Source organism: Ascidia mentula, chromosome 2 (assembly GCF_947561715.1).
Source record: "Ascidia mentula chromosome 2, kaAscMent1.1, whole genome shotgun sequence".
In the NCBI taxonomy this organism is placed as follows: Eukaryota; Metazoa; Chordata; class Ascidiacea; order Phlebobranchia; family Ascidiidae; genus Ascidia; species Ascidia mentula.
In genome coordinates this window covers 2,321,177-2,424,217 of record NC_138567.1, presented here as the reverse complement: position 1 = coordinate 2,424,217, position 103,041 = coordinate 2,321,177, and the positions used below count along the sequence as shown (strand labels likewise).

Here is a 103,041-nt window from a genome sequence, read left to right as displayed (position 1 = left end):
TGTACAAGTCTTGCGAAAAATTCGTGGCACAAAACAACAGAATCGCCCAAATCTATGTACCCACAAACGTTACAGATAGTATTATTTTCGTGGCCTTCAAAAAACAATTACCCATATCTGTCACATTAAGTTATATACGTAAGTGTAGACTCTTATGCGCCAGGCCTACAAGAGCTAAAGGCTATAGTAACGGATATATTTCGTCAAAACAAACCGTCCCGCCCTATTCAACAATTCCTAACCACGGTATATCAAGGTCACAAAAACCACAATATTGTATTCTAACAACCACAATGTTGTTTACTTTTGTGAATTAGTTCTTTATTTTCACAATTTATCAAATACCTTTTTGCATTAAGGTGTAAATACAACAATTTCATTCAGTCACATTGATCACCTCATACTCTCACGTTGCGAACGAAAATGAATAGAACTTAGCAACAACCACAACAATGATTTTACAAATGGATTATTACGCACAGTGACCATTGTTGCGTCGCAGTCAAGGAGGTGCAGTGATAGTCTGGAGATGTAACAGTCGGCAATGCATTAGCTCAAGGAATATGGTTTGGAATGGTTTGATTTATGGCAGTGTTTCCCAACCGGTGGTACGCGCACTACTAGTGGTATGCGACGGCATTCCAGGTGGTACGCGACAACCTTTCCGTATTTAGCGGATATAGTTTGAATTTAAAAAAACCGTAAGGGATCACTTAATGTTTGTTACGTCATCCCCTAGGTTACTTTCTCAATTAGGTAATACGCGTCGTCGAAGTTGTTTACCTCCATGTGGCACGCAACCACAAAAAGGTTGGGAATCACTGATTTACGGTGAAAAGCAAACGTCTTGGAAAAAGAAGTTGCAGCAATCTACACCTGTCCAAAGTTATTTTATACTACTCATGAAATTTTGGAAACACTTGAATAAGGACTTGACCTGGAAAGTTTTTCCATTCACTTTTGACAAATTGAACTTCCAGTTATGAGTGGCCAAATACACTGAGCGGGTAAAACCCATCTACAAACAAGCAGAACATTACAAACTTTAGTGAAAAGAATCTTGCAAACACGAGACCTCAAAACATCTAAAAATAATAAAAAATAACGGAAGAGCACATAACCGACGACCCCGTGTGATGGACTCCACCCCAGCACGTCACGTGATCAATGTGTTTACTCAACGTCGGTAGACTTGGTCGCCGAATTACACTAACCATGAAACAACGCGTCAAACGCCATGCGTTTGGATTACAGCCTCTCGCATATGCTCGTATCGACTCTGCTCGTGTCGCTGACATTTTTGAACCTTGTTCGAAACGTACCCGGGTCCTGTGTGCTTTATGTCCAGCATCACACCTGTTTTGTGCATATATTTATACATAATGCCGCAAATTCCTTCCCAGTACCCTCATCAATAAATTCAAAAAAAATAGGAGATGAAAGTTTGGCCTCTTAGTCGTGAGGTTCATGCGAAACTGATATTTGCGACACGAAGTCGCGCTCTTGACGCTTAGCGCGCTGTGTCTTGTGTTTGGCGAAAACCGCAAAAAGAAGGCCGACCTGCGCTGTGGCGGTGTATATATACCTGCCTGCTTTCGATGCGAACCAAAACTATCCAACAGCGTGTTGTGAGTGTAGATGAAATAACTTAAATTAAGTTGTTATCACCAGGATATTTATTGCTAATATACAAGCGAGGTGTTGTAACGTTCTGCATCAAATAGCAGACATTTCATTGTTGCGGTCGTCGGGTTGTAACGCATTGGCAAGTTGACAAAATAACGATAGGGAAACACTTGTTGAAATGTTTTGTGATTGGTCACTGCGCCACTACTGGTAGATTGTTTGAATGTGGATTACAGCAGCGAATTAGATACGGAGTTGCTTTCAGCACATGTTTTGAATTCATAGTTAGATTCTAGTATAGAGTTGTAATTGGGGCCTGTATGTTGAACCAGAACCCAAAACGTTTCAGTAATGTGTCTTTCGACGCTTGACACGAATTTGCTAACTGGCGGATTTCGCCGCATCGCGTATTTGATATAAACCGAAAAAGGGAATCCGGGCTGAGTCGCTTAGTATATAGTGGGTGCCGGTTAAGGATATGCTACTACAGAACTGTAGCAGTTTAAGAACGTGTTTTATTTGAGCAGACGAAACAAAGCAACTTTAGGAGTCGCTAATTGTAAAATTTGTTTATTGTGAATTCGTTGACATAAAGTTCTCCACAAGAAGGCAGCAGATTTTTCAGTTTTATTGTATGTTGTAGGAAGTCGTTTCGAAGCGAACTGTTGGAGTTGAATAGTACCCTTAATGACGTCACGATCAAACTAGCGCTTTGCTCTTCGCTGTTGGATGATTTTAACACCTCCTGCGCATGTGTTGAAGAGTACGAAATTAATGACGCGAATATGAGAGAATGAAATAGGTTTGTGGTATTTGAAGGCAATTATTGCCAGTCGGACGTTTCGCTTTGGCCACTAATTCTACGACCGGTTTAGGATACAAGAATATTGTAAGGGGGTTGGCTATTTAAGTCACGTGGTTTACGAGGGCTTGTTTCTATTGTTTGTTTATTCTTTTCCTGGAGGTGGAATAATGCAGAATTATTCCCATAAGTTATGCCAAGTCACGGAATTTTCAAAATCACTGAGCACGAAACTTTTTACCTCTCAATATCCAACTTTGAGTGATTTCTTCCAGATTCAACAAGTAAAACTTTGATTTTTTCAGGTTCTTAAACCGCTGTAACAACAAAGCTTTAATATGCCTGTACGCACGTATTACGTTGCTCGCGATCAAGAAACCTATCTGGTTGTGGATATTAGAGACGAACGTGGAAGTCTGATCTTCAGATACGAGGAGTTGCGCGCCTTCGTCGAACTTACAACATACGCTGGGAATCCCATTGCACACCTAGAATCTGATATGGACACTGACGATGATGGCTAACATGGCAACAGTTCCTCCACTAACCCAACAAAATCCATAAACAAACTTTGTCAACAGTTCTTCAGCTTTTTACTCGTAATCACCATTGTAAAACTGTAACGTTAACCGAAAAGTTGTGCTCTTCGATGTAAATTTATTTTACGTAAGTTCTTTGTACCTTTTTTATTCGAATCCGGTTATACTTTTGAAGCACTTCAACTTCGCGCTGATGTTGAATTGATTTTTTTACTATAAAAGTGGCTTGAAGTAACTTTATCTACGAACCCATTGTAACTGTTGTCCTTAAAATTCCTGACATTTCGTCTCTCATTACTATACCGTGCATATAGTGGATCATTTTCCGCATGATGTCGCTGCTGCATTGAAATAGAGCTGGTACGCCGAACCAGCGTTTTCGGACATGTTTGTTGTAAATACTGTTTAAACTATAATAGTCCACAATGCAGCACACAAAGGTATTTTGAAAACTAGCATCCTCCATTCACCGTATATATCAACATGCAAGTGTCGTATAGTTCACCGTCTTCCAACATATCCTGAAAAACAACATCTCGACATTAAAACATTATCGTTTGATTCATTATCGTTGTGACATAACCCTGAGGAAGTCTCACCGGATGGTGAACGAAACGTTGATGACAATGAAAATCTCTCGTAACTTAAGTGCCAAAAGAAAGATTCTTATTAATTTATAAATTATTTATTGGTTGACCCATCCTGTTTCAATTCGTACATTTTTTATGGTAGTGCTGCGCCAGGAACCATGTTGATCAAGCAGTATCTGTGATTTAAATTCAAATAGTTCATGTTGCAGTGACCAACCAAAACAGACCGAGTGCGTGCGCCTGTCTAAATGCTTACGAAGCCAAATCTGTGTAAGCTTACACGTGCAAAGATTCATGCAGTGCTTTTACAGCCTTGACATCTGGGCTTATCTGTCACGACGAAGAAGTTTTTCATGCTTTCGCAACACAGGGTCGCCCCACTGCGTAGTTCCTTGGAGGGCAATCACAGCCCAGTAGGAGGCTCGATATCGGATCGACTCCAAACACTGTTGTTCCCAAATGCATGGCAGATTTTATCTACAGTTTATCGGTAACTTTTGAAATCCACCTCCCAACATGACCGTCCGGAGGTCAACAAATCTTACATGACTTAACAGTGTCCCAACTTCACAATACTATTTTCAACTTTTAAAATACCTGTTTGTTGCCTTCAATAATTTCATACCACCTGGAATGCCGCCGCGTGCCACCGGTTGGGAAACACTGCTATATAAACTATAACTGAAGCTGTTAATAACATTGTAGCAAAAAGTGTTTATGTTACACCCTTACAAAACACTTTTACACAAAGATATTTGATACAAAGTGCTTCTTTATCAATATTTAAAAAAGCAATCTTACATACCTGAAAGTGAATTCATCAGTATTCATACAATGAGCCCCTTAACACTGTAATATTGCGGCCAGATTGAAGTGTTCATAAAACCTTTAAAAATACCACAGACGAATCACAACCTGCAAAAACGTCTCTCGATTTCTCTTAGCGTCTCGTGTTAGTCCGGTTTTATCTTTGATCTCGCCAGTCATTGGCCCAACGGTGTCACGTGAGAGGAAGGGAGCGCTGCGATATAAAATCAACGTGCGGTGACTGGTGCGTTCGAGACAATTCGTGAAAAAAATATAAATTGACACAAAACATTTAACTAAGCAGGTGGAAGGTGAAAAAACAAAAGGTGAAAAAGAACGTGGCGTAAAAGAATACGTGACACAACGAAAGCGTGAAACTTGGAAAGGAAACGCCAACAAGTGATCGCAAGTTCTTTTGCGCTACAAAAACGTTTGATAAAAGTAGATAAATAATAATACTACTATTTATTACACGTTTTTTGTACTTAAACATGCTATATTTCTTCATAATAGTCCTACATAAGTTTAAAATACATGTTAAATCAAAAACAGACAAAAAAGTAGCTTGCTATTTCTCTTCAGATTGAATGAAAAACGGTATTAGTGGCAAATGTTCGGTCACAATACCGTGTGTTCGTAAACAATGCTCCATGTTTGGAAACAATGGTCAGTTTAAGCATATTGGTGCTAAACCTGAAAAAAATTCAAACTGAGAAGATCAGTGTTGACGAAGCAGGATTTGTATGACGGATATGTTAGGCTCCATAAATTCACAATTATTGTGTAGAAGAATATACAGTAGTAATTTAGTTTGTGGACTTTGGTTAATAACATGTTTGTGGTACTGCATACCGTTAACGCGGTAACTAAACACTTCTTTACACCGCCTGTATCGAACAGTGGCGCCATATTTTGAACACTTAGAATGGTGAAAAAGGCAGAAAGTGATGCCCGGATTATAAGAATCAAACAAATTAATGTTAATATTCAACCATCATTGCATAATATAATGCAGTAGGCTAATGTTCCAGCAACTTTTCCTGGAAAGTCGGAGTGAGATTTGAATGGCGTGATTGCCCCACTGCACAGGTTTTCCTACGTATATGTGAAGGTTACCTGACAAGTTGTGCGCTTGCACATCAGTGTACTTTGGCCACAATATACCCCGTGAAACCACTGAGAGCTCAGTTGGTAGAGCGTTGGGCCTGGTTAGCCCAGGGTCGTGAGTTTAAACCTCACCGAGAGCTTCATTTATCACGCATTGACCGGATTGGTTGGGGTTTTAATTATTTATGTGCATTTTGCAGGTTCACACACAGCGGTATACTGATGCCTCTTGCTGGAAGACGAGGGTTTTTTAAACAGGAAACTGCAACAAATCGCGCCACGGAGATGGACTTTACGTTCATAGAAACTGCGGTTCCAATGCATATCCTTGCAAAGGATAGTTTAAAGTTGCTTTTTTCGAGGGTGGAGGAGAAGGTGAAAAATGGTATTGTACGAAATGGACACAAAAATTTCACTGGAGAACAAAACGCAATGTATGTTTGATAGCTCAGTAGGCTATATAGACCGCGGTTCTTCGCTGATTTTTCTCAGGGTTGAAAAAAACGTAGCAGCGAAAAACTGCAATAATTCTGTGCCTGACATGTTTCTGAAAAGCTAACACAACTTCTTGCAGATTTAGTTTGAATTTTCGTTACAAAGAGGCATAACTTCGTCTACGGTGATTGCGACAGGATGCTTTCGATCAACGCTAAGACTGGGTGTCATAGATAATAAACAAAAGCCTTTTCCGTAATGTTTCGGCCAAAATCAAAAATCCCGTCTAAAAAAAGCTGCCTAACTTTTTTTTCGCGAGCTTCTTAACCCATGATGACGCTCCAACGCTGAGGACATAACACTGAAATAAGACGGTTGCAATCGTAATGTATATCTCAGATATTGGCAAACTTGTGACCCACAGAGAAGACTATGCCTGGTTCGTTTTTTTTTTAATTTGGCGCGCCAGGGCTTGGTATCAATTATTGTCATCCGGAAAATTCTCCATGCTGCAGTTGAATGTTTTTTTATTGTTTTTCGGTTACAGTGTTTAAATTTTCATTAAATAATGTAGTTAGGTTTATTCATTAAACTGCATTCTTTTGTTTCTCTTATGCGGTCTGTTGGCCTATCTGTCGATTTTTCGATTATTTTTGGCCGCGAGTCGATAATTCTACACAATTATACGCCAGGAGTTAACTTCGTTACGTTTCAATAGTTGGTTACTCGAGTACGACGTAGGATAAGCGCTTTCGTTTACTTTTAAAATACAAATGTTAAATAGAAAACTACGAACAGCGAGCATTAAACATTGACAATTCAGAGAATATTTTGTCATTGTTGGCAATGTTACAGAAGAATTTGAACAGGGCGAAAGTCGTGTTTTTCAAAAATCTTCAACCACTGAGACGCGGAACATACAAAAAATTACTTTGGAATGCAAAACCCAGGCAAGTGCAGATGCAGCAATACTTTATGATTAAACGTCATTTTGTGTTAAATTGTGCAATTTGATTAGTTCGCGTACGTGCGCATATGTTATTTTGGGTTAATCGCTTCGTTTCTGTCCGACATATCGGCTAATCTCTAACATATATGCAAATCGGTTTTGGTTTTAATTTCACATCGACATTTTTATTAATCCTGTCGAATTCATTTTTTTATGTAATCTCAATAACCGTATATATATCGATGGCCGTAAGCCACAGAAGGAATATAGAGAACTAAGCGAAAAGGCCCAAGTTACGCGCTCTGTAAGAAAAATCGTGGGGAGATCCCGAACCTGGAAAACATGAAGCTGGAAAAGGTGGATTCGGAGAAGTTTGGTTCGGACATCACAGAGTCTGGAATAAAAATGTTGCTGTTAAACTATACAGAGTTACTGGAAGCCATTTTAACAAGCAACTTACTATAGAGACGTAAGAACAATTAATGACATTTATGCCCTTGAAACTTTACAAGCTCTCAGCAAAAAAAATATGCTTTGCAATTTGCAAAGTATATATATATATTAAGTAGATGCTTAATCTTGAAAGAACTGTGTATGCTTCACTTGATCCATGTATGTGGTTAAATTGATATTGATGATGACTTAAATTCATAATGATATTGCTGGCAAGTCAAAAAATACAAAGGTTACCTTAGCTTTTTAGATTTTATACACATTTTATCACCATGCATAACTCATTTACAATAACTTTGCTTCTACAGAGTGGTTGAGGAAATGACCCACCTATGGAAAGCACAGCATGAGAACATTGTACAAGTGTTTGGTTGGGTGGACTTGGATTTTGCTGTTGGCATAGTGATGGAGTATTACGAGTTTGGAGATGTCAAACTTCTTCTTTTTAATAGAGAAATTCCACTTGGACTTCACTTGCGAGTTCGGTTATTGTTAAACATTGCCAAAGCTCTTGAATGCTGCCATAATTTGCCTCTAAAACGCTTGGTTCACGGAGATGTCAAGCTAGAAAACATCCTTATCACATGTTTGCTAATCGCCAAACTATGTGACTTTGGTAGTGCAGAACTGGCAACTACAACTGGTTCCAATACAACCATGGATCCTACAGCCAAAAGCAAGAAGGATAAACCCCATTACACCTGGTGTTACGCTTCCCCTGAGAAATTGGCAAACCCTACAATGTAGCCCACAAAAGAATTTGATGTATTTTCATTTGCCATATGAATATACATTGTCCTTACTCGTAGCATGCCGTACCCACATGGCCAGTTAGAGGCAATAACAGATGCTGTCAAAAAAGGCCATAGACCTGAGTGTCAGGAAATTGATGAATGGAAAGAATCTCTTGACATCGCTGACGGAACATTTGTGGAGGAGCTTGAACAGATGATGAAGCTGTGTTGGGATCAAGATCCATCTGCCCGACCAAGCATGACCGAAATCTGTGAGAGATTACAGCATATCCTTGACCAGCAAAGTTCAGATGTTATCGAACAGCAAGTGGAAGAAGCTTTAAGAAAGTTGAAGGAATTTCATCCTCCCCCATCAAACCTCAATCCTCACACTTCACTTAGTCAGCAGTGGAAACAAAAATGTCACGGTAAATACAAATGTACTGTTTTCAGACATGTATAAAACCTGTAGTTGTACAATAGCAAAAAAGATGAAACCCATGCTGAGTTTGTTTAAAACCTATGTGTTATTATAACTCACATAGTTTTATCACATAATAAAATACATTTATGTGTGAAGTAATAGTGAATGTGGTAAAATGCTATTGTTTGCAGAACAACGCTCTAAGAAAACTGATCAGTCCAGTGATGGGATATCGAAGGCATCTGATAGTGGGTATTACACCACTTCTGGAACATCAGGTATTGCATTTTATTACCTTAGTTGATGTAGTTTGATGACTCTGCATTTTTTCCTGGGTATATGAATGGATAACTATTGAATACCTTGGTTAATTTTTTTTTTGTTTTCTGTAACATACTGTTGTTCCTTGCAGAAACCTCAACAACTGCGCACATAGAATCACACTCCACAGGTGAGAACTGATTTTAAGAGGATTTGCTGCATTTTTCATGTAAATATTCAGTCCTAGATTTTTTTTTAAATAAAACCAGGCTAGTTTGCCTGAAATGACTGCTATTTGAGAAAATTGCAACTTTGTTTCTGGATTTAAAACCACTCAGTGATAAGTCTTTGTATTACCAGATACCAATAAGCATTTATGTGGAAAAATCTTGGACTAATATGAGTAGCATATTAGCTTTGACTTTCTTTATTAAACCAATAAGCATTTATTACACACAATTGGTCATTACATTTCATAATTTAATTTTTTTTAGATGAAGTTATCGATCCAAATTTACTCATCCAAACATATGTAAATTCACTAAAAGAACAAAAATATCAAGATGCCACGAGAGCAAAAGACCAAATTTCAAGGTCGATTGAAGGTCTAGAGGCGTCTGCAGAAGAATTAAAAATGGCTGCAGATGAAAACAGAAATGAAGGAAGAGTGTTCGATGCAATTTTGTTTTACGCTCTTTCATCACAACTTTATGAAAATGATTCAAGTGGCAAAGAAGGAGTCCAAGGTATCAAGGATTGTGTACAGGGTATGGCCGAGTCCATTGAAACCTTGATGGAAATATCTGATTTCGTTCAAAAAATGAAAAACAAGGATATAATTTGTCGTCATGTCATCCCACTCATGGAATCAATGAGACTCAAAATACAGCACATGAAAAACGTTGATGAGGAATTTGCTTGCTTGTGCGATGTTGACTGTTTGCATTCCCTTGAACAGAGTCAAGGTTTAATTGGAGATATGTTTTCAAGGGAATCAACACTTAAACTTGGACTTGAAATGATGAGGAAACAGTTTGGTGAAAACTCAGCAAGGCATCAAGTGTTTTGACATTTGTTAAACAACCTTGGTGTTGTTTGCATGGAAACAAATCGACTAAATGAAAGTGTGGATTTCTTTCAAAAAGCAATCCAAGCCTTCAGAATGGCAACAGACATAACTGAAGAGGGAAAGAAGGAGTTGATTGAAAGAAGTAAAAAGTGTTTGCGGAGTGTTACAGAAACCTTAGGTTAGTAAAATTATTTTGATGCCTTGGTTCAAACTGATTCTGTGCAGTTTCTGTTATACTTTAGTTCTGTTTACATTTGCATGCAGATGTGTACTTTGTTATTGCTGTATTTTTTACGGTTGTTTTGTAACTGTTATGATCATTTGTCAGGCAGAACTGTATGCTATCAACAGGTCTTTAATTTTGTCTTTAATATTTTTTCAGTTTCTGTTCAACAAAAAAAAAAAATCCCTCTCAGTGCAGAAAATTACTCATCCGTAACATGTAAACAGTGATGTCACGAACCATTGAATGGAGCTTTGGAGCTTTGCGGTTTTTGTGACGTGTGCAGTTGTAACAAGAAAGTGCAACTGTTTATGATGTTGCAGTTTTTTATTTCGGCAATAAATACTGTTTACTTATTGGTTGACCCATACTGTTTCAATTCATACATTTTATCACTGTAATGCTGTACTAGGAACAATGTTGATCAAGCGGTATCTGTGATTTAAATCCAAACAGATGATGATGCAGTAACCAACCAAAACAGACTGATTGCACGCGCACATCTTCCCTGTCTAAATGCTTGAAAACCAAATCTGTTTACACGTGCAAGAATTCCTGGAGTGCTTTTGCAATGTTGCCATGATTAGAAGTTTTGTTGGTTTTCAAACATTTAAAAAAGTTGTTCGTTGCATTTCATGGTGGAAAAATGGGACGCATGTGATTGTAAAGGATGTTGCAGGCAATATCAATGGGGAAATTCTGTCTTAGTTTTCACTACAAGATGCAATAAAAAAGTCCAACTTATCACACCAGAACTGTCATTGCAAATGAAGTTTTACCGTGCTGCGTTTTGGGTATTTATTGTTGTATGTTTATGCAAATTGTACCTTCGTGAATCCCAAATGTGTGCTTGATTGTCATACTGATTCATTGTTCATTCACTGCACAATACATTCATCAAAAATCAAGAGACTAACATTTCATTGTGAATTTCTGATTTATTGTACCAATGAAGTCCTACTTTACCAATGAAGTCCTATTAGTGTAGGCCTGTGCATGACATTAAACCAATAAACTTTGGCTTATTGCAACATATGCCGCAAACTGCAGTATGAACCTGGTTTTTAAAATGTCACCAATTTATACAAACTCCCAGCAGCCTTTTCCATACTTAAATAATTTTTTTTATGATGTTACCTACTTTCATTAAAGATAAAAGCAACGTCTTACCAGGACACTAACTTTCTTTGGCTAAATTTGGTTTCTCTTCAAGCTGACATGGAACAGATTCTGCGTTTTTACCCAAAAGCTTGCATTGACTTTACTAAAGCTTAGTCTTGAAGTCAACATAATTTACTTATTCTTTATTATCAGCTACACATCACTAGCGACATGAAAATAATAATCACAAAATTCATTCAAGTGCATGGTAGCTACCTTCCATTTTGATACAAATTACATAAACAATGCATAATTCAAACATATTTAACAAAAACACATTTTGTGTTTGTGATGTCATAATTATTTCCTTTGTGCAAGTTTTGATTCAACTTCACTTAAATTGTTTTCACTTTCTTCAATGCATGTCTCCCTTATATCTTCACTTATGTCTGTTGCCGTTCTGTAAGCTTGGATTGCTTTTTTATAAAAATCCACACTTTCATTCAGTCGATTTGTTTCCTCGTAAACAACACCAAGGTTGTTTAACAAAGCTCCGAACACAAAATGCTTTGCTGAGTTTTCACCAAACTGTTTCCTCATCATTTCAAGTCCACGTTTAATTGTTGATTCCCTCGACGAATAATCTCCGATTGAATCTCGACTCCATTCAATCGAGTGCAAACACCACACTTGTTTCTTACATTTAATATCTTCTTCCACGTTTTCAATATTTTGTATTTTGAGTCTCGTCGCTTGCATGAGTGGGATCACATGATCACGAATTATTCGTTTGTTTTCAAGTTGTTGATTCGAATCCCATGTTTTCATCAAATCTCTGCATGTCCATCTCAAACCCCAAACACAATCCTTCACACCTTCCACCGCTTCATCTCCATCACATTTGACATAAAGTTCAGACGCAACATCGAAAAATAAAATCGATTCCAAATATTTTCCCTCTCTTCTCTTTTCACGTCCAGTTGTTTCCAAATCTTCCGCAGTTTCCCCACGACCTTCAAGCGACCTTGAAAGTTGGTTTCTTGTTTCATTTGCTTCAAAATATTTATGTTTTTCCAACAAATTCACGTAAGTTTGGATCAAAAAAGTTGAATCGATGTTTCCATCTGAAATAAAAACAATTTATTTAATTTAAACAAAAATAAATGCAACCTCCCGCCATTAAATACCCTGGCGGTCTATTCAAAGTGTCAGTGTTTCGGGGGGGAATTTTTTTTGGTGGCGCTAAAGAGTGGTAAACGTGTATTTTTTTAAAAAGGGGACATATTGGAAAAATAAATTTAAAATTTCGTATCTTTTATGTTTTACGATTTACCAGACAAGGAATTTTGATTAGGTTTAGTAAAAAATCACAGAATATACACGTCAATGCCGTTATTTGTGATGTCATAAAACAACAAATGTAAAACCTATGTATGTTTTTGTCACGATATATATATGATATTTGAAAGTCCTAAATGTTCATTTTTCACGAACTTTCCCGATACAGTAGTATTTAATTATAAAATGTTGTATCTACTGTATAATCAACAGCTCCCTTTGAAGCATTTTACATTGCTTGCATTTCTGTTAAATGGTATTCCTACATTTCTCTTGCATAACAACTTATTCATGTTTCAATACTAGTAGTTTTCAAAACGGGGGTGCTAGCAGTCTGTTCCTAGGGGTTACCAACAACAGATACAGTTTTTTTAAAATTGTTTTCAGTACCTGTTTGCTGTTGTTCCTGCACAACTTTTCCTGCATTTATCTGTTCATCACTTGAAAACTGATTATGGGTTACATCATAAGAGGTTTGATGCTGTTCAGTGCCTTGAAAGTGATTAAACAAAACTAAATCTAAGCTACACACTTGGTGATGTTTTGTAATTCGAAAAAATATTGCATTTGTTTTTGCAATAGTGTTATGTAAATCAATGGGCTTGTAATAAACAATAAAATTACCTGTTTGTTGCATTGCTCTCTGGATAATATTCCCAGTATATACTTGTTGACTATTTAATAGTTCAGTGAACCTTGGGCTATAGGGAGTAGTTGCAGGCTCTTCAATACCTTGAATAGGTTTTACAAAAATATATTTTCATACTTTTGTCATGTTAGTGTTAAGCAAGTTGGTGATTTTGTGAAAAAACTAGTCCAAATAAACTTGAGAATGTATAAGCTTATTGATTGGATTGTGACGGTGTTAAAAAGTTAATATAAGCCGCCTTCGAATTAAAGCCACATGCAAATGTCATAGGCAACCTTAGGTGCCCTATAACAATAATTGTCAATAAATCTGTCCATTGAAATTGTCAGGTACGCTGATAACTGTGTTTGATAAAACGTACTGGTAAGGCAGAGCAAGTAAAAGTTAAATTTTATTGAAACTCAGAGCCACAGCCACCCTCGAATATAAGCTGCCCTCGATTGAACACCGCGGAAACAATAAGTTAAAAAACTTTACAAGCTGTGGCTTACAATCAAGTGAATACGGTACAAAACTTTACAGATTTACAAAAAAAAATGAAAAGATTTAGGCCTAGGTAGGGTCACATAAAGATTCATGTGCAAAAAATACAAAGAAACAAAAGAACGTTAAATTTTGTCACATTTACTAATCAGTGTTTGTTTGCAAGAAAACTTACCGGAAAGTTGCATCAACACTATTGCAGCATCCGACTGCCTCGTAGAAATATCACTGCTTGTTTTGTATTCACCAAAGCTTGTTGGGTTATTGGGAATTTCAACATGGTTTGCACTGAATTCTGTGTTTGGAAACACAATAAATGTTACATCATATCAATATGAAAAAAGATGGTGAACAGGGAATAAAAACTTCTTTCTATGTCAATTCTCTTCGCTTAGTTTTTGATTTTTACAAATTTGCTAGGATGGACTGATGGCCTCATTGCATGACACTAAAAAGAGACATGAGAAAAAGGTGTTGCACAAATGAATTAACATAAAGATTTTTTCGTGTCACAAAGTTGCAATAAATTCACTGCATACTTTTATACCATTTTGGAGAAAATTTATTCCTTGCATTTCTGTGTGACTTTTGCTTTAAGCTTATTAATTTCAAGTTAATACCTGTTTGTAAAGTTTGCACAGTATTCTGATGTTGTTGTGTTGGGTTAGCGGTAATCAAAGAACCATTTCCGGGTGGGACACTGGTGACAGTATTATAAGAACTTCCACCATTACAGAAAGTAGAATCTACACAAAAAAGAAATTTATAACTCTTCAAATATGCATACAATGACATGCGGATAGAAGTAGTTTTTATAATTTAAGCTTATGCCAAAAATTAACTTGTAGATTAAGTGCTCTGATGAGGCTCGCAAAAATATACATATCTAGCATGTGGATTAAATTGGCAATAAGGAACTTGAAAGTTAAGGCTTTTAATAATGCAGATTTTTTTCTTTATTGTTCAGGGCGTCATTTTTTTATTGCGTGTCAAACATCTTGAGAAAAATTGTCGGGCGTGTTGAATAGTAAAAATGCCGTATCTGGTAACTAACGTATGAGAACGACCAGGCTTATTTCCATTATAGGATTCTTGTACTTACATCAGTTTAGAATACATGTTGAAATAGCGACAAAACAAAAGAATAACTTGCATGTTGTAGGCTGATATGTCTATTTAAATACGTCCAATTGAACAAAAAACGGTCTTTGTTTCGTAACAAAGCAACATGTTTGGCAACCATGCTACGTGTTTGGTAAATGGTTAGTTCTAAACATAACAAGCTTATTCGCTGAACGTTAAAGCAAGTGTTGGCTGGTGTTTACATGGATTTTGTTCAAAAATTTATTTGCGGTTGCATTTATTTAGCCATCTAAAGAGACAAAATTAATTTGGATGAGGATCCCAGCATAGCAAACGATGACTGCATTAAGTTTTCAACACTATATAACCATTCAGTTAAATACTGATGTTTAATAGTGACTCAAAATACAAATTTCTCCCCAAATAATTATTTGCAGTTTGCAATTAAATGACTTCTACGGGCACCAATTTTTTTAAATTACTTTGCCACCAGCATCTATATGCCAATCATTGAAAAAAGAAAACTAGTAAGATCGATGTGAATTCTGCAAGATTGGCATGACCGATAATTGAGTTATTAAAGTAATTCAATTTATGGTCTTAAAGACAATGGCATTGGTCTGTTCATGTTACTGAATGCCAGTAACTCAACATTGTTTCACGCCGCCCGTGTCGAAAACTTAGAATGGCGAAAAAGGCAAAAATTTAGCCTTAATTGTTTATTCTTCTACCACCTAGCCAAATTTCCAAGATTTTTTTGAAATACCTGTTGTTGATGGAAGAAATTGCATAAGTTGTGGTTGCTGTGTTAAGTTGTTTGCAGTAAAGGCATCGTTTCCAGCCAAGAGATTTAAATTTCCGCCCACTGAAGTAAAACCTGCATTAAATATCAATAAAAAAACAATTCAAATTTAACATTGAGATGGATCTTACACTTTAGAAAAATTACATAGCTGTATTTGCAGACAAACCTATCAGCTAATTTCCTTTTTTGGAATATTATCTGTGTCTGTGAACACAAAACCAAAAAAAAACAAGCACAGATCGAAATGAGCCGGTTTGCATGTCTTGTTTATGCTGGCATGATTTTCAATGTTAACCAACTGTAAGATTTAACGTTGTTCAATTTGGCTTATGATACAAAATGTCCTTTCTGTACATATAGAAATGTAGCAATGTGAAATACCTGTTTGTGGTGGTAAAACATTAGCATTAACTGAAGATTGATTTGCTGGCATGAAGTTTTCTGTAGCATTGCTGACAAAATTCTGGTAACTTTCAGGTTTACCAGTGTTCAAAGCAGTGTCTACATTTGAAAAGCAAATATTTAGAGGCAAAAGTATACAACAAACAAATAAGAGGCAAACTAACACTAAACAACAATTATTATATTGATTATGATAAGAAAAGAAACGCTTGCATAACTATTATTCTAGGTCATTCCAAGGACGTTGAATGCTTTCACCATTATTCAAATAATCTAAACATTACAAGATCAAAAAATATAATGAAAAAACCTATACAGCGTCCGAATTTTTTTGGCAAAGCAAATTATTTTCTGAGCCCTATAAATTAATGTATATCTATGTTACAACCAAGCTTTGCAAAAGTAGCTTTAAAGTCTAAATAAGAAATGACAATTATCTAGATCTCAGTGAACTGTGAACTTAAGATCCTAGGCAAGTTACATTAATATAAACAAATTGCCAGACGACCACATTTATTTACCATCATCAAAAACACTTGTTTAGTTTTGTGAGTAAGTCTTACAAAAATACAAAAGGGCTTATTTATACTAAACATGCTTATTTTTTTAAATCGCCAAACTTAAAACTTTGCTGCAAGCAGTCCTACCTTACCATTTAAAAGAAAATACATGATTTCTGTGTTGTCGTAGGTGGATGTTGAAGCTATTGTGGGTTGCACAGTATTTTTGTAACTTTGTATATCAGTATCTTCATACACTAGTCACGAAAATATGTGTTTATGTTGTTTGTACCTTCATAATGTTGCTGATTGTGTCTGGTGGCTGCATGTTCTTCCTTTGCACCATCCGTGTTAACCTCAGCGGATGTTGTGTTTCCTTAAACAAAAAAAACGCATTAGAATATTAAAAATTCCCATAACCTGACATTCTACACTAGTGATGTACAGAATCGTCCTAAGTTCGGTTCTGGCCGAAACCAAATATTCAGGAGTTTTTGTGGTAGTTTTTAAGTTATATTAACGATCCTGTACCGGGCATGGGTAATACAATAATACTTCATTGAACACCATCGCTTCTATTTCTTTAAGGTTATGTTGTTAGAGAGCGTACATGCTAAGACTGTAAATTTGTGTGATACACAATTACACGGAAAAGATAAGATTTGCACCCAAAATATTATCATCTTTCAAAGTATTGGAAATTATTAATACAGTTCACATGCTATTGTTGGTATCTCATAACGTTTTCATGAGCATATAAGTTTGGTTTTGTCCGAATCAGAACAAATTATTCAGCCAAAACTGAATCTTCATCAAAATCGCAGATTCGGCCGAATAAATTTGGCAAACCGAAGCTTCATTACATCACTACTCTACACTATAAACCAGTGGTTTCCAACCTTTTTGTGGTTGCGTACCACTTGGAGGTAAAGCAAAATTACAAAGTAACCTAGGGGATGAAGTAACAAACATTTTTAGATCACTTGCAATTTTTTAAATTTGAACTATATCCACAAATTACGGAAAGGCGCTCACATACGACCTGGAATGCTTTTGCGTACCACTAGGGGTACCATAGGCGCCTAGTTTTCATTTTTCCAGGGGGGGCGGCTATATTATGACGTCATAATTTGTTACTATGACGTCATCAAGTATCGAAAAACTGTGTTTGAATTTCAACGCATAAGGCGTATTAGCCAAAAGGGCGGCGTTAACGACGAACGCACGAGATCGGTCTACTACACAACCAATAAGTACCAGTTGGCATATCATACTGCGAGACTCGCGTTGCAACAACCGATGTCAGCTACGCGAGCAAATCTAGGTCAACATGATTTTTGTGCGTCGTGCAAGAAACGCATTGTTTTAGGTCTTTTTATCTTCGAACGTTACGAATGCGACGAGTTAACATGGTGCGGACAGACGCGCGCAAAAGCCACTCGTTACCATTTTGAAAAACCTGGGGGGCCGCCGCCCCCCCTGCCCCCCCCGGACTAGGCGCCTATGAGTGGTACTATCGGTTGGGAAACACTAAACTAACTGACGCTGTTAATAACATTGTACCAAAAAGTGTATTATGTTACACACTTACAAAACACTCTTATACAGAGATATTTAATACAAAGTGCTTTTTTATCAATATTAAAAAAAAACAATCTTACATACCTGAAACTTCCTCAGTATTCATACAATGAGCACCTAAACACTGTAATATTGTGGCCATTGCTTTATAGGCAGAATTAAGGGGCATAGATTGAAGTGTATCTGCCACAAAATTGCCAAAGTTTGAAAAGTTATAAGTTTTTGATTCCTTTGAATGTGTATTGTTGTGATCAAAGTTTTCCTGGTAAAAGGGCAAATAGTTGAATAATAACATACATACATGAAATAAAGCAAAATTTTGTTACCTGCGACTCTGAGGTTGACAGTTTTCGTTTCTTGCAAAGCGATGAGGAGTTTGTAGTTGTTGATGTACACGAAATATCTGCCTCTTCCATTTCATTTCCATGAGATTCTACATAACATTTCAAAAGTAATTAAATTATCTTCAACATTATACACAGGGTGTTGCTTTGTAATTGCGATTGAACATGGGGAAAAAAATTATCGTGTGCGTCGAACAGCAAAAATATCGAAGTCTGGTGACTGATTTTTTAAATCTCGCTCGGAGTTTTCAGGAAAAAGTGGCTGATACAGCTATAGGCTGCAAAACCTGTAAACCTAAAACATAATATAACATACCTTTTTCAGGAAATTCAGTTGTGTCTGAATCAAGGTTGTCAACAATACTGTAAACAGACATAATTTTATACACTCACAAAACACAATAGAATTTTTAAATAGCTTACATCGGTAATCGTAAATGACCCTGTAAGAACTGTAGATCCTTGTAGTACTTCCAAACTCTTGTTTTACCTTTAGCACTTTTTTTATTTCTATCCATAGTTTTTTTTACTTTTGAAAATCGATCACGCAGACTTTTCCATCTTTCCTTGCAGTCATCCACTGAATATTTTTTTATAAAATTAACATATTACGTAATGTTTTGTAAACAACAAATTAAAACGAAATACAAATGTAGTAGCCAATGCAACAAAAGAATTAACCTGATTGATGTGTTTTTTGACTAATTTCTAGCCATACATTTTCTTTGAATTCCTTATCTTTGTAATCTTTGTGTTTAGAATCATACAAGCATGGCTCACGGCGAACCATTGGTATTAACACCTTAGCAAGCTCCATCATAAACAACTTTGGGGTCTAAACAAAAATTTTGTTATTTGAAATACTGTAAACTATAAATTAAGCAATCCACTCAAACCACAAATTCACGCTGCTAGCAATTGTATCAATCCTCAATGGTATTTATGCAGATTGAACACACTTTACATGTTTCATCGCACAGAGGAACTGAAACTTTCCATCGTAAAACCTCACGAGCTTTAGTTGACGTCAGACAAATGTTTGTGTTAGGCTAACAGAAAATCTTAGGTAAAACAGCTAAACGGTAAACACAAGAATGTCACGAAAAAGAGGAAGTCTTTGCTTGGTTGGCATGATCACCATTAGATATTTGTCACATATTAATTGAGAACAGTTAAATGTATATTATGGAAAAGTCCGGAATATTTTCGCCATTTTTTGTTGTTGTAACCTTCCAGTGTTTTATTGTTGTACCTTATTTGTTGCCTTATTTCGCAATCGAACGTCTGGCGCCATGTTTTCTTCTTCACAAGTTTGACTTCTGACGCCACACAAACCAACCAACGGGAATGACGTCGCAGGGCCTTTCCTGGAAAACTATTTTACACGTGATCCCGTGGCAATTGTTCACTGGACGTGGAGAATACATTCCTTACCGGTAGTTTTCTAATTTTGTACAAAAGACCAACATTTTTGATGCCGAAACATTTTGTTGCTGACTGTACTTATTAAAGTTTCATGCAAAATAAAAACGATTGGAGTCAACAACATATTTTTATTCCGACAACATATTGCTGTCAACAAAATTTTGCCCATCAATGTGATTCTTTTTTATCATTGACTTACGTAACAATATTGTTTTGTGTTGCAAAGAAAGGAAAATGGCATCAGCACTGCGTGCAGTCAAATACAAACACCTATAAAGGATGTCAGGTCAGACAGCGTTCTTCGCCCGCTGCTTCGTCACGCCCCGCCTACACCAAAAGAAGCTGAACCTCAGGTCGTGTCTTTTTGTATTTCTTCCTGCTATTACCACATGGTACGCCGCGTCGAACGTCAAGTGTTACTCGGCAATTAAACTTGCGGCATTGGAGTTTACTTCTTGCTGCTGGATTGTACAAGTCTTGCGAAAAATTCGTGGCACAAAACAACAGAATCGCCCAAATCTATGTACCCACAAACGTTACAGATTACATCATTTTCGTGGCCTTTAAAAAACAGTTACCCATATATGTCACATTAAGTTATATACGTAAGTGTAGACTCTTATACGCCAGGCCTACAAGGGCTAGGCTATAGTAACGGATATATTTCGTCAAAACAAACCGTCCCGCCCTATTCAACAATTCGTAACCACGGTATATCAAGGTCACAACAACCACAATGTTGTTTACTTTTGTGAATTAGTTCTTTATTTTCACAATTTATCAAATGCCTTTTTGCATTAAGGTGTAAATACAACAACTTCATTCAGTCACAATGAGCACCTCATACTCTAACGTTGCGAACGAAAATGAACAGAACTTAGCAACAACCACAACAATGATTTTACAAATGGATTATTACGCACAGTGACCATTGTTGCGTCGCAGTCAAGGAGGTGCAGTGATAGTCTGGAGATGTAACAGTCGGCAATGCATAGCTCAAGGAATATGGTTTGGAATGGTTTGATTTATGGCAGTGTTTCCCAACCGGTGGTACGCGCACTACTAGTGGTATGCGACGGCATTCCAGGTGGTACGCGACAACCTTTTCGTATTTAGCGGATATAGTTTGAATTTAAAAAAACCGTAAGGGATCACTTAATGTTTGTTACGTCATCCCCTAGGTTACTTTCTCAATTAGGTGATACGCGTCGTCGAAGTTGTTTACCTCCATGTGGCACGCAACCACAAAAAGGTTGGGAATCACTGATTTACGGTGAAAAGCAAACGTCTTGGAAAAAGAAGTTGCAGCAATCTACACCTGTCCAAAGTTATTTTATACTACTCATGAAATTTTGGAAACACTTGAATAAGGACTTGACCTGGAAAGTTTTTCCATTCACTTTTGACAAATTGAACTTCCAGTTATGAGTGGCCAAATACACTGAGCGAGTAAAACCCATCTACAAACAAGCCGAACATTACAAACTTTAGTGAAAAGAATCTTGCAAACACGAGACCTCAAAACATCTAAAAATAATAAAAAATAACGGAAGAGCACATAACCGACGACCCCGTGTGATGGACTCCACCCCAGCACGTCACGTGATCAGTGTGTTTACTCAACGTCGGTAGACTTGGTTGGTCGCCGAATTACACTAACCATGAAACAACGCGTCAAACGCCATGCGTTTGGATTACAGCCTCGCATATGCTCGTATCGACTCTGCTCGTGTCGCTGAAATTTTTGAACCTTGTTCGAAACGTACCCGGGTCCTGTGTGCTTTATGTCCAGCATCACACCTGTTTTGTGCATATATTTATACATAATGCCGCAAATTCCTTCCCAGTACCCTCATCAATAAATTCAAAAAAAATAGGAGATGAAAGTTTGGCCTCTTTGTCGTGAGGTTCATGCGAAACTGATATTTGCGACACGAAGTCGCGCTCTTGACGCTTAACGCTCTGTATCTTTTGTTCGACGAAAACTACCAAAGAAGGCAGACCCGCGCTGCTGTGGCCGGTGTATATATACCTGCCTGCTTTCGATGTGAACCAAAACCATCCAGCGGCGTGTTGTGAGTGTAGATGAAATAACTTAATTGAGTTGCTATGACCAGGGTATTTATTGCTAATATACAAGCGAGGTGTTGTCACGTTCTGTTTTAGACAGTAGATGTTTTATTGTTGTGGTCGTCTGGTTGTAACGCTTTTGCAAGTTGACGAAACAACAACAGGGGAACACTTGTTGAAATGCTTTGTGATTTGTAACTGCGCCACTACTGGTAGATTGTTTGAATGTGGATGACAGCAGCGAATTAGATACGGGGTTGCTTTCAGCACATGTGTTTTTAATTCATGGTTAGATTCTAGTGTTGTGATTGGGACCTGTATGTTGAACCAGAACCCAAAAACGTTTCAGTAATGTATCTTTCGACGCTTGACGCAAACTTGCTGCTGGCGGATTTCGCCGCATCGCGTATTCGATACAACCTGAAAAAGGGAATCCGGGCTGAGTCGCTTAGTATATTATGCGTGCCGGTTAAGGATATGCTACCACAGAACTATAGCAGTTTAAGAACGTGTTATGTTTGAGCAGACGAAACAAAACAACTTTAGGAATCGCTAATTGTAAAAATGATTGAGCGTACGTTGACATAAAGTTCTCCACAATAAGGCAGAAGATTTTTCAGTTTGTTGTAGGTAGTCGTTTCGAAGCGAATGGTTTGAGTTGAATAGTACCCTTAATGACGTCATAATCAAACTAGCGCTTTGCTCTTCGTTGTTGGATGATTTTTACACATCCTGCGCATGTGTTAAAGATGACGAAATTAATGACGCGAATATGAGAGAATGAAATAGGTTTGTGGTATTTGAATGAAATTATTGCCAGTCAGACGTTTCGCTTTGGCCACTCATTCTACGACCGGTTTAGGATACAAGAATATTGTAAGGGGGTTGGCTATTTAAGTCACGTGGTTTACGAGGGCTTGTTTCTATTGTTTGTTTATTCTTTTCCTGGAGGTCGAATAATGCAGAATTATTCCCATAAGTTATGCCAAGTCACGGAATTTTCAAAATCACTGAGCACGAAACTTTTTACCTCTCACTAGCCAGCTTTGAGTGATTCCTTCCAGATTCAACAAGTAAAACTTTGATTTTTCCAGGTAGTTAAACCGCTGCGTAACAACAAAGCTTTAATATGCCTGTACGCACTTATTACGTTGCTCGCGGTGAAGAAACCTATCTGGTTGTGTATATTAGAGACGAACGTGGAAGTCTGGTCTTCAGATACAAGGAGTTGCGCGCCTTCGTCGAACTTACAACATACGCTGGGAATCCCATTGCACACCCAGAATCTGATATGGACACTGACGATGATGGCTAACATGGCAACAGTTCCTCCACTAACCCAACAAAATCCATAAACAAACTTTGTCAACAGTTCTTCAGCTTTTTACTCGTAATCACCATTGTAAAACTGTAACGTTAACCAAAAAGCTATGCTCTTCGATGTAAATTTATTTTACGTAAGCTCTTTGTACCTTTTTTATTCGAATCCGGTTATACTTTTGAAGCACTTCAACTTCGCGTCGATGTTGAATTGATTTTTTTACTATAAAAGTGGCTTGAAGTAACTTTATCTACGAACCCATTGTAACTGTTGTCCTTAAAATTCCTGACATTTCGTCTCTCATTACTATACCGTGCATATAGTGGATCGTTTTCCGCATGATGTCGCTGCTGCATTGAAATGGAGCTGGTACGCCGAACCAGCGTTTTCGGACATGTTTGTTGTAAATACTGTTTAACTATAATAGTCAACAATGCAGCACACAAAGGTATTTTGAAAACTAGCATCCTCCATTCACCGTATATATCAACATGCAAGTGTCGTATAGTTCACCGTCTTCCAACATATTCTGAAAAACAACATCTCGACATTAAAACTTTATTGTACGTTTGATTCATTATTGTTGTGACATAACCCTGAGGAAGTCTCACCGGATGGTGAACGAAACGTTGATGACAATGAAAATCTCTCGTAACTTAAGTGCCAAAAGAACAATTCTTATTAATTGGTTGACCCATACTGTTTCAATTCGTACATTTTTTTAATGGTAGTGCTGCGCCAGGAACCATGTTGATCAAGCAGTATCTGTGAAATTTAAATTCAAATAGTTCATGTTGCAGTGACCAACCAAAACGGACTGAGTGCGCGCGCCTGTCTAAATGCTTACGAAGCCAAATCTGTGTAAGCTTACACGTGCAAAGATTCATGCCGTGCTTTTACAGCCTTGACATCTGGGCTTATCTGTCACGACGAAGAAGTTTTTCATGCTTTCGCAACACAGGGTCGCCGCACTGCGTAGTTCCTTACTGGGCAATCACAGCCCAGTAGGAGGCTCGATATCGGATCGACTCAAAACACTGTTGTTCCCAAATGCATGGCAGATTTTATCCACAGTTTATCGGTAACTTTTGAAATCCACCTCCAAACATGAGCGTCCGGAGGTCAACAAAACTTACATGACTTAACAGTGTCCCAACTTCACAATACTATTTTCAACTTTTAAAATACCCGTTTCTTGCTTCTGTGATATGGTTTGTGCAAATTGCTGTGCCGTAGTGACATGCAAAACATGACCATTGTCATTCAAAGGATGTTGAATGCTTTCAATAATTTCATATACCAAATGTAATGCCGCCGAGTGCCACCGGTTGGGAAACACTGCTATAAACTATAACTGAAGCTGTTAATAACATTGTAGCAAAAAGTGTTTATGTGGTTACGTACCTGAAACTTCATCAGTATTCATACAACGAGCACCTAAACACTGTAATATTGTGGCCATTGCTTTATAAGAAGAACTAACGGGCATAGATTTAAGTGTATCTGCCACAAAATTACCAAAGTTTAAAAAATTATGAGATTGTGACGGAGCTTTTAATTCCTTTTCATGTTTGTTGTTGTGGACAACGCTTTTCTGGCAAAGGGCAAATTGAGTTGATTATTAACATACATACATCAAAATAAAGTAAAATTTTGTTATCTAAGACACTGAGGGTGACAGTTTTCGTTTCTTGCAAGGCGATGAAGAGTTTGTCTGGTGACTAACGCATGCGAAAGGCCTGACATTTTTTTCAACCAAAATGTTAAGCTTCTTAAATAAACGCTTTCCTTGGTTCTCAGGACGCTGCATTCACGGCTAACCACAAGTCTGACCGGTTAGATAATATCTTGTTCATAAAAACTTTAAAAATACCACAGACGAATCACAACCTGCAAAATCGTATCTCGATTTCTCTTAGCGTCTCGTGTTGGTCCGGTTTTATCTTTTATCTCGCCAGTCATTGGCCCAACCGTGTCACGTGAGAGGAAGCGAGCGCTGCGATATAAAATCAACGTGCGGTGACTGGTGCGTTCGAGACAATTCGTGAATAAAATATAAATTGACACAAAACATTTAACTAAGCAGGTGGAAGGTGAAAAAACAAAAGGTAAAAAAGAACGTGGCGTAAATGGATACGTGACACAACGAAAGGGTGAAACTTGGAAAGGAAACGCCAACAAGTGATCGCAAGTTCTTTTGCGCTACAAGAACGTTTGATAAAAGTAGACTATAAATAATAATACTACTATTTATTACACGTTTCTTGTACTCAAACATAGTATATTTCTTCATAATAGTCCTACATAAGTTTAGAATACATGTTAAATTAAAAACAGATAAAAAAGTAGCTTGCTGCTATATCTCTTCAGATTGAATGAAAAATGGCATTAGTTTCGTAACAGGGCAATGTTCGGTCACAATACCGTGTTTTCGTTAACAATGCTCCATGTTTGGAAACAATGGTCAGTTTAAGCGTATTGGTGCTGAACCTTAAACAAATTAAACCTGAGAAGATCGGTGTTGAAGAAGCAGGATTTGTATAACGGATATGTTAGGCTCCATAAATTCAAAAGTATTGTGTAGAAGAATATACAGTAGTAGTTTAATTTATGGACTTTGGTTAATAACAATAGAGTTGGCAAGTTTGTGGTACTGCATACCGGTAACGCGGTAACTAAACACTCCTTTACACCGCCTGTGTCGAACAGTGGCGCCATATTGTGAACACTTAGAATGGTGAAAAAGGAAAAAATCGATGCCCGGGTTATAAGAATTAAACAAATTAATGTTAATATTCAACCATCATTGCATAACATAATGCAGTAGGCTAATGTTCCAGCAAATTTTCCTAGAAAGTCAGAGCGAGATTTGAATGGCGTGGTTGCCCCACTGCACAGGTTTCCCTACGTATATGTGAAGGTCGCCTGACAAGTTGTGCGCTTGCACATCAGTGTACTTTGGCCACAATATACCCCGTGAAACCACTGAGAGCTCAGTTTGTAGCGCGTTGGGCCTGGTTATAGCCCAGGGTCGTGAGTTTAAACCTCACCGAGAGCTTCATTTATCACGCACTGACAGGATTGGTTGGGGTTTTAATTATTTATGTGCATTTTGCAGGTTCGCACACAGCGGTATACTGATGCCTCTTGCTGGAAGACGAGGGTTTATTAAACAGGAAACTGCAACAAATCGCGCCACGGAGAGGGACTTTACGTTCATAGAAACTGCGGTTCCAATGCATATCCTTGCAAAGGATAATTGAAGTTGCTTTTTTCGAGGGTGGAGGAGAAGGTGAAAAATGGTATTGTACGAAATGGACACAAAATTTTCACTGGAGAACAAAACGCAATGTATGTTTGATAGCTCAGTAGGCTATAGACCGCGGTTCTTCGCTGATTTTTCTCAGGGTTAAAAAAACGTAGCAGCGAAAAACTGCAATAATTCTGTGCCTGGCATGTTTCTGAAAAGCTAACACAACTTCTTGTAGATTTAGTTTGAATTTTCGTTACAAAGAGGCATAACTTCGTCTACGAGGTGATTGCGACAGGATGCTTTCGATCAACACTGAGACTGGGTGTCATAGATAATAAACAAAAGCCTTTTCCGTAATGTTTCGGCCAAAATCGCAGAGCGAACAAAGATGACATCACAATGGGTTTCGCGGGCTGCCTAATTTTTTTCGCGAGCTTCTTAACCCATGATGACGTTTCAACGCTGAGGACATAACACTGAAATAAGACGGTTGCAATCGTAATGTATATCTCAGATATTGGCAAACTTGTGACCCACAGCGAAGACTATGCCTGGTTCGTTTTTTTTTAATTTGTCGCGCTTGGTATAAATTATTGTCATTCGGAAAATTCTCCATGTTGCAGTTGAATGGTTTTTTATTGTTTTTCGGTTGCAGTGTTTAAATTTTCATTAAATAATGTATTTGGGTTTATTCATTAAACTGTATTCTTTTGTTTCTCTTATGCGGTCTGTTGGCCTACCTGTCGATTTTTCGATTATTTTTGGCCGCGAGTCGATAATTCTACACACTTGCATACGCCAGGAGTTAACTTCATGACGTTTCAATAGTTGGTTACCCTGGTACGACGTAGGAGTGGCGCTTTCGTTAACCTTCAAAATACAAATGTTAAATAGAAAACTACGAACAGTGAGCATTAAACATTGACAATTCAGAGAATATTTTGTCATTGTTGGCAATGTTACAGAAGAATTTGAACAGGGCGAAAGTCGTGTTTTCCAAAAATCTTCAACCACTGAGACGCGGAACATACAAAAAATTACTTTGGAATGCAAAACCCAAGCAAGGGCAGATGCAGCAAAACTTTATTATTAAATGTCATTTTGTGTTAAATTTGATTAGTTCGCGTACGTGCGCATAGGTTATTTTCGGTTGATCGCTTCGTTTCTGTCCGACATATCGGCTAATCTCTAACATATGTGCAAATCGGTTTTGGTTTTAATTTCACATCGACATTTTTATTAATCCTGTCGAATTCATTATTTTATGTAATCTCAATAACCGTATATATATCGATGGCCGTAAGCCACAGAAGGAATATAGAGAACTAAGCGAAAAGGCCCAAGTTACGCGCTCTGTAAGAAAAATCGTGGGGAGAAGGCTGCATTGAGTGCTTACGCGTAGTTATCTAAGGTATGTGTTGTCGTTTGTTTTTGCGCTAATTAAAAGTTCGTAAAGGTAGCCCGTGCGGGTGTTTTTTTTAAAAGCCATAGGAGTCAGATACACGGCGTGTTTTCTCTCTGCAAACCCGGGTCCCTGCACAGAAAATTACTCATCCGTAACATGTAAACAGTGACGTCATGAGCCATTGTGGTTTTGTGACGTTTGCAGTTGTAAAATATGAACGTGCAACTGTTTTACAAAAAAGACAAACTTGTCACACCAGAATTGTCACTGCAAATCAAGTTTTACTGTGCTGCGTTTTGGCCATTTATTGTTGTGCAAATTATACCTTTGTAAAATAAATTGACTTCAATTAAGGAATTGTAGCAAGGACCAGCAGTAGAAATAGAAACATGGAAATTTCTCCTTACTCTCACCCCAGCGAATCTCACCAAATCTGCACTGCTGTCATCTCAAATGTATGCTCGATTTATCGTACTGATTCAATGCACAATATATTCACCAAAAAAGTCTCAAGATGTGTATTAAGTTTTTTGAAAGGTTTCAGGACTTTCATCTGGTGCAAACTGCCAATATGGTGCTGGATGTCAAAATCCCAAAATGAGAAAATTGGCTTGTTAGAACGTAAACACTGGAACTTACTAGAATATAGATGCCCATGTCTTCAAACCTTTGTCAGGTATTTGTTTAACCAACACAACCAAGATTTGTATTAATTAGTCAGAAGCAAAAGACCTCTGATTGATATCAGTAGATTTATTACAAAAATCTTCAACAGTTTCCCATTCCAAAAAGTTGGGTTGATATATGCAGTACCCATGATGGAAATGCAGTATTTTAATCAACATGCATTCGTAGCGGAATCGTCTATAGTAACCCGTTGTAATTTGGAACTATTGGTTGCATAGCATGCAGAAAATTTTTTTACCTTGCACATGTGGAATGGTGGGTAAGGTTATTCTGCCCTGGTAGGGTTGGGCACACTTTTCTATTGACAGTCCAAAAATCATCAAATATTTGACATATTTTAACCATTTTAAATGGACAATTAGAACAATGCTTTAAAATGTGGCCTAGGTAAGTGATGTGTACAAAAATTACATCAAACTGCAGTATAAACCTTGTTTGTAAAGTGTCTCATTTGTACAAACTCCTAGCAGGCCAGATACAAAGACATAATGTGCCAAATTGTTCCTTTGCAGGAGGTTAGCCATTGTATTACTTTGCACAGTTTTTAGCACTGTTTAAAGTTTTTTTTTTTATAATACCTATTATTGGGTGCACCAAATGCATGTGCTAAAAGCTAGTAATGTGAAATAAGCTACTTAAAAACTATGGCACATTCGAATGACGTATTTATCAAACAGAATTACCCAATATATTGGTAAGTTTTTCATACTTGAATAGTTTTTTTTTATGGTGTTACGCACTTTCATTGAAGATAAAAGCAAACTCTTACCAGGACACTAATTTTCTTTGGCTAAAGTGAAATATATAAGCTGAAATATAATATTCTGCATTTTTACATAATACCTTGCATTCACTTTACTGAAGCTTACACTTGAAGTCAACATCATTTACTTACTCTTTATTATCAGCTACAAATCATCAGCGACATGAAAATAATAATCACAAAATTCATTAAGTGCATGGTAGCTACCTTCCATTTTCATACAAATTACATAAACAATGCATAATTCAAACATATTTAACAAAAACACATTTTGTGTTTGTGATGTCATAATTATTTCCTTTGTGCAAGTTTTGATTCAACTTCACTTAAATTGTTTTCACTTTTTTCAATCAACTCCTCCCTTCTCTCTTCACTCATGTCTGTTGCCATTCTGAAAGCTTGGATTGCTTTTTGATAAAAATCCACACTTTCATTCAGTCGATTTGTTTTCTCGCAAACACCACCAAGGTTGTGTAACAAACCTCCGAACACTTCATGCTTTGCTGAGTTTTCACCAAACTGTTTCCTCATCATTTCAAGTCCAAGTTTAATTGTTGATTCCCTCGACGAATAATCTCCGATTGAACGTTGACTCAATTCAATCCAGTGCAAACACCACACTTGCTTCTCACATTTAATATCTTCTTCCACGTTTTGAATATTTTGTATTTTGAGTCTCATCGTTTTCATGAGTGGGATCACATGGTCACGAATTATTCGTTTGTTTTCAAGTTTTTGATTCGAATCCCATGTTTTCATCAAATCTCTGCATGTCACATACAAACCCTTAACACAACTCCACACACCTTTCACCGCTTCATCTCCATCACATTTGACATAAAGTTCAGACGCAACATCGAAAAATAAAATCGATTCCAAATATTTTCCCTCTTCTCTCTTTTCATATCCAGTTGTTTCCAAATCTTCCGCAGTTTCCCCACGACCTTCAAACAACCTTGAAAGTTGGTTTCTTGTTTCATTTGCTTCAGAATATTTATGTTTTTCCAACAAATTCACGTAAGTTTGGATCAAAAACGTTGAATCGATGTTTTTATCTGAAATAAAAACAATTTATTTAATTTAAACAAAAATAAATCCAACCTCCCGCCATCACATACCCTGGCGGTCTATTCAAAGTGTCACTGTTTCGGGGGAATTTTTTAAGTGGCGCTAAAGAGTGGTAAACGTGTATTTTTTTAAAAGGGGGACATATTGGAAAAATAAATTTAAAATTTCGTATCTTTTATGTTTTACGATTTACCAGACAAGGAATTTTGATTTGGTTTAGTAAAAAATCACAGAATATACACGTCAATGCCGTTATTTGTGATGTCATAAAACAACAAATGTAAAACCTATGTATGTTTTTGTCACGATATATACATGATATTTGAAAGTCCTAAATGTTCATTTTTCACGAACTTTCCCGATACAGTGGTATTTAATTATAAAATGTTGTATCTACTGTATAATCAACAGCTCCCTTTGAAGCATTTTACATTGCTTGCATTTCTGTTAAATGGTATTCCTACATTCCTCTTGCATAACAACTTATTCATGTTTCAATACTAGTAGTTTTCAAAACGGGGGTGCTAGCAGTCTGTTCCTAGGGGTTACCAACAACAGATACAGTTTTTTTTAAATTGTTTTCAGTACCTGTTTGCTGTTGTTCCTGCACAACTTTTCCTGCATTTATCTGATCATCACTTGAAAACTGATTATGGGTTACATCATAAGAGGTTTGATGCTGTTCAGTGCCTTGAAAGTGATTAAACAAAACTAAATCTAAGCTACACACTTGGTGATGTTTTGTAATTCGAAAAAATATTGCATTTGTTTTTGCATTAGTATTATGTAAATCAATGGGCTTGTAATAAACAATGAAATTACCTGTTTGTTTCTTTGCTCCATGGATAATATTCCCAGTATATACTTGTCGACTATTTAATAGTTCAGTGAACCTTGGGCTATTCGAAGAGGCTGAACGTTCTTCAGAACCTTGAACAGGTTTTAAAAAAATATGTTTTTCGTGTTTTTGTCTTGCTAGCACAAAGAAAATTGGCATGTATGTGGCTTAGTGGTAATACTATTCCCAAAAACACTTGAAAATGTATACAGGACCTTAAAAAATATGAAAAGATATACATGGAGAATCATGTGCAAAAAAACTGTTACAAAACAAGGTTAAATTTTAACTCAAATTTACAAATTAGTTTAAGTGTTTGTTTACAAGAAAACTTACCTGAAAGTTGCATCAATACTTTTGCAGCATCTGATTGCATAGTAGAAATATCACTGGTTGTTTCAGATCCACCAAAAATTGTCGGGTTGTTAGACATTTCAACATGGTTTGCAGTGAATTCTATATTTGGAAACATAATAAATATTACTCAGGATAAAAAAAAATCAAGTCATGATAAAAGTAAAACATAACCAACAGGTATTTAAAACTTCTTTATATTACGATACTCTCCACACTACAAGAGTCAACATGACATTGACGCCAAGTTTTTTGTGTGACAAATTGCAATAATATCACTGCATAAGAATGGTTCCTTATTTTTTTCAGAATCTAGTTGGCATTGTATTCTATCAGCAACACCTATATTCTATTTTGATTTATAGATGACTGCAATTTAAAACTTCTGTTGGTTTTATAACATTGACTTAATATCTGCATATTTTCTTGTTATAAATCTTGTTTTTGCTTTGACACAATATTTAAAAAAAAGACTTAGAAGAAAAAAAATGCGAAATACACATTTGCTACACATGCATGCCCATGTGTCCTTTTTTGCATTTCCATGTGACATTACTTTGATTCTTAGTTGAATCTATACCTGTTTGTGACGTTTGTGCGGTATTTAGAGATTGCTGTGTTGGAATGGTGAATACTATGGGATCATTCCTTGGTGGGTAATTGGAGACAGCATTATAGGAACTTCCATCATTCATGAAACTAAAATCTATGTACAAGAAGTAGATAATATATGGAGAGGATGCAAATTTCTTCAGTTCTACCTCTTTGCTGTGGTGGAGCTGATGAATTTGTGTTTTGTTGTGCTGCATGGTTTTGGTAAAGAGGAACTTCAAAATAAGTAGGACCTCCACCATTAATTGAAGTATATCCTAAATTTGATTTGAATGAAATGATTATTTTGTAATACTCTTGTTGTACCGAAGTTAAAACAAAAAATAAAAGTTTATAATTGGTAGATAAATTTTAAACTAGTGGTTCCATACTCGGCGTCCGTGGACCACCAAGGGTTTAAAGTTTTAAGGGGCTAGAGAATGCAAAAAAGAAAAGTAATTGCTCCTAAACTTTCCTATCTGCTGCATTCCACCCATTGTTTATTTAAAGAAATGTAAAACTTAGTTTGTTGCAAGACTTCCAGTAAATTTACACATGGATCGGTGAGAGACTTGATGATTGATAAAGCAGGTCTGTAAGCACAGAATGGAAAGAAACACACCAATCGTTAAAATACCTGTTTGTGTGGGAAAACTTGGTGTAGTGTACTGGGGTTGCCGTGTGACATGATTTGGAAGAATTCCTCGATTTTGTAGAATGTTGTTGATATTTCCAGCACTTACTAAAATTAACAAAAAACATTTGTGCTACAAGTTACAACTAATCCAAGATGCATGCCAGTATCGAACATTTCAACCTGTTTACAATAACTAACCCATTGAAAATGCCAAACATTTCATAAACTTTTCGTTCAAAGTAATCCATAACACTTACTTTCATCTAATTAAATTACCTGTTTGTGGTGGTAAGACACTTTGATGTGCAGGGAAACAAGTTCCACCATTATTGTTCACAGGGTTGTGGAAACCATTCACTGAGGTATCATCTGTATTTGCAAAGCAAGAAAGATGTGTAACAATAACTAACTTTCATTGGATTGGCTGGAAAAATGTTTTGTATGCATTGTAAACACTTACAATACAAAAAAATGTTGCTTGATGTTAATCACAATTGCTGTTGTGCATGTCAGGTAACCAATTACCCAAAGTGGCCACCACACAATGTGTCCGTAAAGTTTAGTTGTAGGATCTATGTTGGCACTCAAATGCAAGAGTATATGGCCATGAGAAGATATGTTACTGGTATTGCTTGATTTAATGCTTTATTTTCAAAAACAACCAACTTTGGTCAAATGCATAGGTAAGGAAAATTACTGGAAAAATAAATGTTCAGATTTTGAGTGGAAAAATATTGTGTGCCAGACAGGTACAGAAAATTAAATCTGAAGTCAAAGAATATTGCAGTATGTTTTTGTCTTTTACTTGATTTTCTATAGGGTTATATACAATGTTAGTGGATATATATACATTTATAAATGTAGAAAAGCCAATATTGGGTTTACAAACATAGAGAAGGCTGTAAGTTTTGTTAACTGAACTTCACATACCTGGCACTTTGTCCACAGCATGTTCCACAAAACAGTCAAGTATTTTGGGCATTATCTTGTCTGCATTTTTCTTGGGCATACGTCTGAGCTTACATGCCACTAAGTTTCCAAAAGTTAAAAACTCATCTTCACATTCAGCTTGTGTGGGAGTTGGTGTTGTTGTGTTATGTGTTTTTTCCTAAAACAAAGATAGGCAATTGCTGTTTATATAATATTCTTTTATAACATTCTTATGAGTGCATATTTACCTGGCGTTCAGCCTTACGCTTTTTGCAAGGAGGTGGCAAGTCCATGACAGACGACATTCTCTCTTCCTCTAATGCTTCGTTTGCTTCTGATTCTACAAATCAACAAGACACATAGATTTCCCTTTCACCAATATAATTGCTGCAAAAAAATGACCAATGTGCTGCAGGTACCTGTTTCTGACAACTCAGTCATATCCAAATCCGTGACGTCCAAATCGGTCACAACTCTGCAAACAAAGTATTGAAATGAAAATACAAAAACAAATTTACAGCTCTACTTACAGTTTGTTTCTTAAATGGTGCTTCAAGAATTGAAGATCCTTATAATACACCCATTGTCTTGCACCAGTTTTACTGCTCTTTTCAAGGCTGTCCAAACCTTTTTTTACCTTCAAAAAGCGATCACGTAAACTTTTCCATCTGTCCTTGCATATATTCACTGAAAATACGAATTAGTTATAATTATTCCTCCAATCACATATCATGTTATTATCAGTGATATAAACCAAGATTCACCTGGTTGGCCAGTTTTTTTGCTGATTAGCTTCCAAACTTTTTCTTTCTTTTCTGAGTTTTTATAATCCTTGTTTGCAGAATCGTATAAACACCCTGCTTTGCGAACCATTCGTATAAGGACCTCGCCAAAATCCATATTAAACTACTAATCAGTATTTTTGAAAACTTTACATAGTAGGCTACTGGCAAAATAGTTAAGTAAAATGTGGAAAAAATATATAGAGCCAGACAGCCAGTAGTAGGCCTGATACAAAATTAAATAAATCAATTTCTAATACATTACTTCTCTTTCAAAAGTCGGTCCTCAAACCTTGCTTCTGCCGACTGAGAGAGGTAAACTACCTTCTGTGTTCCATCGCTGTCTGGTTTCGAAAGGGAACTAGCGGTTATTTATAGCCATAGGACGTTGGCCGGGTCGTCATTCGACGCTTTGACGCTTCAACGCTTGCTACTAGGCTACGTCCTCACCACCGTGGATGACTCAGTAAACAGCAATTTTTTCAACCTTTTTTGTTTTGCTATTTGTTCAACAGCGGTATGTGTTTCTCCATCGCTAAATCAATATCTATAGCGGGTTTACTCCAAATTGTCTTGCGCCTAATAGTGTTTTATTTGGTGCAATGTTAGACACTAGACCTACATGCTGCTTTGACAAATGCTGTTTAATCCAGCATATCAACAGAAGAAAGTTTTTCTTGTGTCGATCATTTACTATATATCAACATTGCGTTTCCCTTTTGATTTCTTATTCTCCGCTAAACCAACACAGGTTATTACGTCACATTAGCCACGTTTATTACGTCATTTCACCATTGCATTATGATGTTGAATTTAATTCAGTCATTAGAACAGTGTTCCTGCGTTGCGCGTGAAAGTTGGGTGGGGGCAAAGAAAGCGTTGTACAGGTTTATTTGGAATCTATGCTACCATTACAAAAGTATCAAGTCCCAGCTAGTGATGTTCCCAGTTCCAAATTATCCGGCCCGGCCGGATCCGGATAGTTATTAATCAAATCCGGCCGGATAATTTGGATCCGGCAGTTTGTTAACACCGATTCGTGTATTATGGCAAAAATGTTTGATTGGCAAACAGAATGCTATGTTAAGGTTAGCCTGTCATGAGTGGAACAAATAAACGTGGGCATTTATTAATATGGTATAACACGTCACGAAAAACCTTAATAACAAATAACAGAAAAATCTTATGTCGGCGAGTATCACAGACTGGGTCCCAAAAACGAGTAATTTGCGAAATGTTTGTCCGCTTTTAGGACAAAAATGCTTTCCCAACTATCCGGTTAAATTAAGTGTATTATCCGGCCGGGTCCGGGTATTGAAAATTGGTCAATATCCGGCCGCGGGTCCGGGTACCCGGATCCGGCGCAACACATCACTAGTCCCAGCCAAATCGCAGCCAACGTGAAAGTTGTTGATCGGTTGCAAAATATGCTGCCTCGGTATACTTGGGTCTTGGTAAGCGCGGAACTTCCACCTTCTCGATAACCGCCTTCAAAGGTGTTCGGTTCTCGTCAGTTCATTGCATATGTTTACGGCGTAAATAGACTGCTATCACGACGGGAAAATAAAATTATCAAATTAAAAAAAATTACCGAGAATTGTTCTACAAGAACCCGTCGTGTCTCGCTCAACTAGTGAACAGTGCTTGACACAAAACGTAATTTAGTTTTGTCTGTACGTTTTTGGAGAAACCTTAAGTAGAAAACAGTTGAAGGAGTATTTTGCATAAACGCTACAACCTAATAACTGTACAAACTGCCCTTTTTTTTTCGTTTGTAATAAGGCACACATAATCTCTGACGTGCAATCGTACAGGACAGGAAATTTTATTTTAGGTTATTTTACCAGCAATAATTGCACACTTAAAAATTATTAAAACAGCATAGAGGTGTTAATTTTCACGTCTTTCAACTTCGGCTGCTGCAGAAGCCCTGTCAATAATTTTCAGTTTAGCTGGTTTTTGGTGTGGGAATCAAACTAACAACATGCAGGGTGCAATTTACTCACTTTTGCAATATGTTTTCTCACAAATCAAGATAAAGCAATGCTTTATCTGAAAAATAGAATAGAAAACGAAAGGAAAAATGGAAAAGTTTGGAACAAGACACAGTTAAAAAAAACTTAACAGGAAACAATATTTAAAATGCCAGAGGAATGGAACTGACAAAACTAAAAAAACAACAAATGAGGTTTCAACGTTTCTGCTATCAGTTTTGTCCATCGTTCTAGCATATTTAACATGAAACCATATTTAAGTGCGTAACATTCAATAAAACAAGATATGGTTTACAGTGGAATCGACTCCGTAGTATTCGGGGTTCCTTCTCCGCGGAAATTAACACCGGGCAGGAGTCTCTCTCTCCAATCGGCAAACGAAAATGTGATAGCGAAGTTGTTCAACAGAAGGTCAAGCTGGAGTGCCAACGACCAGTAAATATGGACGACCCCCGTGGCATCGAGAATTACGAAAACACCGATAATTTGGGTTGTTGCTATGCAGAAAATGGTGCAGTACAGCAACCGACGCAACATTGACTCGATATCGGTTCGAGCTGGCCTGCAAACCGCCGCTAGAATGAGCCACAGAGTGCTGGAGCCGCTGACCAACGGGTAAGCTATCAGCGCGAGAAGAGTGAACTGGGATAGGAAACAGACGCTCATGAAGACGAAAATTACTGGAACGACAGAGAAAACTCCCTGGTCTGTTTCCCATATCACGACGCAACCTTCCGCCGTGCTTACAAGGCAGTATGTGAATTCGAAAGCAAATGCTGAACCGATCAGCAGCGCGTAGATGAAGAAAATCACCGCCGAACTGAGCGTCCGCGACACCTTCCCCACAGAATGCTTTAATAAGGGATCGGAGTAGAATTTGCGTTGCCTCGACCACAAGATGGTGTACACGAGGCAACTTCCGCCGCTGTAAAACACGGTCGCCGACCAGTGGAGGGCGTTGCAACCCGCATAGCCAATGCGTCCCAGAAATAGATCACACAATGTCAGAACCGAATAGAGCGCGACCGCAAGCATTGACACAGGCACGACGCGGTGATAGAGGCGTTTGCTCTTGCGCCTCTTGCGGAAGCACTCGCGGTAAACAATCACCGCTGGGAGGTAGAACGAGACAGCGGAAAATAATATCACAGGTACGCGGCTGTTCCTGATGTAGCTCAAATCATCAAGTGAGCCATTGTGATGTTGATAAAACGTAACAGAGCAGTTTGTGACGTCAGCAAAAGGGTCACAGCACTTGGGCAACATCGAGATGTTGTTTTATTTTAAAAACACTTTCCTGCTGCTAAAACATTAAAGTAGAGGATACTGGTTATTGTACTGAAGGAAATAATTTGTGCACATAAATAAAAAAACACGATTTTGTCATTGCAATTATACAATGGTAAAAAAACATTAATTACATAAAAAACACGCAACACGCGAAAGTCTCAGAGCGTGACATTCACATGACCTTGAAGTAACCAGAGGTTGCAAATTACGCGCAGCATGATTTGTTGATCCAAGTGTCGCAAATAACAAACAAACTATAAAAGAAGTGTCTTTGCACTTGACTTAACGTCGATTTTACAGAGAAATTAGTGTCGCCAGCATGCATTGAACCCAAGACGCGAGACCAACACTTTCAATCGTCAAAACTGTTGAATTATTGATTTTGTTTAAATCGAAACCAACAATTCTTGGTTCAGCTTCCCACACTGGAACATGACGATTAATGTTACTGCCAGATAAATACTATTTTACTGCCCTTCTCTTGTTATCTCCACAAGACCCAGGATAAACACGTGGTTATTCCAATACAGAGGTTCCCAACTTTCGTGAAAAATGACGCGCTCACCCCTAACAAGCTGTTAACGTTCCAGATGATATTTATTCGGAGAAATTCTCTGACATAATGCACAAAGATAATTTGTTTTTATCAGTGCAACAACTAAGGGGTCGCGCAGATTGATACAGATTAAAATTTGCGAATCAACTCAAGAATACTTGCGACATGCCATTAACATCACTTACGAACGTTTGGGCGATACTATTCGTAAAAGTAACTTTCCAAAGACGACATCCTTTGCCTCACACACAGCAGCCGTACCTCGTATTCAAATTGGAGCGAATTCCACCCCGGGAGGACAGAAAACGAGAGAGTTAACAGGAATCCGGACGCTGTATCGTCTTTAAGCAGTCGTGACGAACCGTGGGACATTTCAGCAATATTTGCTGTTCGAATGGTAGTTGACTTCACAGTGAATCTTTAATACACAATGGCCATAACCATGACATATATAACCCGAAATCACATTCACTTTGCTATACAACAGCGCAAATAACCTTTAATTGAAAATCAAAGTCTATGGACAAACAAAAGGCCACAGCATAGGTGGGTCGACCTTTGTATGTCCAGCCATAAACATGCTTTCCATCTTCATAAAACGGAACACATCAATCTGTAAGAATTCCATCAAGTCGGTGTCGGTGCGGCAGGGCTGTCAATGATTTCTACTAGCCGAGTATGTACTTCGCTGTGTGGGCACTTTAGGCATTATTTGCTGCATAACACATTGGAATATTTGTAAATAAAATTAATCGTTCAGTGAAGAAGTCGAAAAGAAATTAAAAAAGGTGGTAAACGCTGCAGCGTACCAAATCATTTCGGCCGCCTGCAGTGCTGAAGAGTGAAGATAAGTCTGCTTGCGTGTTCTTGCTGTTGATACTGTTGCGTTTAATGCGTGTTCTGCTGTAAACTCCGTATATCCAACACCAATCAGGTAAACAATCGTTTATTAAGATGGCTGAAACGTACGGCAGCAGTCCAAATGAAAATAGCTGCACTGATGAGAACTATTAGGTCGAAACAGTGCCCCTGTCTGCAGCCCACTAAACACTAATAAAAGTTGTCTGCTTGATAGAAGTTAACTGAGCCTTACAAGTATAAGTAGGGCCTGTGTTCTCCAATCTTTTAATGGTCACCTACTCCTTTTATAGATCGACAAGTCTGTTGACCCTTACTTAAAATGTAACCAAGGTTCTTTATATGTCCACCATAGAAGAAGGCAACTCAAAAAATGCCACCCATCGTAATTGATGTGTCTTGGCTTCCCAATATTTTGCCACAGTCGTACATCAACAAGCCTAAAAGTAATACATTTTTGTAAGGGCGAAGAACTTTGAGAAAGGTGACGAATACAAGAAAACATGGCAATCGAACGAAGATGGAAAGGTGGTTAGCAACCAACCTCAACGTGTACAAGACCCACGAGAACAAGCACAAGTTGGGGGCGCTTACATACAGAGGTAAAAATATAATTATGACCTTAAAACTGGCCTTAATCACCTTTGAAACTCCTGCATTGAATTTCAGTTTATTTTACTTTGTACTTTCGAAACAATTGGGATTTAAGATGTTTCATCTGTTTACATGTGTCACAGTGTCAGGCCATATCTACTACAGTTAGAGGAAACTCTGAAAACGTTAAAATTGGTCAATAAGCAATTAAATAAAAATGTTGGGTGCGAAAAACGACTACACACGTTGAAAAGTGTCTGTATAAATTTTTCATGAATACTTTCACCAAACTGTCCTGAAATCGGGAAACATTGGCTTAATAAAAATTCAAATTCAATCAGGTGAAAATATAGGGTCTGAAACACACATGACAATATCCTTAGCTACTAACTATTCCCTAATCATTTTCCCATAAACTTTTTGTGTAAACTTTCACCCGTATACAAAATGATCCAACCTGTAGGTATAAATGTTTAAAAAAAATTATACCTGGTTTGCTGGTTATGAACATTCATCAATATGATATGTATGCGATGAATGCAGAGTCACCAACGATGCAAGAGAAGATGAGATGGAAGAAAACCTCGGCCAAGTTGCCGGAGTCCTTGGAAATCTCAAACACATGGCTATCGACATGGGCAACGAAATTAACTCTCAGAACCAACAGATTGACAGAATAAACACTAAGGTAGGTGTTTGGTTTTTCCCTTCTGATTTAAATATTAAGGTTCCTATTTTTCTGGCACTTCTTATACAAATAATCTGCATACTTTTTTCTTTTTTTTTGATTACGATCACTTTGATATAATTGTTTGTTTGGTTTTCTATACAGGATATAATTGTATTCAGGGGCAAATGGTTGTTTGGTTTTGCATAAAGTGTTGATAAATGTGTGTAGGATTTGTATTATGTGTTTGGTCTGGCAGTTTAAAAAGGCATTTGTGTCTGTGTTGTGCAAGCATTTGTAACCCTATACTACTGTCACATTGATTGTATGTCTTTTATTGAATCGTCTGCAGCAGTCACATACAAAATGCACTTCTGTCGTACAACAATATCTTCATTTTTAATGCAGGCTGAATCGAACAACATGAGAATTAGTCAAGCCAACGAACGCGCGACCAAAATTCTGAAAAATTGACACTCTTCACCTTTGACTTGCTCAGTTCATATACAATTGTACACAATGGTAACAGTATGTGGCTTCAACACCCTGACATACAGTGTTAATTTCACCAGTATCCATGGATTACATCTTTCTGCAATTTCTGCAATAATAGAGACCTTTCTCATCTGACGAAACTGTGCAATTTTATTTGTACATACTCTTTGATTTTGTGTAGACATATATTCCAATATGTATGTGTAGTCAATGGTCCTGGCTTTTTGCAGCTTAACTTAAAGAAAATTAAATATTAGGTAGAGGTTGGTCCAAACTCGATGCATGGAGTTGTATCAACCAATGCTTGTGCTTAAGTGGAGCAGGAAATATTGTGATACTGGTTTATTCATGAATCACATTTTTCCTGTCATATGTCACTAACTTTGAAATACCATTTTTGAACAGCAATTTTTCCCAATGTATAAATAATGTTTAATTGATGACATTTACATTAACACCTTCATTTTATCAGCATTGATTTTTTTGCACAAATGTGTACAGAAATGTTGAAATATGTTGGGTGTGTATCTGTCATATTCATTTTCATGTTTATTAATTAAAACTTGATGAAGTATGATTTAGTGTAAAAAATAAGAAACCTGAAAAAAATGTTTTTAAAATTAATGAACTATGTTGGCAATAGATTGTATTTTTTTAACTTATGTCCAATCAAAGGAAATGGTTCCTAAAGAATCAACAAAAAAGTGAAATGAATAATTTGTGTATTTATACTCGTTATATTCTTGTACATCTTGGATCACTTGTGAAATCCGGGCTTTGCAGAAATGCACTTTGATTACAATTTTAGACAAACAGTTCAACTTTTCCATGGCTGACCTAAATCTGTACATAACCTAACTGAGTTTGGTGTATGCAAATAAGCAAGGCCTTCCAACAAAACAGCCATAGTTGGCATCAATGCAGTTTTTTAAAGACCTAAGGAACCCTGCCAAATTATTTTTTTGGGCCAAATTGGATTTCCCTGCGGTTTTTCAAACTTTTGCTTCAAAATAATCCCATGATTTTTGTTTTCATTAAATTCAGTCGCAAAATAAGTTTTCTGTTTTCTTGAACCACCACCAAACAAATTGTGTGAATGCTTTCACATGCATGCTGTATTTGAGACTGTTCTCGTGTTCATTTTAACCTTCTTTTTATTGACCAAATGTTTGTTAATTTATTAACTGTTGTTTACTGTTTTTGTTGTCACGCAACAAGTTTTATAACATGTCTGCAGATACTGTTTGTACGATGTAACCATCAGTTAAAACAAGTAATAATTTTGCTTATTGTGGAAAATTTCAAAAACGCTTTGATTGTTACTTGTATAGTTTGGGACGATCGAGAATGGCGTCACAACAAGTTTTACAACAAAAATAGAATTGTCAACGTTTTTGAGATATTCTGCAGCAAATGTACATACCATTCTAATAAATATTATTCTCGTAGTGTAGATGAATGAGCTTTTCAAAATGTTTTAGTTAAGTTAGCTCAAACTTCAATCTCTGTTGTTCCCAAATGCATGGCAGATTTTATCTACAGTTTATCGTTAACTTTTGAAATCCACCACCCAACATGAGCGTCCGAAGGGTCAACAAAACTTACCTGCAGAGTTACGTCACGTTTACATTCTCTGAAAATCCTGTGTACACTTGCACAGAACATGTAAAGGTATTTGTTTAACCAACACATATAATATCTCTTGTAATCGATCAGAAGCAACAGGTCTCTGATTAATATCAGTAGATTTATTATATCCCATTCCAAAAAGTTGGGTTGATATATGCAGTACCCATGATGGAAATGCAGTCTTTTAATCAACATGCATTCGTAGCGGAATCGACTATAGTAACCAGTTGTAATTTGGAACTATTGGTTGTGTAGCATATAGAAAAGTTTTTGTCTTGTCCATGTGGAATGGTGGGTAAGGTTTATTTTGTCATTTATCTGTCCTGGCAGTGTTAGGCACTCTCTATTACCAGATGAGAAATAAACAAAAATTTGGCTTGCAGCTTTTGTAACCATTAAAAAGCGGACAATTAGAGGTAAACTATAACCTATTTACAACAATGCTTTAAAATGTGGCCTAGGTAAGTGACGTGAACAAAAATTGCATCAAACTGCAGGATAAACCTTGTTTGTAAAGTGTCTCATTTGTACAAACTCCTAGCAGGCCAGATACAAAGACATAATGTGCCACATTTGGTCCTTTGCAGGAGGTTAGCCATTGTATTGTATTACTTTGCACAGTTTGAAGTTTTTTTTATAATACCTATTATTGGGTGCACCAAATGCATGTGCTAAAAGCTAGTTATGCGAAATAAGCTAGTTAAAAACTATGGCACATGCGAATGACGTATTTACCAAACAGAATTACCCAATATACTGATAAGTTTTTCATACTTAAATAGTTTTTTTTTATGGTATTACGCACTTTCATTAAAGATTAAAGCAAACTCTTACCAGGACACTAATTTTCTTTGGCTAAAGTTGGTTTCTCTTTTAAGCTGAAATATAATATTCTGCATTTTTACCCAAAACCTTGCATTGACTTTACCAAAGCTTAATCTTAAAGTCAACATCACTTATTTACTTTATTATCAGCTACAAATCACTAACAACATGAAAATAATAATCACAAAATTCATTAAGTGCATGGTAGCTAACTTCCATTTGGATACAAATTACGTAAACAATGCAAAATTCAAACATATTTAACAAAAACACATCTTGTGTTTGTGATGTCATAATTATGTCCTTTGTGCAAGTTTTGATTGAACAACACTTAAATTGTTTTTACTTTTTTCAATACACTTCTCCCTTCTCTCTTCAGTTATGTCTGTTGCCATTCTGTAAGCTTGGATTGCTTTTCGACAAAAATCCACGCTTTCATTCAGTCGATTTGTTGCCATGCAAACATGACCAAGGTTGTTTAACAAATCTCCGAACACTACATGCTTTGCTGAGTTTTCACCAAACTGTTTCCTCATCATTTCAAGTCCAAGTTTAATTGTTGATTCACTCGACGAATAATCTCCGATTGAAAGTTGACTCCATTCAATCATGTGCAAACACCACGCTTCACTTAGACATCTGATATCTTCTTCCACGTTTTTAATATTTTGTATTTTGAGTCTCATCGTTTCCATCAGTGGGATCACATGATCACTAATTATTTGTTTGTTTTCAAGTTCTTGATTCGAATCCGATGTTTTCATCAAATCTCCGCATGTCCAACTCAAACCCGCAACACAACTCCACACACCTTCCGCCGCTTCATCTCCATCACGTTTGACATAAAGTTCAGACGCAACATCGTAAAATGAAATCGATTCCAAATATTTTCCCTCCCATCTCTTTTCATGTCCAGTTGTTCTCAAATCTTCCGCAGTTTCCCCACGACCTTCAAGGGACCTTGAAAGTTGATTTCTTGTTTCATTTGCTTCAAAATATTTTTGTTTTTTTAACAAATTCACGTAAGTTTGGATCAAAAAATTTGAATCGATGTTTTCATCTGAAATAAAAACAATTTATTTAATTTAAACATAAATAAACCCAACCTCCCACCATCACATACCCTGGCGGTCTATTCAAAGTGTCAGTGTTTCGGGGGAATTTTTTCGGTGGCGCTAAAGAGTGGTAAACGTGTATTTTTTTTAAAAAAAAGGGGACACATTGGAAAAATAAATTTAAGATTTCGTACTTTTAATGTTTTACAATTTATCAGAAAGGGATTTTTATTAGATTTAGTAAAAAATCACAGAATATACACGTCAATGCCGTTATTTGTGATGTCATAAAACAACAAATGTACTGTAAAACCATGTATGTTTTTGCTACGATATATGTGATATTTGAAAGTCCTACATGTTCATTTTTCCCGAAAGTTTTTGGAAAGATTTTGGTACTTGCTCATTGGTTTACACATATATATTTAAATACAGTGGTATTTAATTATAAAATGTTGTATCTACTGTATATTCAACAGCTCCCTTTGAAGCATTTTACATTGTTGCATTTCTGTTAAATGGTATTCCTACATTCCTCTTACATAACAACTTATTCATGCTTCAATACTAGTAGTTTTCAAAACGGGGGTGCTAGCAGTCTGTTCCTAGGGGTTACCAACAACAGATACAGTTTTTTCAAATTGTTTTCATTACCTGTTTGCTTTTGTCGTCCCTGCACAACTTTTCCTGCATTTATCTGTTCATCACTTGAAAAAGGATCATGGGTTACATCATAAGAGGTGATTGGATGATGTTCAGTGCCTTGAAAGTGATTACACAAAAATAAATCTAAGCTACACCCTTGGTGATGTTTTGTAATTTTAAAAAATATAACTTTGCATATGTGTTATGTAAATCAATGGGCTTGTAATAAACAATGAAATTACCTGTTTGTTGTATTGCTCCCTGGATAATATTGCCAGTATATACTTGTTGACTATTTATTAGTTCAGTGAACCTTGGGCTATAAGGAGTAGTTGCAGGCTCTTCAATACCTTGAATAGGTTTTACAAAAATATATTTTCATACTTTTGTCATGTTAGTGTTAAGCAAGTTGGTGATTTTGTGAAAAAACTAGTGCAAATAAACTTGAGAGTGTGTAACCTTATTTATTCAATTGTGACAGTGTTCAAAAGTTAATATAAGCCGCCTTCGAATTTATGCCACATGTTAATGTCATAGGCAACCTTAGGTGCCCTATAACAATAATTGTCAACAAATCTGTCCATTGAAATTGTCAGGTACGCTGATAACTGTGTTTGATAAAACGTACTGGTAAGGCAGAGCAAGTTAAACATGAATTTTATTGAAACTCAGAGCCACAGCCACCCTCGAATATAAGCTGCCCTCGATTGATCACCGCAGAAACAGTAGGTTAAAAAACTTTACAAGCTGTGGCTTACAATCAAGTAAATACAGTACAAGACTTTACAGATTTTCAAAAAAATGAAAAGAATTAGGCCTAGGTAGGGTCACATAAAGATTCATGTGCAAAAAAAACAAAGAAACAAAAGAACGTTAAATTTTGTCACATTTACTAATCAGTGTTTGTTTGCAAGAAAACTTACCGGAAAGTTGCATCAACACTATTGCAGCATCCGACTGCCTCGTAGAAATATCACTGCTTGTTTTGTATTCACCAAAGCTTGTTGGGTTATTGGGAATTTCAACATGGTTTGCACTGAAATCTGTATTTGGAAACATAATAAATGTTACATCACGTCAATATAAAAAAAGATGGTGAACAGGGACTAAAAACATCTTTCTATGTTAATACTCTTCGTGTAGTTTTTGATATTAACAAATTTGCTACGATGGACTGATGGCCTCATTGCATGACACGAAAAAAGAGACATGAGAAAAAGGTGTTGCACAAATGAATTAACATTTTTTTCGTGTCACAAAGTTGCAATAAATTCACTGCATGCTTTTATACCATTTTGGAGAAAATTTATTCCTTGCATTTCTGTGTGACTTTTTGCTTTAAGCTTATTAATTTCAAGTTAATACCTGTTTGTAAAGTTTGCACAGTATTCTGATGTTGTTGTGTTGGGTTAGCGGTAATCAAAGAACCATTTCCGGGTGGGACACTGGTGACAGTATTATAGGAACTTCCACCATTACAGAAAGTAGAATCTACACAAAAAAGAAATTTATAACTCTTCAAATATGTACACAATGACATGTGGATGGAAGTAGTTTCTATAATTTAAGCTTTTACCAAAAATTAACTTGTAGATTAAGTGCTCTGATGAGGCTCACAAAAAAATATACATATCTAGCATGTGGATTAAATTGGCGATAAGGAACTTGAAAGTTAAGGCTTTTAATAATGCAGATTATTTTCTTTATTGTTCAGGGCATCGGATTTTTATTGCGTGTCAAACATCTTGAGAAAAATTGTCGTGCGTGTTGAATAGTAAAAATGCCGTATGTGGTAACTAACTTATGAGAACGACCAGGCTTATTTCCATTATAGAATTCTTGTACTTAAATAAGTTTAGAATACATGTTGAAATAGCAACAAAACAAAAGAATAACCTGCATGTTGTAGGCTGATATGTCTCATTAAATAGGTCCAATTGAACAAAAAACGGTACTTGTTTCGTAACAAAGCAACATGTTCTGCAACCATGGCACGTGTTTGGTAAATGGTTAGTTTTAAACATAACAGAACGTTAAAGCAAGTGTTGGCTGGTGTTTACATGGATTTTGTCTAAAATTTATTGCGGTTGCATTTATTTAGCCATCTAAAGAGACAAAATCAATTTGGATGAGGATCCCGGCATAGCAAACGATGATTGCATTAAGTTTTCAACACTACATAACTATTCAGGTAAATGCTGTTGTTTAATAGTGACTCAAAATACAAACTTCTCCCCAAATAGTTATTTGCAGTTTGCAATTAAATGACTTCTACTGGCACCAATTTTTTTGAACCACTTTGCCACCAGCATCTATATGCCAATCATTGAAAAAAGAAAACTAGTAAGATTGATGAGTGAATGCTGCAAGATTGGCATGACCGATAATTAAGTTATTAAAGTAATTCAATTTATGGTCTTTAAAGACAATGGCATTGGTCTGTTCATGTTACTGAATATCGGTAACCCAACATTGTTTCACGCCGCCCGTGTCGAACAGTGGCTTTGCATGTCGAAAACTTAGAATGGCGAAAAAGGCAAAAATTAAGCCTTAATTGTTCATTTCTTCTTCTACCACCTAGCCAAATTTCCAAGATTCCAAGAAATACCTGTTGTTGATGGAAGAAATTGCATAAGTTGTGGTTGCTGTGTTAAGTTGTTTGCAGTAAAGGCATCATTTCCAGTCAAGAGATTTAAATTTCTGCCCACTAAAGTAAAACCTGCATTAAACATCAATAAAAAACAACTCAAATTTAAAATCAAGATGGATCTTACACTTCAGAAAAATTACATAGCTGTATTTGCAGACAAACTTATGAGCTAATTTCCTTTTTTGGAATATTATCTGTGTCTGTGAACACAAAAATAAAAAAACAAACAAGCACAGGTCGAAATGAGCTGGTTTGCATGTCTTGTTTATGCCGGCATGAATTTTAATGTTAACCAACTGTAAGGTTTAACGTTGTTCAATTTGGCTTATGATACAAAATGTCCTTTCTGTACATATGGAAATGCAGCAATGTGAAATACCTGTTTGTGGTGGTAAAACACTACCATTAACTGAAGATTGATTTGCTGGCATGAAGTTTTCTGTAGCATTGCTGACAGGATTGTGGTAACTTTCAGGTTCACCAGTGTTCAAAGCAGTGTCTACATTTGAAAGGAAAATATTTAGAGACAAACTAACACTACACAATAATTATTATATTGATTATGATAAGAAATACACTTGCATAACTATTATTTTAATGAAACTCGTATTGTAATGCAAAAAAGTAATGCAACCACTTATGATAATTGAGTTGCAGGAAGTGACATTTTTTTGATCTACAGGCCTCATCCACACTGAACTACTACCCACAGTTTCCAGCTAAATGGACAGACTTACACGATTTAACAGTGTGCCAACTTCACAATACTATTTTCACCTTTTGAAATACCTGTTTGTTGCTTCTGTGGTATGGTTTGAGGACGTTGCTGTGCTGTAGTGAAATGCAAAACATGACCATTCCCATTCAAAGGATGTTGAAGGCTTTCACCATTATCCAAGCAATCTAAACAATACAATATCAAAAAAATATAATGTGAAAAGCATATAGTGTCCGAATTTTTTTGGCAAAGCAAATTATTTTCTGGGCCCTATCATCAATGTATAATATACATATATACATACATTGTATATAAATGTTAAAACTAAGCTTTGTAAAAGTATAAATAAGAAATATATTTATAGATCTCAGTGAAGTGTGAACTAAAGATCCCAGGCAAGTTACATTAATACAAACAAATTGCCAGACGACCACATTTATTTACCATCATCAAAAACACTTGTTTAGTACACACTAAACATGTTTATTTTTTACATCGCCAAACAGAAGTCTTTGCCGCAAGCAATCCTACCTACCCATATAAAAGCATATATACATGATTTCTGTGTTGTCGTAGTTGGATGTTGAAGCTACTGTGGGTTGCACAGTATTTTTGTAACTTTATATATCAGTATCTTCATACACTGGTCACGAAAATATGTGTTTATGTTGTTTGTACCTTCATAATGTTGCTGATTGAGTCTGGTGGCTGCATGTTCTTCTTTTGCACCATCCGTGTTAACCTCAGCTGATGTTGTGTTTCCTTAAATAAAAAAAAACGTATTGAAACATTACAAATTCCCTTGATCTAATGCTCTATATAGTTTGCTACCTGTATGTTGTTGTTCATCCAGTCCAGCAATAACAACATTATTAGAATAGCTTTATTTATTAATATATCCAATTGGATTTAACACACATGCCCTTAAATCCTTGATTCATATTATATGAACAAACAACTAGTCAGAATGCCAGAACTACTTGAGTCAATGTAATGATCATTATCACATTACAGTTACCATTGCAATAAAAGTGACATTAAAAGGAGCTTTTGAGGGTTGCTTAGATTTGTCACAAATTCCTTTTCATAGAAAAACCAAACATAAATGGCTGACAGGTTGCTAGTCAGGTATTCCAATATCTTTTATATCCCCACCCAATACATGTCAACCTTTCACACCCACCAGTTTAAGAACCCTCACATTAATGAATGTATTCACAAAAAGAAAGAGAACTAATTATATAACTATTGATGTTACATACCTGAAACTTTATTAGGATTAGCACAATATTGCTCTAAATACTTTGTCATTTCGCCTATTGCTATATAGGCAGAAATAGTGGGCATAGATTCAAGTTTTTCTGAGATCAAATTGTAAAAAGTAGAAAACGTTTGTAGAGTTTGAGTGGTTTTTGATTCCACAGATTGTCGGCTTTTTTTGTTGTGCTGATTTTCCTGGAAGAAATGAAATTTGCAAAATAATTACTAAATACACTCAAATCATAATACCCCACAATCTTGGTATGAAGCTGTTCGTTTTTTACCAATCACAAAAGGGTCAAAAGAGGATGAAGTACTTTCTTCCTCCAAAACATCACTTGTATCTACTTAAATGAAACATGAATAAAAACATATTTTTTAACAAAAAAGAATATCATGAATTTTAACTACTGTTATTACTACCTGTTTTCTGTGACCAAGTGTTGTGTGCAGTACAATTGACAACCATTCTGCACAACAAGATTACAGTTTTGAATCACTGATTGACATACAATACTAAGGTAAACCAATCAGCTATAATTTTTGTGTAAATCACTATAAATGCCAGTTTGCTGTATTAATTACAAGAGTAACACAAAGATAAACCATTTCACTTGCATATAAAAGACCAATAAGCATGGTTTGTCTGAAAGATTGATTTAAAAGTTTTACTCAGCTACTACAGATACGGTATCGATCGACAGCCTACCAGGGTGGCTTGGTTCACCGATCCGGTGTTGTTTATTGTATTTTCATCGGCATAAGCATGGTTTGTTTACAAACTTCAGAATTATATATTTTCTTACAGCTGCATGTGAATCCCACACCGACTACAACCACTACCCTCTCACTCACAGTTTAGGTCTTAAATGATCGTGCAAGAAGTGGAGATCCTTATAATGCTCCCAATTAGATTCATTTGTGGTCTCTTCATCATTTTGAAAGCTGTCCAACTTCGTTTTCTCTCTCTTAAATCGATCACGCAAACTTTTCCATCTTCTTTCACACACATCCACTAAAATTTTAAATAATTATAAACGACTTGTATTTTGTGTGTAAGCTGCAGACAGATGGCTACTGTTTTGACCTAAAGGGTCTCCTCAGTGCAGCTGGTGTGACTTGTATTTTATTTGAATTTGGGTATATCCAGAGCCAGGGGTCTGACCTCAACCATTGTGAAATGGTTTTGTAGCATGATGAATTATGTTCGTTCTTATGTTCGGAAAAAAAACAACAGCAAATGTAACTTGCACCTTTTGTGTAAAAAGATTGTATTTTCTGATGACCCGACCTCATCTAACTAACTGTAACTCACTCAGACTAACAGAAGTAGCAGTTATATACTCGCTCAGTCAATAACGCGTCTGGAACAATTTGATTTATGACGCTTCATATCACAGGCATCTTTCTATTCAAAGTCTCTTTACAGAGTTAATTTATTAGCCATGCATAGCAAATTAGCAAAAAAAAACAAAAAACGTTACAATAGCACCAATCACCAGTCAATTGTCCAAACATGGCAAACAGGACTTATGAATAGTTACGAGCAAAATTCTCTCCCTAATCACAATGATGGAAAAAGTACTTTCACAAATTTAAGTAATCCGCCCGTAACTAACTTTGCTTGTAACTAATTATGACTCAAAGCCTGGTCGTTCGTGCAGGCAATGTCAGAAAATACAACCTTCCTAAACACAAGGTGTAGGCCTATATTTGTTGTTTTTTTTACAGGAGGAATGATCAATTTAGTATTTATGTCACATTAACTTTTGTGGTGTATTTATTTAAGGTAGATGCACAAAAACTGTCCACCAAGTAGGTCATGTATGAGATTCACAAGTAAGTCTAAGCAACATAGACTTATATGTTAGTCCCATATGTTGACCTGCTGGAATGACATTTCTTCAGCAATTACCCATATTCCGAAATTCCTAAGAGTAATTTCTCTAACTCAAAAAGCAAAAAACGTAAACTCCCCAAATACATTCAAAACTCTTTGTTCAAACAATCCTGGATAACCCTGTTCAGGTTTACCTCTTTGACCAAGCTTTTGGCTGATTTCTGTCCATTTATCTTGTTTATTTTTGACGCTTCTGTATTCTTTTTGTTTGCAATCATATAAACATGGTGAATCTTTGACTAGTTTTATAAGTTCTTTATTAAAGTCCATTATAACATTGACCTGATATACCTTGAAAACAGATATCCACTATTGAAACAATGCTTATGTGCCCTTTAAATTAGGTTTACTTTTAAAAGCACACCTTATAAATCAATGAGAATTACAACATGTCACAAGATTTCAGTTACTAATTACTAAACATATCATAAGCTGTATTTCCATTACCATACAATGACCTGTATAAGTAGGGATGGTTAGGGCTTCTGGGCAGATAGGGTATATATAAATATAACACTGATTCCAAACTCTGACAAACCTGGTATTTAGAAAAAGCGCCACAACCTTGCTCTATAACTCAAAAACTTATTTTGCTTTGGTCGCAAATACCTGAACTGACACTGCTACCAATGGAAACGGAAGTGCTAGTGTAGGCCTAAGCCAAACGACCAAATGAACATAAGCGCATTATGAATGAACCGAAACCAATTTTCTTTACATGTTAAAAACGACGCGTTCCGTTAGGTCTTGCGAAATCAAGCCCACATCCTATAGCTGCGTGATGACTATCCCCATTTCGCTATGTCCACAAACGGCACACCGACCTTGTTTCTCGTGCAGTTAAAGTGCGCTTGGTGCCCAACTCGCCCTGGCTTTTTGTTTCTGCTTCACATCAATCACCCACATTGTCTCTAAAATTAAAGCTCGGACCAATTGTGAATGGATGAAACAAAAACAATTCTCTAAGTAAAAAGCATTTGATGATGCCCTTCACTACACAAACCACTGTGTGACGTAACAATCGGAATTTCCCTCAACGCTACTTGTGAACTGGGAATGGATTTCGCCAGCGCTGGTCGGCAGCGCAAGACGGCGGCGCAAGAGGCAGCGCTAGTCGGCAACGTTAGACGACAGCGCAAAACGTAAGCGTTTGGAGCCTCGATTCGCCATATATTAGGTAGATCGAAGGCTGCCCCAGCAATTTGAAACGAGTCACTTCAGAAAGTACAGGACAGATGCAGAAAATTCGTGTTACCACAACAACTTGCTGTTTGAGATATTCCTGATCAGTATACTATATTGCTTCGGTGATACAGTGTATTTTAGTTAGTAGCGCCATTTGTAGCTGAAGTGTAAAGGATATTAGATTACAACGAAAATGTGAGCTTATAAATTCGGAACCGAATCTGGCCCAAAAATCCTGGCCAGTCTTTATTATCCCGCCGTAGTGCATCACGTTGGTCACCATTCCAACAACCCAGATTATAAAGCACATATGTTCGAGAGTGTTTCATTTGTTATAGGGCATGGCTTGTTGTCAAAAGTTACGGTTTGACGTTGTTTATGAATCATGTTTTGAGTTCCACGGCCGGTGTGGGATTTAAGTTCAAGGCGACAGAAGTATGTTTTGATGACGTTGGCTATAAAGTCACGTGGTTTACGAGGGCTCGATTAAACTTTTATTCATTGTCTGGAGGTCGAACAATGCAGCATTATTTCTAAATGTTAAGCAAGTCACGGTGTTTCAAAATCACTTAACACGAAACTTTTTACCTCTTAAAGCCAGCTATGATTCCTTCCAGATACAACAAGTAAAACTTTGATTTTTTTCAGACTTTTATTTGTTGAACTGCTCGAACAGTATGCCTGTAGACATTTATTACGTCACTCGCGGCCGAGAAACCTATCTGGTTGTGGACATCAGAGACGAACATGGAAGTCTGATCTTCAGATACGAGGAGTTGCGCGCCTTCGTCGAACTTACAACATACGCTGGGAATCCCCTTATACACCCAGAATCTGATGTGAACACTGACGATGATGCCTAACATGGCAACAGTTCCTCCACTAAACCAACAAACTTCATATGCAAACTTTGTCAACAGTTCTTCCAGCTTTTTACTCGTAATCACTATTGTAAAACTGTAACGTTAACCAAAGAGCTATGCCCTTCGATGTAAATTTTTTTACGTGAGCTGTTGTGCCTTCTTTGTTTGAATCCTGAATCATTTTTGAGGCACTTACAACTTGACGCTGATATTGAATTGACGTAACTTTTCTTCGCGAACCTAATGTAACTGTTGTCCTTAAAATTCATTACATTTGTTTTTTATCACCACACCGTGCATAGTGGATCGTTTTCCGCATGATGTCGCTGCTGCACTGGAACGGAGCTGTTACACCGAATGCGTCGTATTTTAAATCAGCGTTTTCGGACATGTTTGTTGTAAATACCGTTCAAACTATAATAGTCAGCAACGCAACACACGAAGGTATTTCGAAAACCAGCATCCTCCATTCACCGTATATATCAACATGCAAGTGTCGTAGTTCACCGTCTTCCAACATATCCTGAAAAACAACATCTCGACATTAAAACTTTATTGTACGTTTGATGCATTATCGTTGTAACATAACCCTGAGGAAGTCTCACCGGATGGTGGAAGAAACATTGATGGCAATAAAAATCTCTCAACTGGGCAATGTTCGGTAACAATACCATGTGTTCGTTAACAATGCTCCATGTTTGGAAACAATGGTCAGTTTTAGCATATTGGTGCTAAACCTTCAAAAAATTAAACCTGAGAAGATCGGTGTTGAAGAAGCAGGATTTGTATAACGGATATGTTAGGCTCCATAAATTCACAATTATTGTGTAGAATATACAGTAGTAGTTTAATTTATGGACTTTGGTTAATAACAATAGAGTTGGCATGTTTGTGGTACTGCATACCGGTAACGCGGTAACTAAACACTTCTTTACACCGCCTGTGTCGAACAGTGGCGCCAAATTTTGAACACTTATAGAATGGTGAAAAAGGCAAAAATCGATGCCCGGGTTATAAGAATTAAACAAATTAATGTTAATATTCAACCATCATTGCATAATATAATGCAGTAGGCTAATGTTCCAGCCACTTTTCCTGGAAAGTCGGAGCGAGATTTTAATGGCGTGATTGCCCAACTGCACAGGTTTCCCTACGTATATGTGAAGGTTGCCTGACAAGTTGTGCGCTTGCACATCAGTGTACTTTGGCCACAATATACCCCGTGAAACCACTGAGAGCTCAGTTGGTAGAGCGTTGGGTCTGGTTAGCCCAGGGTCGTGAGTTCAAACCTCACCGAGAGCTTGATTTATCACGCATTGACAGGATTGGTTGGGGTTTTAATTATTTATGTGCATTTTGCAGGTATACACACAGCGGTATACTGATGCCTCTTGCTGGAAGACGAGGGTTTTTTAAACAGGAAACTGCAACAAATCGCGCCACGGAGAGAGACTTTACGTTCATAGAAACTGCGGTTCCAATGCATATCCTTGCAAAGGTTAATTGAAGTTGCTTTATTCGACGGTGGAGGAGAACGGTGGAGGAGAAGGTGAAAAATGGTATTGTACGAAATGGACACAAAATTTTCCCTGGAGAACAAAACGCAATGTATGTTTGATAGCTCAGTAGGCTATAGACCGCGGTTCTTCGCTGATATTTCTCAGGGTTAAAAAAACGTAGCAGCGAAAAACTGCAATAATTCTGTGCCTGGCATGTTTCTGAAAAGCTAACACAACTTCTTGCAGATTTAGTTTGAATTTTCGTTACAAAGAGGCATAACTTCGTCTACGGTGATTGCGACAGGATGCTTTCGATCAACACTAAGACTGGGTGTCATAGATAATAAACAAAAGCCTTTTCCGTAATGTTTTCGGCCAAAATCCCGTCGCAGAATGAACAAAGATGACACAATGGGTTCCGCCCGCTGCCTAACTTTTTTTCGCGAGCTTCTTAACCCATGATGACGTTTCAACGCTGAGGACATAACACTGAAATAAGACGGTTGCAATCGTAATGTATATCTCAGATACTGGCGAACTTGTGACCCACAGCGAAGACTATGCCTGGTTCGTTTTTTTTAATTTGTCGCGCCAGGGCTTGGTATCAATTATTGTCATTCGGAAAATTCTCCATGTTGCAGTTGAATGTTTTTTTTTGTTTTTCGGTTACAGTGTTTAAATTTTTATCAAATAATGTAGTTGGGTTTATTCATTAAACTGCATTCTTTTGTATCTCTTATGCGGTCTGTTGGCCTATCTGTCGATTTTTCGATTATTTTTGGCCGCGAGTCGATAATTCTACACACTTGTATACGCCAGGAGTTAACTTCGTGACGTTTCAATAGTTGGTTACCCAGGTACGACGTAGGATTTGCGCTTTCGTTTACCTTTAAAATACAAATGTTAAATAGAAAACTACGAACAGCGAGCATTAAACATTGACAATTCAGAGAATATTTTGTCATTGTTGGCAATGTTACAGAAGAATTTGAACAGGGCGAAAGTCGTGTTTTCCAAAAATCTTCAACCACTGAGACGCGGAACATACAAAAAAATACTTGAATGCAAAACTTAGTCAAGTGCAGAAAATTACTCATCCGTAACATGTGAACAGTGACGTCATGGGCCATTGTGGTTTTGTGACGTTTGCAGTTGTAAAACAAGAACGTGCAACTGTTTTTCAAAAAGGAAAAAACTTGTCACACCAGAATTGTCACTGCAAATCAAGTTTTACTGTGCTGCGGGCATTTATTGTTGTGTGTTTATGCAAATTATACCTTTGTGAAATTAATTTACTTCAATTAAGGAATTGTAGCAAGGACCAGCAGTAGAAATAGAAACATGAAAATTTCTCCTTACTCTCACCCCAGCGAATCTCACTAACTCTGCACTGCTGTCATCTCAAATGTATGCCCGATTTATCGTACTGATTCAATCCACAATATATTCACCAAAAAAGTCTCAAGATGTGTATTAAGTTTTTTGAAAGGTTTCAGGACTTTCTTCTGGTGCAAACTGCAAATATGGTGCTGGATGTCAAAATCCCAAAATGAGAAAATTGGCTTGTTAGAACGTAAACACTGGAACTTACTAGAATATAGATTACCATGTCCTCAAACCTTTGTCAGGTATTTGTTTAACCAACACAACCAAGATTTGTATTAATTAGTCAGAAGCAAAAGGCCTCTGATTGATATCAGTAGATTTATTACAAAAAGCTTCAACAGATTCCCATTCCAAAAAGTTGGGTTGATATATGCAGTACCCATGATGGAAATGCATTCTTTTAATCAACATGCATTCGTAGCGGAATCAACTATAGTAACCAGTTGTAATTTGAACTATTGGTTGCATAGCATACAGAAAAGTTTTTTACCTTGCACATGTGGAATGGTTGGTAAGGTTATTCTGTCCTGAAAGGGTTGGGCACACTTTTCTATTACCAGACGGGAAATAATCAAAAATTTGACATGCAGCTTTTGTAACCATTATAAAGCGGACAATTAGAGGTAAACTATAACCTATTTACAACAATGCTTTAAAATGTGGCCTAGGTAAGTGACATGTACAAAAATTACATCAAACTGCAGTATAAACCTTGTTTGTAAAGTGTCTCATTTGTACAAACTCCTAGCAGGCCAGATACAAAGACATAATGTGCCACATTTGGTCCTTTGCAGGAGGTTAGCCATTGTATTACTTTGCACAGTTTTTAGCACTGTTTAAAGTTTTTTTTTTTTATAATACCTATCATTGGGTGCACCAAATGCATGTGCTAAAAGCTAGTAATGTGAAATAAGCTACTTAAAAACTATGGCACATTCGAATGACGTATTTATCAAACAGAATTACCCAATATATTGGTAAGTTTTTCATACTTGAATAGTTTTTTTTTCTGCTGTTACGCACTTTCATTGAAGATAAAAGCAAACTCTTACCAGGACACTAATTTTCTTTGGCTAAAGTGAAATATATAAGCTGAAATATAATATTCTGCATTTTTACCTAAAACCTTGCATTCACTTTACCAAAGCTTAATCTTGAAGTCAACATAATTTACTTACTCTTTATTATCAGCTACAAATCACTGGCGACATGAAAATAATAATCACAAAATTCATTAAGTGCATGGTAGCTAACTTCCATTTTCATGTAAATTACCTAAACAATGCATAATTCAAACATATTTTACAAAAGCATACATTTTGTGTTTGTGATGTCACAATTATTTTCTTTGTGCAAGTTTTGATTCAACAACACTTAAATTGTTTTCACTTATTTCAATCCACTCCTCCCTTTCCCTTTCAGTTATGTCTGTTGCCATTCTGAAAGCTTGGATTGATTTTTGATAAAAATCCACGCTTTCATTCAGTCGATTTGTTTCCATGCAAACATGACCAAGGTTGTGTAACAAATATGCGAACACTTCATGCTTTGCTGAGTTTTCACCAAACTGTTTCCTCATCATTTTAAGTCCAAGTTTAGTTGTTGATTCCTCGGACGAATAATCTCCGATTGCATCTTGACTCAATTCAATGTTGTGCAAACACCACACTTGATTCTCGCATTTAATATCTTCTTCCACGTTTTTAATATTTTGTATTTTGAGTCTCATCGTTTCCATCAGTGGGATCACATGACCACTAATTATTTGTTTGTTTTCAAGTTCTTGATTCAAATCCGATGTTTTCATCAAATGTTCGCGTGTCAGATTCAAACCCCGAACGTGTGTCACTTTTGTCGGGGGAATTTTTTTGGTGGCGCTAAAGAGTGGTAAACGTGTATTTTTTTTTAAAAGGGGACATATTGGAAAAATAAATTTAGGATTTCGTACTTTTAATGTTTTACAATTTATTTGATTTGGTTTAGTTAAAAATTACAGAATATACACGTCAATGCCGTTATTTGTAATGTCATAAAACAACAAATCTTCTGTAAAACCTATGTATGTTTTTGTCACGATATATGTGATATTTGAAAGTCCTAAATGTTCATTTTTCCCGAACTTTCCCGATACAGTGGTATTTAATTATAAAATGTTGTATCCACTGTATAATCAACAGATTTCTTTGAAGCATTTTACATTGCTTGCATTTCTGTTGAATGGTATTCCTACATTTCTCTTACATAACAACTTATTCATGTTTCAATACTAGTAGTTTTCAAAACGGGGGTGATAGCAGTCTGTTCCTAGGGGTTACCAACAACAGACACAGTCTTTTTCATATTGTTTTTATTACCTGTTTGCTGCTGTTCCTGCATAACTTTCCCTGCATTTATCTGTTCATCACTTGAAAACTGATTATGGGTTACATCATAAGGGGTGGTTGGATGCTGTTCAGTGCCTTGAAAGTGATTAAACAAAAGTAAATCTAAGCTACACCCTTGGTGATGTTTTGTAACTTTAAAAAATATAACTTTGCATATGTGTTATGTAAATCAATGGGCTTGTAATAAACAATGAAATTACCTGTTTGTTGTATTGCTCTCTGGATAATATTCCCAGTATATACTTGTTGACTATTTAATAGTTCAGTGAACCTTGGGCTATAGGGAGTAGTTGCAGGCTCTTCAATACCTTGAATAGGTTTTATAAAAATATATTTTCATACTTTTGTCATGTTAGTGTTAAGCAAGGTGATTTTGTGAAAAAACTAGTCCAAATAAACTTGAGAATGTATAACCTTATTTATTGGATTGTGACGGTGTTAAAAAGTTAATATAAGCCGCCTTCGAATTTAAGCCACATGTAAATGTCATAGGCAACCTTAGGTGCCCTACAACAATAATTGTCAACAAATCTGTCCATTGAAATTGTCGGGTACGCTGATAACTGTGTTTGATAAAACATACTGGTAAGGCAGAGCAAGTTAAACATGAATTTCATTGAAACTCAGAGCCACAGCCACCCTCCAATATAAGCTGCCCTCGATTGAACGCCGCAGAAACAGTAGGTTAAAAAACTTTACAAGTTGTAGTTTACAATCAAGTAAATACAGTACAAGACTTTACAGATTTTCAAAAAAAATGGAAAGATTTAGGCCTAGGTAGGGTCACATAAAGATTCATGTGCAAAAAAAAAACAAAGAAACAAAAGAACGTTAAATTTTGTCACATTTAATAATCAGTGTTTTTTTGCAAGAAAACTTACCGGAAAGTTGCATCAACACCATTGCAGCATCCGACTGCTTCGTAGAAATATCACTGCTTGTTTTGTATTCACTAAAGCTTGTTGGGTTATTGGCAATTTCAACATGGTTTGCACTGAATTCTGTATTTGGAAACAATATAAATGTTACATCATATCAATACAAAAAAGATCGTGAACAGGGAATAAAAACATCTTTCTATGTCAATACTCTTCGCATAGTTTTTGATATTATTAAATTTGCTAGGATGGACTGATGGCCTCATTGCATGACACGAAAAAAGAGACATGAGAAAAAGGTGTTGCACAAATGAATTAACATTTTTTTCGTGTCACAAAGTTGCAATGAATTCCCTACCATTTTGGAGAAAATTTCTTCCTTGCATTTCTGTGTGACTTTTGGCTTTTAAGCTTAATAATTTCAAGTTAATACCTGTTTGTAAAGTTTGCACAGTATTCCGATGTTGCACAGTATTCCGATGTTGTTGTGTTGGGTTAGCGGTAATCAAAGAACCATTTCTGGGTGGGACACTGGTGACAGTATTATAAGAACTTCCACCATTACAGAAAGTAGAATCTACACAAAAAAGAAATTTATAACTCTTCAAATATGTATACAATGACATGTGGATAGAAGTAGTTTCTATAATTTAAGCTTTTGCCAAAAATTAACTTGTAGATTAAGTGCTCTGATGAGGCTCACAAAAATATACATATCTAGCATGTGGTTTAAATTGGCGATAAGGAACTTGAAAGTTAAGGCTTTGAATAATGCAGATTTTTTTCTTTACTGTTCAGGGCGTGAGAACGACCAGGCTTATTTCCATTATAGGATTCTTGTACTTACATAAGTTTAAAATTCATGTCGAAATAGCGACAAAACAAAAGAATAACCTGCATGTTGTAGGCTGATATGTCTCTATAAATAGGTCCAATTGAACAAAAAACGGTCTTTGTTTCGAAACAAAGCAACATGTTTGGCAACCATGCCACGTGTTCGGTAAATGGTTAGTTTTCAACATAACGCGCTTATTCACTGAACGTTAAAGCAAGTGTTGGCTGGTGTTTACATGGATTTTGTTCAAAAATTTATTTGCGGTTGCATTTATTTAGCCATCTAAAGAGACAAAATTAATTTGGATGAGGATCCCAGCATAGCAAACAATGACCGCATTAAGTTTTCAACACTATATAACTATTCAGTTAAATACTGTTGTTTAATAGTTACTCAAAATACAAATTTCTCCCCAAATAATTATTTGCAGTTTGCAATTAAATAACTTCTACTGGCACCAATTTTTTTGAACCACTTTGCCACCAGCATCTATATGCCAATCATTGAAAAAAAAAAACTAGTAAGATCGATGTGAATGCTGCAAGATTGGCATGACTGATAATTGAGTTATTGAAGTAATTCAATTTATGGTCTTAAAGACAATGGCATTGGTCTGTTCATGTTACTGAATATCGGTAACCCAACATTGTTTCCCGCCGCCTGTGTCGAAAACTTAGAATGGCGACAAAGGCAAAAATTGAGCCTTAATTGTTCATTTCTTCTTCTACCACCTAGCCAAATTTCCAAGATTTTTTAAAATACCTGTTGTTGATGGAAGAAATTGCATAAGTTGTGGTTGCTGTGTTAAGTTGTTTGCAGTAAAGGCATCGTTTCCAGTCAAGAGATTTAAATTTCCGCCCACTGAAGTAAAACCTGCATTAAACATCAATAAAAAAACAACTCAAATTTGAAATCGAGATGGATAAAACACTTTAGAAAAATTACATAGCTGTATTTGCAGACAAACTTATCAGCTAATTTCCTTTTTTGGAATATTATCTGTGTGTGTGAACACAAAACCAAAAAAAAACAAGCACAGATCGAAATGAGCCGGTTTGCATGTCTTGTTTATGCTGGCATGATTTTCAATGTTAACCAACTGTAAGGTTTAACGTTGTTCAATTTGGCTTATGATACAAAATGTCCTTTCTGTACATATAGAAATGTAGCAATGTGAAATACCTGTTTGTGGTGGTAAAACATTAGCATTAACTGAAGATTGATTTGCTGGCATGAAGTTTTCTGTAGCATTGCTGACAAAATTCTGGTAACTTTCAGGTTTACCAGTGTTCAAAGCAGTGTCTACATTTGAAAAGCAAATATTTAGAGGCAAAAGTATACAACAAACAAATATTTAGAGGCAAACTAACACTAAACAACAATTATTATATTGATTATGATAAGAAAAGAAACGCTTGCATAACTATTATTCTAGGTCATTCCAAGGACGTTGAATGCTTTCACCATTATTCAAATAATCTAAACATTACAAGATCAAAAAATATAATGAAAAAACCTATACAGCGTCCGAATTTTTTTGGCAAAGCAAATTATTTTCTGAGCCCTATAAATTAATGTATATCTATGTTACAACCAAGCTTTGCAAAAGTAGCTTTAAAGTCTAAATAAGAAATGACAATTATCTAGATCTCAGTGAACTGTGAACTTAAGATCCTAGGCAAGTTACATTAATATAAACAAATTGCCAGACGACCACATTTATTTACCATCATCAAAAACACTTGTTTAGTTTTGTGAGTAAGTCTTACAAAAATAAGAAAGAGCTTATTTTATACTAAACATGCTTATTTTTTTTTAAATCGCCAAACTTAAGACTTTGCTGCAAGCAGTCCTACCTTACCATTTAAAAGAAAATACATGATTTCTGTGTTGTCTTAGGTGGATGTTGAAGCTATTGTGGGTTGCACAGTATTTTTGTAACTTTATATATCAGTATCTTCATACACTAGTCACGAAAATATGTGTTTATGTTGTTTGTACCTTCATAATGTTGCTGATTGTGTCTGGTGGCTGCATGTTTTTCTTTTGCATCATCCGTGTTAACCTCAGCGGATGTTGTGTTTCCTTAAACAAAAAAAACGCATTAGAATATTAAAAATTCCCATAATCTGACATTCTACACTAGTGATGTACAGAATCGTCCTAAGTTCGGTTCTGGCCGAAACCAAATATTCAGGAGTTTTTGTGGTAGTTTTTAAGTTATATTAACGATCCTGTACCGGGCATGGGTAATACAATAATACTTCATTGAACACCATCGCTTCTATTTCTTTAAGGTTATGTTGTTAGCGAGCGTACATGCTAAGACTGTAAATTTGTGTGATACACAATTACACGGAAAAGAAAAGATTTGCGCCCAAAATATTATCATCTTTCAAAGTATTGGAAATTATTAATACATGTCACATGCTATTGTTGGTATCTCATAACATTTTCATGAACGTATAAAGTTCGTTTTTTTGGGCCGAATTTAACTCTCAAGAAAAACGTTTAATGTTTTAATGTTTTTCTTGAACGTTTAAGTTTGGCTTTGTCAAAATTACAAAATAACCTAGGGGATGAAGTAACAAACATTTTTAGATCACTTGCGATTTTTTAAATTGGAACTAAATCTGCAAATTACGGAAAGGCGCTCGCATACGACCTGGAATGCTTTTGCGTATCACTAGTGGTACTACCGGTTGGGAAACACTAAACTAACTGAAGCTGTTAATAACATTGTACCAAAAAGTGTATTATGTTACACATTTACAAAACACTCTTATACAGAGAAATTTATACAAAGTGCTTCTTTATCAATATTAAAAAAAAACAATCTTACATACCTGAAACTTCATCAGTATTCATACAATGAGCACCTAAACACTGTAATATTGTGGCCATTGCTTTATAGGCAGAATTAAGAGGCATAGATTGAAGTGTATCTGCCACAAAATTGCCAAAGTTTGAAAAGTTATAATGAGATTGTGACTGAGTTTTTGATTCCTTTGAATGTGTATTGTTGTGATCAAAGTTTTCCTAGTGAAAGGGCAAATAGTTTAATAAAAACATACATACATGAAATAAAGCAAAATTTTTTTACCTGCGACTCTGAGGTTGACAGTTTTCGTTTCTTACAAAGCGGTGAGGAGTTTGTAGTAGTTGATGTACACGAAATATCTGCCTCTTCCATTTCATTTCCATGAGATTCTACAAAACATTTCAAAAGTAATTAAATTATCTTTGATATTATGCACAGGGTGTTGATTTGTAATTGTGATTGAACATGGAGAGAAAAATTATCGTGTGCGTCGCACAGCAAAAATATCGAAATCTGGTCACTGAACACATGATATAACATACCATTTTCAGGAAATCCAGTTGTGTCTGAATCAGGGTTATCAACAATACTGTAAACAGACATAATTTTATACACTCACAAAACACAATAGAATTTTAAATAGCTTACATTGGTAGTCGTAAATGACCCTGTAAGAACTGTAGATCTGTGTAGTACTTCCAAACTCTTGTTTTACCTTTAGCACTTTTTTTATTTCTATCCATAGCTTTTTTTACTTTTAAAATCGATCACGCAGACTTTTCCACCTTTCCTTGCAGTCATCCACTGAATATTTTTTAAAAAATTAACATCTTGCATAATTGTTGGGAACACAAAAGCAGTAGCCAATGTAACAAAAGAATTAACCTGGTTGATGCGTTTTTTGACTAATTCGTAGCCATACATTTTCTTTGAATTCCTTATCTTTGTAATCTTTGTGTTTAGAATCATACAAGCATGGCTCACGGCGAACCATTGGTATCAATACCTTAGCAAGCTCCATTATAAACAACTTGGCCTAAACAAAAAATTTGTTATTTGAAATACTGTAGCCTATTTTTATAAAATATAAAAAGCACAAATGGACGGTAATAGCAAACAAAACTGTATCAAATCAAATGATATATTGAACACACTCTATATGTTTACTACACAAAGGAACTGAAACTCTCCAAGTCTCCATCCTAAAACCTCACGAGCTTTGGTTGACGTCAGGCAAATGTTTGTGTTAAGCCGATAGGAAACCTAAGGTAAAACAGCTAAACGGTAAACACAAGAATGTCACGAAAAAGAGGAGGTCTTTGCTTGGTTGGCATGGTCACCATTAGATATTTGTCACATTATACTATTAGGAACAGATCAATGTACATAATGGAAAAGTCCGGAATATTTTCGCCATTTTTTGTTGTTGTTACCTTCCAGTGTTTTGTTGTTGTGCCTTGAATTTCGCAATCGAACGTCTGGCGACATGTTTTCTTCTACACAAGGTTGACTTCTGACGCCACACAAACCAACCAACGGGAATGACGTCGCTCGCAGGGCCTTTCTTGGGAAACTGTTTTACACGTGATGGCGTGGCAATTGTTCACTCGACGTGGAGAATACATTCCTTACCGGTAGTTTTCTAATTTTGTACAAAAGACCAACATTTTTGATGCCGAAACTTTTTGTAACTTCATTAAAGTTTCATGCAAAATAAAAACGATTTGAGTCAACATCATCTTTTCATTCCGGCAACATATCGCTGTCAACAAAATTTTGCCCATCAATGTGATTCTTTTTTTTATCAGTGACTTACGTAACAATATTGTATTGTGTTGTCAAGAAAAAAAATGGCATCAGCACTGCGTGCAGTCAAATACAAACACATATAAATGATGTCAGGTCAGACAGCGTTCTTCGCCCGTTGCTTCGTCACGCCCCGCTTACAACAATAGAAGCTGAAGCAAAGGTCGTGTCTTTTTGTATTTCTTCCTGCTATCACCACACGGTACGCCGCGTCGAACGTTAAGTGTTACTCGGCAATTAAACTTGCGGCATTGGAGTTTACTTCTTGCTGCTGGATTGTACAAGTCTTGCGAAAAATTCGTGGCACAAAACAACAGAATCGCCCAAATCTATGTACCCACAAACGTTACAGATAGCATTATTTTCGTGGCCTTCAAAAAACAATTACCCATATATGTCACATTAAGTTATATACGTAAGTGTAGACTCTTATACGCCAGGCCTACAAGGGCTAGGCTATAGTAACGGATATATTTCGTCAAAACAAACCGTCCCGCCCTATTCAACAATTCGTAACCACGGTATATCAAGGTCACAACAACCACAATGTTGTTTACTTTTGTGAATTAGTTCTTTATTTTCACAATTTATCAAATGCCTTTTTGCATTAAGGTGTAAATACAACAACTTCATTCAGTCACAATGAGCACCTCATACTCTCACGTTGCGAACGAAAATGAACAGAACTTAGCAACAACCACAACAATGATTTTACAAATGGATTATTACGCACAGTGACCATTGTTGCGTCGCAGTCAAGGAGGTGCAGTGATAGTCTGGAGATGTAACAGTCGGCAATGCATTAGCTCAAGGAATATGGTTTGGAATGGTTTGATTTATGGCAGTGTTTCCCAACCGGTGGTACGCGCACTACTAGTGGTATGCGACGGCATTCCAGGTGGTACGCGACAACCTTTCCGTATTTAGCGGATATAGTTTGAATTTAAAAAAAAACGTAAGGGATCACTTAATGTTTCTTACGTCATCCCCTAGGTTACTTTCTCAATTAGGTGATACGCGTCGTCGAAGTTGTTTACCTCCAAGTGGCACGCAACCACAAAAAGGTTGGGAATCACTGATTTACGGAGAAAAGTAAAAGTCTTGGTAAAGAAGTTGCAGCAATCTACACCTGTCCAATGTTATTTTTTACTACACATGAAATTTTGGAAATACTTGAATAAGGACTTGACCTGGAAAGTTTTTCCGTTCACTTTTGACAAATTGAACTTCCATGAGTGGCCAATTTACACTGAGCGGGTAAAACCCATCTACAAACGTGATGAGTAAACAAACGTGATCAGTTTGTTTACTCAACGTCGGTAGACTTGGTCGCCGAATTACACTAACCATGAAACAACGCGTCAAACGCCATGCGTATGCTAGTGTCTCTGGCATTATTTAACCTCATTCGAAACGTGCCTGGGTCGTGTGTGCTTAATGTCCAGCATAACACCTGTTTTTTGCATATATTTATACATAATGCAGCAAAGTCCTTCAAAGTCTCTGGTATCACATCAATAAATTCAAAAAAATTAGGAGACGAAAGTTTGGCCTCTTTGTCGTGAGGTTCATGCGAATCTGATATTTGCGACACGAAGTCGCGCACTTGACGCTTAGCGCTCTGTATCTTGTGTTGGACGAAAACTACTAAAGAAGGCAGCCTCCGGTGCTGTGGCCGGTGTATATATACCTGCCTGCTTTCGATGTGAACCAAAACTATCCAACGGCGTGTTGTGAGTGTAGATGAAATAACTTAATTAAGTTGTTATCACCAGGATATTTATTGTTAATATACAAGCGAGGTGTTGTAACGTTCTGCATCAGACAGTAGACATTTTATTGTTGCGGTCGTCGGGTTGTAACGCAAGTTGACAAAATAACAATAGGGAAACACTTGTTGAAATGCTTTGTGATTTGTAACTGCGCCACTACTGGTAGATTGTTTGAATGTGGATGGTAGCAGGGAATTAGATACGGGGTTGCTTTCAGCACAGGTTTTGAATTCATAGTTAGATTCTAGTATAGAGTTGTAATTGGGGCCTGATGTTGAACCAGAACCCCAAAACGTTTCAGTCCTGTATCTTACGACGCTTGACGCAAACTTGCTGCTGGTGGATTTCGCCGCATCGCGTATTCGATACAAACTGAAAAAGGGAATTAGGGCGGAGTCGCTTAGTATATTATGCGTGTCGGTTAAGGATAGGCTACTACAGAACTATAGCAGTTTAAGAACGTGTTTTGTTTGAGCAGACGAAACAAAGCAACTTTAGGAATCGCTAATTGTAAAAATGATTGAGCGTACGTTGACATAACGTTCTGCACAAGAAGGCAAAAGATGTTTCAGTTTTATTGTATGTTGTAGGAAGTCGTTTCGAAGCGAATGGTTTGAGTTGAATAGTACCCTTAATGACGTCATAATCAAACTAGCGCTTTGTTCTTCGTTGTTGGATGATTTTAACACCCCCTGTGCATGTGTTAAAGATGACGAAATTAATGACGCGAATATGAGAGAATGAAATAGGTTTGTGGTATTTGAAGGAAATTATTGCCAGTCAGACGTTTCGCTTTGGCCACTAATTCTACGAACGGTTTAGGATACAAGAATATTGTAAGGGGGTTGGCTATTTAAGTCACGTGGTTTACGAGGGCTTGTTTCTATTGTTTGTTTATTCTTTTCCTGGAGGTCGAATAATGCAGAATTATTCCCATAAGTTATGCAAGTCACGGAATTTTCAAAATCACTGAGCACGAAACTTTTTACCTCTCAATATCCAGCTTTGAGTGATTCCTTCCAGATTCAACAAGTAAAACTTTGATTTTTCCAGGTTCTTACACCGCTGCGTAACAACAAAGCTTTAATATGCCTGTACGCACTTATTACGTTGCTCGCGGTCAAGAAACCTATCTGGTTGTGTATATTAGAGACGAACGTGGAAGTCTGGTCTTCAGATACAAGGAGTTGCGCGCCTTCGTCGAACTTACAACATACGCTGGGAATCCCCTTGCAAACCCAGAATCTGATATGGACACGGACGAGGATGGCTAACATGGCAACAGTTCCTCCACTAACCCAACAAAATCCATAAACAAACTTTGTCAACAGTTCTTCAACTTTTTACTCGTAATCACCATTGTAAAACTGTAACGTTAACCAAAAAGCTATGCTCTTCGACGTAAATTTATTTTACGTAAGCTCTTTGTACCTTTTTTATTCGAATCCGGTTATATTTTTGAAGCAATTCAACTTCGCGCCGATGTTGAATTGATTTTTTTACGATAAAAGTGGCGCGAAGTAACTTTATCTACGAACCCATTGTAACTGTTGTCCTTAAAATTCCTTACATTTCGTTTTCATTACTATACCGTGCATATTGGATCATTTTCCGCATGATGTCGCTGCTGCATTGAAATAGAGCTGGTACACCGAACCAGCGTTTTCGGACATGTTTGTTGTAAATACTGTTTAAACTATGATAGTCAGCAATGCAGCGCACAAAGGTATTTTGAAAACTAGCATCCTCCATTCACCGTATATATCAACATGAAAGTGTCGTAGTTCACCGTCTTCCAACATATCCTGAAAAACAACATAACGACATTAAAACTTTATTGTACGTTTGATTCATTATTGTTGTGACATAACCCTGAGGAAGTCTCACCGGATGGTGGAGGAATCGTTGATGGCAATGAAAATCTCTCGTAACTTAAGTGCCAAAAAAACAATTCTTAATAATTGGTTGACCCATACTGTTTCAATTCGTACATTTTTTATGGTAGTGCTGCGCTAGGAACCATGTTGATCAAGCAGTATCTGTGAAATTTAAATTCAAATAGTTCATGTTGCAGTGACCAACCAAAACAGACTGAGTGCGTGCGCCTGTCTAAATGCTTACGAAGCCAAATCTGTGTAAGCATACACGTGCAAAAATTCATGCAGTGCTTTTACAGTCTTGACATCTGGGCTTATCTGTCACGACGCAGAAGTGTTTTATGCTTTTGCAACACGGGGTCGCCACACTGCGTAGTTCCTTACAGGGCAATCACAGCCCAGTAGGAGGCTCGATATCAGACCGACACAAAACACTGTTGTTCCCATATGCATGGCAGATTTTATCCACAGTTTATCGGTAACTTTTGAAATTCACCTCCAAAATGAGCGTCCGGAGGTCAACAAAACTTACATGATTTAACAGTGTCCCAACTTCACAATACTATTTTCAACTTTTAAAATACCTGTTTGTTGCTTCTGTGGTATGGTTTGTGCACGTTGCTGTGCTTTAGTGACATGCAAAACATGACCATTGTAATTCCAAGGATGTTGAATGCTTTCAATAATTTCATACCACCTGGAATGCCGCCGCGTGCCACCGGGTGGGAAACACTGCTATAAACTATAACTGAAGCTGTTAATAACATTGTAGCAAAAAGTGTTTATGTTACACACTCACAAAACACTCTTATACAGAGATGTTTGAAACAAAGTGCTTCTTTATCAATATTTATAAAAAACAATCTTACGTACCTGAAATTTTATCAGTATTCATACAATGAGCCCCTTAACACTGTAATATTGCGGCCATTGCTTTCTAAGAAGAACTAATGGGCATAGATTTAAGTGTATCTGCCACAAAACTGCAAAAGTTTGAAAAGTTATGAGATTGTGACTGAGTTTTTAATTCCATTGAATGTGTATTGTTGTGGACAATGCTTTCCTGGCAAAGGGCAAATTGAGTTGATTAATAACATACATACATGAAATAAAGCAAATTTTTGTTATCTAAGACACTGAGGGTGACAGTTTTCGTTTCTTGCAAGGCGGTGAGGAGTTTGTAGGTGTTGATGTACACGAAATGTCTGCCTCTTCCATTTCAGTTCTATGGAAAAGAAAAAATCTCGAAGTCTGGTGACTAACACATGCGAAAGGCCTGACATATTTTTCAACCAAAATGTTCTCAGGACGCTGCATTCACGGCTAACCACAAGTCTGTTCCAGCACAACCGTTTAGCTAATATCTTGTTCATAAAAACTTTGAAAACACCACAGTCGAATCACAACCTGCAAAAACTTCTCTCGATTTCTCTTAGCGTCTCGTGTTAGTCCGGTTTTATCTTTGATCTCGCCAGTCATTGGCCCAACAGTGTCACGTGAGAGGAAGGGAGCGCTGCGATATAAAATCAACGTGCGGTGACTGGTGCGTTCGAGACAATTCGTGAAAAAAATATAAATTAACACAAAACATTTAACTAAGCATGTGGAAGGTGGAAAAACAAAAGGTGAAAAAGAACGTGGCGTAAAAGAATACGTGACACAACGAAAGCGTGAAACTTGGAAAGGAAACGCCAACAAGTGATCGCAAGTTCTTTTGCGCTACAAAAACGTTTGATAAAAGTAGACTATAAATAATAATACTACTATTTATTACACGTTTTTTGTACTTAAACATAGTATATTTCTTCATAATAGTCCTACACAAGTTTAGAATACATGTTAAATTAAAAACAGATTAAAAAGTAGCTTGCTGCTATTTCTCTTCAGATTGAATGAAAAATGGTGTTAGTTTCATAACAGGGCAATGTTCGGTAACAATGCTCCATGTTTGGAAACAATGGTCAGTTTAAGCATATTGGTGCTAAACCTTAAAAACATTAAAACTGAGAAGATCGGTGTTGAAGAAGCGGGATTTGTATAACGGATATGTTAGTCTCCATAAATTCAAAAGTATTGTGTAGAAAAGTTTAGTTTATGGACTTTGGTTAATAACAATAGAGTTATTACCAAAGTTTGTGGTACTGCATACCGGTAACGCGGTAACTAAACACTTCTTTACACCGCCTGTGTCGAACAGTGCTGGCTTCAAATTTTGAATACTTAGAATGGTGAAAAAGGCAAAAATCGATGCCCGGATTATAAGAATCAAACAAATTAATGTTAATATTCAACCATCATTGCATAATATAATGCAGTAGGCTAATGTTCCAGCAACTTTTCCTGGAAAGTCTGAGTGAGATTAGAATGACATGATTGCCCAACTGCACAGGTATCCCTACGTATGTGTGAAGGTTGCCTGACAAGTTGTGCGCTTGCACATCAGTGTACTTTGGCCACAATATACCCCGTAAAACCACTGAGAGCTCAGTTGGTAGAGCGTTGGGCCTGGTTAGCCCAGGGTCGTGAGTTTAAACCTTACCGAGAGCTTGATTTATCACGCATTGACAGGATTGGTTAGGGTTTTAGTTATTTATGTGCATTTTGCCGGTTTACACACAGCGGTACACTGATGCCTCTTGCTGGAAGACGAGGGTTTTTTAAACAGGAAACTGCAACAAATCGCGCCACGGAGAGGGACTTTACGTTCATAGAAACTGCGGTTCCAATGCATATCCTTGCAAAGGATAGTTTAAAGTTGCTTTTTTCGAGGGTGGAGGAGAAGGTGAAAATGGTATTGTACGAAATGGACACAAAATTTTCACTGGAGAACAAAACGCAATGTATGTTTGATAGCTCAGTAGGCTATAGACCGCGGTTCTTCGCTGATTTTTCTCAGGGTTAAAAAAACGTAGCAGCGAAAAACTGCAATAATTCTGTGCCTGGCATGTTTCTGAAAAGCTAACACAACTTCTTGCAGATTAAGTTTGAATTTTCGTTACAAAGAGGCATAACTTCGTCTACGGTGATTGCGACAGGATGCTTTCGATCAACACTAAGACTGGGTGTCATAGATAATAAACAAAAGCCTTTTCCGTAATGTTTTCGGCCAAAATCCCGTCGCACAATGAACAAAGATGACACAATGGGTTCCGCCCGCTGCCTAACTTTTTTTCGCGAGCTTCTTAACCCATGATGACGTTTCAACGCTGAGGACATAACACTGAAATAAGACGGTTGCAATCGTAATGTATATCTCAGATATTGGCAAACTTGTGACCCACAGCGAAGACTATGCCTGGTTCGTTTTTTTTTTTTTTAATTTGGCGCGCCAGGGTTTGGTATAAATTATTGTCATTCGGAAAATTCTCCATGTTGCAGTTGAATGTTTTTTTATTGTTTTTCGGTTACAGTGTTTAAATTTTCATTAAATAATGTAGTTGGGTTTATTCATTAAACTGCATTCTTTTGTTTCTCTTATGCGGTCTGTTGGCCTACCTGTCGATTTTTCGATTATTTTTGGCCGCGAGTCGATAATTCTACACACTTGCATACGCCAGGAGTTAACTTCGTGACGTTTCAATAGTTGGTTACCCTGGTACGACGTAGGAGTGGCGCTTTCGTTTACCTTTAAAATACAAATGTTGAATAGAAAACTACGAACAGCGAGCATTAAACATTGACAATTCAGAGAATATTTTGTCATTGTTGGCAATGTTACAGAAGAATTTGAACAGGGCGAAAGTCGTGTTTTCCAAAAATCTTCAACCACCGAGACGCGGAACATACAAAAAATTACTTTGGAATGCAAAACCCAGGCAAGTGGGAAAATTACTCATCCGTAACATGTAAACAGTGACGTCATGGGCCATTGTGGTTGAGAGACGTTTGCAGTTGCAAAACAAGAACGTGCAATTGTTTTTGAAAAAAGACAAACTTGTCACACCAGAATTGTCACTGCAAATCAAGTTTTACTGTGCTGCGTTTTGGCCATTTATTGTTGTGCAAATTATACTTTTGTGAAATAAATTGACTTAAATTAATGAATTGTAGCAAGGACCAGCAGTAGAAATAGAAACATGAAAATTTCTCCTTCTCTCACCCAAGCCAATGTCACTAACTCTGCACTGCTGTCATCTCAAATGTATGCTCGATTTATCGTACTGATTCAATGCACAATATATTCACCAAAAAAGTCTCAAGATGTGTATTAAGTTTTTTGAAAGGTTTCAGGACCTTCTGGTGCAAACTGCAAATATGGTGCTGGATGTCAAAATCCCAAAATGAGAAAATTGGCTTGTTAGAACGTAAACACTGGAACTTACTAGAATATAGATGACCATGTCCTCAAACCTTTGTCAGGTATTTGTTTAACCAACACAACCAAGATTTGTATTAATTAGTCAGAAGCAAAAGGCCTCTGATTGATATCAGTAGATTTATTAAAAAAATCTTCAACAGATTCCCATTCCAAAAAGTTGGGTTGATGTGCAGTACCCATGATGGAAATGCATTCTTTAATCAACATGCATTCGTAGCGGAATCGACTATAGTAACCAGTTGTAATTTGAACTATTGGTTGCATAGCATGCAGAAAAGTTTTTTACCTTGCACATGTGGAATGGTTGGTAAGGTTATTCTGCCCTGAAAGGGTTGGGCACACTTTTCTATTACCAGACGGGAAATAATCAAAAATTTGGCATGCAGCTTTTGTAACCATTATATAGTGGACAATTAGAGGTAAACTATAACCTATTTACAACAATGCTTTAAAATGTGGCCTAGGTAAGTGAAGTGTACAAAAATTACATCAAACTGCAGTATAAACCTTGTTTGTAAAGTGTCTCATTTGTACAAACTCCTAGCAGGCCAGATACAAAGACATAATGTGCCACATTTGGTCCTTAGCAGGAGGTTAGCCATTGTATTGTATTACTTTGCACAGTTTTTAGCACTGTTTAAACTTTTTTATTATAATACCTATTATTGGGTGCACCAAATGCATGTACTAAAAGCTAGTAATGTGAAATAAGCTACTTAAAAACTATGGCACATTCGAATGACGTATTTATCAAACAGAATTACCCAATATATTGGTAAGTTTTTCATACTTGAATAGTTTTTTTTTATGGTGTTACGCACTTTCATTGAAGATAAAAGCAAACTCTTACCAGGACACTAATTTTCTTTGGCTAAAGTTGGTTTCTCTTTAAGCTGACATATCATATTCTGCATTTTTACCTAAAACCTTGCATTGACTTTACCAAAGCTTAGTCTTAAAGTCAACATCACTTATTTACTTTATTATCAGCTACAAATCACTAACGACATGAAAATAATAATCACAAAATTCATTAAGTGCATGGTAGCTAACTTCCATTTTCATACAAATTACGTGAACAATGCATAATTCAAACATATTTAACATGACACATTTTGTGTTTGTGATGTCATAATTATTTCCTTCGTGCAAGTTTTGATTCAACAACACTTAAATTGTTTTCACTTTCTTCAATGCACTCCTCCCTTATATCTTCACTAATGTCTGTTGCCATTCTGAAAGCTTGGATTGCTTTTTGACAAAAATCTACACTTTCATTCAGTCGATTTGTTTCCATGCAAACCAAACCAAGGTTGTTTAACAAATGTCCGAACACATGATACTTTGCTGAGTTTTCACCAAACTGTTTCTTCATCATTTCAAGTCCAAGTCGAATTGTTGATTCCCTCGACGAATAATCTCCGATTGAACCTTGACTCAATTCAATGCTGTGCAAACACCACACTTGATTCTCACATCTGATATCTTCTTCCATGTTTTTAATATTTTGTATTTTGAGTCTCATCGTTTCCATCAGTGGGATCACATGATCACGAATTATTCGTTTGTTTTCAAGTTTTTGATTCGAATCCGATGTTTCCATCAAATCTTCGCATGTCAGATACAAACCCCCAACACAACTCCACACACTTTTCGCCGCTTCATCTCCATCACGTTTGACATAAAGTTCAGACGCAACATCGTGAAATAAAATCGATTCCAAATATTTTCCCTCCCATCTCTTTTCATCTCCAGTTGTTTCCAAATCTTCCGCAGTTTCCCCACGACCTTCAAGCAACCTTGAAAGTTGGTTTCTTGTTTCATTTGCTTCAAAATATTTATGTATTTCCAACAAATTCACGTAAGTTTGGATCAAAAACGTTGAATCGATGTTTTTATCTGAAATAAAAACAATTTATTTAATTCAAACAAAAATAAATCCAACCTCCCGATATCACATACCCTGGCGGTCTATTCAAAGTGTCACTGTTTCGGGGGAATTTTTTTAGTGGCGCTAAAGAGTGGTAAACGTGTATTTTTTTAAAAAGGGGACCTTTTGGAAAAAGAAATTTAAAATTTCGTATCTTTTATGTTTTACGATTTACCAGAAAAGGAATTTTGATTAGGTTTAGTAAAAAATCACAGAATATACACGTCAATGCCGTTATTTGTGATGTCATAAAACAACAAATGTAAAACTTATGTATGTTTTTGTCACGATATATGTGATATTTGAAAGTCCTAAATGTTCATTTTTCACGAACTTTCCCGATACAGTGGTATTTAATTATAAAATGTTGTATCTACTGTATAATCAACAGCTCCCTTTGAAGCATTTTACATTGCTTGCATTTCTGTTAAATGGTATTCCTACATTCCTCTTGCATAGCAACTCATTCATGTTTCAATACTAGTAGTTTTCAAAACGGGGGTGCTAGCAGTCTGTTCCTAGGGGTTACCAACAACAGATACAGTTTTTTTTAAATTGTTTTCAGTACCTGTTTGCTGTTGTTCCTGCACAACTTTTCCTGCATTTATCCGTTCATCACTTGAAAACTGATTATGGGTTACATCATAAGAGGTTTGATGCTGTTCAGTGCCTTGAAAGTGATTAAACAAAACTAAATCTAAGCTACACACTTGGTGATGTTTTGTAATTCGAAAAAATATTGCATTTGTTTTTGCATTAGTGTTATGTAAATCAATGAGCTTGTAATAAACAATAAAATTACCTGTTTGTTGCATTGCTCTCTGGATAATATTCCCAGTATATACTTGTTGACTATTCAATAGTTCAGTGAACCTTGGGCTATAGGGAGTAGTTGCAGGCTCTTCAATACCTTGAATAGGTTTTACAAAAATATATTTTCATACTTTTGTCATGTTTGTGTTAAGCAAGTTGGTGACTTCGTAAAAAAAACTAGTCCAAATGAACTTGGGAATGTACAACTTTATTTACTCGATTGTGACGGCATTAAAAAGTTAATATCGAATTTCAGCCACATGTAAATGTCATAGGCAACCTTAGGTGCCCTATAACAATAATTGTCAACAAATCTGTCCATTGAAATTGTCAGGTAAGCTGATAACTGTGTTTGATAAAACGTACTGGTAAGGCAGAGCAAGTAAAAGTTAAATTTCATTGAAACTCAGAGCCACAGCCACAGCCACAGCCACAGCCACCCTCGAATATAAGCTGCCCTCGATTGAACACCGCGGAAACAATAGGTTAAAAAACTTTACAAGCTGTGGCTTACAATCAAGTGAATACGGTACAAAACTTTACAGATTTACAAAAAAAAATGAAAAGATTTAGGCCTAGGTAGGGTCACATAAAGATTCATGTGCAAAAAAATACAAAGAAACAAAAGAACGTTAAATTTTGTCACATTTACTAATCAGTGTTTGTTTGCAAGAAAACTTACCGGAAAGTTGCATCAACACTATTGCAGCATCCGACTGCCTCGTAGAAATATCACTGCTTGTTTTGTATTCACCAAAGCTTGTTGGGATATTGGGAATTTCAACATGGTTTCCACTGAATTCTGTATTTGGAAACATAATAAATGTTACATCATATCAATACAAAAAAAGATGGTAAACAGGGACTAAAAACATCTTTCTATGTTAATACTCTTCGTGTAGTTTTTGATATTAACAAATTTGCTAGGATGGACTGATGGCCTCATTGCATGACACGAAAAAGAGACATGAGAAAAAGGTGTTGCACACATGAATTAACATTTTTTTCATGTCACAAAGTTGCAATGAATTCACTGCATATTTTTATACCATTTTGGAGAAAATTTCTTCCTTGCATTTCTGTGTGACTTTTGGCTTTAAGCTTAATAATTTCAAGTTAATACCTGTTTGTAAAGTTTGCACAGTATTCTGATGTTGTTGTGTTGGGTTAGCGGTAATCAAAGAACCATTTCCGGGTGGGACACTGGTGACAGTATTATAAGAACTTCCAAAATTACAGAAAGTAGAATCTACACAAAAAAGAAATTTATAACTCTTCAAATATGTATACAATGACATGTGGATAGAAGTAGTTTCTATAATTTAAGCTTAACCAAAAATTAACTTGTAGATTAAGTGCTCTGATAAGGCTCACAAAAAAATATACATATCTAGCATGTGGATTAAATTGGCGATAAGGAACATGAAAGTTAAGGCTTTTAATAATGCAGATTATTTTCTTTATTGTTCAGGGCGTCGGATTTTTATTGCGTGTCAAACATCTTGAGAAAAATTGTCGTGCATGTTGAATAGTAAAAATGCCGTATGTGGTAACTAACGTATGAGAACGACCAGGCTTATTTCCATTATAGGATTCTTGTACTTAAATAACTTTAGAATACATGTTGAAATAGCGACAAAACAAAAGAATAACCTGCATGTTGTAGGCTGATATGTCTCATTAAATAGGTCCAATTGAACAAAAAACGGTACTTGTTTCGTAACAAAGCAACATGTTCTGCAACCATGGCACGTGTTTGGTAAATGGTTAGTTTTAAACATAACAGAACGTTAAAGCAAGTGTTGGCTGGTGTTTACATGGATTTTGTCCAAAATTTATTGCGGTTGCATTTATTTAGCCATCTAAAGAGACAAAATTAATTTGGATGAGGATCCCGGCATAGCAAACGATGATTGCATTAAGTTTTCAACACTACATAACTATTCAGGTAAATGCTGTTGTTTAATAGTGACTCAAAATACAAACTTCTCCCCAAATAATTATTTGCAGTTTGCAATTAAATGACTTCTACTGGCACCAATTTTTTTGAACCACTTTGCCACCAGCATCTACATGCCAATCATTGAAAAAAGAAAACTAGTAAGATTGATGAGTGAATGCTGCAAGATTGGCATGACAGATAATTAAGTTATTAAAGTAATTCAATTTATGGTCTTTAAAGACAATGGCGTTGGTCTGTTCATGTTACTGAATATCGGTAACTAAACATTGTTTCACGCCGCCCGTGTCGAACAGTGGCTTTGCATGTCGAAAATTTAGAATGGCAAAAAAGGCAAAAATTAAGCCTTAATTGTTCATTTCTTCTTTTACCACCAAGCCAAATTTCCAAGATTTTTTAAAATACCTGTTGTTGATGGAAGAAATTGCATAAGTTGTGGTTGCTGTGTTAAGTTGTTTGCAGTAAAGGCATCGTTTCCAGTCAAGAGATTTAAATTTTTGCCCACTGAAGTAAAAACTGCATTAAAACTTCAATAAAAAACAATTCAAATTCAAAATCAAGATGGATAAAACACTTCAGAAAAATTACATAGCTGTATTTGCAGACAAACTTATAAGCTAAATTCCTTGTTTGGAATATTATCTGTGTGTGTGAACACAAAAACAAAAAAAAAACAAGCACAGATCGAAATGAGCCGGTTTGCATGTCTTGTTTATGCTGGCATGATTTTCAATGTTAACCAACTGTAAGGTTTAACGCTGTTCAATTTGGCTTATGATACAAAATGTCCTTTCTGTACATATAGAAATGCAGCAATGTGAAATACCTGTTCGTGGTGGTAAAACATTAGCATTAACTGAAGATTGATTTGCTTGCATGAAGTTTTCTGTATCATTGCTGATAAAATTCTGGTAACTTTCAGGTTTACCAGTGTCTACATTTGAGAAGCAAATATTTAGAGGCAAAAGTATACAACAAACAAATATTTAGAGGCAAACTAACACTACACAATAATTATTATATTGATTATGATAAGAAATACACTTGCATAACTATTATTTTAATGAAACTCGTATTGTAATGCAAAAAAGTAATGCAACCACTTATGATAATTGAGTTGCAGAAAGTGACATTTTTTTAATCTACAGGCCTCATCCACACTGAACTACTACCCACAGTTTCCAGCTAAATGGACAGACTTACACGATTTAACAGTGTGCCAACCACAATACTATTTTCAGCTTTTAAAATACCTGTTTGTTGCTTCTGTGGCATGGTTTGTGCACGTTGCTGTGCTGTAGTGATATGCAAAACATGATCATTCCCATTCAAAGGATGTTGAAGGCTTTCACCAATATTCAAGCAATCTAAACATTACAGATTTTGTTACCTGTAATGTTTTTCAATTTAACAGAAAAGGGATTTTGATTTGGTTTAGTGAAAAACACAAAATATACACGTCAATGCCATTATTTGTGATGTCATAAAACAACAAACGTGCTGTAAAACATATATGTATATTTTGGAAGTCCTAAATGTTCATTTTATCCCGAAAGATTTTTGTTACTTGCTCATTGGTTTACACAGATATATTTAAATACAATGGTATTTGATTGTTGAAAGTTGTATTTACGATATCACGAACAGCTCCCTTTGAAGCAATTCACATTGCTTACACTTCTATTGAATTGTATTCCTACATTTTAACATTTTATTATTGTTTTATCACCAGTAGCTTTCAAAAAGGGGTGCTAGCAATCAGTTCCTAGGGGTTTTGGAGTGGCTGAATCTTGAAGATGTGGTTATAAATAGAAAAATATTTGGCAAGGAAAAGGCTTCTACAAAAAGTGGTTGACAATAAGTATGTTACATAAATTTAACTTAAAAACCCTGCATAGGAAAGTAAGTATTTGCTTGCTTTTGTAATGCTTACCACTATCAGTAGCATACCAACAGCAGGTATAGTTTATTCAAATTATTTTCAGTAAAAAATTCTTACACACAGCGTTAAAACTGATGATGGGTTACATCATTAGAGGAGGTTGGATGCTGTTCATTGTCTTGAAAGTGATTGAACAAAACTAAATCTAAGCTTCACCTTGGATGTTGTTTCATAATTAAAAAATTTACAACTACTTTTGTATTATGTGACTGAGGGGCTTGCAATAAATAATAAAATTACCTGTTGGTTGCATTGCTCCCTGGATAATATTCCCATCAAAATATTGTAATATTTCAGAGAGCGATGAGCTATGAGAAGAGGCTGATCGTTCTTCAGGACCTTGAATAGGTTTTACAAAAATATGTTTTCATGTTTCTACCATGTTAATGTTGAGCAAGTTAGCATGTATGTAACTTTGTGGAAAAACGAGTCCCAAATAAACTTGAAAATGTATACAAGACTTTACAAAGTTGCAAAAAATGAAAAGATTTAGACCCAGGCAGGGTCACATAGAGATTCATGTACAAAAAAAAAACGAAACAAGGTTTAATTTTGTCTCAAACATCTACTAATCAGTGTTTGTTTACAAGAAAACTTACTGGAAAGTTGCTTCAACACTTCTTCAGTATCTTTTGCAGACTGCCTTGCAGATATATCACTGGTTGTTTCGTATTCATCTAAGTGTGTTGGGATATTGAGAGTTTCGAAATGATTTTTTTCTATATATAAAAAACATACACAAATTAAATTTAAAGTTTGGTAAAAAAAATGAAGGATGGTCACCAGGCAGTGGCGCCATCTGGAGGAGGGGGGGGGGAAGTATGGTGCCATGCAGAAACTCGCGTTCAAGTTTTCCATAATGTAATGCAATTGCGCAACCCACCATTTATGTGTGTGTCCATTTCCATTAGCGCAAACACGGATGTTCGTACTTTCTAGAGCTCAACCCCAATTTACCAAAATATAACAGCAAAAAATAATGGAATTTTCTCCAAAATTTAGGATACCCTAATCACAGTTAACATTAGTTATGACATCACAATGGGATCAACTTGCTTGGATTACCTGACGACCACATGACATGAAAAAAGAGACATGAGAAAAAAGGCGTCACACACATAAATTAACATAACCTGCAACATAACAATAAACAAAATAGGTGCTAAGATTTTTTTTGCACAGATTGAAATGAGCTGGTTTGCATGTCTTGTTTATGCTGGCATGATTTTCAATGTTAACCAACTGTAAGGTTTAACGCTGTTCAATTTGGCTTATGATACAAAATGTCCTTTCTGTACATATAGAAATGCAGCAATGTGAAATACCTGTTTGTGGTGGTAAAACATTAGCATTAACTGAAGATTGATTTGCTTGCATGAAGTTTTCTGTATCATTGCTGATAAAATTCTGGTAACTTTCAGGTTTACCAGTGTCTACATTTGAGAAGCAAATATTTAGAGGCAAAAGTATACAACAAACAAATATTTAGAGGCAAACTAACACTACACAATAATTATTATATTGATTATGATAAGAAATACACTTGCATAACTATTATTTTAATGAAACTCGTATTGTAATGCAAAAAAGTAATGCAACCACTTATGATAATTGAGTTGCAGAAAGTGACATTTTTTTAATCTACAGGCCTCATCCACACTGAACTACTACCCACAGTTTCCAGCTAAATGGACAGACTTACACGATTTAACAGTGTGCCAACCACAATACTATTTTCAGCTTTTAAAATACCTGTTTGTTGCTTCTGTGGTATGGTTTGTGCACGTTGCTGTGCTGTAGTCATAGGCGCCTAGTCCGGGGGGGGGGCAGGGGGGCGGCGCCCCCCCCCAGGTTTTTTGAAAATGATAACGAGTGGCTTTTACGCGCGTCTGTCCGCACCATGTTAACTCGTCGCATTCGTAACGTTCGAAGATAAAAAGACCTAAAACAATGTGTTTCTTGCACCACGCACAAAAAACATGTTGACCTAGATTCGCTTGCGTAGCTGACATCGGTTGTTGCAACGTCAGTCTCGCAGTATGATATGCCAACAGGTACGTATTGGTTGTGTCGTAGACCGATCTCGTGCGTTCGTCGTTAACGCCGCCCTTTTGGCTAATCCGCCTCATGCGTTGAAATTCAAACACAGTTTTTCGATACTTGATGACGTCATAGTAACAAATTATAACGTCATAATATAGCCGCCCCACTTGGGAAAATGAAAACTATGCGCCTATGGCTGTAGTGATATGTAAAACATGACCAGTGTCATTTAAAGGATGTTGAAGGCTTTCACCATTATTCAAGCAATATAAACATTACAAGATCAAAAAAATATAATGGGAAAAACCTACACAGTGTCCATTTTTTTCGACAAAAAAAATTATTTTCTGAGCGCTAAAAATCAATGTATATACATGTTACAACCAAGCTTTGTAAAAGTAACTTTAAAAGTTTGAAGAAGAAATGACAAACATCCAGATCTCAGTGAAGTGTGAACTTAAGATTCTAGGCAAGTTACATTGATATAAACAATTTGCCAGGCGGCCACATTTATCTATGTTGTTGAAGCTATTGTGGGTTGCACAGTATTTTTGTAACTTGATATCAGTATGATCATACACTAGTCACGAAAATATGTGTTTATGTTGTTTGTACCTTCATACTGTTGCTGATTGAGTCTGGTGGCTGCATGTTCTTCTTTTGCATCATCCGTGTTAACCTCAGCAGATATTGTGTTTCCTTAAACAAAATAAACACATCACAATTTCAAAAATTTCTATAATCTGACATTCTACACTAGTGATGCATGGAATTGTCCAAATTCGGTTCTGGTTGAAACCAAATATTCAGTTTTTGCGGTAGTTTTTATGTTGTATTAACGATCCTGTACCGGGCATGGGCAAAACGATAATACTTGATTGAACACCATCAATTTCGTTTTTTAAAAAGTTATGTCGTTAGCGAGCGCACATGCTAAGACTTGTATCACAATAGCAAAAAAAAATGTATTGAAACATTACAAATTCTCTTAATCTAATGCTCTATATAGTTTGCTACCTGTATGTTGTTGTTCATTCAGTCCAGCAACAACTGATACTTCTTTTGTGACATCAGATGAAATAACATTTTCTGTAATTAAAACAACTTTATAAAACAACATTATTAGAATAGCTTTATTTATCAATATCTCCAATTGGTTTTAACACACATGCCCTTAAATCCTTGATTAATATTATATGAACAAACAACTAGTCAGAATGCCAGAACTACTCAAGTCAAAGTAATGATCATTATCACATTACAGTTACCATTGCAACAAAAGTGACATTAAAAGGAGCTTTTGAGGCTTGCTTAGATTTGTTATAAGTTTCTTTTCACAGAAAAACCAAACATAATTTGCTGACAGGTTGCTAGTCAGTTATTTCAAAATCTTTTATATCCCCACCCAATACGTGTCAACCTTTCACATCCTTAATGAATTAGAAAAAAAAGAGAACTAATTATATAACTACTGATGTTACATACCTGAAACTTCATTAGGATTACCCCAATATTGCTCCAAACACTGTAAGATTGCGTGTTTTGCTTTGTTGGCAGAAATAGTGGGCATCAATTCAAGTTTTTCTGAGATCAAATTGCAAAAGGGAGAAAACTTTTGTGGAGGTTGAGTGGTTTTAGACTCCACAGATTGTCGGCTTTTTTTGTTGTGCTGATTTTCCTGGAAGAAGAAAGAAGTAAAATTTGCAAAAAAAAATATAACTTTGCATATGTGTTATGTAAATCAATGGGCTTGTAATAAACAATGAAATTACCTGTTTGTTGTATTGCTCCCTGGATAATATTGCCAGTATATACTTGTTGACTATTTATTAGTTCAGTGAACCTTGGGCTATAAGGAGTAGTTGCAGGCTCTTCAATACCTTGAATAGGTTTTACAAAAATATATTTTCATACTTTTGTCATGTTAGTGTTAAGCAAGTTGGTGATTTTGTGAAAAAACTAGTGCAAATAAACTTGAGAGTGTGTAACCTTATTTATTCAATTGTGACAGTGTTCAAAAGTTAATATAAGCCGCCTTCGAATTTATGCCACATGTTAATGTCATAGGCAACCTTAGGTGCCCTATAACAATAATTGTCAACAAATCTGTCCATTGAAATTGTCAGGTACGCTGATAACTGTGTTTGATAAAACGTACTGGTAAGGCAGAGCAAGTTAAACATGAATTTTATTGAAACTCAGAGCCACAGCCACCCTCGAATATAAGCTGCCCTCGATTGATCACCGCAGAAACAGTAGGTTAAAAAACTTTACAAGCTGTGGCTTACAATCAAGTAAATACAGTACAAGACTTTACAGATTTTCAAAAAAATGAAAAGAATTAGGCCTAGGTAGGGTCACATAAAGATTCATGTGCAAAAAAAACAAAGAAACAAAAGAACGTTAAATTTTGTCACATTTACTAATCAGTGTTTGTTTGCAAGAAAACTTACCGGAAAGTTGCATCAACACTATTGCAGCATCCGACTGCCTCGTAGAAATATCACTGCTTGTTTTGTATTCACCAAAGCTTGTTGGGTTATTGGGAATTTCAACATGGTTTGCACTGAAATCTGTATTTGGAAACATAATAAATGTTACATCACGTCAATATAAAAAAAGATGGTGAACAGGGACTAAAAACATCTTTCTATGTTAATACTCTTCGTGTAGTTTTTGATATTAACAAATTTGCTACGATGGACTGATGGCCTCATTGCATGACACGAAAAAAGAGACATGAGAAAAAGGTGTTGCACAAATGAATTAACATTTTTTTCGTGTCACAAAGTTGCAATAAATTCACTGCATGCTTTTATACCATTTTGGAGAAAATTTATTCCTTGCATTTCTGTGTGACTTTTTGCTTTAAGCTTATTAATTTCAAGTTAATACCTGTTTGTAAAGTTTGCACAGTATTCTGATGTTGTTGTGTTGGGTTAGCGGTAATCAAAGAACCATTTCCGGGTGGGACACTGGTGACAGTATTATAGGAACTTCCACCATTACAGAAAGTAGAATCTACACAAAAAAGAAATTTATAACTCTTCAAATATGTACACAATGACATGTGGATGGAAGTAGTTTCTATAATTTAAGCTTTTACCAAAAATTAACTTGTAGATTAAGTGCTCTGATGAGGCTCACAAAAAAATATACATATCTAGCATGTGGATTAAATTGGCGATAAGGAACTTGAAAGTTAAGGCTTTTAATAATGCAGATTATTTTCTTTATTGTTCAGGGCATCGGATTTTTATTGCGTGTCAAACATCTTGAGAAAAATTGTCGTGCGTGTTGAATAGTAAAAATGCCGTATGTGGTAACTAACTTATGAGAACGACCAGGCTTATTTCCATTATAGAATTCTTGTACTTAAATAAGTTTAGAATACATGTTGAAATAGCAACAAAACAAAAGAATAACCTGCATGTTGTAGGCTGATATGTCTCATTAAATAGGTCCAATTGAACAAAAAACGGTACTTGTTTCGTAACAAAGCAACATGTTCTGCAACCATGGCACGTGTTTGGTAAATGGTTAGTTTTAAACATAACAGAACGTTAAAGCAAGTGTTGGCTGGTGTTTACATGGATTTTGTCTAAAATTTATTGCGGTTGCATTTATTTAGCCATCTAAAGAGACAAAATCAATTTGGATGAGGATCCCGGCATAGCAAACGATGATTGCATTAAGTTTTCAACACTACATAACTATTCAGGTAAATGCTGTTGTTTAATAGTGACTCAAAATACAAACTTCTCCCCAAATAGTTATTTGCAGTTTGCAATTAAATGACTTCTACTGGCACCAATTTTTTTGAACCACTTTGCCACCAGCATCTATATGCCAATCATTGAAAAAAGAAAACTAGTAAGATTGATGAGTGAATGCTGCAAGATTGGCATGACCGATAATTAAGTTATTAAAGTAATTCAATTTATGGTCTTTAAAGACAATGGCATTGGTCTGTTCATGTTACTGAATATCGGTAACCCAACATTGTTTCACGCCGCCCGTGTCGAACAGTGGCTTTGCATGTCGAAAACTTAGAATGGCGAAAAAGGCAAAAATTAAGCCTTAATTGTTCATTTCTTCTTCTACCACCTAGCCAAATTTCCAAGATTCCAAGAAATACCTGTTGTTGATGGAAGAAATTGCATAAGTTGTGGTTGCTGTGTTAAGTTGTTTGCAGTAAAGGCATCATTTCCAGTCAAGAGATTTAAATTTCTGCCCACTAAAGTAAAACCTGCATTAAACATCAATAAAAAACAACTCAAATTTAAAATCAAGATGGATCTTACACTTCAGAAAAATTACATAGCTGTATTTGCAGACAAACTTATGAGCTAATTTCCTTTTTTGGAATATTATCTGTGTCTGTGAACACAAAAATAAAAAAACAAACAAGCACAGGTCGAAATGAGCTGGTTTGCATGTCTTGTTTATGCCGGCATGAATTTTAATGTTAACCAACTGTAAGGTTTAACGTTGTTCAATTTGGCTTATGATACAAAATGTCCTTTCTGTACATATGGAAATGCAGCAATGTGAAATACCTGTTTGTGGTGGTAAAACACTACCATTAACTGAAGATTGATTTGCTGGCATGAAGTTTTCTGTAGCATTGCTGACAGGATTGTGGTAACTTTCAGGTTCACCAGTGTTCAAAGCAGTGTCTACATTTGAAAGGAAAATATTTAGAGACAAACTAACACTACACAATAATTATTATATTGATTATGATAAGAAATACACTTGCATAACTATTATTTTAATGAAACTCGTATTGTAATGCAAAAAAGTAATGCAACCACTTATGATAATTGAGTTGCAGGAAGTGACATTTTTTTGATCTACAGGCCTCATCCACACTGAACTACTACCCACAGTTTCCAGCTAAATGGACAGACTTACACGATTTAACAGTGTGCCAACTTCACAATACTATTTTCACCTTTTGAAATACCTGTTTGTTGCTTCTGTGGTATGGTTTGAGGACGTTGCTGTGCTGTAGTGAAATGCAAAACATGACCATTCCCATTCAAAGGATGTTGAAGGCTTTCACCATTATCCAAGCAATCTAAACAATACAATATCAAAAAAATATAATGTGAAAAGCATATAGTGTCCGAATTTTTTTGGCAAAGCAAATTATTTTCTGGGCCCTATCATCAATGTATAATATACATATATACATACATTGTATATAAATGTTAAAACTAAGCTTTGTAAAAGTATAAATAAGAAATATATTTATAGATCTCAGTGAAGTGTGAACTAAAGATCCCAGGCAAGTTACATTAATACAAACAAATTGCCAGACGACCACATTTATTTACCATCATCAAAAACACTTGTTTAGTACACACTAAACATGTTTATTTTTTACATCGCCAAACAGAAGTCTTTGCCGCAAGCAATCCTACCTACCCATATAAAAGCATATATACATGATTTCTGTGTTGTCGTAGTTGGATGTTGAAGCTACTGTGGGTTGCACAGTATTTTTGTAACTTTATATATCAGTATCTTCATACACTGGTCACGAAAATATGTGTTTATGTTGTTTGTACCTTCATAATGTTGCTGATTGAGTCTGGTGGCTGCATGTTCTTCTTTTGCACCATCCGTGTTAACCTCAGCTGATGTTGTGTTTCCTTAAATAAAAAAAAACGTATTGAAACATTACAAATTCCCTTGATCTAATGCTCTATATAGTTTGCTACCTGTATGTTGTTGTTCATCCAGTCCAGCAATAACAACATTATTAGAATAGCTTTATTTATTAATATATCCAATTGGATTTAACACACATGCCCTTAAATCCTTGATTCATATTATATGAACAAACAACTAGTCAGAATGCCAGAACTACTTGAGTCAATGTAATGATCATTATCACATTACAGTTACCATTGCAATAAAAGTGACATTAAAAGGAGCTTTTGAGGGTTGCTTAGATTTGTCACAAATTCCTTTTCATAGAAAAACCAAACATAAATGGCTGACAGGTTGCTAGTCAGGTATTCCAATATCTTTTATATCCCCACCCAATACATGTCAACCTTTCACACCCACCAGTTTAAGAACCCTCACATTAATGAATGTATTCACAAAAAGAAAGAGAACTAATTATATAACTATTGATGTTACATACCTGAAACTTTATTAGGATTAGCACAATATTGCTCTAAATACTTTGTCATTTCGCCTATTGCTATATAGGCAGAAATAGTGGGCATAGATTCAAGTTTTTCTGAGATCAAATTGTAAAAAGTAGAAAACGTTTGTAGAGTTTGAGTGGTTTTTGATTCCACAGATTGTCGGCTTTTTTTGTTGTGCTGATTTTCCTGGAAGAAATGAAATTTGCAAAATAATTACTAAATACACTCAAATCATAATACCCCACAATCTTGGTATGAAGCTGTTCGTTTTTTACCAATCACAAAAGGGTCAAAAGAGGATGAAGTACTTTCTTCCTCCAAAACATCACTTGTATCTACTTAAATGAAACATGAATAAAAACATATTTTTTAACAAAAAAGAATATCATGAATTTTAACTACTGTTATTACTACCTGTTTTCTGTGACCAAGTGTTGTGTGCAGTACAATTGACAACCATTCTGCACAACAAGATTACAGTTTTGAATCACTGATTGACATACAATACTAAGGTAAACCAATCAGCTATAATTTTTGTGTAAATCACTATAAATGCCAGTTTGCTGTATTAATTACAAGAGTAACACAAAGATAAACCATTTCACTTGCATATAAAAGACCAATAAGCATGGTTTGTCTGAAAGATTGATTTAAAAGTTTTACTCAGCTACTACAGATACGGTATCGATCGACAGCCTACCAGGGTGGCTTGGTTCACCGATCCGGTGTTGTTTATTGTATTTTCATCGGCATAAGCATGGTTTGTTTACAAACTTCAGAATTATATATTTTCTTACAGGTGCATGTGAATCCCACACCGACTACAACCATTACCCTCTCACTCACAGTTTAGGTCTTAAATGATCGCGCAAGAAGTGGAGATCCTTATAATGCTCCCAATTAGATTCATTTGTGGTCCCTTCATCATTTTGTAACTTGTCCAACCTCTTTTTCTCTTTCAAAAATCGATCACGCAAACTTTTCCATCTTTTTTTACACACATCCACTAAAAGTTTGAATAATTATGATCGACTTGTATTTTATTTGAATTTAGGTATATTCAAGGGGTCTGCCCTTCACCGTTGAGAAATGCTTTTGTAACATGATGAATACTTAACTATATTTGTTCTTCAGGTAAAAAAAAAACAACAAATGTAACTTTCACCTTTTGTTTAAAAAGATTGTATTTTCTGATGACCCAACCTCAACTAACTTACTGGAACTCACTCAGATTATCAGAAGTAGCAGTTATATACTCGCTCAGTCAATAACATGCTTGGAACAATTTAATTTACAAAGCCTGACATCGCAACGCATCTTTCTATCCAAAGTCTGCAAGTCAATTTATTAGCCATGCATAGCAAATTATCAAAAAACGCTACAATAGCACCAATCACCAGTCAATTGTCCAAACATGGAAAACAAGAGTTATGAATAGTTATGACCAAAAATCTATACCTAATCGCAATGATAGAATTAAGTACTTTCGCATGCATTTCCATGATTTTGCTCATAACTAATTATGACTCATAACTCAAAGCCAAGTAGTTCGTACAGGCAACGTCAGAAAATACAACCTTCCTAAACAAAAGGTGTAGGCCTATATTTGTTGTTTTTTTTTCACAGGAAGAATGAACAATTTAGTATTTATGTCTCATTAACTTTCATGGTGTATATATTTGGGGTAGATGCACAAAAACTGTCCACCAAGTAGGTCGCATATGAGATTCACAAGTAAGTCTAAGCAACATAGACTTATATGTTAGTCCCATATGTTGACCTGCTGGGGTGACAGTTCTTTAGCAATTACCCATATTCCGAAAAAAAAAGCAAAAAAAGAGGTAAACTCCCCAAATACACTCGAAACCCTTTGTTTTACAAATCCTGGATAACCACGTTTATATTTACCTCTTTGACCAAGCTTTAGGCTGATTTCCGTCCATTTATCTTGTTTATTTTTGACGCTTCTGTATTCTTTGTGTTTGGAGTCATATAAACATGGTGAATCTTTGACTAGTTTTATAAGAGTTTTATTAAAGCTCATCATACCATTGACCCGATATACCTTGAAAACAGATATCCACTATTGAAACAATGCTTACCCTTTTAAATTAGGTTTACTTTTAAAAGCACACCCTATAAAACTACGCGAAGTACAACATGTTAAAAGATTTAAATTGCTGATTACTAAACATATCATAAACTGTGTTTCCATTACCATACAATGACCTATAGGGTTGGTTGGGGTTCCTGGGTAGATAGGGTTTACCTAAATATAACACTAATTCTAAACTCTGACAAACCTAGTATTTCAGAAAAAGCGCTACAAACTTGCCGTTAAAGTATAACTCAAAAAATTATTTTGCTTTGGTCACAAATACCTGAACTGACATTGCTTCTAAAGGAATCGGAAGTACTGTAGGCCTAAACTGCACAACCAAACGAACAAAAGCGCACTATCGAGCCCAAATCCTAGTTGGCTGCTTGATGACTATCCCCATTTCGCTATGTCACACCGATCTGAAACAGCCTTTGTGCACATATCATGGCGTTAAGCACTTGCATGTGTGTTTCTCGTTCAGCTAAAGTGCGCTTGGTGCCCAACTAGCCCAGACTTTTTGTTTCTGCTTCACAGTCAGTCACCCACATTGTCTCTGAAATTAAAGCTCAGATCAATTGTGAATGGATGAAACAAAAACAATTCTGTAAAAAGCATTTCATGATGCCCTTTGCTACACAAACCACTGTGTGACGTAACAATCGAAATTTCCCTCAACGCAACGTGTGAACTGGGATGGATTTTGCCAGCGCAAGACGGCAGCGCAAGACGGCAGCGCATAGCGGCAGCGTTTGGCGCCTCGATTAGCCATATGTAAGGTAGATCGAAAGCTGCCTCAGCAGTTTGAAACGACTCACTTCAAAAAGTGAGGACAGATGCAGAAAATTCGTGTTACCACCACAACTTGCTGTTTGAGATATTTCTGACCAGTATATATATTGCTTCGGTGGTACAGAGTAAGTCATGATTTGAGTTCCACGGCTGGTTTGGGATTTGAGTTCAAAGCGACAGAAGTATGTTATGATGACATGGGCTATAAGGTCACGTGGTTTACGAGGGCTCGATTAAATTTTTATTCATTGTGTGGAGGTCGCAAAATGCAGCATTATTCCTAAAGGTCAAGCAAGTTACGGTGTTTCAAAAACACTTAGCACGAAACTTTTTACCTCTTAAAGCCAGCTAAGAATGATTCCTTTCAGATACAACAAGTAAAACTTTGCTTTTTTCAGACTCTTATTTAAACCGCTGTAACACAAATCTTTAATATGCCTGTACACACTTATTACGTTGCTCGCGGCCAGGAAACCTATCTGGGGCGGCATTACGAACACATCTCACTAAGTTTAGCGAGCTCGGTATTGACGCACGACCTCGTTAAGTCGAGATTTGGTATTACGAACCCCCGTCTCGCTAACCGGACCTCGCTAAACTCTTCGCTAAGTAGCGAAGAACATTTCTTTGTCAACAAAAAGGGTTTCCATTCCATCAATGTGCAGGCAAGTTGCATACTTTTCTCTTGAGATAAATTGGTTTTGACTTAAAATTCTGTTTGCAGGCTATATGTGACGCCAATATGGTATTTCTGGATGTGGTATGCAAGTGGCCTGGCTCATGTCATGATTCATTCATTCTTCGACAATCAAATGTGTACCAGGAGTTTGAGAGTGAAAAATATCACGATGACATTTTGCTGGGTGACAGTGGTTATCCATGAAAACCTTGGTTAATGACACCTCTTAGCCATCCAAGTACCCCTTCACAACAGAAGTATTGTCATCCAAGTACCCTTCAATATAAGGCTCACAAACAAACACGGTCAACTATAGAGAAGTAAGTTACACTTGTCTTGCACCTCATAACATTAACATAAATGATAATAAAGCTTTGTTGTTTAGTGCATTTGGTGTTTTAAAACAGAGATGGAGAGTTATTGATCACACAGGAGGAAGGTTATGTTATTCACCTCTACAAGTTTGTAAAATTACAATGTGTTGTTTCATTCTGCACAATATTTGTCGCCTTCACAATGTGCCATTGCCTCAACCACTGCCAGCAAATGCTGACATAGATTCACTACTAGACACCACCACAACAAATGAAATTCATGACTTACAAGGTAGTACTGTGAGAGATTCAATTGTTTCTACATTCCAATAAAGTGATGTTTGTGAAATGTTTTTGCGTTTGTTTATTAAAAAAAGTGGCTGCACAGCAACACAGAAATGAACTTGAAAAAGTAGGTAACAGAATACTGAACGAATATGAAAGTCATAAGGTAGGTGAAAAGAACAGTGAAGAATTTGAAACTAATGAAGTAGGGTAATGAAAAACAGTGAACAAGAATGAATAACACCCCGACAGACTAGCACAGATTTGGACCTTTAAAACCAGCAGTGAATAAAAGAAAATTGAAAAACACATGCAGAAAGAAGCATATTGTTGAAAATGCAAATTAGTTCTAATCATCAACTGTGAAGGGTTGACTGCAGGTTAGTTCAACTTTACTGGTTTCAGACAACTGAAACTTTTGTCACTGCAAATCATTTGCTATTATCATTTGTTCCAACTGTTGCTGTTGAATTATAGCTATGTTTGATATTTGGACATAAATTTCTTTTTGTATGTCAACTATGTCCTTTTCTGGATCACGACGGCGGCGCTTTGCTTTGTGTTGTAATGATGCTTCAGAGTGTGATGATGCAGGGCTCACTGGTTCTTCAATTATTTCAAAAAGGCTGTCATCCATAATTGAACATTGAATGCAACCGTTTCTTCAACATCTTTGGGTGCTTGGCTGGTACTGGCAAACTGGGAAACACTTTCTACAAAAAAACAATTAGATTAAAAAAAAAACAAATAGAGGATTACAGCATGTGCTGGAATGCATCTGATCGTATCATACAACCTTTTATTGGCACATAAGCAACTGCTTAAAAGTGATTTCGATGACAATTAACAAATAAAACACAGTAGTACAGTTTGAACTATGATTCTAAACTTTGCGTACCAGTGTTGCATGCAGTAAAAAAGTTTCGGTTTCGGCCGAACTTTGCAAAAATATTCGGCCGAAACCGAATAATTATAAAAACCTTGGTTTCGGCCGAATAAATTCGGCAAACCGAACTTTCGGTGCATCCCTGGTCGCAATGCTTTTTGTCTGACAGTAACGAGAACACGACTACGATTACGAGATGAACCAACAGGTCGCGGTGCCAATTCAAAACAAATTGTTCCATGCGACCATAGAATACTAATACTGTTTTAGTATTCTATGATGCGACACGAGCGCCACCGTGTTGTAAAATTACGTTGGACTGATAAAATATGTTACACAGGTATTAAATCAAGCCTGAAAAGTTTTTGTGTCAGTTTTTGTTGGTGTAACATTTTATAACTAAAGACTTTTAATTGTGAATAGAATTTCGACAGATAATAAAGACGAACCAAAAGTAATTCCACGCTTCAATACTATTGCTGTTGCGCATGCGCAGTAATTGCATCGACGACATGCTTTCTTTTCAGGACTGTTGATTTGCTTTGAAAGTGTTTATTAAATCATGATAGATCCAGGTTATATTATCAAACCATTTCGGTTGTTTGGCGATTGCGTAAAAGTTGTTTGTGTGCGATATCTGTTTATGTATTTTTGAATGTTGTTTATGGATTGTTTATGAACCATCCTGGCGTGCTCTGTTTATGATTTCGTGAGGTTTCACTGATTTTCAGCAGAAATTTGGAATCCGTCTTTACTTGATGGAAATTAATTCTGTGGTTTGTAAAATAAGTTTTATCTTTTCATTGGTGTGCAAGATTGTCCTGGATTAAAAGGCTCTGTTAGCAAATTGTAACAAGTGTCCGAAAATACTCATGTATTGCGTTCACTAAGAATAAGGCTAAAAACACCGCAGAACAAATTTGTCAGTCAATTTCCAAGTCAAGCTAGTCACGGGAAATTAACTTTCAATGCAAAGAGGACTTTGTTGACCGTTACACTTATTTAAGTTATTGGGGTGGCCTGGAAATTTGCTGGCTCAAAGACACTTAATTGCCTTGGTTGCCAAATAGGTATTCCCAAAGTCCATAGAAAACACAAGTTGTCCAACCCATTGTTACGCGATAGAAGCTCATGGCCGCCATTTTGTGTCCAAAATAATACAATGGACATAGGCCAAACTATAGAAATTTTCTTTTGGCAGAAATTGTCGAGTTCAAGAAAAATTTTCTTTCGTCGTGATTAATGAAACTTTAAGTTTAGTTTAATTAGATATGAGAATTCAGTGGAAAGGTAGCGATTTTGATGAAAATTTACTTGAATACGCACCAGGTTTAAGGTTAGCTAGTGCAGTTTTCAAAAGATTATCACATAATGGGAAGATGCTCAGCCACAAACTGTGTGAACAGAAGTGAGAATGGTTTTAAAATGCTCCGCTTTCCCACTGCTGTATCCATTCGCAGACGCTGGCTGCAAAATTGTCGCCGGGATAAGTGGGTACCAACGAAGAACAGTCGGCTTTGCGAGGTTTGACTGAAAGATACTCCGTGCACAGATCAGTTATTATTTGAACAAAATGGAAAAGACGGCCTGAAAAAATTGAAGTTGGGAGCCGTGCCAACATTATTTAATGTTCCAAACTGCCCAGCTAAACTTTCTAGTCAAAGGCGCCTTTTGAAACGGCACAGGAATATCAGAAATCATGGAGATTTTTCCAGTAGGGAACTAAACTAAACATTAAGCCTAGATAGTAAAACGTATTTATTAATTTAGCATGCAGTCACGACCACAAATACAGCAAATCAGAAGCTGAAAGTGCAGAAAGAACAGAACCAACAGAAGTAGTACAAGTGACTTGTACAAATTGCTCAAAATATGAAACAGAAAATAGGCAATTGAAGCGACAGGTACTAACATAAATATTTGTTTTGCTCTGTATTTATTGTTTCAAAATTAGATCACACTTTTGAATGCAAAACTGCAAAACATGGCTTCTAATTTGCCGAAATTTTTGCATGATGACCAAATCAAGGCTTTGCAAGGCGGAACAGTGAACAGTTCGAGATCTGAGTGGTCAGACGTGACTATCAAAGTTGCACTAAAAATTAGATGCGCAGTTGGCAAGCAAGGGTATCTAACAATGTCAAGTTTGTTGTACTGAGCTTCAACTGAAACCGCGTATTGATCTCACGCAGATACGAGTTTCTAAGATCGCTTACGTACCCACTGCCCTCGTACTCAACACTCTGCAATAGAATTGTGCCTCTTGGGATGAGTCCGGGAATATAAAATGTAGTCTTGGACTGGATGAAATCCAAGTTGGAGGCGACCGAAGAGCACGAGCGTGTTTGTAGTTTACTGCTCGACGAGGTTCAAATTGCAACAGCCGTTGAGTACGATCCCGGCATCAAGCAATTTGTGGGGTACGTTAGCCCTGAAATGATGCCATAAGTCAGGAAATTTAATGGCATCATGTGTGTTGTGTTTTATGGCAAAAGGCATCACAACACACTAGAAACAAGTAGTTTGTTGGTTATTTCGGTAAAAAATTTAAATGTGCAATATTCGTAATGTTGTGTTTTTTAACAGCATATTTTTACACTGGTACTTCAATTAGTTTATGGAAAACAACAAAGGAAATTATTAAACAGCTCGCCATAAGGGGTTTCACAGTCAAAGTGGTGATTAGTGACATGGGGGCTTGCAACCAAGCAATGTGGAAGTCTGCTGGAGTTGTTAGCAACAGGTGATATCCTGTTTCATTTTAGGATATTTAGGCTGTAGCAAAAACTCATCTTTACCCTTTTCTGCATTACAAATGGTCAGAGATGAAGTTAGATGTTGCATTCACCATCCTGCACTGACTGAACAACTTCTTTACTTCATGCTAGATGTGCCTCGACTTTTAAAAAAGTTAAGGAGTCCTTTTTTAATAATTCTTTGAACAAAAAATAATTCTTTGAACAAAAAACAAGGTTCCTCACTCCCAAGCAACGCCAGCATTTCGTCCATTAGGGCAGTTGGCAGCCGGTCACCCAAAGTTGGCATGTGGAGTAATTGTTGAGCTCTTTGAGACGGTGTGAAAGTAAAAGTAGTCAGCAATCGCTCCTTAATTGCTGCATACTTGTCTTCATGCGGCGGTTGTTCAAGTAAATCAATCAAACGACTAGCTGTGTTCTGATCGAGAGCTGACACAACGTAAAAGTACTTGGTTTCGTCAGCTGTCACTTTCTTCAAAGCAAATTGAGCTTCCGCTTGCTGGAACCAAACACGTGGCTGCGACATCCAAAATGTGGGGAGTTTAATAGCCACAGCGTTTTGGTCACTACCATCCATCTTAACTTGAAATTTATGTCAAGAAATATACGTTTCTGACTCGTCGGGGTCACCATTAAAGCGTTACACAGCTTTATTCCGTTGCAAAGTTAAGAATGAATCAACGAGTCTACGCAACAGCGGCAAAAGAGAAACACGGCGAAAAAGGCAATTAATCCGCTTCGCTAAAATGCGGTAAAGTGAGCGCTACAAGGAGTCCTTTTTTAAAGCATGATATTTTTAAGTGACAGCGTTGTGACCAAATACAGCCTTCCCACAAATCAGGTTTGCACAAAACTAACTTAACCCAGTTAGCACATACATTCAGTAACCTAATTCAAGTTCTAAAAGTAATAAATGTTTTTATCAAGGTTTTAAAAAGTTGGGTGGAAAAACTTATTAATTATCAAGAGGAAGGTGAGTTTAAGCTAGCCCCGAAGCTGACAAAAAGTCATATTCATCCAACACAATATCAAAAAATGAGTAAATATGGCAGCTCAGGTATATATGTAACTCAGTAAATAATATTCAATTTTTCTATCTGTCCTCACCTTCAAATTCCAATTAGGTATTGAGTCATTCGCACAATGGTTGCAATAAACAAACTTTATCCCGAAGCACTGACAACTGGATTTTTTTGGCAATATATTAATAATTGGTTCGACATCATGAACTATCGATGCATGCAGGATGCCCTTTTTCCAAATTCAGCAGAAAAGTTAGACCAGCTAACAGAGGTAAAATATTATTTTCGTAAAACAATATCAATAATACTATTATTGTTACAAAAAACTTACCTAAAATATTGTATATCCGCATTTAAATTTACATAAAATTATTTTCAGATGTTGGACACATTTCAAAAAATACATATTTCCAGTTCATGGAAGCCTGTACAATCAGGAATCAAATTGGCCACTACTAGTTTGTTAGCTTTGCACCAGGAGCTTATTGTCGTTCATGGTAACTACAAATTTTTAATGTCCGGGCGGCTAACCCAAGATGCCCTTGAGAGCAAGTTTCGCCAAATTGTTGTTAACGTGGCTGGACAAAAAGATGTACTTCAATATACTTACTGAAGCCCTGCCAGAAAATGTCATGTTTCCCAACTGTCACGAGGTTGTTCCAAAAATTGTAAAAAAGTACATTAAGTTACGACTCCACATTCATGGCAAGACCGTGACTAAACAGGCTTCCCAAAAACACAATTTGGAAGCAAAAGTGCAGCAAGATGGTCTGCAATAAAATACTGAAAAAATTTTTATGTTAATCAGTAACTTTTGTTGTGTGTTATGGCTGATGCTGATATAATTCATTTAATACATGACGTATTTTACCAACAAAGCTTATCAGTGAAACATCTTGTGCGTGATACTTACCTTCTATATTGAAAAAACACACCAACAAGCAATTTTAGACCATCTTGTGGACAGCAATAAATTTCGAAACCGCTAAACCATTAGGGCATCTACTGAACAGGCTACACGCATTCCAGGCTTTTGGACACAAAATGGCGGCCAAACGTGGCAGTTGGAGTACTCGTGATTTCTATGACTCTGGTGTCGAACAGTGGCGCCATCCATGGACGCTTTTTGTCCGTCTTTTATGGCCAAGTGACCATATTTGGAAGTGACGCAAATGACGCACGCAAAAATAGTCGGACAAAAACGACTTTCGTTTGTCCTTCCGTCACGGGTGGACATAACGCTATATGGCCGACTTACACGGATATAAATCGCCACGTGCACGCGTTTCAGTTCCACTATCCTGAAGGTATTATTGAAAAATATAATATTTTGCTCAATTGCGCCGCGCAGCGTTAGCGTCTATGGTTGTCTGCGCCACGCTGCCAACAGGGTCGTAAGCAAGGTCAAAGGTTTTGATTACTTTTTTTGGCATCGGAGCGGAACTATTTCTAGCAATAGTAGGTTTTTTTTTAGTTTTGTTACTTTTAAAGCATTGCCATCCTACTTCTGCCTTTTGTCGCAGGTAACATATCACAAAAATGCCCAAAGGAAGTTTAAAGAGAAGATGGAGTGATAGTGAAGAGGATGATTTGGTTGTGGTAGCGAAAGAGTTACACTTAGTCCAACAAACAGACAGTAAGGCAAGAAGAAACAAAAATATCATGATGCAGGCTGTTGGCGAAATGAGGAAACGGGGTCATGATTTCACAGAGTAGGTTATGTCAGTTTTAATAAATTTGTCATATTTTGTCAGGGGTGTTTTCCACCAAATTTGTGTTATTGCTGTTGCCTCCAAACAAAGAACAAATCAGAAAAAAATGGAAATTTATGAAGACCAAGTGTTTTGAAATTAATAGTGAACTTAATCTTTCTGGAGCCTCATCCAAAAATTTAAAATGGCGTCATCTGACTGCAATGTCAGACATACTTATTTCAAGACCTCGATCCAAGGTAAACATAAGTTCTTTTGCAACTATTCATTGCTAAACTGTTTAACTGTTGAAGACTGCAAGACCTGGCTTTGGATTTGAATCCTTAAAGTCACCTTTACCCCAGACACTGGATGGATACGAGTTTCAAATGGATTGTGGTAATTTATTAAATGCTTTATAAATATAACTTTTTTGATGACATGTAATTAGCAGAAACACCCGAGGGGGAATTTGAAGCAGCTATTCTAAATTCTTTTGGTGAAACTTTAAACACTACACCCACTATTGAACCACACACATCTCAAAATCAATTCCACCATAACAATGAACCAACAACATCACAAAATGAGTTCCAACAAAATCCTACACAACTTGATGAACCACACATTTCGCAAGAATACTCCCACACAAACACCACACAAAATGACCAACCATGTTCTCCACAAGACCACACCCAACCTATCAGCACACAAAATGATGAAACTTAGCCATCCAGCTTGGACTCCTCAAGAAACATCACAGGTATGTGCAGTGATATTTGGCAAAAACAAACACTTCAGTTGGAACTAATGTATTTGCAACAGGAAGATCTAGGAGAACCATGAGAAGAAGAGCAGCTCAAACAAGGCAACAGGATCAAACAGACAGCTTAATTCAACTTATGACCCAGGCTAATGAGAATCATCAACAACAAATGAATGTCTTGCTCAGTTCTGTTACAAATTTAATTAACTTGATTCAAAGAACCTTGGAAAATGACTCAACAAACTAAATATTTCCATTTGCTAGAGATATTAACTTGTGTTAGGTGTTTATAAAAATACACCCAAATCTTTTAAATATTCAGGTTATATGTTTATTGTGGGTGTAGTCAAATTAAATTTAAAATAAGGGCGAATCAAACATGCTCAAAAATATAATCAGCAATTGTATCACGGACATGGTTGCCAATAGGTGGGTCTCGCTGAGCTGATGACCCAACACTTTCCTGATTTTCCACATCAAGTGGGACTGAGGTTTGAGCTTCCTCACAAAGATAGTGGAGGATACAACAAGCTCCAATAACAAAGGGAGCTTCTTCCAGATGCACATCCAACTGCCTCTTTAAAATTCGCCACCGTGCTTTCAGCCTTCCGAATGCATTTTCCACAACCATTCGAACACTGCTATGGTGAAAGTTGAACATTTCCTGGCGAGGTGTTAGTCTTGATCCCGTGTAAGGTCGCATAAGCCATGGCAACATAGGGTAAGCTGCGTCACCCACTATCATTAACAGGATTTGAACCCCATTTATTGTTATATCCCCCTAAAAGAGTGAGACAGTGCGTAAACTTGTTTAATTTTAACTACTTCAGGAATGGGTTACCATACCTTTGGTAGAACAGCCGAGTTGCGATATACTTCCGATGCACGAAGAACGCTGGCATCATGGACACATATCTAAATCTATTAATACTAATGAATCTCTGGTCTGGTTTTGAAATGACAAAAAAAAACTGTATTGGTTGTCTACAACTGCTTGGAGAAAAAGTGATGGAAATCTCTTCCTGTTTAAAAAATCACTGAGTCCATCCTTTGGTGGTGTAATATGGATGTGGCACCCATCAATAGCTCCATAAACTTGGGGAAATCCTGATTTTTGGTGATTTTCACAGGCGATGTGTTTTGCTTCCTGAGTAGCCTACTTGGAAGTTTGATAAACTGGTCCCGTTTGTTACAAATAGCATGACAAAATCTAAAAAAAAACATGTCAGTAAAGCTCACTTTTCACTGTAGCTGTTCAAAATATCGTCAAAATTTCAACTTACGAGTGTAGACACCGATGTACTGACGTTTTGTGAATTCCAAACATGGCAGCAACAACTCTATACTCCGAGGCTGAGGCTAATTTGTAGAGATCAACAGCAACTCTTTTCTCCAGTGATATGGGTGCTCTCACTGATCGTTCATCTAAACACAAAGGTCATTTTATTAAAAAAAAAAAACATGACAGTGATTGGGTGGCCCATTTTAGCAAGTAATTCAACCAACCGGTCGAACGTAGCCTTCCTAATCCTAAAATGGGCCACCCAATCACTGTCATTAAAATCTTTAACGATGTTGTTCCACCAATCGGATGATCTATAAAAATTTTACTGCACATAATTGAAACTTGAAACGCTATAATGTATCTGCCTACCTTCTTAACATCCATCTTCTTTTATGTTTCCTTAAATTGTGCTTTGCTGCAACAATAGCATGCACTGTACTCAGCAACCTCTGATGAGTAGCGAGATTTGTAATACAAAGTATTTTTAAAACTACAGTTAGTATTAAAACTATCTTTTTTAGCTTTCGTGACACTGTTGATGCATTGGATGGCATTCTTTCCTCTATATAGTCTAAAATGTTATTGAACAAGGTCGTCGTTGTAGATGCGTGTTCTATTTTAGAAAACTCCGTATAGATCTGACACCATTTCAGCATAACAATCTTTTATTGAGATGGCAAAACTTGACAGACATCACACAGCAAATCCAAGAGTTCAGTCGTCGACTGTCAATCCATAGTATAGAGTATACTATGGTCAATCGATAGTTGTTGTTGCTTACGTCACGCTTGGATAATTTTGGCCATGGAAACGCAAGCTATTTTGGCCATTCCAATTTGTTCGACTTTTTAGTAATGACCGAGTGTTTTGTCCGAGTGTAAATTGGCCATGGAAACGAAGTATTAGAATGGTGAAAAAGGCAAAAATCGATGCCCGGATTATAAGAATTAAACAAATTAATGTTAATATTCAACCATCATTGCATAACATAATGCAGTAGGCTAACGTTTCAGCAACTTTTCCTGGAAAGTCCGAGTGAGATTTGAATGGCGTGATTGCCCCACTGCACAGGTTTCCCTACTTATATGTGAAGGTTGCCTGACAAGTTGTGCGCTTGCACATCAGTGTATTTTGGCCACAATATACCCCGTGAAACCACTGAGAGCTCAGTTGGTAGAGCGTTGGGCCTGGTTAGCCCAGGGTCGTGAGTAAAAACCTCACCGAGAGCTTGATTTATCATGCATTGACAGGATTGGTTGGGGTTTTAATTATTTATGTGCATTTTGCAGGTTTACACACAGCGGTATACTGATGCCTCTTGCTGGAAGACGAGGGTTTTTTAAACAGGAAACTGCAACAAATCGCGCCGCGAAGATGGACTTTACGTTCATAGAAACTGCGGTTCCAATGCATATCCTTGCAAAGGATAATTGAAGTTGCTTTTTTCGAGGGTGGAGTTGCTTTTCCAGTCAAGAGATTTAAATTTCTGCCCACTGAAGTAAAACCTGCATTAAACATAAAATAAAAAAACAACTCAAATTTAACATCGACATGAATCTTACACTTTAGAAAAATTACATAGCTGTATTTGCAGACAAACTTATAAGCTAATTTCCTTTTTTGGAATATTATCTGTGTATGTGAACACAAAAATAAAAAAAACAAGCACAGATTGAAATGAGCCGGTTTGCATGTCTTGTTAATGCTGGCATGATTTTCAATGTTAACCATCTGTAAGGTTTAATGTTGTTCAATTTGGCTGATGATACAAAATGTCCTTTCAGTACATATGGAAAATACCTGTTTGTGGTGGTAAAACATTACCATTAACTGAAGATTGATTTGCTGGAATGAAGTTTTTTGTAGCATCGCTGACAGAATTGTGGTAACTTTCAGGTTCACCAGTGTTCAAAGCAGTGTCTACATTTGAGAAGCAAACTAATGTGGATGAGGCAAAAGTACAAACAAACAAATATTTAGAGGCAAACTAACACTATACATTGATTATGATAAGAAATACGCTTGCTAATATCAATGAAAATTATAAAAGTAATGCAACCACTTATGATAATAGAGTTGCAGAAAGTGACATTTTTTGATCGACAGGCCTCATCCACATTAAACTACTACCCACAGTTTCCAGCTAAATGGACAGACTTACACGATTTAACAGTGTGCCAACTTCACAACAGTATTTTCAGCTTTTAAAATACCTGTTTGTTGCTTCTGCGGTATGGTTTGTGCACGTTGCTGTGCTGTAGTGACACGCAAAGCATGACCATTCCCATTCAAAGGATGTTGAAGGCTTTCACCATTATTCAAGCAATCTAAACATTACAAGATCAAAAAAATATAATGGGAAAAACCTACACAGTGTCCATTTTTTGGGGCAATGCAAACTATTTTCTGGGCCCTATCAATCA

At 36.5% G+C, this 103,041-nt stretch overlaps 11 protein-coding genes across 14 annotated transcripts in view; 2 read left to right on the top strand and 9 right to left on the bottom strand.

Moving 5' to 3' along the window:
- Positions 1 to 6,997: 6,997 nt before the first annotated feature.
- On the top strand, positions 6,998 to 10,763 carry LOC145888799 (uncharacterized). The gene is made up of 6 exons (XM_082979655.1): positions 6,998 to 7,324; positions 7,617 to 8,470; positions 8,658 to 8,744; positions 8,879 to 8,917; positions 9,222 to 9,974; positions 10,179 to 10,763. Exons 2-5 carry the CDS (start codon positions 8,119 to 8,121, stop codon positions 9,794 to 9,796), a joined length of 1,053 nt encoding a protein of 350 aa, XP_082835781.1. The 5' UTR covers positions 6,998 to 7,324; positions 7,617 to 8,118; the 3' UTR covers positions 9,797 to 9,974; positions 10,179 to 10,763.
- Positions 10,764 to 11,402: 639 nt separating this feature from the next.
- Positions 11,403 to 13,183, bottom strand: LOC145889764 (uncharacterized). Its single transcript, XM_082980794.1, has 3 exons — positions 13,083 to 13,183; positions 12,849 to 12,950; positions 11,403 to 12,244 (listed from the first exon to the last, which is right to left on the bottom strand). The coding sequence occupies exons 1-3, from the start codon at positions 13,093 to 13,095 to the stop codon at positions 11,481 to 11,483; spliced, it is 879 nt and encodes a 292-aa protein (XP_082836920.1). The 5' UTR covers positions 13,096 to 13,183; the 3' UTR covers positions 11,403 to 11,480.
- A 117-nt stretch (positions 13,184 to 13,300) lies between these two features.
- Positions 13,301 to 19,599, bottom strand: LOC145889137 (uncharacterized). The gene is made up of 12 exons (XM_082980018.1): positions 19,558 to 19,599; positions 18,987 to 19,140; positions 18,729 to 18,885; positions 18,622 to 18,668; positions 18,288 to 18,394; positions 18,046 to 18,223; positions 16,673 to 16,756; positions 15,860 to 15,979; positions 15,440 to 15,550; positions 14,211 to 14,336; positions 13,766 to 13,885; positions 13,301 to 13,392 (listed from the first exon to the last, which is right to left on the bottom strand). Exons 1-12 carry the CDS (start codon positions 19,597 to 19,599, stop codon positions 13,301 to 13,303), a joined length of 1,338 nt encoding a protein of 445 aa, XP_082836144.1.
- Positions 19,600 to 29,441: 9,842 nt separating this feature from the next.
- On the bottom strand, positions 29,442 to 34,586 carry LOC145889488 (uncharacterized). The gene is made up of 13 exons (XM_082980449.1): positions 34,412 to 34,586; positions 34,178 to 34,334; positions 34,067 to 34,122; positions 33,896 to 33,987; positions 33,648 to 33,825; positions 32,994 to 33,086; positions 32,718 to 32,822; positions 32,251 to 32,358; positions 32,070 to 32,195; positions 31,472 to 31,591; positions 31,120 to 31,227; positions 30,886 to 30,987; positions 29,442 to 30,284 (listed from the first exon to the last, which is right to left on the bottom strand). Exons 1-13 carry the CDS (start codon positions 34,545 to 34,547, stop codon positions 29,521 to 29,523), a joined length of 2,145 nt encoding a protein of 714 aa, XP_082836575.1. The 5' UTR covers positions 34,548 to 34,586; the 3' UTR covers positions 29,442 to 29,520.
- A 1,741-nt stretch (positions 34,587 to 36,327) lies between these two features.
- Positions 36,328 to 37,710, bottom strand: LOC145889746 (uncharacterized). Its single transcript, XM_082980766.1, has one exon. The coding sequence runs from the start codon at positions 37,687 to 37,689 to the stop codon at positions 36,715 to 36,717; it is 975 nt and encodes a 324-aa protein (XP_082836892.1). The 5' UTR covers positions 37,690 to 37,710; the 3' UTR covers positions 36,328 to 36,714.
- Positions 37,711 to 39,108: 1,398 nt separating this feature from the next.
- On the top strand, positions 39,109 to 42,072 carry LOC145889316 (synaptosomal-associated protein 25-like). Its single transcript, XM_082980253.1, has 4 exons — positions 39,109 to 39,203; positions 39,592 to 39,729; positions 40,265 to 40,409; positions 40,797 to 42,072. The coding sequence occupies exons 3-4, from the start codon at positions 40,293 to 40,295 to the stop codon at positions 40,860 to 40,862; spliced, it is 183 nt and encodes a 60-aa protein (XP_082836379.1). The 5' UTR covers positions 39,109 to 39,203; positions 39,592 to 39,729; positions 40,265 to 40,292; the 3' UTR covers positions 40,863 to 42,072.
- Positions 42,073 to 43,555: 1,483 nt separating this feature from the next.
- Positions 43,556 to 46,866, bottom strand: LOC145889136 (uncharacterized). Its single transcript, XM_082980017.1, has 6 exons — positions 46,839 to 46,866; positions 46,403 to 46,528; positions 45,961 to 46,080; positions 45,280 to 45,387; positions 45,047 to 45,154; positions 43,556 to 44,397 (listed from the first exon to the last, which is right to left on the bottom strand). Exons 1-6 carry the CDS (start codon positions 46,864 to 46,866, stop codon positions 43,634 to 43,636), a joined length of 1,254 nt encoding a protein of 417 aa, XP_082836143.1. The 3' UTR covers positions 43,556 to 43,633.
- Positions 46,867 to 47,607: 741 nt separating this feature from the next.
- Positions 47,608 to 90,088, bottom strand: LOC145889134 (uncharacterized). The gene is made up of 11 exons (XM_082980016.1): positions 89,953 to 90,088; positions 88,891 to 89,050; positions 88,459 to 88,505; positions 88,285 to 88,382; positions 88,038 to 88,230; positions 82,895 to 82,966; positions 62,661 to 62,680; positions 49,084 to 49,147; positions 48,477 to 48,590; positions 48,067 to 48,186; positions 47,608 to 47,756 (listed from the first exon to the last, which is right to left on the bottom strand). Exons 1-11 carry the CDS (start codon positions 90,086 to 90,088, stop codon positions 47,608 to 47,610), a joined length of 1,173 nt encoding a protein of 390 aa, XP_082836142.1.
- LOC145888487 (uncharacterized) lies at positions 49,271 to 51,853 on the bottom strand. The gene is made up of 5 exons (XM_082979242.1): positions 51,700 to 51,853; positions 50,521 to 50,680; positions 50,089 to 50,135; positions 49,915 to 50,012; positions 49,271 to 49,860 (listed from the first exon to the last, which is right to left on the bottom strand). The coding sequence occupies exons 1-5, from the start codon at positions 51,833 to 51,835 to the stop codon at positions 49,660 to 49,662; spliced, it is 642 nt and encodes a 213-aa protein (XP_082835368.1). The 5' UTR covers positions 51,836 to 51,853; the 3' UTR covers positions 49,271 to 49,659.
- A 5,884-nt stretch (positions 90,089 to 95,972) lies between the features above and the next one.
- Positions 95,973 to 96,431, bottom strand: LOC145889129 (uncharacterized). Its single transcript, XM_082980011.1, has 2 exons — positions 96,080 to 96,431; positions 95,973 to 96,019 (listed from the first exon to the last, which is right to left on the bottom strand). The coding sequence occupies exons 1-2, from the start codon at positions 96,429 to 96,431 to the stop codon at positions 95,973 to 95,975; spliced, it is 399 nt and encodes a 132-aa protein (XP_082836137.1).
- Positions 96,432 to 101,274: 4,843 nt separating this feature from the next.
- LOC145889428 (uncharacterized) overlaps positions 101,275 to 103,041 on the bottom strand; it is a 4,220-nt gene continuing 2,453 nt past the window's right edge. The window contains exons 8-10 of one of the 4 annotated variants that reach the window (XM_082980381.1): positions 102,832 to 102,945; positions 102,419 to 102,556; positions 101,275 to 102,123 (exon numbers count right to left, since the gene is read on the bottom strand). In XM_082980381.1, the coding sequence (XP_082836507.1) occupies positions 101,891 to 102,123; positions 102,419 to 102,556; positions 102,832 to 102,945 (485 nt within the window). In that variant the 3' untranslated portion in view covers positions 101,275 to 101,890. The remainder of the gene's footprint in view (positions 102,124 to 102,418; positions 102,557 to 102,831; positions 102,946 to 103,041) is intronic. The other 3 variants (XM_082980383.1, XM_082980382.1, XM_082980384.1) reach the window with 3 other exon arrangements.

Bases quoted from the DNA above. Each gene is read 5' to 3' on its own strand.
- LOC145889764 (XM_082980794.1), bottom strand. The intron at 12,245-12,848 runs GTACTGAAAACA...TTTTTATTTCAG, and splicing joins GCAGGAACAACAGCAAACAG to ATGGAAACATCGATTCAACT.
- LOC145889137 (XM_082980018.1), bottom strand. From the start codon at position 19,599: ATGGCGCCAGACGTTCGATTGCGAAATAAGGCAACAAATAAG. The intron at 18,886-18,986 runs GTTAATTCTTTT...AAAAATATTCAG, and splicing joins TCAAAAAACACATCAATCAG to TGGATGACTGCAAGGAAAGA. The intron at 13,886-14,210 runs GTATTAACTTGA...TTCCAAACACAG, and splicing joins TGTGCAAACTTTACAAACAG to AATTCAGTGCAAACCATGTT.
- LOC145888487 (XM_082979242.1), bottom strand. From the start codon at position 51,835: ATGGACTTTAATAAAGAACTTATAAAACTAGTCAAAGATTCACCATGT. The intron at 50,681-51,699 runs GTAAACCTGAAC...TTAAAATTTTAG, and splicing joins CCAAAAGCTTGGTCAAAGAG to TGGATGTGTGTGAAAGAAGA. The intron at 50,013-50,088 runs GTAGTAATAACA...GTTTCATTTAAG, and splicing joins CACTTGGTCACAGAAAACAG to TAGATACAAGTGATGTTTTG.
- LOC145889316 (XM_082980253.1), top strand. From the start codon at position 40,293: ATGGAAGAAAACCTCGGCCAAGTTGCCGGAGTCCTTGGAAATCTCAAA. The intron at 40,410-40,796 runs GTAGGTGTTTGG...TTTTTAATGCAG, and splicing joins TTGACAGAATAAACACTAAG to GCTGAATCGAACAACATGAG.
- LOC145889129 (XM_082980011.1), bottom strand. From the start codon at position 96,431: ATGGATGGTAGTGACCAAAACGCTGTGGCTATTAAACTCCCCACATTT. The intron at 96,020-96,079 runs GTGAGGAACCTT...TTATTAAAAAAG, and splicing joins AATGCTGGCGTTGCTTGGGA to GACTCCTTAACTTTTTTAAA.
- LOC145888799 (XM_082979655.1), top strand. From the start codon at position 8,119: ATGCCGTACCCACATGGCCAGTTAGAGGCAATAACAGATGCTGTCAAA. The intron at 8,745-8,878 runs GTATTGCATTTT...TGTTCCTTGCAG, and splicing joins CACCACTTCTGGAACATCAG to AAACCTCAACAACTGCGCAC. The intron at 8,918-9,221 runs GTGAGAACTGAT...AATTTTTTTTAG, and splicing joins CATAGAATCACACTCCACAG to ATGAAGTTATCGATCCAAAT.
- LOC145889746 (XM_082980766.1), bottom strand. From the start codon at position 37,689: ATGTTGCCCAAGTGCTGTGACCCTTTTGCTGACGTCACAAACTGCTCT.
- LOC145889488 (XM_082980449.1), bottom strand. From the start codon at position 34,547: ATGGATTTTGGCGAGGTCCTTATACGAATGGTTCGCAAAGCAGGGTGT. The intron at 31,592-32,069 runs GTATAGATTCAA...TTCCAAATATAG, and splicing joins CGCACAAACGTCACAAACAG to AATTCACTGCAAACCATGTT. The intron at 30,988-31,119 runs GTAATTTCATTG...ATCACTTTCAAG, and splicing joins TGGAGCAAAGAAACAAACAG to GCACTGAACAGCATCAAACC.
- LOC145889136 (XM_082980017.1), bottom strand. From the start codon at position 46,866: ATGGAAATAAGCCTGGTCGTTCTCATAA. The intron at 46,529-46,838 runs GTTAGTTACCAC...TTTTTTGTGTAG, and splicing joins AAGCCTGGTCGTTCTCATAA to ATTCTACTTTCTGTAATGGT. The intron at 46,081-46,402 runs GTATTAACTTGA...TTCCAAATACAG, and splicing joins TGTGCAAACTTTACAAACAG to ATTTCAGTGCAAACCATGTT.
- LOC145889134 (XM_082980016.1), bottom strand. From the start codon at position 90,088: ATGAGCTTTAATAAAACTCTTATAAAACTAGTCAAAGATTCACCATGT. The intron at 88,231-88,284 runs GTATTATGATTT...CATTTCTTCCAG, and splicing joins CTTCATACCAAGATTGTGGG to GAAAATCAGCACAACAAAAA. The intron at 62,681-82,894 runs GTAGCAAACTAT...TTTTTGTTTAAG, and splicing joins GAATGAACAACAACATACAG to GAAACACAACATCCGCTGAG.